Here is a 144179-nt window from a genome sequence, read left to right as displayed (position 1 = left end):
GGAGACAACGTCAGGTGTCATCCGCCTGCGGTCCATTATTTTAATGGCCACGTTTTTGGGGTGCTTTTTTGATGTGGCCAACTTAACCATGCCATAATTCCCCTTACCGATGTTGTCAATCACCTCATAGCCTAATCTATTCAGGACTTTTTTGGTCTGCATTGTGTTCCCTGTAGATGGAAGGTAGAACTGAAAGTTAGAATTACAATTCAGATTCTTCAAAACAGCAGTTCTAATATAAGTTTTAGAGTTTAATTAATCTTGGTTGATCTAATCAGAATAAACATTCCCGAGATGATTCCTGAGTCGGACAATCAGCAGGATCATTTAGTAAGACTGCTGGAGTGAAGGGAAAGAATATAGCTGCACGAGGCGATTACGGGGTTCAAGCACGAGCAACTCGTTGGGGCCTAATGAGGTTTGGGCGCATGAGGCCTAATGAGACCTCTCAGAGAATTTTTAAAAGACAAAAATAATTGATAAGGAGTAAGAGTTGAATGGAAAGTCTCCATATGTTATAAATTTTGTTCAGGGGGCCAAATCTTCTTAACATTTATAGGGTCCCTAAATGGATACAGCATTCAGGTTGAGTGACACAACAGCTGTTGTAAGCCTGGCTAGTTTGCCCCCAATGGTTGCAAATTCAGCTGCGCTACCGCTGTAATTCCAACTCTACTAAAGATAAAAATGACCCTCGATTACCCAGCCGTGGGTGAATGTTGCTGTGCCCACTGGTTGCCTCAGCAACATATGCCTCTAACTGGCTCCTTTCTACCCTGTCCGCACCTTACTTAACTCCGCCTCCACATGCTACTCTCTTAATTGGGCTTGATTTGACCCTCTGATGATGGAGCTCTGTGCTCACAACACAGAAGCCTTTAATGTGGGACATGAAAGCCAGTGCCTAGAACTTTACACCCAACTTTGCATCTTCTTTTGGGCTTGGGCATTTTGTACTGTAATAATACAGTACAAAATGCCCAGGTAATCAATCAATAGTACTTACCTTGTCCTGTGTGGCAGAGAAACCAGGTTTCTTATCTAGAACTTGTGTGTGGTTCTAGATAACATGGCTCTAGATAAGAGCGTCACTCTAACGAAGTCAATATGAGAACGCAGGAATGAAGTGTCTCATGAGCTGCTGAATCCTGACTGAGCCAAAGAGGGAAAACCTGCCCTTTTATAGGCTCTGTGATGTCATCGGTATGACCTCACAATGGAGAGGTGGCCTGTGAATGGTGGATCTGGGTGATCTGGGACTTGGCTAAAACCTTTATGTAATGACTTCTGATTATGTTTTAGAAAAGAAGGGACACAGAATCACTGAATGAGACTATAATATTAATTAATAATTATTTTTAGTATATTTGCATTATTATTAATTGTATTTATTTATTTTTATATTTATTATTTTCTAAATTATTTTTTATTTTAACATTAAATTAAAAAATAAAACAATTACACAAAATTACATTTAACAACAATATTATGAAATATACTATTATTTATTCATATATACTATGTGTAATGAATGATATGAGAAAGTTTCTTATTTTTTAAACGATGAAAAAAAATATATGATGAAAAGACTGATGTTGGGCACCGAGTGGCCTCGGTTTCAGCCATTCCTGTTTTCAGTTTTGACTCTGAATCGACTACAAAAAAGTGTTGACTCTGATTTCGTTCTAGCAGTTTGGACTAAAATACTGGTTAAAGGCGAGAATTAGACCATTGCAGGATAAAGAGAGTGTAGCGGTTTTCTATTAAAAGCATTTCTAAACTTAAAGCTGAAATTTTCAGTGTAGTTTTCACACACACTGTTAAAAGTATTAGATCCTTGAGGAATGTTTGGAGGTTCTCCAGTTTGAAACTGTGGAGGAACCTTCAAGAAAACATTTTTTTTTTGAAGAAAAGGGTCTTCTAAAGGTTCCTCAAAGCACCTTAAGAGGTTCCTCCACAGTTTTAATCTGGAGAACCTTCAAACTTTCCTTAAGGATATTATACTTGTACAGTATACACATTGTATCCATATGCTGCTTAAAGTCCATTAAATCCATTACATTACTGTTTGAGGGATTGTCAACATGCCGATTAAAATCCCCCCGTGACGAGAATCCTGTCATAACTGGTACCTATGACTGACAACAGTTCTGAAAATTCACCAATGAAGCTGGCTAACCTAATATTCTAATAGTGAGTGTAAAATTGGAAATGAACATTTAAGATTTAACATTATTAAAATTTCTGATATAACATAAAAATTACTTTTAATGTGAGATTATGTGAGATTATTATACCAGATATACCAAAAAAAAAAAAAAAAAAACATGCAAAAAATGATCCTCATTAACACTGTCTCTAGCTTTTGCGCTCTCTCTCTCTCTACTCCAGTACACAGATACAGTGGGGAAAAAAAGTATTTAGTCAGTCACCAATTGTGCAAGTTCTCCCACTTAAAAAGATGAGAGAGGTCTGTAATTGACATCATAGGTAGACCTCAACTATGAGAGACAAAAGGAGAAAAAAAAGAAAATCACATTGTCTGATTTTAAAGAATTTATTTGCAAATAATGTTGGAAAATAAGTATTTGGTCAACAACAAAAGCTCATCTCAATACTTTGTTATATATCCTTTGTTGGCAATGACAGAGGTCAAACGTTTTCTGTAAGTTTTCACAAGGTTGGCACACACCGTTGCTGGTATGTTGGCCTAGTCCTCCATGCAGATCTCCTCTAGAGCAGTGATGTTTTGGGGCTGTCGGGGGGCAACACAGACTTTCAACTCCCTCCAAAGGTTTTCTATGGGGTTGAGATCTGGAGACTGGCTAGGACCTTGAAATGCTTCTTACGAAGCCACTCCTTTGTTGCCCTGGCAGTGTGCTTGGGATCATTGTCATGCTGAAAGACCCAGCCACGTTTCATCTTCAATGCCCTTGCTGATGGAAGGAGGTTTGCAGGGTTAGAAGAACAGCTCTGCTGCACGTTCAACATAAAGATTCTCACATCTGTATAACTTTTGCTGATAGGCATTCTGTGAATATGTGTGTGTTCATGCACATATTGAGTGTGTGTGTGTGTGTATCACATAGTGACTCAGTGATGAGCAGATCTACTCTCTAACCCCTCCCCCTCTTAATGTGAAGCTCATTACATTGACTGAGGCCACTTCACTACTGTTCTACTCTTCCTCTGCACTAGTCTACATTCTCTCAGCCTTTACACTCCAGGGGCTTCACAGTCGAGGGAACAGTAGAACTGACTACCCAAGGCCGCTCACTGGAGAACTGTTTAGCTCACCATGGCCCTAAGTAACCCCAATAAATGTGTAAAATGCTGGATTAAATTAAATGAAACAGCCTGAGACTGGTAAAAATACACCATATGTCCTTTCTAATGAATGCATTCAGCTGCTTTCAGTTGCACCTATTGCTTGACACACATGTGCAAATGCACACACACAGCTTGATTAGTCCCTGTAGAAAAGTATCGCCAAATGAATAGGGCTCTCTAGAGCAGATAAACATGGACCCATTGGCACCATGCCTAATGCCAGGTGTGGGCTAATAGGGGTATAAAGCACTGAGCTGTGGAGCAGTGGAACTGTGTTCTCTGGAATGATGGTTGGTGCTTCATCCAATGCTTTTGGGATTAGTTAGGGGGTTGAGAATGAGGTGAGGTGGTGATCATCCTCACAGCAATGCTCCAAAACCTGGTAGAAAGCCTCCACTGGACAGTAGAGAACAAGAGTATAACACACTGGGACACAAATGGGGTAGCCTGCAACTGCGCTAGATTTGAACAAAGCCAAGCCAGTCTCTGTATATGCAGCCAGTCTGCATTTGCACAGGGCCCAGAAATCTGTGTACCACCCCTGTTCCTCTCTGCACACTCTCTCAGTCTCCCTCCCTCCCTGTATGTTAACATTTTTGGGCCTGGGAGTTGAGAGCAGTAGGAGGGAATTCCCACCTCTTGCATCCAATTTGCTAGAATTATAATACAGCACTTGTTAGCTTTCGCCAGACAACATCTGGCAGAACCCAATTAACATAAAAGCCCTGCTCACCGACAGCATTATACTGGGTTATGTTTTACCTGAGCTGTCTCAAAAGTGTCTGCTGCTGAATGATCGTCAAGTTACTTGCATGTTTGACCCACTGCTGTTAGCCACTATGTGGGTAATTAATCTCTCACTGGGTTGTTCTTGCTCTGATGGGATAGAGCAGAACGGAACAATGAATGGATGTTTCAACACAAATGTACATGGTCCAAAAACAGGTTCTTTGGGGGGTCGATTGGTGCAATACAGAACCATGGCAACTCATAAATCCATTCAGATGTTAGTTTCCTAGCCTGGTTCTTTACAAATCTTTATTAGCATTTTGCCGGCAATACATTGACTAAAGGTCTCAGTCTATATTTTCCTTTTCTTTTCTTCATTTCCTCTGGTCCAATTATGACATTATAGAATTTGTATTCATGTACCAACACTGTTCACTTTCCGACCTCTTTTAATCCTTCATGCCGCATCTACATTATGATGGCTCATGGACAACTGCAAACTCAGGTATTCCATGGCAATTAATGAAGTAGTGGTGACCGCAATCCACAGCCAAAGTCAGCAGAACAAAGTTCCCCAACTTTCGCAAACCTGAGGATGATGTTTTGTCCTAAAAGAAACGTAAATCTCTTTATAACAAGGTAGACACTCCAATAAACACAAAACCTCTTACTAAGTTATAAAGTAACCAAGTAACTAAAGTAACACAAGTGTCCCAAACCTCTGACAGTTAGTCCACATCCAATTATAGTTACTCATACATTTCCCTGTAAACGCAAACATCTCCTAAATAGGTGGCCCATGCAGCCTTGGCCTGACTGACAGGTGGGAGCTCAAGCTAATCTACAGGTGAGAGGGGGGAGAGAGAGAGAGAGTGTATGTGAGAAAGGGAGAGAGAGAGAATCCAATGACCTTGACATTCAGTCGCCTTTCACCTTCACCTGGCCTTAGTTTTAAAGAAAAATGCAAGCGTTACGTAATGATATAATAAGTTTGCCTCTGTGGAACAAGAGAAGGAAAGTTGACCCTCTGAAGTGCAAAGCAGCCAATAAGCCTGAAAAAATAAATCTGCAAAGACCTACTACTCATTAAAGCAACATTATGTAGCATTCTTGCCTTAAAATAACAACTTTATAATCATGTGGATACTCCACTGACCGGTAATAGGAAGAGTGGCACTGCTGTCGTTTCTACTCCGGGCTCAGCACTGCAGAAACTGCACTGTAATTCTGGAAGACAGGAAGGAAACACTCATGAGAACTCTGCATACTGGTGCATAAGCCAGGTCATATTTATGTAAAATCCTGTATTATTTCTCCAGGTTTATCAGGCTAAATTTAGTGCAAAGTGCAAAATAAATGTAGAAGTAAAATAATTACACATTTATTTGTTTGTTTATTTATAAATTACACATATGAATGAACATGGATATCCATCCAAATGTTGCTAAAAATAGTGGATTTAATTATTAGTCCAGAAACATTTTCTTAGACAATTACCTTTGATGTCTTGCCACACTGCATACAGTGGGTGTTGCAGGCAAATGTAGTACACCTTGCCACTGTGGTTATATCTGTATTTTGGAGGATTTATGTATCACATTTTATTTAAACACAATCAAACATTTATTTTGCAGGGCAGAGGGAGTACTATTATTCAAGTGGCCTCTCCTATAGCCTCACTATGCAGGATATATCATATAAGAATCATCGCAGCTGTCTAGGTATTTTATTATATCTGTGATGCCACATTAAGAAACGTAGCTAGCAATGCCTGACTGAGTTTGTGGAATTAGGCATAAAGTTGGATCACAAACCTGTACACCTACCACTGCACACTATTGCACTTGGGTTGTGCTGACCTTTGGGAATTCCCCACATGTGGGAATCTCAACTGCATGATTTCTGGTAGTGGTGGGACTGTGTTTAAATATTATATTATAAAATATTATAAAAAGATACATTCAAAATAAAATTAGAAATAACAATAAAGACATTAATTAAAAAATAATAATTTAGGGCAGTGGTTCAATATCTAGGCTTGGCAAGCTGCCACCCTGCTCCCCGGGCGCCCACCGCTCCGGCCACATGTGCTCACTTTCCCTGTGTGTGTTTGTGTCCAACACAAATGATAATATGCTTGTCTTGTCTTTTCTTATTAGTTCTGCCCACAACGCAGGTCGTTTTACACCGTCAGTCTTCTCTGCATTTGCCTCCAAAAGATGGGCAAATAACTTCACCGGAAATTTGACTGAATAAGTCATTTAGCCACTATGCTAACAGTAGAAGACTATTGAATAAAAAACTAAAGTCTGACACTATCTCACATCTAAAGACAATATTTAGAAGATGATTGATGTTTTATATGATTATTTGTCATTTCCGTATTATTTTAACTGTTGATTTCACGAGGCCAGCCCGCAGTCTCCTCCACGTCTCACCCACGTTCCTGTAGCGCCTTTGCTGCTTCCTGTTTGGTGCTGGAGAGAGCTCACCTACTGGTCATTCACAATGTCCACCTCACAGTTTGCACGAGACAAGACTAAAACACCTAATATTAATGATATTAAACACGATTGATTTTATCGGGACATCAAGATGAGACACGTGATTTATTTCTGACAGTGGAAATTTGCCTGCGACAGTCGAGTCGCACAGACGGTAATATAGAAACTTCAGCTGCAGTTCAGCTGTTTGACCACTAGATGGTAGACTGCCTCCTTTAATAGAGTGGGTTGTGTACTCAGTCAGTAACAGGATCAAGACCCATATTAATCAAACTGCTCAGAGTAGGAATGCTGATCTGGGATCAGTTTATGCCTTTTACACTGCAATTAATAAGACTACATGGACTGATGAGACCTGGAGGAAGATCAGTTCTGTTACACTGGAGGCCTTTTTATTGCATTATGTGCTGCAGGGCTGAGCCTGATACTATATACAGACTACAGCTGAAGTCACAAGTGTGTGTGTGAGAGAGAGAGAGAGAGAGAGAGAGAGACACTCATTCTAAAGGGAGGGAAATTAAACAGCCCTAAGTCCACCAGAATATCCCTCATCCTCACTTTATTAAAGAAAAAAACACTCACAGAATGCCAAAGTGTCACTCAGAGGCCCTGCCATGTGCAAACATGAGCATTTGCCAGTGTGAGTGTGTGTGTGATCCGTATTTGTATGTGCCAGGGTGTGTTTGCATAGATTTGTCGACTCACAACTCAAAGAGCTCTTAAGTCCCTCTGAGTCACACACAGCAGCCCTAAGGATTCTGGGTAAAAAAAGGAGATTCAGGTCAGCCTGAAGACAAATGAGTCTCCCCCACACTGTGTCTTACTATCTCTCTCTCTCTCTCTCCCTCTCTCTCTCTCTCTCTCAGCAACATAAAGCTGGTCTTACCTTACAGAGCTGAGACCTGGGAACTGCTGGGTCCACTATGAAAAGTATCCAGGTATTTATTAACACCTGTACTAGAGGAATTCTTTGGATTCACTGGCCAGGCAGAATCAGCAATGAAGAACTGTGGTGGTGAAAATGACAGCAGCCAGCAGAAGAAGAGATCCTCCTAAGACACTGGTGATGGATAGGCCTGATGGCATAGCTGTGGTTTTCATCTACAGATTTGAGAAGGGTGGTGCAATTCTGGAATTATTTTGTGTAAAGTTTTGGCTAAAGAACTTCAGATGCCAATTAAGAATCGTCCTGTCATTCCATGTGGCAACTGGACCCAATGAAGGAGGTGGATGTAGGCCAGATAAATGTTTGCTATGTGGTCAACTAGTTTATCCTGCCTGAGCTGACCAGGCTGCTTTTTCCCCAGCAGGGTTTTGATCTCCTTGCAGCAGCACTGCTCCCAGTACAGAACCTGATGCATCTGTCTGCAGCACCAGGGTTACGCAGAACCGCTTTGGCGCTCACCTCGCCTCGTCCTTTTTCTACTTCTACCACTAAACTATACAAAATATTTATTCTACAGCGTTACAGTTTTGATTTGACTCATGTTACTATTATTATTATTATTATTATTATTATTATTATCATCATCATCATCATTATTTCTATTATTTCTAATAAAAAACATCCAGAACACATCAGTAATGCAGAACAACTCTTTTTCATGCTGAAAAACAAACACATGACCTCATGAGCTTTATTAATACATCTTTATTAGTAATTTGAGTTTTATTAAATCATTCTATTAGTTTAATTAATTGTTTGTTTATTAATAATTCACTTGAAGGAGACTGTCTCATCCAATAGCACGGGGCCAATAAGAGGGAAAAAATGACATACCTTGAAGCTGAACCTTATCATCCTCTTCGTACTTACCCACATATTCCAGTTCAGGGCCACACTGGCAAAAGGGCAAACTTACAAGCTCAGGCATCCTTGTCCCCTGCAAGTTCCACCAGCTCTGACTGGGGGATCCCGAGGCGTTCCCAGGCCAGCCGGGAGATTTAATTCCTCCAGCGGCTCAGGGGCCTTCCTCGAGGTCTACTCCCAGTTGGTTGCACCCAGTAAACCTGGAGGGAGGTAACTGGGGGCATCTGTATCAGATGCCAGGACCATGTAAGCTGGCTTCCCTCAATGCAAAGGAGCAGTGGCCTTCTTTCGAGCCTCAGGCGGATAATGCAGCTCTTCATTCTTTTGTGAAGAGCGAGGGGAATACCACCATGGTCTCAGAATTGAAAGTGCTGATTCTCATATAATCCCTTTTACACTCAGCTGCAAACCAGTCAAATGCACGCTGGAGGTCCCCGCAAGTAGAAGCCAGCATGGTAGCATCATCTGCAAACAGTAGAGATGTAACCCTGTGGCCCCTCTGCCAGAAACCTACCTGCCCATGGCTATGTCTTGCTATCCTGTCAGTGAATATCACAAACAGGAGCGGACACAAGGCACAGCCCTGACAGTCCAACGGCAACACTGAACAAGCTTGATTTAGTGCTGAGAATACGGACACAGCTCTCACACTGAGAGTACAAGTACTGCACGGCTCGCGTCAACGACCCCGGCGCCCCATACTCCCAAAGCACTTCCTACAAAATGTCCCTTGGGGATCACGGTCATAAGCCTATTCTATGTCTACAAAACACATGTAAAATGGAGTGGCGAACTTCCATTTCCCCTGTCAACATTCTGAGAGAAATTGAAGAGCTGGCCCACCAGGACAGAATCTGCATTGCTTCTCTTGAATCTGAGGTTTAACTCTGGGGTGCTTTGGGTCCTCCTGTGCACTACCCTGGCAGGAACTTTCCCAGGGAGGTTACAAAGTATGATGCCTCAACAGCACACACTCTCTGGTCCACTTTCTAGAAAATGAGGACCGCCATCTGGGTTTACCAGTCCGAAGGCACTGCTTCTGAGGTTCATGCAACCTTAACCAGAACAGCCACGAGCCTTCAGCAACTCTGGGTGAATCTTGTCCACTCCTGGTGCCTGGCTGTGCCACTGAGGAGCTAAGTGACTTAGGCTAGAGAGATGGATTCTGACTCCCCGGTAGCCTCCAGCCCTACCTCCTGGAAAGAAGGCATGTTCCTCATGTCTAGGAGTTCCTCAAAGTGTTCTATCCAGCACCCAGCAAGATGCTCAGCTGCCCACAGTAAAGCTCTGAGAAAAGATGGGGCAGCGAGCCCTCTTCCCCCTCTGAGCTGTCAGAGTGCTTTCCAGAACGTCCTTGTGGCCACCCCAAAGTCATTCTCCATGGCCTTTCCAAACTTCTCCCATGCCTGGATTTTGCCTATTCTACCTTTTTGCCTGCCTGAAACCCATCAGTGGAATCGTGGCAGCCTCCCTCGCTGTAGGTGATCAGCAACAGTTTATTTGGTTGCCGCCATAAGTACCAACAAGTCAAGCCAAATTAATTTGGATTTGTTTACAACCTGAAATATTGAAATAACCCCAAGTGAGCAAGCCAAAGGCGACAGTGGCAAGGAAAAACTCCCTCAAAGCTGGAGGAAGAAACCTTGGGAGGAACCAAGACTCACTCAGGGGACCCATCCTCCTCTGGTCAAAACCTATAACTAAACTAATAAATGGTGTAGAGTTGGTACATTATGGTCACCAGGGGCCGTGCTGGATGTCTACAAGGGGCAACCCTTTTTCTTCTTCAGGATCTGTTGGAGAAAATGAGAAAAAAATGAGACCTGCAACTGCAACATTTCACACATCTTACAATGGATTTTATGGTATAAAATGTGGGACTGTCATGATCACTAAACTCACATACCTTAAATCGCAGGAATTTCTGCCTTTTGGGTCTCTGCTTCGCTGTGGGCTGTGGGAGAACAGCTTCTGTCTCCACCACTGACCCACGGAGCAGTACACCTGGAGTCTCCTCAAGTCTCTGCTTGGAAACCAAACAAACAGGAGCTTCTGTAGATGCAGCAGGATGACGAGCATCTTGCTTGGAAGCAGAGGAGGAGTTGCGCACCGCAGAGTTCATTCGGAATAACTTCCTCATCCTCCTCTGAAGACAGCGGGAGGCTCTGAGAATCGGTGCTACAATGTAAGCACTAGCTGCTCTTTCAACTGCAGCACAAAGTGGACTGCAGCTGACACAGCCGTGCTCCTCCCCCACAGTCTCTACAGTTCGGCAAGTCAGACTTGCACCAGCTCTACTGTTGTCGTTGTCCAGCTCAGGCATCAGAGACTCGCTTCTGATACCTTGAGACGTGAGCACGTCTTCCTCTCTGCTCAAAGAGGAAGACTGAGACTTTTCCTCTAGCGACTGCTGAGCACTGAAGAACACCAGCCCATCTTCAGAGTTCGAAGATGACTTAGTGTCCACCTCATTGCTCAAACATGAAGATTGAGGCTCTTCCTCTAGCGACTGCTGAGCGCTAAAGAACACCAGCCCATCTTCGGAGCTAGAAGATGATGTACTCTCTACCTTACCACTCAAAGGGGAAGACTGAGACCCTTCCTTTATCGATTGCTGAGAGTTGGACAACTCCAGCCCATCCTCAGAGGTAGAAGATGACACACTGTCTACCTCACTGCGCAACACTGAAGAAGATTGAGGATCTTTTTCTATTGCCTGGGTGACATCTTGACGAAGACTACCTTCCCCATTCTGATCCTCAACGGCTACCACAGTGAACCTCCCAATAACTCTGGAGACAGTCCAGAGGCAAAGGGGAAATAAACGTATGGTTAGTGAGCTAATACTCTATTTAACCTCTTTACAGAACAGCTCTTTAGTCTGAGTGACCTATACTTAGCAACACAGGCATGATATTACAGAGGATTTTAATCATTACTTTACTGTTAGATGTTTCCTAAAGGACAATCACTCTGCTAGTAAATTCACATACTTCATATTAGACTAAAAAGTGCTACAGAATTTCAGGTTGGATTGTAGTCCTGAATCCTACCTTGCTGCAGAGGAACGAGGTGCGGTAGTTTTTCCACTGCCAGAGGAATGTGTCCCTTTGGATGGAATGACGTCCTTCTTTACCTGATGTGTAAAAGAGAGTGGCATTATAGATTATATACAGACACTTCACATTTACTGATTAATCTTACTTTCTGATAGAAATTACTGAACATGACCTGAAAGAAAACTTCAATGTTCTTAGGAAAAGTAACAGTTTGCCAAACAATCTAACTAGGCATCGCCAGCAGTTGTTGAGCACTAAACAATGCATGCTAGCCCCTCTTCAGAGGTAGAAGATGATGTACTGGTTACAGTTGTGGTGATGGGAACCATGCAGCCATTTGTTTAATATCTAGAACCTACTTAACCACACAACGTCCTGCATGTCTCCCTCCATCGCCACAATTTTCTCAAACTAAAGTACTAAAGTACTAAAGAATTCTTTTCTAATGCTTGAGAAAATGGGTGTATTGGGAGATGTGTTTTAAGACTTACGTTCTTCCTCTTCCATAGTGCCTGGAGGAAAGGGAAAGACACCAAATTCCTCATAGCTGGAAACTGGAGCTGCAAACCCAGTTGCCTGGAGCTGTGTAATCAAACATTGAATGGAAATGAATAAATATCAAAATAAATTACAGAATAAAATGTAAATCTTCTATATATGAGTATACATACACAATTGTTTACTTACTGTTCCTGATCTGACTGCAGCCAAGGGTGCTGCACCACCTCTGTCACCCAAGGCCGAGTGGAAGGATCATACTGCAACATATAGGCGATGATGGACTGACAGGACATCTCCACTCCGATACACGTTGGAAACTTCAAGGCTTTGCACTGGAGTTTGCGGTCACCGTAGGCTCTGAACGGCATGAGCCCAACGACCATAATGTAGAGAATTACACCAAGACTCCACACGTCACTCTTTTTGGGATCATACGGCGTACGGTTAAGAACCTCAGGTGCAGCGTACTCCGGAGAGCCACAGAATGTCTCACTTAGTTTAGGGAAACCTCTCGAAAAGCGGCTAAAACCAAAGTCGCTCAGTTTGACCTGGTCATCTGCAGTTAGAAGAACATTCTCACACTTGAGGTCCCTGTGGACAATGTCCTGCTGGTGCAGATACACCATGGCACTGAGGAGCTGTGAAAACCACGTTTTGGCCTGGCTGCCGCTGAGGCGGTGAAGCTCCAAGATCTTTTGAAAGAGATCTGTTACGGCGACCTCCATCACGATGAAGACTTGTCCATTAGTCATCTCAAAAACATCATGCACCTGAATAATGTGAGGGTGCTTTACTTGTCTGAGGATGGCAAGTTCCCGTGGCAGGAACTTGGAGACAACGTCAGGTGTCATCCGCCTGCGGTCCATTATTTTAATGGCCACGTTTTTGGGGTGCTTTTTTGATGTGGCCAACTTAACCATGCCATAATTCCCCTTACCGATGTTGTCAATCACCTCATAGCCTAATCTATTCAGGACTTTTTTGGTCTGCATTGTGTTTTCTGTAGATGGAAGGTAGAACTGAAAGTTAGAATTACGATTCAGGTTCTTCAAAACAGCAGTTCTAATATACGTTTTAGAGTTTCATTAATCTTGGTTGATCTAATCAGAATAAACATTCCTGAGATGATTGAGAGTCGGCAAATCAGCAGGATCATTTAGTAAGACTGTTGGAGGGAAGGGAAAGAATATAGCTGCACGAGGCGATTACGGGGTTCAAGCACGAGCAACTCGTTGGGGCCTAATGAGGTTTGGACGCCTGAGGCCTAATGAGACCTCTCAGAGAATTTTTAAAAGACAAAAATAATTGATAAGGAGTAAGAGTTGAATGGAAAGTCTCCGTATGTTATAATTGGTTGCAAATTCAGCTGCGCTACCGCTGTAATTCCAACTCTACTAAAGATAAAAATTACCCTCGATTACCCAGCCGTGGGTGAATGTTGCTGTGCCCACTGGTTGCCTCAGCAACATATGCCTCTAACTGGCTCCTTTCTACCCTGTCTGCACCTCACTTAACTCCGCCTCCACATGCTACTCTTTAATTGGGCTTGATTTGACCCTCTGATGATGGAGCTTTGTGCTCACAACACAGAAGCCTTTAATGTGGGACATGAAAGCCAGTGCCTAGAACTTTGCACCCAACTTTGCATCTTCTTTTGGGCTTGGGCATTTTGTACTGTGCTGTTGTGATAGGTAATCAATCAATAGTACTTACCTTGTCCTGTGTGGCAGAGAAACCAGGTTTCTTATCTAGAACTTGTGTGTGGTTCTAGATAACATGGCTCTAGATAAGAGCGTCACTCTAACAAAGTCAATATGAGAACGCAGGAATGAAGTGTCTCATGAGCTGCTGAATCCTGACTGAGCCAAAGAGGGAAAACCTGCCCTTTTATAGGCTCTGTGATGTCATCGGTATGACCTCACAATGGAGAGGTGGCCTGTGAATGGTGGATCTGGGTGATCTGGGACTTGGCTAAAACCTTTATGTAATGACTTCTGATTATGTTTTAGAAAAGAAGGGACACAGAATCACTAAATGAGACTATAATATTAATTATTAATTATTTTTAGTATATTTGTATTATTATTAATTGTATTTATTTATTTTTATATTTATTATTTTCTAAATTATTTTTTATTTTAACATTAAATTAAAAAATAAAACAATTACACAAAATTACATTTAACAACAATATTATGAAATATACTATTATTTATTCATATATACTATGTGTAATGAATGATATGAGAAAGTTTCTTATTTTTTAAACGATGAAAAAAAATATATGATGAAAAGACTGATGTTGGGCACCGAGTGGCCTCGGTTTCAGCCATTCCTGTTTTCAGTTTTGACTCTGAATCGACTACAAAAAAGTGTTGACTGATTTCGTTCTAGCAGTTTCGACTAAAATACTGGTTAAAGGCGAGAATTAGACCATTGCAGGATAAAGAGAGTGTAGCGGTTTTCTATTTAAAGCATTTCTAAACTTAAAGCTGAAATTTTCAGTGTAGTTTTCACACACAGTGGTAAAAGTATTAGATCCTTGAGGAACTTTTGGAGGTTCTCCAGTTTGAAACTGTGGAGGAACCTTCAAGAAAAGATTTTTTTTTGAAGAAAAGGGTCTTTTAAAGGTTCCTCAAAGCACCTTAAGAGGTTCCTCCACAGTTTTAATCTGGAGAACCTTCAAACTTTCCTTGAGGATATTATACTTGTACAGTATACACATTGTATCCATATGCTGCTTAAAGTCCATTAAATCCATTACATTACTGTTTGAGGGAATGTCAACATGCCGATTAAAATCCCCCCGTGACGAGAATCCTGTCATAACTGGTACCTATGACTGACAACAGTTCTGAAAATTCACCAATGAAGCTAGCTAACCTAATATTCTAATAGTGAGTGTAAAACAGGAAATGAACATTTAAGATGTAACATTATTAAAATTTCTGATTACTTTTAATGTGAGATTGATTATTATACCCGATATACCAAAAAAAACCATGCAAAAAATGATCCTCATTAACCCTGTCTCTAGCTTTTGCTCTCTCTCTCTCTCTCTCTCTCTCTCTCTCTCTCTCTCTCACTACTCCAGTACACAGATATGGGTTGTTATTGCTGACTGTGCTCGGAGGCGTTTTTGCTGACATGTGGTTATATTAACACTGTCCAGTGTCCCAATAATAAGCTTTGCATTACACCGAGAAAACACACACACACACACACACACATCACACACACACACACACACACACACACACACACACACAGTCACCCCTCTGTGCCCTTGCTTACACAAGATGTCTGTTAAACACCCCATAATTACAGGCCCCAGGTGGGAAGAAATGCCAGGTAACCATGGTAACGCTAGGTCCCTTAGGGATGAACCCTGATTGCCTGACGACAATCAGGGGTTAGAAGAACAGCTCTGCTGTACGTTCAACATAAAGATTCTCACATCTGTATAACTTTTGCCGATAGACATTCTGTGAATATGTGTGTGTACACATGCACATATTGAGTGTGTGTGTGTGTGTGTGTGTGTGTGTATCACATAGTGACTCAGTGATGAGCAGATCTACTCTCTAACCCCTCCCCCTCTTAATGTGAAGCTCATTACATTGACTGAGGCCACTTCACTACTGTTCTACTCTTCCTCTGCACTAGTCTACATTCTCTCAGCCTTTACACTCCAGGGGCTTCACAGTCGAGGGAACAGTAGATCTGACTACCAAAGGCCGCTCACTGGAGAACTGTTTAGCTCACCATGGCCCTAAGTAACCCCAATGGCAAAAACTGTGTAAAATACTGGATTAAATTAAATGAAACAGCCTGAGACTGGTAAAAATACACTATATGTCCCTTCTAATATATGCATTCAGCTGCTTTCAGTTACACCTATTGCTTGACACACATGTGCAAATGCACACACACAGCTTGATTAGTCCCTGTAGAGAAGTATCGCCAAATGAATAGGGCTCTCTAGAGCAGATAAACATGGACCCATTGGCACCATGCCTAATGCCAGGTGTGGGCTAATAGGGGTATAAAGCACTGAGCTGTGGAGCAGTGGAACTGTGTTCTCTGGAATGATGGTTGGTGCTTCATCCAATGCTTTTGGGATTAGTTAGGGGGTTGAGAATGAGGTGAGGTGGTGATCATCCTCACAGCAATGCTCCAAAACCTGGTAGAAAGCCTCCCCTGAAGAGTAGAGAACAAGAGTATAACACACCCAGTACCGTTGTCTGTTACTGGGACACAAATGGGGTAGCCTGCAACTGCACTAGATTTGAACAAAGCCAAGCCAGTCTCTGTATATGCAGCCAGTCTGCATTTGCAAAGGGCCCAGAAATCTGTGTACCACCCCTGTTCCTCTCTGCACACTCTCTCAGTCTCCCTCCCTCCCTTTATCTTAACGATTTTGGGCCTGGATTTGAGAGCAGTAGGAGGGAATTCCTGCCTCTTGCCTCTAATTTGCTAGAATTATAATACAGCGCTCGTTAGCAATTGACAGACAACATCTGGCAGAACCCAATTAACATAAAAGCCCTGCTCACCGACAGCATTATACTGGGTTATGTTTTACCTGAGCTGTCATAAAAGTGTCTGCTGCTGAATGATCGTCAAGTTACTCGCATGTTTGACCCATTGCTGTTAGCCACTATGTGGGTAATTAATCTCTCACTGGGTTGTTCTTGCTCTGATGGGATAGAGCAGAACGGAACAATGAATGGATGTTTCAACACAAATGTACATGGTCCAAAAACAGGTTCTTTGGGGGGTCGATTGGTGCAATACAGAACCATGGCAACTCAAAGATCCATTCAGATGTTAGGTTCCTAGCCTGGTTCTTCACAAATCTTTATTAGCATTTTGCCGGCAATACATTGACTAAAGGTCTCAGTCTATATTTTCCTTTTCTTTTCTTCATTTCCTCTGGTCCAATTATGACATTATAGAATTTGTATTCATGTACCAACACTGTTCACTTTCCGACCTCTTTTAATCCTTCATGCCGCATCTACATTATGATGGCTCATGGACAACTGCAAACTCAGGTATTCCATGGCAATTAATGGAGTAGTGGTGACCGCAATCCACAGCCAAAGTCAGCAGAAGACTTCACCACAAAAAGTTCCCCAACTTTGGCAAACCTGATGCTGATGTTGTTTTGTCCTAAAAGAAACGTAAATCTCTTTATACCAAGGTAGACACTCCAATGAACACAAAACTTAGCGTTTATAAAATAAATAAATAAATAAATAAATAAATAGCTGTTTTATGCAATTTCCTCTTACTAAGTTATACGTTATCTGACAGTTAGTCCACATCCAATTATAATTACTCATAAATTTCCTTGTAAACGCAAACATATCCTAAATAGATTTGGAATTACTCCTCTGTGGCCCATGCAGCCTTGGTCTGACTGACAGGTGAGAGCTCAGGCTAATCTACAGGAAGTGGGAGGGGAGAGAGAGAGAGAGAAAGAGAGAGAGAGAGAGAGAGAGAGAGAGAGAATCAAATGACCTTCACACACAGTCGCCTTTCACCCTCACCTGGCCTTGGTTAAAAAAAAAAAGATCACACCCCCACTCCACCCACACACTGCTTAATGCAGCGTTACGTAATGATGTAATAAGTTTGCCTCTGTGGAACAAGAGAAGGAAAGTCGACCCTCTGAAGTGCAAAGTAGCCAATAAGCCTAAAAAAGCGCTTCAGGCTTTTCTCGTTTATCTTTTAGATTATCTGATTGTCTGCCAGACTAAGACAGTTTCAGTGGGTTTTCAGCGGTATGTAATGTCAGTGTAAAGAGCCAGAGAAGTTCTTTCGCTGGAGCAGAAGCTCTGGATGTGTGCCATTAATGTCGTTTTTAGCACTGAGTTGAGATTTTCTATATTTTTATAAGTGTTCTGTATTTTATACCACTTCCCTAAACTCTTACGAAGACAACTGCTACAAAAGGTTAGCACCTTTCCTTTTAAGAGTGTATACCACCATCAGAATGTCCGATATGGACAGACATACTTCAATATATAATAAATATATATTGCCATGAATATGACATTGGGGTGGCTGTGCATCCCAATACCGTATGAACACAAGTGTGTTGCCCATCAGTGGCTGCATGTGTGTCTTACCTTGTACTCTCTCATTGGCTGTGGGGTCATAAGAAAGCAGATTAGGCATATGTGTGTGTGTGCGCGTGCATTAAAGGGACGTGTGCCCTCGGGATAAGGTGAAGAGCAAGGAAGGGAGAGGAAGCACCCCACCGTCCCTTTAAGAGGCTATTTTTAGTCAGACAGTTATCGGTACTGATCGGGCAGAAGAACGGGGCACACAGGGGGGAATTAGGCACGTGGAGACTGTTAAGAAGGATGTATGGGGATCAGGAGGACTAATGTGCCACAAGTGAAACATCCACTCCATCCACAACCTGTTCATTCACAGCTCTTCCACGCAGAAGAAGCAGATCCTGTGAAGGTATGCGAGCCCCTGGCTTTTGTTGTGTTGCTTTCTGTCTCTACTCTTTTACCCTTCCACACAAAGACAGCGCTTTCTGAGAACAGCCATCTGTTTGTAGTGAGTGACAGAATTCACTGTCTGTGTTTATCATGCTTAAGTTCAACTTCCTACAGTGTTTCTGAATGGGGAATGGAGAATGTAGAACTAGTCCTAGCTGTATGCTTGGATGCTTAGACTTGTCTTGCTTTAGGTCCACTCACTAAACACATCTAATGTGTAAAGTGTAATAGCCTATAAACTCAGAAATCCTTTTTAAAAATGGCTTTAACTTTACAGGAGAAGCAAAAAAGCATCCTAACTTTTGAGTCAATGTAAAAATATTTTAAGTCAGTTTAGAGCATTTCTATTAGTCCATTTATCATGAAATTATGTAACGTAAAATAAAGTAACAGACAACCACCAGATTAATATTATGTCAAGAAGTCAAAAACGGAAAATGGAGATACAAGGTATTTGTGTGACAGTGATGATATACGTTTCTGTGCTGCCGCCCGAGTGTGTCATTGGGTTTATGTATGTGTGTGTGTGTGCAGTCAGTCTGCACTGTAAGTGTAAGAGGTCTATGCCCTTCAGAAGAAGTGGTGTTGGGTTAACTGTCAGACTGAAACATAAGCAGAAATGCCATATTTCACACCAGTGAAATGAAAGCCTCTACGCCGCAGTCTGCGCCGGCATCCACCACAATTATCTTGACACCTATCATCACGGATTTCTAACATGGCGCTGCTTGTTGAGGTCATGTCAGTCCATTTGTATTTTATTGTGTCCCTCACACAATATTGAGGCCATAGAGGTGCATATTCAAATTTAATGAAGGACGCAGCGAGTGTGGTCAAATTTCAGGCTTCAGTTACACACTATTCGTGCACCAGAGCTGTGCACACTCACCACACTCACCATACACACACACACACACACACACAATATGTCATAGACACAGGGACCATCTGCAGGGCTGCCAACGGTAACCCATGGTGGTTGCCTTTTTAACTGCGAATCCTGCAGCGCCTGCATGTTCAGGCTTCCGCTTCAGAACGTTAAGGCCATTGCTGCACGCTCCACTGGACAGCCCTGTGTGGGAAAAGGCTGTCTGTACTGGTCTCTCAGTCACCACTGTAAAGCCTATTGCACATGATTGCAGTGGTCTTACACGTCTGTAAAATAAAAACCCGGCTGAATTCTGTGGTGGACTCTGCATTGATGATTACGGTCAATGTCCTGCATGTGAGATTATATATATAAAAAAAAAGGACATAGTGTTGTGAGCAAGACTATTAGTGGCAAGACAAGAAGAAGTCAATTACAAGCCTTGGATACAAGTCCAAGTCCAAATTAAGATCAAGACTAGTAGTTGAGTCAAGTCAGGGCCGAGGCCAGATATGGGCGATCAAATTACAATATAGAGGACTGTGAGGTTTTAGACACAAAAGCACCTCATTTAAAGTCAACCCATACTCTAACCCTAACATTAACCATAACCTAAATGTAACCTAACCCTTACTCTAAACCTAATCCTAATCATAACCTAAACTTAATCCTAACCCTAATCATAACCTAAACTTAACCCTTACTCTAATCCTAATAAGCTAAACTTAACCCTTACTCTAACCCTAATCATAACCTAAACTTAACCCTAATCATAACCTAATCTTAACCCTTACTCTAGTCCTAATAAGCTAAACTTAACCCTTACTCTAACCCTAATCATAACCTAAACTTAACCCTAACCCTAATCATAACCTAAACTTAACCCTTACTCTAATCCTAATAAGCTAAACTTAACCCTTACTCTAACCCTAATCATAACCTAAACTTAACCCTCACTCTAGCCATAACCTAAACTTAACCCTTACTCTAACCCTAATAAGCTAAACTTAACCCTTACTCTAACCCTAACCCTGATCATAACCTAAACTTAACCCGTACTCTAACCCTAATCATAACCTAAACTTAACCCTTATTCTAGCCATAACCTAAACTTAACCCTTACTCTGACCTTAACCTAAACTTAACCCTTACACTAAACCTAACCATAAACAAAACTTAACCTTACCCTTATCCTTACCCTAACCATAACCATGGCAAAATGACTAAAAAGGTGTCTGCATTTGGACTTGTGTTACGTTGGGTGTGCGTCATCCCTGTTAATTATATGTATCTACTAAACATTTAACAGTAAGTATATTCTGAATTCTGCTCTTTCAACAAGTTACATGAACTGAATAGAGCTGTGTATTCATAATATGCCTTCAGAACAGTTGTATTCCATTTCATCTCTGCATTGTTTGTAGCAGCATTTCCTGATTTTGGTCCAGAATTTCTGACGCTGCAAGAATATGGAGTGTTGTGGCCCAGACGCACTGTCACGAGTCTTAAGAGCTAAGACCACTAATTTCAACTCCCAAACAAACATGATTACCAACAGTATTATCATGGCATGAATTGCAGAATTGCAAAAGAGAGAATGGAATGAAGGTGTGCAGTGGTATTCTTAATCTGTGACTTTTTCTGTGATCGTGTTACCTGTGCCAACAGCAGATAATGCTAATGGAGAGCTTAGCCTGCTGCTAATACATTTAGATCTCATTAATCGATGTGCTGAGGTCATTCTTGCTCTGTGGTGTGATAAGGGCCGCTCTTCCAGGCGTAGCCTACAAGGATGCTCTCATGCTGGGCATGGAGAGGACGACTCATTCCTGGAGCTCCAAAATGCTGTGAATAAGCGTCAGCCATCACTATACCTCTGATAATAAGCCATCATTCCTCTGATATTAAGCAGAGCAGAGGGGCTTCCTCTGTACCCAAAGTGTCTGATCTACTTTGGTGTAGATGGGTTGTATCCAGTGCTCTCACTGGGTTTGTGTAGAAAGCAAGTGTTCAGGCTTGGCTGGCTCAGTGCAAATGGAGTGGAATGTTTTCCCAGTGTGCACAGCAGCTATGATGCATCTTGGGAAATGAAGTCATTTTAGGGCACGAGTATGTTTTCCCTATGGATATCTAGTCTCTAGTTTCTGTGACTCAACAACAGCTGCTGTTTTCAGCTTTTTTAGGTGGTTATAGAGTGTGGTTTGTTCTTGCTTTTGAGCCATGCGTGTTTCACAGGTGTCAAAAGAAGGGATTTCCGACAGAAGAGCAGCCTAAGGTTTCTTAAAAATGACATGTGTGAAGACTCTGCAAATCCCTTTGCAAATAGATTCACCTCAGCTTCTGCTTATAATACCTGAGGGTGGGGGTGGGAACTCAAATCCAATTACTCAAATCCACCCAAAATCAGAGGCTTTTCATAATCTGGGATTATGATACGGCGTATGATTCCAATATCTATCTTTAATACACTAAAGAAAATGTATTATTTATATGATCTTATCTCTCTTGGTCATAAAACATGCCTTCACTCTAAGCCCTGGAATGCAGATCTCTGGTCAATGAGAGGCTGGATGGACACGAGACTCAGTTTCCATGGACGCTGTCTGGTCTGCAGGGGAGATCAATGATGGTTGCTAATGGAGATGGGATTTTCCACTGTTGTGGCTGAAGGCTCAGAGCCGTAGAAACTGAAACGTGTCTCTGAAAGTTTGGGGACACAATGACCTCTATGCAGAAAAATACAGTGGATATACACACATTAAAAAAGCACAGCTAAGGGTCAGTGATGGGACCAGGAGAGGCTACACATGGGCCCCATCCAGGTTGTACACTGTACATGGGGCCTAGATAGGATCCATGAGAGATTAGGGTGGGCTGTAATGATGGGGGCCATTTGGGAAGCCCAACTGGGTCCAATTATCAATACATGTACAAACCCATTCAGAGCCCATAGCCACCTGGATCCCACCTAGCCCACATTCTACCCATGTGAGTTCCACATAAGCATGTTGGTTGAGAGTGTTCTTTAAGGGCTTTGATTGTATATAGACTCATGACTTGGTTGAATTAAAGAACCGTTTAAATGTCCGAAAATTGGTGGAAAACCTTTTGAAGATGTTCTTAACATAATATGGATTATCACCAAACTATTTTATGTACTCAAAGAGCAAACACTGTGTAGGTTGGAGCTGAAGAGGTTTAGATTTTAAGGATGTCTGAGTAGACACGCTCAAGATTGTTCCCCAGTGCCTCTTGCAGCAAGTCATCCACTCTTGTCTAACCATTTGTAATGCACTAGTGGCAACCATATGGTAGGCAGTGAGTGAAGGAGCTTATTGAGTTGGATTTCTGTGCCTGTGTGTGTAGGTGTAGTCACGAGCACATGATCTCTACAGCTGTTTGATGATTTAACCTTTAGGTAGGTGACTCACTCTGCACACCATTTGACCCGTGAATAAGTGGATGTGCAAGAAAAGTTACAGCTCAGGAAAATGTCCTTAAAGCAGCAGCATCATTTTTGAAGCATTCACCCAGAAGCTCAATTAGATGTCATTTACCGGCCACATTTCAGGTTCGGTCTTGTTGCTGTGATTATGGCAGCCCCTTGCTGCAATAACCAATTAAACAATTAAGCAATTTGCACAGCAAAATGCCATGGTCTAAATTAAAGAGTCATTTCCATCGATGCTTTAAAAGCCATTGTTAAGCATTTGTATATGCAGCGCTGATAATGGTAAAAAGGAAAGATTAAAAAAGTGTTGGGAGTTCAGCTTCAACCCTAATCTAACAGGAAGTTTATCACAGGCACCTAAAGACTAGGAGCAGGTCTGCTGGATCTGAACTTTCCAGGGTGGTGGATAGATCTTCAGGGCCAAGACAGAGCGTCTCTGGAGGCATCAAATGTGCCACAGAATGCATTTGTTTTTGCAACAGGCTCTTTAGCTAGATTACAGGACAGCAACTATCTGGCACTGTCTGGTATTGTAAAATGTGATTATCACAGGGTTAAAAACAGTGCTTTTAAGCCTAGCCTAGCTTAGCCTAGCGTTTAAAACTTTCACAAGAACACTTTCGTACCAGCTACTGTTGCTGTCCTGTTAGCTTGCTGAAGAGATTGTAATTGGCTTCAGTAGGGTTAGAATTTAGCCTTGCACCCGGCTAGCAGCCAGCTAGCACCTCTCAGAGAAGGGGACATCCAGGGGAGAGCCGCACATGGCGGGAAGGCAGATAAAGCGAGCAGTGCTTTAGCTAATTGGCCTAGCTTTAGCTGTTAGCACTTACAGCTTTGCTTCAATATTGTCCCATATTCCGCCACTGTCGCATGTAGTCTCAAAAGGCTTGCGCTAGAGGGCTGGGTGTGTGTGATGTAACAGTCTGGGGTTTTGGAATTGGCCTGTTTTACAGCTCTGTTTTGGGTGGGGGGACGAGGGTCTTTTTAACCACCTCATGAAGGACTTTCTAATCATTCAATGATTGATCAGATCTGATGTTACGGGTGCAGGGAGTAGTTGAAACTGTGCAGGGCAAGGGCAGGACTGATTATTTAACTATGTCAAGCTAAAAGGTCTCCATTCTAGGGCATCTCAGGGCCATTGAGTTCATATCGCCACTGCTGTGAACCATTCGTAGGCTCGAATGTTCTCTAAATCAGTGCTTTTCAGATAAACCCATCTGACTGGCTGTGTTTACATATTAATTACCCAATTATGCAGAGTTAGTAAAACGGGCTAACACTCCTTTAACACCTCCAAGTTCAACTTAACACCTACAAACTGAGCACAAAAGAACATAATGAGTGTTAAACCAAGGAGTGCAAGCACCTCATGGCCATAATAAAAGTAGGCTACACACAGGAGATCACTCCGGATCTTTTTTCCTCACAACGAGAGGAAAAAAGAAAAGCACTGGTTGAGAAGCACGTAGCTAATTAAGCAATGAGTCCGGCCCTGTGTTTTGGAAGATTACAGTATTTGTTTGTGCTTCTGGAGAGGCTGGTCCCCTTTAATTGTGTTTTTCCTTCGGGGGGCTGTCTTCTGATCACCTGTCAGGCTCGGCGCATGCGCGCTGCCGTTTGGAGGGAGAGGCACGGCTCTTAGTGTAATCGACGGACACCATCGAGGGGCGAGACGAGCGAATATGGACAAATAAAAAAAACGATATGCCATCGCCAGCCGCCGATGTGATCACCTCGTCCGGACGTAAAGAGCAGCGCGTGATTCGCTGAAGAGGGCCGCTGCTGCTGGTGGGGGTGTTGGTGGTGGCGGTAGTGGGGGTGTTGGGGTGGGGGGTCGATCATGGGGAACGAAGCGAGCGCGGAAGGGGGCGAAGGGGGGCTCGCTGGACTTCCAGCGGGGCTCGCGCCTGACGGCAAGGGAGGCTTCGTGGAGGCGGACCTCAGCCATCTGAGCGAGGATGAGAGGAAGCAGCTCGTGGCCGCGATGGCCAAGGCGCAGTCTAGGCAAGTACAACGAGCTGCACCGGGGGGCTCCAATGGCGTTTTCCAGATGTGTTTGTGGTGCTGTGGGGATATACGGCTGGCTTTAGTGTATATGTATGTGTGTGTGTCACCTGCTTGGGGTTGTGGATGTTGCTGTTTGGCACGGGGGGCACTGCAGGTTTGGCACACTCACGACGACAGCACGGGGGGCTAAAAAACACACTCCCATCCAGATTCATCCTATGCAGCGAACGGTAGAAGTGTGTAAACGACTTGGGTGGTGTGATAGTGCAGTCTGAGATAGTGAGTAGTGAGTGGACCCTGTTATCCCCCAGTTTGACAAATCAGTCCATGGACCAGAGCTCCCTGCCAAACACGCACCAGCTCCCAGTCGAAGCACTGGAACACGGTGTTACTGGCATCATGGTGGGCCGTGAACTAGCGTTTCGTTCAGAGAGTGGATTGAAGGCTCAGTCGAGCTATTTCTTTCGCGACACAGCCGTGATTAGTTCATAAGAGTGCAATGCTTGAAGAAGACAGCAATCACCAATTCCTTGATGGGTAAAGGCTGTCATACCAAGTGTTTGTGGGCTCTCCTGTGAATGGTGCCTCCTCTTCGCTGATTTCGCATCTCAATCCTCTGTCTTTCTTCGCTCCCTTCGTATTATTGGCAAATGATTCGATCCGTAAATGAACGATCGCCACATCCATCGCTTCCTCCATGAACACACACACACACACACCCCTTCCTATGGGCTGTGTAGGTGATGTCATAAGCGCTGCTTTGGAAAACACTGGCTGGGAATAACACGCCTTCGACGCAGCTCGAAACGGAACGCGTAAAAATGTCGATCAAACGCAGTAAGGCAGCTCAAATGCCCACTGACATCTTCACCAAATCAAAAGGCACAGTGGCTAAATGGGAAGCGCAGTGGCGTGCAGTTCCCCCATTCGTGAAAATTATTTTTATCTGAGCAAAGTGGGGGGGGGGGGCAGGGAAGGGAGGGCAGGGGATATAAATATTAATATGACTATATATAGCACTGCAAGCTCGAATGCCATCGTGCCCATTGATTCTCTCTCCGTTTCTCTTGGTGGTTCGTATAGCGTTACAAGTGAGAACAGAGGGGGTCGAGCGGTATAAGGAAGCGCATCAGCTGCGAGGAGGCTGTCGTTCGCTCTCCGTGGTGCTGAAAATCAGTCATGGGCGTGTAGAGAAAGCGCCACTAGATCAAAGGGAAAACGCATCGATGTCATGCAGTGGACAGCTTCCCTTTCTCTCTCTCTATCTCTCTCTCGCTCTCGCTCTCTCTCTCTGTGTGTGTGTGTGTATGAGAGAGAGAGAGAGAGAGAGAGAGCTTTGTCAAAAGCAGACCAATCAAATGAGCATAAATTAAAACTATCCTTGTCTGTCAGTAGGATAAACAGCATAATGTACCATTGTTTGAGCACTGACTTTAATTCACTGCTATTATTGAATGAAGTATTGCATAGAATGAAGTATTGATTAAGAGTGACTCTCTAGACAAGCTGACTCCCTCAATATCCAGGTCTGTATTAAAGTACTTTTACACAGCCCCTGTGAACAGGTTTTATGGTGCTGTGGGGTGCTGTAGATGCCAAAACCGTTCTCTGTAGAAGAAGCAGATAAGTTGATAGTGTTATGTTTATCAGAGGTTACTGTTAACAGCTATCACACTCTAATTAGGTCATGTTTATGCTTGGATGAAGCATTCAGCTTCGGAGGTTTGCTTAAAGCTGAGTACTTTCTCCAAGACGTGTTTTTGTATTTGATGTCAATCAGTTTTGTCATGCAGTGTCTACATTGTCATTGTGGCTACTGTGGTCTGCTGTTGATTACACATTAGGGCTCAAGCTGTATTTTTGCAGTGTTTTGTGACGCCAATTACGAAGACATCAATCATAATGTTTAATCCGCGAGACTGTGTGTGTTTTCTCACAGCTTAGCGCTGCAGGATATTTCACCCTTTTTTTGTTTCTTCCACAGGTCATCAGAGCCACAGCAACCTGGAGCACGAGGCCCGCCAGGTCTCAGTAAAAGTCGGACTGTAGATGCGTTTGGAGAGGGACCACCACCCAAGCCAAAGCCTGGCCGCAGCCCCTCGTCCCTGAGCCTCCTTGAGTCCCGCTTCCGGCAGGAGCCCAAAGACCCTGAGCAGCCCCGCACCGGCATGTTCTCCTCTTCCTTCCTGAGCGGAGCCAACCCCCTGAGTGCTGTCTCTTCAGCAGTCTCCTCTGCCAACATCCCCAAGTTTGGCTTGTTTGGGGATGATGAGGAGGAAGAGGCAGCCAAGCAGGGAGCAAAACCCCCTGGCCCACAGGCTGGCCCAGGAAAGGGTCCCCCTCAGCAGGGCCCACCTAAGGGGCAAGGACCACCCCAGCAGAGACAGGGAGCACCACCACAGGGGCCTGGAGGAAAGCCTGCTGGTCCTGGACCAGGGCCTCAACAGCAAGGACCCAAGCCTGGTGGCCCTGGGCCTCAACAGCAAGGACCCAAACCTGGTGGCACTGGGCCTCAACATCAAGGACCCAAACCTGGTGGCCCTGGGCCTCAACAGCAAGGACCCAAACCTGGTGGCCCTGGACCTCAACAACAAGGGCCTGGTAAGCCAGGTCCAGGGGGCCCAGGCAAACCCACTGGGCCACAGCAAGGCCCTGGAGGACCTGCAAAGCCTGGACCTCAGCAGCAGGGTGCACCTGCAAGTCTAGGTAAAGCTGGGCCTTCTCCAGGGAAGGCTGGTGGAGTGCTGTGTCCTCTTTGCAAAACCACTGAGCTGAACTTGCAGGCCAAAGACCAGCCACCCAACTATAACACCTGCACACAGTGCAAACAGCAGGTGTGCAGTCTGTGTGGATTCAGCCCGCCTGACTCAGCGGTAAGATCCCTGCTACGCATATAATTCACAATTCTTAAGACTAAAACGTTTTTATTAGTCAAATATACACCTCAAAGCTGATTCCATGGGTGATAATGTAGAGATTAGTATGAAGTTTCTCTGGTAATTGTGATTATCATAGTAGGTGAATCATTTGAGCTACTGAAGATATTGAAATGCTTGTTGTAAAACAGAAATTGATTTATTACAGTGTTTTTTGTAGGCATAATTTAATGGCCAGCTTCTGTAGTAAATATCAGTCTGTCTGCTAAAGTCTTTAAAGACTGTCTGGTTTGATTTGGAAACATGCTCACCCAGCAGTGGTAAAGGGGGAGGTCTATCAGTCTCCCCAGCCTAAGGCGAAAGGGGCCATATGGCCTCCAAGGGGGAAGATTATCAAGGTGACTCACATTATCCACAGAGCAAGTGCAGGAGGCTACCAATCACCATGTTTGGACACTAAAGAGGAGAATAGCAAAGCCTTAGAGAGAGCACAGGATGTTGCTCTGAAGTGAACACAGTGCTTTTTGTTCAGAATAGACAAAATCTATACTGTGGAGTAACACTAGTGGATGTCTATGTTTAGACATATCCATTGTCTCTTCAATTTTCCTATATCAGCTGTAATCAACTTATTTCTATATGCAGAAAAGCATTGAAATGCAGTGAAATGTTTTGCTGCAGTGTTCCATTACTGTAATCCTGGATATCTACAAGAAAGGGTTGTACAGTTTACTGCTTACCCTGCTTCAAACCTAACTCAACCTAACCCAACTTGTGATGACCTTGATAATTAACTAATGAGTTTAATCAGATGTGTTGGACCAGGGGAAGCAATAAACTGTGCAGTGCAGTGAACCTGAAGGTTTGGAGTCAAGAAGCGCTGTTGTAGATTCACTGTTGTAGATAAAACTGTAATTCAGTTTTATACTTAATTGTAAATCATTTTTTTTAGAATCGATTGGTGACTAAGTGAAACACTCTCTAAGCTTTATGAACAGATGACCTTTAAATTTATGAGCTCCAACTCTTCCATGAGCGGAGGGTTGAAGCTGAAGTTGAAACATGTTTTGTATAGGTTTATCGAATCTGCTTTCATATGACCCTATCCTGGACTGTTTTTATACTGACCATAATCTTTTCTCAGGGTAAGGAGTGGCTATGCCTGAACTGCCAGATGCAACGAGCAATGGGGAGCATGGAACCCCCTGGCCCCCCTATGATGAAACCTAAGCAGGGTTCAGCCCCCCCATCCCCACAGAGGAAAGAACCACCGCCTGGATCACCTACCAAGGATGAGCCAGGAAAAAAGCCTCCAATGCTGAGCAAACAGCAGAGCATTGCGGATATAGGGAAAGGAGCCACTCCTCCAACGACTCCCAAGCAGAAGTCTCCTGGTCCAGGGGCACAACAGCAACAGCAGGGGCCTCCTAAAGGGCCCCAAGGAGCTCAGCCTGGAGCAGGGTTAAAACGTGGACAGCAGCCACCTCCGCTCCAGAAACCTGCACAGAGTCCAAAGGGTAGTCCCCAACCGTCTCCTGCAAAAACCACCCCAAAGCAGGACGGGGGTGGATTTTTTGGTGGGTTTGGTCTAGGAGGGTTGACAGATGTGAAAGCCCCGGCAGCAGAGTCAGTCACAGGGAAATTGTTTGGCGGTTTTGGCAGCTCATCTAAAGTTCCAGGTGGCACTGCAGCACAGCCCACTGAGTCAGTTACAGGAAAGCTATTCAGCGGGTTCGGCGGACTGACGGAGACAGCCAAGCCGCCAGCATCCACTCCTCAGGCATCCGAAGGTGTATCAGGAAAGATGTTTGGGTTTGGTTCCTCTATACTTAGCTCAGCCTCTAATCTCATCACCGGGGAGGAGCCAACGTCTCCCCCAGAGTCACCCCCAGGATCGCCACCCGATTCCCCCATTGATTCTGCTGCAGAGTCTCCTTCGGGATCTCCTCCAGACTCAGGCTCGGAGTCACCACCTGATACCCCACCTGCCTATTCCACAGAGTCAGCCTCTCCCAAACCCATTCCATCTGAAGGGAAAGCCCCAGCAGATCAACCCACAACAGAGCCTGCAAAAGCAGACAAAGCTCCTTCTCTAGCCACAGGCTCAGAAGCCCAGTCCTGCTGTCCACTCTGTAAAGTTGCGCTGAACATTGGATCAGGAGATGCGCCAAATTACAGCACCTGTACAGAGTGCCAGAAGACTGTCTGCAATCTGTGTGGCTTCAACCCCATGCCTCATCTATCAGAGGTAAGCACCATCTTCTCTACTACACCTGGGCTGTTTCCAGTGCCTGTTCTATTAGCAAAACCACAGGTGTCAGCGTGTAGGCCTGTCACTTTGCTAAAATATGCTAAAATAAATAAATTCAAATGAATTTAAATAAACTAAGAATGGACGCCCGCCCACTTCACCTCCTGGACACTGATAGAGGACAAGCTGAGTTTGACCTGCCAGTGATAAAGTTAGATAAACAGTGACTTAGGATGTAGGACACTGATTCGCAAACATTAAACATTTAAAGTTGCCGTGCACTTGTCAACTCCTGCCCAACACAAACACTTGCCCAATCCAAGATGTTATCTCCACCGCTCAGCATGGCTGTCCCGCTGCTGGTGCTCTGATGCACATGTCTGAGATCGGTGCATGTGATTCGGGGTTGATGTGGTTGGCCCATGATTGCTTTTTTTTTTGCCACAATTCTTCACACTCTTGCCCATATCATCTTTAAAAACGTGGTGCTGTGAAACATCACTTCTGAGTTTGTGTGTGTTTGTGTGGTCCTCTGAAGATGAGGGAGTCTCATAGACTTTCTAAGCCCACCTGAGATTGCTTGGTCCTGGGCTGCTTTCTAATTTGCAGTGGGGTTTGTGTTTTAATCAGTGCCGTGAGTGACGTCACAAGATTGCAGTTATACTTTATCCGGTGCTCATTGACAGCACATGAATTAGTCATGAAATGCCATGACGCGTAATCACTTGATTGCACTAACGCTTACAGCTGTAGCTTTAGTCACAGCATTTGCAGGATATAAAAACTTGATGATGGACTCAAAGGCCTTTTCTCCAGAATGACTGATCACTTTTTTTGTAATGATAAATTGTCATAGATATTGACAAGGATTTCACCTGTTGTTGTCTTGCTGGTAAAGAATTACACACTGCACTGACATATAAACTCTTTTAAACCGCCATAGGCTAAGCTGTGAAGCACCCATAACATTATGTAGTGTTCACGTGTTAGCCACCTGGTGCTTGTGTATGTGTATTTGCGTGTGTGTGGGGGGGCTTCTCCAGAATTCGGTTGCTCGTGCTTGCATGCTGTAATCCTGCAAGTCTATTTCAGGTGAGCTGAGCAGATTAGTCTAACCATGACCATCCGGCTCCACCTCACATGGTAGATCCCATGACTTCACCCTACGCAGCGACTTAGCAAGATGGCAGCCACCACTGCCTTTCTGTATATTTATGGTCAAAGGTAGAAGAGCTCAGTCTTTGCTTCTTTTCTGGCTGGGGCCGAATTTAGCCTTCAGTTTTGTCAGTAATTAGACCAGACTGGGTTCAAATGTGTTGTTAAAAGATTTGCTAGCCTTCAGTAGAAGGCATAAGCTGCCCCCCAACCATTTACTACCATGCTAAACTACCATACTGTAGTAGTACAGTATATAGTATATAGTATAGAGCTGCTTGACACCTGTGAAAGTTGTATTTTGGCTTGACTATATTTTACTATTACAATTAGCCTTTGGTAAATAACACAAGCTCCATCCAAACTGCATACACCCATGCTAATATTATATAGTACTAATATTATTTATTATATACTATTACACTGTACTACTTTTTACCATTTATTCATTTATTCATTTAAGTGGTTAAGGGGTACCCCTTCCTCCTAGGGTTTGTTACATCAGCACTAAAGGGAGTTTTTCCTCCCTGTATTTCCTGTATTTAAGTCTGTCCATATGCCAAGCCTTCCGTTCCAGATGGCAGCTTCACCCAAAACCACATATTACCATGCTAAGCTACTATACTATACAAGTAAACTAACCCTGTCATGTGGAGGCTGTGAAACATAGGCTGCACCCAAAAACACATACTACTAAACTAAATAGTTTAGTAAAAAATAGGTTTTAGACACAGACATACAGTTGTTATAGGTTTAATAGTTATGCTGGAACTCTGATTATGATTTTTCAGACATTTCAGACTCATCTCAGTTTGCCTGATAGTGTAGTTGCATTTGTCTGTTCCTGAGTGACTTGATGAATTGGAAAATTGGCAGAGGTGTGGATGGTGCTGTAGGCATTTTATACTGCTAAGTCATCCCCCTGAAATACTGTATACTGCATTAGTAAGACTCAATGTGAGTGTGCATTTAATTTGGTGTGCAAGAAGAGATCCTTCTTGATTTATTTGTTCCTTCTTAATGCGACAGTTGTTTGTGTGTGGGTAAGCGCAGTGTGTTTGTGTGACCCTGTGTGTGTATTTTTGTGTGTAATCTGTCCTTGCTAACAGGATTTAAAAGGCAACAGGATGTCTCCCATCAGCGGAGAGGTTTTGTCAGCCTGGAACATTTTTTTTAATCTCTACATATTTGTTTTATACTGAGATGACAAGATTTGCTCTATTTCTCCTGCTCTCTTTCTCTCCCTATCTTTTTTTCTCCACCCTCCATTTCTCTAGAGGCAACACTCATCCTCTCCTTTGAGGTTTTCACTTCTTAATGTGACTACAATGCTTCGCAGTGCCTTTACTCTGTTTTCCTCTCTTTGTTTATGTATCTGATTACAAATTAGCCTAAGATAGATAATGCTTGGCACATTCTAGGAATTGCACTTCTTTCCAGACAAATTCCTTTTTAATATGAGTACTCAATCCTCACTATTTTAAACCGAGACGTTCCCTGCCAGCTTTGCGGCGGAGTGTTTGGAGACGCTCCCTGGACTGAGCGTGCACGTGCAGAAGGCTGAGCAGCCTAATGGCCTTTTCAGCTGCTTTTCAGAGCCGCGCCCCTTTGTGGAGGGAGCATGTGCGAAATGCATGCCTTCACTACCGCCGCCACGCCGTAATGGAACTGGAACATTGCTCCTCCATGGCGACAGAGCATAGCAACACTGCCATGTCCCCCTCAGCAGGCAATTATGAAGTGCTATTCAGACAGTCATTGCATAACTGAAGAGTGCATCAGAGCTGAGAGCTGTGTTGTGTCAGTCTCTCTCAGGTTAACAGTGCTAGCCCTCCTAACCATGCATGCCTCATATTTCCACCAATGGCCAAACATTTAAAAGTCAAACCAGACCTTATGCCTACCTTAGAATTGTTTGAATCTGGGAGACATTCCCTTTGTCCTCATCATATGCACGTATACAGACCTGCATAAACCGAACTGCCAATTGATCTGGTACTCCTAATTTTTTTCCTCTATGAATTTATCTTAGTCATTCTATAGCCCTTAATCAGTGGTCAGTTTCTGAATATAGGTTCATTCATATATCTTGTAATAGGGATGTGTAAGTGTGAAGAACCTTCCCTTCCGTCTAAAAAACCTTCACTTGTGTGGTTCTTCAATGGCATCACTTAAAGAACCCTTTGAAGCACCTTTTTATTTTTGAGAGTGAACAGTCATTAAGTAAATCTACAGAAAACCATTGAACGTACACCTAAATTGTAAGCGTTTACGATAAAAAGACCAAACCTAACAAACTGGCAAGTCAATATAGAAAAACACTGTGTGGTTGAACCAACCAGAGAGACTATAATTTTCCTTTGTCCATTAAAGCCACATACGTAAGTGAACTGTCACTGGTGGGTAAATCAGGTGCCGTTATTTCCAACGCATTAGACTGCTGACGATGCCATGGAAGCCCCACCGAGAGCTGGACTAGGATTTAGATGGCTCTCCTTGGGTGCGTGGGTTTTTTTTTCAGCTGGCCATCTGCTCCTGACTTTGACTCATGGGTGAGCCAACTGATGTGTTACCCGTCCCCCCTTTGCCCTTACACCTCCCACCAAACAACACCACCAAATCTACATCATTCATGATTGGCTTCATCAACAACCAGGGCTGTTCATATTAGGCCCTGTCAGTATTCTTGCAGTATACACTATATGCTTCACCATATCCTACTTCTTACACAACAGTTTAGTCTCAAACTGGCCTTTGCAGGCTCCATTGCTTGCACTGTGTGCAGTATTTCAGCCTGCAACCACTGAATGCAATCAGTGGGTTGTTCCATACTTCATGTCTTAGTGGTTGTAGAACAGTATCTGAATATGAACAGATCGTTCTTTGCAATGCCAGAGAAGACCCAGTTTTTGGTCCCTAAAGGACCCTTCAATGGGTTTTTGTAAATGACTTGTGTGAGTATGAAGAGCCTTTTTTAAGTTTAGGGAACGTTCAGAACTGTATGCCCAAGCCAAGACCTATTTAGGAACCCTGACTGTGGAGTATTTTGGAGCATATCACATTATGTTCCCCAGTATAAACATGGTGCTTTGTCTAAAAATGGCTAAGACACAATAATAAACAAAAAAAAGAGCTCATGTCTCCATCCTCCAGTGCTGACACCCACATTCTCACCCACTTTGGCCCATCCACCTTCTGCATTCTGGGCAGATTTTGCTGCTCGTCTCACTGTCTTTCCTTTCTCGGGTCATTTACAGTTCTGCCTGGCTTCTTTTAAAGTGAAACTCAGCCGTGCTCCAGAGCTTTTTATATAATCTTTCTCTTCCTTCAATCCCGACTCTTTCTTCAGTCCCTCAACCAGCACTTATTTGTTCCATTGCAGTCAGGAGAATCTCTATACGGCTGTAGGGCTGCCACTGTAGTATTTATTTGGTTCACCAAACCCACTATGTTTCGATAAGAACATGAGAAAAATGTTTCATTCTGGAGGGAAAACTAGGAAAATGTGCCAAAATGGACTGGATTCAGTCAATTCTCCATAGTTCTGTTGCTTATTATATTGAATAATGTAGGTGTTTCACTGTTGGTCTGTCCCTCTGACACTGTACCTGACAGACAGCATTAACTGTTCTCTTTCTCTCTTTCTGTATCTGCTCGATCGTCAGTCACTCCGCTCTGTCTATCTGAGTCTCAGCTCTGTTCCCATAGCTACAGTCCAGTTTCTCCATCTGGCTGTTTGGCTACTTTATGTAATGTGTACACACGTGTGTATATGTGTGTATGTGTGTGTGTGTGTGAGCCTTTGTGTGACTGTGCTATCTCTATTACCTTAGATTTCTGTCCATCTGTCTGTTTGATATATTCTGTCAGTCTGTCTGAGCTGTGTGTACCTTTATGTCTATATATGTTCCTTATAGTTGTGCAGATCCACTCCATCTGCCTTTCTGTAAGCATGGCCTGTATGTGTCTGTGGATTGATGGATGCATGGATTGGTACATGAATGGCTTGATACAGTAACTCTTCTGAACTTATATGGGAGGATATGGACATCTCCTGTTGTTTCTCTCTGGGGAGGTTGGGTTGTAACACTGCATTAGGATTAACTCCACTGTGTGGAGGCTGTACTTTAGCCTGGGTAGATCCCAGAGCCTTACAGAGCCTCCTAAATACAGTCAGAGTCAGACTGAAACAAGAGGAAGGCCTGATTCTGGGCTTGTTTGGGGGAGGAGCTTATTATCGCTGGTGTGCTTTCACAGAGAAGAATTCCATTTAAACCGTGAATCGATTTAGCAAATTTCGATCGTCACTTTGATTCGATTGCGTACATTTGTGCAGAATGTGAGAACAGTGCTTCTTGTCACTACCCGGTTTGCATGCATGTGCATGCGTAGTGCAAATTGGCCAAGGAATTGTTTTGTGATCATCTGTGGACAGCACAGAGTGCTACTGGCTATCCTATCCACATCCCCTGCTCAGTTTGCACTAGACATGTGTGTGCACATGCTCAACACAAATCGGGCAAGGGCGTGAATCGGCTAACGGCAATGACGATAAGTCAAAGCCGTCATGTGATAAAACGAACCAATTACGCAAAACCACATGTGGAGCCGGGAGCCAGGTTTAATTTAGATTTGATTCATCACTCCTGTCTACTAATTAGTCCTCCCACAACATACAGCGCATCCCTAAATTGCAGAAATGTTATGTTCCAACGTTAATTCTACAGAAGTTACAGGGATAAAAACTCACTCTGGTTAGACCATTACAAATAGACTAAACTTACTGGTGAAAGGGTTAAGCAAGTTCCCCCTGTTTCTCAAATAAATTCAGCTCCTGGGTTTTCACACTTTGATCAAAATGATGTCTCACAGGTCGCTAAACTCATTTTGGTCAGACTGATCTCACCTCAGTCTCAGCTGAATCATACTCACGTCAGAAAAGTGCAAGATCCCATCCTCTCTTTTATAGCTGTCTTCAACAGCTTCGAAATCTTTCAGCAGTCCATCAGTGCAGAAGGAGATCTTATGTTCTCATTTGTATCCAGAACCTACAGGTAAATGCTAATACTGATCTCCCCATATATCCTAAGGTTGGGGGGGGATTCAGAAACCAGTGATCTTTCATTTAAACATTACCAAGATTTCTCTTCAGGCATAGAAAGGAAGACATTGCTCTCCTGAACAAACAACATAACTTGAGGTAGTACTTAATGAGATTGTAAAATATGCACATGAACACTATGCATATGCATGGATTGTACACAAATGCATCATACATGTGCTTTTACATTATACATGTGTATTGAAGGCCTCTAGGCGTATTTCTGTCTGCTGTATCATCTGTTCCTTAGAGTATCTGTACTCTGCCTGCCAGTCACAGAGAGGCGAAAATAGCCAGAGTGACAAAAGAGCAAGGGAGGCAGGGCCATGCATGACTGCAGGGCACTGTGGGGGATTGGACCTCTTTTGTGTCACTGGTCTTTTGTTTATATGCGTGTATACGTGGGAGCATGTAAGTTAGCTTCTGTATGTGTGTGCCTCTCTCTGCGAACTGGACAAACCCCTCTCCGCTGTGTATCATTCTCTCTCTCTCTCTCTCTCTCTCTCTCTCTCTCTCTCTCTCTGATGTTTTGAAAGCAGCCACCTTTTTTAGATGTGTGCATTTCGGGAGTATGTGTGTGAGAGAGACAGAAAAATAGACAGAGCTCGACAGAGAGAGAGAGAGAGAGAGAGAAACAGAGATGCCGGCAGGCACCCTGTCCATTAAAGCTTGTTCTCTGTTCACCAGCTGTGTGCAAAGCCAGATCATTAGCCTGTATCGGTTACACTTGTGCCCCAGTATTGTACACTTTACGGTAACATTTAGTGGTGACGAATGGTCGTCGTTAGGGTCTTTTAGTCTCGTTTGTTTAGATGTACGAGTGTGTGATGTGTGTAATGGTGAACTGCGGTCAGTCTAATTGCCCATCGGTTCCATTCGGGGCCCTTAAATGTTTTGCGAGGCAGAGCTTTGCCACTTTTTGGCAAGATCCACTGAGATTCTGAGTATAGAGAGTTGTTAGTCTTTTAGCCAGTCGAGCAGCAAGTGCTCACACACACAGGAACACACACAGACGCGCACACACACACACACAAGCACAAACACACACACACACCAGGAAGTCACTGCAGTGCCAAACATATTCCAACAGGAAGATGCTTCATAGAGACCTACTGCAGCTTGCTAATCAGGCAAGGATGGTAGGAGGGGGAAACGGATGTGAGAAGCCAGGAGAAAAGTGTGTGTATAGGGCGGGGGTGGGGGGTAGAAAGGTATGCTGTGTACATAAGCAGTCTGTCTAGCCGGAAAATAAACACTGCTTACCAATAAAGATCTAATACTAATAGTAACACTTTTTTTTTACATAATAACTTACTTAATAACATAATATTCTATAATATGATCAACTCCTGGAATGCTGCCGTGTGAAGTACGGGAATTGTCTAATTAAATTAAAGGAATTGTCTAAATTTACTTTAAGATTCTTAAAGGTGCCACAGAGTGCACTCATTCAGGAGTTACAGTTGTTCCTTGATGTATACCCCAATGGGCCATAACATTAGCACCGGTGAAGTCAGTGATCGATTATCATTGATTCATCTGCAGTGGCATCTGTGAAGGGTTAGGATATTTTGGGCATTACAACAGTCAGTTCATGAAGGTGGTGTGTTAAAGCAGGGGAAATGGGCTAGCATAAGAATCTGCACCATTTTGACAAGAAACATATTGTGATGGCTAGATGACTGGAGCGGACCAGAACATATCCGCAACATCAGGCAGGTCTTTGTGAGTGTTCCTGATATGCAGTGGTCAGAACATACAAAAAGTGGTCAAGGAAAGGACAACCAATGACCCATGCAACCCATGGATGCCCCACCTCACAATTACAAATCAGGATCTGCTGCTAATGACATGGTGCCAGGTACCACAGGATGCCTTTTGTGTGTCCATGCCTCGAATAGTCAGATCTGTTGTGGTGGCACAAGGGGATGTACTCTTTATTAGGCAGGTAATACTACTGTTATGGCTGATCAGTGTAAATAGTAAGGATGTGACATTGAGTGCATAATGCTCCAATGTTGCTTTTTTTTTTACTGGAGAGCATGTTAACAAAATCACTTTAATTGTTAGCAAGCTAAAGAGATTATAGCTGGGTTAGCTTTTAGCCCCACCGCCAGTTTGGTAGTCAGCTGAGGTGGTCCTGTTTGTGTTTGAGGAAGCAGATGTTGGTAAAAGCATTGGCTAGTGTTAGCCTTTAGCCTTTAGTGTGGATTCCCATTTGCTCACCCCGACTTTCACTCCATTGTGTGCCGAGTTGTGTTCTCATAGAGAGTCTGGAGATGATGTGCAGCAAATATAATGAGTCTCTCGCAAAACAATTTTTTTGGTTTTTTCAGCTCTATTTTGGTTAGGCCAATAGTTCTTTTAAAGGAGCAGTCAATAGTATTAGGTATGTCACGCACATTTACCAAACTTTCATTATTTATAACTCTACCAACACTATAAAATTGTTTGACATTAGACATTTGACTAGAGCCTAGACTAGGGCCTCTTTAAATGAATCCCATAGAAAATCTTGAAGCAATATGCAATTTTTTTTATTCTGTATTTATACAGGGACGCTGTTGTCTTTCATGTCTGTTAGCCACTGTTAGCCACTGCTCCAGCAACAACAAATAAAAGCCTAAAACGCAGGATACAAAATGAGAACAAAGCCTTATTCAGGAGAACAACAACCCAGCCACGCTGGCCTCTTACACCTGTTCACCATTTCACCTGTTCAACCTGCCCTCAGCCACCTGGGGGAGGAAACCTGACTCATACCTTTTAATCTGTGTGCGTTGTTGCCTATCTGTGTTTGTTCTGGTAGTGACAGGTGAGCTGGCTAAAGAGACACTTTCTTGCTATATAGACAGTGTAATATATATATATATATATATATATATATATATATATATATATATGTATATTATATTATATTATAATATATATATATATATATATAAACACACACACACACACATATATATATATATATATATATATATATATATATATATATATATATATATATGTGTGTGTGTGTGTGTGTGTGTGTGTGTATTCATTTTAGTTTTAGTTTAGAGCTTGTGATCATTCTTCAGTGTTCGTCACAGTGAACTGAGCTACAGGGTGTTGTGTGTTGATGAACAGAAGCCTCACTGCCAAAGCTGCGGGTAAATTTAGCTCCATTTCCCACATTTATTGCCAGACTTCACACACATGCACACGCACACACACACACACACACACACACACATTTTTTTTCTTTCAACAGGAAGCTCTCTCTGGGACTGAAAAAACCCGCCCTCTTCAATCCTGTCAAACAGCTCTGACTACCATCCAAGAAATGGCATTCAAACATTTCTTAGATTGACAGTGTGTTCGAGATTGTCCTTTGTTTCATGTCAGGAAGAGATGTTCTCTGGGATTGAATCAAAGCTATAGCCAAATTCCATTCACAGTATAAAATGCAGCTCTCTGTCTTTAGTCGTTCTAATAGTTGTAAAATAGTCATATTCGAAACATTTCATTCTGAATCGGCTATTGAATCCGGCCAGGAGAGCAAAACATACATCCTCCATCCTGCGCTATGATACGTGCTCTGTTTATGGCTGATGTGCTGGAAGATTACCTTTGAAAAAAAAACACTTCTATTTCCCCTCGAGGTCTTCTTGGGGTTTTCATTGCTCATGTCAAGCAGATGGTGAATGTGGGAAATAAAACCCCTGCAGCATTTCTCCTGTAATCAAAAAGACCATTTGACCTTAGCTTAAACTGTCCTCTCAGAAAGAGAGAACTGCAACTGAAAGGTCAGGAAATTCTTATCCTAATCTTATACTAATTTTACAGTGTTGAAATGAGACAGTAGAGTATAGTACAGTATATTACTAGAGTTTTGGGGGGGGGGCATGTGTCATATATACACGGCCTCAGACTCCATCAAGTAAAATCCTCAAGCAGGAATATGTTTTTCCTTTTCTTTTTTAATAAAACAGTTAAAACATGTTTATACACATTTAAAATCTCATTATTGCAACAAATCATAATTGTAACAAATATTTACAGCTGTGAAAAGGCCCATCATACAAGAGTAGCCTCCACATGCTGTTACTACATGGCAGGAGGTACTAAATTCTTTAAAATATGATTTTTAATGCAGTTTAGAAAGTGGAAAATAGCTTTAGAAAGTGGAAATTTGTGATTTTACTTCAAGTTCAAGTGGAAAAACATGGGAAAATGCAAAGGCAAAAAACACATACTTCACATAAATACTAGAAATGCAAGCTGAACGAACAGTTTCTGTGCTTCACCATTTCATTCCAGTATAACACGTAAAGCAGTACACACGCCTCTGCTCTGCCTTAAAGAAACATTACATATCTTATGTCGCATATTTACCTGAACAGCTTATAAATGTTTTGAAATCATGTTAATGCTGCACTGACCGGTAATATTGAGAATAGCATCTCTGTCATTGCTACTCTGAGCTTGGCAACCTTATTGCTGCGTACTCTGTCAGTCCACATGCTTCTTTCACTTCCAGTAATGATAATGTATCTTTTGGAAATGCTGTGTAATGCTTGTCCTTTAGTGGCAGCGCCCAGGAGCAAGACATGCCAGTTTTAATGTTCTAGTGGAGATTTGCATTCGTAGTTAAAGTTCCTCGAAGCTGGCCAGCAGTTTACTTACTTACAGTTATGTGGTCCAGTGTGTGCCAGCCTCTAATCGGAAATCCTAATCATTGCATCATTCGTTCTTAGACCTCCCTCTGACTGCAATCAATCTACATGCCACATGGTCACCTGAGTCGATGCACAGAACAGGTGTCTAGTGGTGCTAAGTGAGAATTTAGTGTTTTTCATCATTCAGTATTTCATCCCTGATTTTCCACTTACTGACAGTTTTTGAAGACTCAGCAAGCACCACAGAATCAGTGATGGAGAAAAAGGAGCATGGTTTTCAGTCCATGTGGCTGTCTGTGGTCTCAGTATTTCACATTAGTTATGATCCCTCTGGCTCTTGGCCTGCTGGATTTAATGGATCAGACGAGGGAGCTATAAAAACCTGTATTCTGGGGCTCCTAAGGACCTTGACTGCCTCATGCTATGGTGTTTAAGATGGCTGTTATTAGCCAGAGATTGAACGAAATGACCATTGATGTTTCATAATTACAGCCAGTGACCTTAGAGTCAAACAGATGCACTTTCATTCAATTCCAGCGATGACTCTCCCTCAATCGGATCTGATAACAAAATGTCATCCTTAGCTCAGACTCAGAGTGCTTCATTACTGGTGAATTATGCAAGCAAAGAAGCGCCGACTGGGTTCATTTTTCCTCCCTAAACTACAGTAGAGCTCGCTGCTCACCAGTCTTTGTATTAGATAATCTGCCGTGTGAATCTATGAATACTGTAATTAATGTGTAAGCATGAAAGGGTGTTGAATTGTGGGCATTTATTTATTTATTAAGCCTATAAAACGACAAGACAACGAAGAGTAAAATGAAGTCATGTAGAGCATTTTTGGTTTTCTTTAGAAAGATGCCACAGAAGAACCACTTTTGGTTACATAAAAGAGTGTTTTTGTAAAGGAGTGTGGAGTATGAAGAACCTTTAAATTGGTTGACTTCTTTTAATCTTTAAAATGTTCTTCAAAGAAAAACCTCTTCCAAAAACTGTTCTTCGTAATAGTGTTTTTTCATTTTAAAAGTATATATTTTTTTGCTCATTTTTGCTCGGAGGACAAAGGGGATCAGACATAATATTAGGACCTAAAATTATGCCTGATATTGAGTAGATCGCCTTGTGCCACCACAACAGATCATGTAGCGTCCTGTAGCTTCTGGCACTACAGCATTACTAGCGGATCCTTTAGGTCCTGTAAATTGTGAGGTGGGGCCTCTATGGATTACAATGAATTTGTATTGTAATACATTTTGTTATCATGGTGCACAATATGCGTTTATGAGTGTATCGTGAATATCGTCAGTGCTTAAAGAGCACCGATTAACTGCACGCTTCATTACAAATAATGTGATCAGTCTAATTTAATTCAGTAGAGTGAAGCATATTTTAAGTAAAAATCATTGTACTCAGTATGGGAGAGTATTTGGATAGCAGTTTTTTAATTTTACGCTGTTGGTGCATTTTGTCTACATGACAAAATATTGCGATAAATATCGTATATCATAAAAAAACAGCTCCACTTGACCATATTTCCTGCTTTTAACACCTTTATCACGTTCAAGAACTGACTGTTTGCTGCCTAATACAATATATCCACCCCTTGACAGATGCCACTGTAGATGAAGATTATCAATGTTTTTACTTCACCTGTCAGTGGTACTAATGTTATGGCTGATCAGTGTATCTAACAAAAAAAAAAACAATCCTGAAATGGTTTTGCAGTCATGTCTTTATTAGTACATTGTTTGGACTGTAGGGTATTCCACAGTCTCTCTCCTCCTTGCCAGTCCCTGGGAGTGTCCCTGTTCTTTTTGGTCTCTTGAGCTGCCATGGCACAGGAATCCCAGGTCTCCTCAATACAGATTAATCTGTACTGCGAAATCAGTGGAGAATCATGGAGACACTGCACACAGCACGGCTCTTCTCAGCACGCAGATGTGAGAGAGCAAATGTTCGGGATTTACGTCAGCCACTGCCTCGTGGGAGGATTTCGCTGTTTGGGCTGTTCTTGTTGCACCCTGGAAATATAGTGTTTTATCTCTGATGCTGCCGGTTCTATCTAGCACAGTGTCTCACGTGGGTTCCTTGCTCGCACTGTCATAATACACATGGCACCTAAGATGTAGCTGTTTTTATGACGTTTCAAGTGTGTCTTTGAAAACAAGGTCATGGAATAAGTAAACACAGAGTAAGAAAGGTGAGGTGACTGCTCTTCTGTTTCAGGTTTGTTTTAATTAAGCTGAAATGCTAAAATGACGTTCACGGAAGATGCACATACCCATATCAGGATTTAGACTAAAGACTAAAACCTGCACTGGATCGACAGCTAAAGGCAGCAGCTCTTTCATTGTCCACTCCACCATGTTTGCTGACAGTTTTAATTGGCCCTAAATACAGGCATTTAGCTCATTCAGCCCAGAACCATCAGCTGCTTGTTACCATCCGCTCTGTTAGTTTGGAAACACAGCATATCTGAATGGTAGTGGAAGAATTTTTAGAAGAGGTACAAGAGGACTACATATTGTGGCTTATTTTAGAATAACGGTCTGTTGTAGCACATCACTGTAGCCTATCCAAGCTTTTCTGTCACATGATAATAAAACATCCCATTATTATGAATTATTAATTCCCTACGTTCCACAAAGGCAAAAATATCTTCAGAAATAGAATGGATTATCCCGGTCTCTCCTTCTGCAAAGCTGCACAACGTCATATTATAAAATAAAGGGTTATTTCCAGTAGGGTTGAGCGATATCCACTTTTTTGCCTCAAAAGATTACCACGGTATACGGTATTACTGAGGGTCAGGAGTAACATAAATTGCAGCTGAGATGATTCTATGTTCGTGTGGCTTCCGTACCATCTCACTCTGCTTAACTTTAAAACTAAATAATGTTCAAATACAAAGGTCCGTTTGCTCACACCGTCACCGACTAACAGAACAAGGATCAGATACATTAGCTAGCTAGCAGGGTAAACACCACAGCACAGGGCGTGTTCCTGCTAACTGAGGCTCAAATCACACACGTTTAGAGGATAAAGCCTCATATCTGAGAGCACGAGTGAAGTTAAGTGAATGGTCTTAGGGGTGTTTTTGAGTGTTTTCAGGCACATTTAGTAGGCTGGTTAATCCAGGTTTGCTTGCTTCCCCTTTCATTCAAACTCAGTTCATAGCTTCTGTGGCTCTCTTAACTGTACATGGGCGAATGAGCTTATTTGGCTTATTTGTACTAGATGGACACAAAACAGACACTATCTGACACATTTTTAAATACTGCAGTATACAGCATTTCTGTTATCGTGCTCAAGCCTAATTACCAACAAAAGCTGTAAAATAATAAATACATAATAAAAATAATTCTGCTACTAGTTTCTGAACTGCTGGACTTCACATGTTACTCTCAAGGCCTAATTTCTCTAAAATAATAAATACATAATAAATACATAATAAAAATAATTCTGCTACTAGTTTCTGAACTGCTGGACTTCACATGTTACTCTCAAGGCCTAATTTCTCTCCTCTTTGTCTTACAGAAAGAATGGTTATGCCTGAACTGCCAGACCCAAAGAGCTCTCTCCGGACAACTTGGGGATATGCCACCTCCACCTTCTCCTTCCAAGCTTCCAGCTAAATCCCAACCTACCCCTCCCTCCTCCCCTGCCCGAGCAGCCTCCTCCACCCCTTCGTCCCCTGCTCCCACTGCCAATGCTGCCCTTGCCAAAGGGCTCACAAGGACCCCTAGTTTGACTCAGGCTCCAGCTGACAAGTCCGAGCTTGACTCAGCTAAACCTCTAGTATCGTCAGCTGCAACGAAACGAGATGAGGCACAGACAAAACTGGAGAGCACACAGGTATTACCTGAGGCAAGTGAAGAGCGAACACTTCACATTGCACCTGAAAGCGCAGAGGGCATATCTACTCCACCTGAGCAAACAGTCACATCCACATCTCCATCCCCTAATAGTGTCCCAGAGGATATAACAGATGTTAAAGAGGGAGATGCAGAGCAGGCGGGAATATTAGAGCAAACTGGGCCTCTTGCTGAGGACCAGGAGGGAGAAAAAAGTGAGCAAGGGCAATTGCTAGCATTAGAAACTGATGTAGCCTCTGATTCTGCTAACATTACTGAGAGAGAATCCCAAAACTCAGAAAACACAGAGGTGGCAGCTGCTGTTGAAGGTGCTGATAAGAACCTCATTGAAGCCCCATCACCTGACAGCAAGACTGAGATTACTTCAGAGAGGGCTCAAGTATCTAAGGAACAAGAAACAGACATTAAGCCAGCCATAGATGCAGAAGTAGACCAGCTGATGTCTCATCAAGGGTCTGAGGAGGTTTCACCACCTGAACACCCACCAGAGGAATGTTCTGCTGAGCCAGCACCAGTTGATCATATTCAGACTGGTGCAGGGAATATATCAGAGGATAAAAATATCTCTGTAGCAGATGATGTTGCTACTCTGAATACTCAGAATGAGGTGGCAGACAAAGGAACAAATGCTGACGATGGTGCCATTATTAACAACACCCTGGGAATGCCTGTTGAACCAAAAACAACTACACATCCAGGTGATGCAATTAGCAACAAAGATGAGGTTAAAGATGACATCAAGCCTCATAGGGCATGTGAGGCAAAGGCAGAGACAGAAACCTCATCAGTTCAAGACCCAGAATATCTAGACAGTGAGAAAACAGCACCCGTCGAGGATCTACCTAATGTTGAAAAAGAGATAACACAGCAAAATCACGAAAGTCAAAGTGAGCACACAAGTGCTCTAAACACACCAGAATCTCAAGATACTTCTGCTAAAAATACAGAAGGTCTCACACCTGCATCCCCTACCCCTGCTATACCGACAGAATCTGAACTAACGAATAAATCTGACATGTCTGAACATGCCTCATCTGAAATAGTGCACAGTGCTTGCCTAAAAACTGGGGAGGTTGAGACAAACACATCAGACTCTGTGGTAGAGACTTCTGATAACAAGTCTCCTAAAGACACAGAGGATGTTAGTCCTATGGTTGAGGTAAAAGAGGGAGAATCAATGCCTCAAGATCAATCAGTTGAGCTCTCTACTTCTGAAACAGAAGCTCTTGATAAGAGTAGTGAATATAGCACTAATACAGAAAGTGAGGATAAGTCATTGCCAAATGAACAAGAACATGCAAACAGTGAAACCTCAGAAATTCACAGTGAAGCTAATGCAAGGAGTCAAGAAGAAAACGAGCAGATAACTAAAACAGAGACAGATAAATCTCCAACAGGCAATGAAATGAAAGTTGATGCAGAAAACAAAGCTGAGGAAACTGCTGAAAAACCTCAAATCAACTCTGAAGACAAAACTGGCGAGTCTGCTCCTGAACCTTCAGTGTCGGAGCCAGAGATTACTCTTGGTAAAGATATAAGAGAGGAAACCATATCCAAAGCTGAGTTAGATCATCTAGCTCTTGAAGAGACGGCTCCCAAAATAGAGCAAGCACTGCCAGAGAACGCTCAGCCGGCACAGGAGCTCTCAAAAGAAACTGCCCCCAAAACAGAATGTTTAGTGGACAAGCCGATCCCAGAGAAAGTAGAAAAAACAGAGAGAACAGACAGGGATACTGAAGTAGAACAGAATGACCACATGAGCTCAAATGTGCAGGAAATATCTACTCCACAGCTTGCAGACAAAAACGAAGGTAACCGTGAAACTGAGATTGAGCTTACAGGTTCTTTTCTAGAGGTGAAATCAGAGCAGATGTCGTTAGCCTCTTCGGTTAATGAAGCTGAATGTATGAGAAACGTCTCAGAGGACAGAACAGTGGAATCAGACACTGATACTGTGAAGACTGAAAATGAGTGTGTAGTTGAGCAGGATGACTCACCATCTGCAGTAAGTGCTCCAAAAGTTCCTGAGAAGGACACAAACAGCAAAGTAATACAAACTACAGACACAGTCTCAGATAAAGCTCCAGAACAGTCTACTGCCCCAACTGTTCCACCAAACATGAACGAGTCTTCACTCCCTGTGTTTGATGGAAATGAGAGCGTAAAATCAGAAAGAGCAGAGGTGGAGTCAGAAGAGCGGCCTGTAGTTCTAACTGAAATAATCAGTTCCTCTGCGACTTTGCCGCATAAGGAAAAGGAAAAGGAGGTAGATCTCGATTCAGAAAGCATTAAAAACAACGCTGATACCCAATCTAATGTTGAAAGTCAATTCTATCCCTTAGATCCTGTAGTAGAACCAGCCCCTCCACTCCCTGTAGCTAGCAAAGTAGACATAAACAAACCTGCCTTGGACGTGCAATCTCCAGACACTCAAGAGAAACAAGAAGATGGGCCAAAGCCTCTGATAAAGTCTAAAGAACTTGATGAGTTGGAGGAGGTAACTGTATGTGTATAGACTAGTTGTAGAGGAAGTGCTAGAAAAAGAGAAATATCTGTCCAGTGAAATACTTTAAAATTTTTTTGCACTATTGTACTTTCATTGCACAATCTGGTTTGATCGAAAATACTGATTTGCGTCTCTCTTGCAGAAGAAAGAAGATAATGCTGTGCCTGAAAAAGCCGAAGAACTATTAAAGGAGCCCGGCGACAAAGATGGAGTCAGTCAAGAATGCAGTCCCACTAGCCCTTCAGATTTGGCCAGGTTGGAGAGCACTGTACTTCCAATACTAGAGGCTCAGACAACACCTTCTAAAGACGAACCACAAGGCGAGACCATCAAGACCAGGCGCCGACTTGAGGTGCTGCCAATGTCTCCAGATCTCAGTCCAGAGGAAGACACACATGGAGAGGCTCAGGATGAAAAGGATAATGCTGCAGTCGCCAAAAAAGAAAGAAAAAAGCTACTTGTCCCAACAGACATCCAAGGACAGTTTTTGGAGGATAGTAGTGAAGGTGAATTTTCGCCTCTCGCAGAGAGAACAAAGAAAGCTGGTGGAGAAAAAGATTTTGAAGGAGAAAGTGCAGGCTCTGCAGATGAAGAAGAGTTTATTCGCAAGCAGATTATGGAGATGAGTGCTGATGAGGATGCGTCACCATCTGATGAGGAGAACCTTATGAGGCAAAAAATCAGGGCTCATGAAAAGAAACAACTGGACAAAGACGCCAAGAAGGACATCAAGGAGAAAAGTGAGTCAGGTAAGGCGAGACGTCTTCTCAAAAAGAGCAGTATCAGTCCTGAGGATGAGCCGGACCGCAAAAGTATAATTTCTGTTGCTAAAATTGAGGAACTAAATAAAGGCGAGCAGCCTTTTGCAGACAACGGGGCTGGCATCCGCCATTTTAAAACAATCGAGCTCAACAGTGTAGCTACAGTTCGACAGGCTTCAGACGATGGCGAACCAGAGAGCCTCACAGATTCTCCTGATGATAGGTCCAGAGGAGAAGGTTCTTCAAGCTTGCATGCCTCCAGCTTTACTCCTGGTACATCTCCAACTTCCCTGTCTTCACTTGATGAAGACAGTGATAGCAGCAGCCCAGGCCATATTCGGTCCAGTGGTGAGGGCAAACAGCACAGGAAAGCCAAACACCGGCAGCCTGGCCAAATGCTGCCCACCATTGAAGATTCATCTGAAGAAGAAGAGTTGCGTGAGGAAGAAGAGCTCCTAAAAGAACAAGAGAAACAGAAGAGCTCTGGGAAAAAATCCAAGAAAGACAAAGAGGAAATACGTGCACAGCGGAGGAGGGAGCGCCCGAAAACTCCGCCAAGCAACCTCTCACCCATCGAAGACGCTTCTCCAACTGAGGAACTGCGGCAAGAAGCAGAGATGGAGGAAATCCGAAGATCCTCTTGCTCGGATTTCTCTCCAAGCATGGAATCGGAACCAGAAGGTTTTGAGATTCTCCCAGAGAAAATTGCTGCTGTCCAAAAAGTGTATCAGTTACCGACTTCGGTCTCCTTGTATTCTCCAACAGATGAGCAGCATGCTGATAATCTGTCCAAAGAAAACAAGGACAAACGATCTTTGAAAACGGCAGATGAAGCCTATGAGGAAATAATGCTTAGAGCAAAATCTCCGACTACAGAGAGAGAGGAATTTCCACCTGGGAAGGAGTCTCTTTATGGTGGCATGCTCATTGAAGACTATGCTTATGAGTCACTGGTTGAGGAGGTCTATGTGGAGAAGGAACGAGATACAATTTCTATTCCAGAAAAGGCAAAAAAGCTGAGATCTCCTGATGAAGTATATGAAGACATGATGCAGAAAAAGAAAGAGATGCTTCAAAAAGAGCAGGACCCCAAAGAAGATCACACCATGAAGGAAGCTCCCAAGCCAGAGACCAGAGATCCTCCCCCATGTGACTCCAAAAGAGACATCGTCTCTACAAGCATCTCTGGTCAGTCAAGCAAGGATGGGAAGCCTTTATTAGATGCAGAGGAAGCCTATGAGGAGCTTATGAAAAAACATAAAACGATTCTGACACCAGGCACCAGCCCAACCCAGTCAGCTCCCGATATGAGTGATACATCACAGCAAATGGCAGTAGGCTCTTCTGAAAAAACAGAGGATGTTCCTCCCAGAAGAATACTTCCTATACCTGATCTGAGGGTCACCCAGTGTTCCTCTGGTGAAGAGGAATCTGGAGAGGAGAGCACTGTAGATCCAAAACAAGATGCTGAAAAGGTTCCAGTTTCTGCTCCAACTGCAACCCGTGCTGCAGTGGATGAGCCAACATCATTTGAAATTGAGGTGCCTCAGAAACCACCAGCTGCTACTGTCGCTTACTCGGAGCCTGTAACAGATTCTGCTTCATCAAGAGAAGAAGCACTATCACAATCACTGTCACAACAGGCTGCCATGGTTGAAGCAGATGAGCTCTTCCAGTCTGGTGTGGTTGACTTGTCAAAATCTTCAGCCTCCACTCAAATAGAGCCAGTTTCTAGTGTACTTTCTAGACCTTCTATCTCAGTTACATCACCTTTACCTACTGTACCACAGTACACTCCAACAGTACCTAGTGTTATATCAACTGCTCCACCTGTCCCTCCCAAACCAGTAGTTCTACGCAGAGCTGTATCTCAGGAAAAAACAGACATTCCTGTTCCCCCTCCTTTACCACCTCCTACTCTACCCAAGCCTGCTGTTTATCCCAAAAAGATTCCTCCTCAGGTTCCCCAAAGAACAGTTCCTGTTGGTATACCAGCTGCAGCGCCCAGGCAACCTGTGGCTCCAACATATAAGCCCCATGTTCCACCTCCCGTGCCTCCAAAGCCATCTTCTATCCCTGCAGGCCTGACATTCAGTCACAGACCAGGAGAGACTGTGAAGCCTCCCATTGCTCCAAAGCCCATGTCAGGTTCCCAGCCACAGTCTTCTGCTTATGCTCCATTAAGACCAAACATACTCCCCACAAGCACTGTAGAAGGTGCTCTAAATCTGAGTCCTTCAGCTGAAATTAAGACTGGGGCTACTTCACCAGTCAAGTCCCCTACATCCCCAAGGTTTAGCAAAAATCTGCATGATACGTATGTGGTTATTACTCTGCCATCTCAACCTGGTTCACCCATAGAAGGTGTGACAACCCAAGCTCCAACAAGTTATGATCCCACATCACCTAGCAAACAAGCTCCCTCACAGCCCCAACCTCAGGCACAGATGCAACCACCACCCCAGCCCCAAACAACTAGGGTTCCATTGGCATTTACACGAATTACAGAATCCATAGAAAGCCAGGAAATATGCGGTCCAGAGAAAGTAGTTTCTAGCATGAGCCATGTTTATGAAGCTATTTCAGCATCCCAGCCGTCATCAGTCATTCCGAATGTTGGCGTCCAGTTAGTTACTACTGAAGTTCAAAGAACAACCGTGTCTGTTGTGCATGAAAGAACACCACCACCACCTCCTACTCCTAGAGCCACTGGGATACAGGTGATTGCTGAAAATCTGAAACCTCAACAGGCGCAGAACGGACATGCTTATCATCCTGGAGAGGTTGTTGATCTGCGCACCCCAAAAATTGATGCAGAAACTGCAATGAAAGGTATGGATCTGTCATCATCAGAGTCACGGCGGCAGTCCGTTCTCATAGATGGCAACGGACGGCAGCAGAGTGCTGTTCAGTCATCAGTAATAAACTTGAGCACTGATACTTCTTCAGTGTCTGTTGTAACAGACAGCATCACCATCCTCACGTGTACAGCCACTGTGGCATACAGCAATGGAGATCTTTCTCAGGCCACCTCAATGCCTCTCCAACTCACGACAGCTAAATCCTTTGAACCTGTTTCCCAAATTATTTATCGCCCTGTTGACTCGCAGCCAGAAAAACCAATCAATCTCTCCACAACTGTGGGTAAAACCCATCCCGTTCCTGTGACAGTAGCTCCAACAATCGCAAATAATGGCATTAGTGCAGGTGTCCCATCTCGACTGGAAACCTGTGTGTCTGGTGCTGTTGACCTCACGACTATAAAGCCTGTTCAAACAATGGTGTCTGTAGATGGCTCCACTTCAGAAGTGGTCACAGCGGTGATCACAGAGGATGATGGCAAACCTGTAGACCTAACAGCAGGAAGGCGGGCAGTCTGCTGTGATGTCGTCTACAAGCTTCCATTTGCAGGTAGCTGTGCAAATCAGCAGCCCCCAGCTCCTCTGCCAGAAGATCGCTTCGGCTACAGGGATGACCACTACCAATACGATCGGTCCCCGTATGGTATGAGAGGACTTGGTGGAATCAAACCCTCAATGTCTGACACTAATTTGGCCGAAGCTGGTCTGTTCCTATACAAGAGTAAGAATAGTTATAATTACAATGGGACAGTGGAAGGTGCTGTAGACCTAACCTCTGGAAAGATGTCGGTGGCAGGTCAGTGTGACATTACAGATCTTTCCCACCGGTGTCATTTTGAGTTACCAGTGCTTATTTCAAGCTGAAACGTCATGTGTTGTGCTTTTTTGTGTTTTCCATGGACTTTGCATGTTTATGTATTTTCCATTTTTTGTATATCTGCATGCAGTACTGTCTTATTTGGGTTTTGCATGTCCCTGGCACAAGACACTTTTTGTTTTGGACAAAGCATGGCTTGCTTGGTGTCTTTTCAATGTTTTTGGGACTGAGTTCATTATTTATGGTATGAACTTTTAACAGGTGAAGCTGTGGACTACTCCAGCAAATCCACAGGAGCATATACTGGAGTTACAATCCCACAGTACTCCCAGGCAAGAATAACAACTACTGTTGGAACTCACTTTGGAGTTTCTAGTGTCCTGAGGTCTTCAAATGGTGTTGTGTACTCCTCTGTAGCAGCACCAGTTCCTTCGACATATGCTATAACTACTCAACCTGGGTCGATATTCAGTACAACGTACAACACTCTGGCAGGAATGCATACTAGTGACACAATGCCGTCACTGTCTAATCTGCAGAGCCAGCCACTCACCAGATCACATAGCTTCCTCTCCACAATTGCCGTGACTACAGCTGAGGAGCAAGGCGACATGCCCTTGAATCTGGAGACAGGTGTCTCCAAGGACATTTTTTCCACAGGCCTCTCAGAAGTAGCTCCTACCATAACCACAGTAGCACCACTGGACTACACAGATGCCTCATTGGAGGCAATTGCAGCTTCACTAGAGGCTTTGTCCTCCCCCATGGTTCCAGGTGATGAACAGTATCAGATGGAGCGTGAACTTCTAGAGCTTGAGAAGATTAAACAACAGCGTCTCGCTGAGGAACTAGAGTGGGAAAGGCAAGAGATTCAGCGTTTCCGGGAGCAGGAGCAACTCTTGGTGCAAAAGGAACTAGAGGAGCTGCAGGTCATGAAGCAACAGATTCTCTGCCAGCAGGAGGAAGAGAGACAAGCTCACCTCATGATGCAAAAAGAGACATACGCTCAACAACAGGAGCAGTTGGAGCAGATTCAGAGGCTCCAAGAGCAGCTTAGGCAGCAGCTGGAGGAGCAGAAATACAGACAAATGTATCCAGGTGAGATCCATGAGCAGGCACATGGTCTCGTAGTGGGGACTGATAAAAAGATGGACAGCGGCTGTCAGACTGATGAAGAGGACAATACAGACAAGGCTTATTCTGCAGGAAGGAAAAAGAAGAGTGCCAAGAAGAGTGTAGACAGCAGTGTACAGACGGATGATGAGGATCAGGATGAGTGGGAGGTTCCTGCTCGAGGGAGACGCAGTAGAGCGCGAGGTGGTAAATACAGCACAGGTGAGAGAGGTGGAGTTTCAGTGCAGGCTCTTACAGAAATCTCAGTACAGACCGATTCCGCCGGAACGCTTAGAGGACACACCGTGCAGATGGACACCAGGGTTGATTATCCTGATTCAGAGACTTCCTCCCCAAAGAGACGCCCTACACCGTTAGAGATTAGCCAGTCTCCACACCTTAAAGCAGACACCTCCACTCTTCAGGTTGCTTCAGCTCCCCCCAAATCTCCAAAAGTCCTCTATTCTCCAATATCTCCTTGTATGTCTCCTAGCAAATCCCTTGAGTTTGTGTCATATGAGAAATCTCTAGGGGACACCAGCCCACAGAAAATACTTGCTGCAGACCCATCAAAAGTTTCTCCTGCTAGTCCCAGGGCACCCAAAGTTATGCAGAGGTCAATGTCTGATCCCAAACCAATGAGTCCAACTGCAGAGGAAAGAGCAGCAGCCAATTTCCAGTATTCTGACGGTTATGCTGTAAGTGCATTTTTTTATATTACAGTTTTTAACTTTTACCTAAAAAATCACAGTAGCCTCATTGTAGTTGATCAATTGCTTTCCATCTGTTGAATGCTCTCCTAAAAATAGCTACTAGCTTGACTAATTGTTTGGTTAACAAAAAAAAATTGGTTGTAACAAAAAAAATTATTATTAAATTGAGAGATGTGAGCAGTTTTTATTTATAACATATAAATAAGAAATGTATAACCTTAATTACAGTTACATTCATTGCTTTTTTTCCTCATCAGGGTAAAGGATCTCCAAGTGGCACTCCCTCTGGCACACAGAAAAAAGTGAAGAGAACCCTTCCTAACCCGCCTTCAGAAGAGGAAGCTGCCAATGCTGGCCAAACTGCGTATAGCACCGCTTCAGCCCGTCGTCGTCTCTGCCGAAGTTCCAACATGGCAAGGGCAAAAATCTTGCAGGATATTGATCGTGAACTGGACTTGGTGGAACGAGAGTCCTCCAAACTCCGCAAGAAGCAGGCGGAACTGGATGAAGAAGAGAAAGAGATAGATGCCAAACTGCGATACCTAGAGATGGGCATCAACAGAAGGAAAGATGCCTTACTCAAAGAAAGAGAGAAGAGAGAAAGGGCATACCTGCAAAGTGTGGCGGAAGATCGCGACTACATGTCTGACAGTGAAGTGAGCAACATCCGTGAGACAAGAAGGGGTGGAGGTGGAGAGGAGGTAGGTGGACATGGACTCGAGAGACCTCGCACCGCTCCACAGTCAGAACTGGACGACTTTGTGCCTCCGCAGACCAAGCATGAATATGGCAAGTACTCCCAGTATCAATACCCACAGTATCAGCAATCCCTGTACCAGTCTCAACAGCCCTATCAGTCCCAGTCCATCTACTCCTCTGTGCCCTCTCTAACTGCTTCTCAGCAGCAGAGCTACCACCAGATGCTGCTACTACAGCAGAAAGCCAGGCAGCAGGCTGCGCTTCTGTCTGAGCTAGATGCCACCAAAGTGTCCACCAACTATGACACCTCATCCTATCTCAGCGGGAAATATGGCAATCATCTCGACCTGCGTGGCCTGGAGGAACGTAGCGGCAGCATAGCAGGAAGTCCAATGTCCAATGTGTCAGCAGACTCTTTCTATGCAGACTTGGATCAGCATCACCAAACACCCAGAAGTTATTTGCTCTTAGAGGATGCAGCTGAACTTTCTAAGAGCACAGCTGGCCTGTCAACCACAAGCTATGGAATTGCTGAGAGGGAGCTGGCCAAAGCAGAGCGTCTTCTTAGACGCACAGCAGCAGACGTGGGCACAGATTACCTTGGCAGCTCCTCAAGGCTTCATTCCTACGGAAAACCCCAAGACGATGAAGACTCGATGGAAGAACCATATGAGCTGAAGCTTCTCAAGCAGCAGCTAAAGCAGGAGTTTAGGAGAAGTACAGGAGGCACTGAGAGTTTAGAACAGCTGGCTGGCCTTTCACATCATTATACTCCTAGCACTGGTGTAACTGGAGCAGGCTATAGACCCTTCTCCAAATCAGACAAATACAGCATAAGTAGATTAACCCTGGAGAAGCAGGCGGCCAAGCAGCTTCCAACATCTGTGCTCTACCAGAAACACAAAAATACCAGCAACATTGGAAAATACTCCTCCATGCAGGACAGTAGGAGCTTAGAAACAGACTATAGCAGCTACTTGGGATCCAGTGGTCCTTCGCCAAGGTCAAGCAGGTTACTACAGGATGAGATCACATTTGGGCTTCGAAAGAACATTGCAGAGCAGCAAAAGTACCTGGGCTCAACACTAGGGGCCAATCTGGCTGGTTCACTCAATTTAGGTCAGAGTCTAAACCTAACCCCAAGTGTGAGGTCATCCCTGGGAGAGGACTCTTCATATCCTAGCGGGAGCCGATCCCGGCCTTCCTCTAGACCTTCTTCTGTGTATGGCCTAGACCTGTCCTTAAAAAGGGATACCTCCAGTTCTTCCCTGAGGCTCAAAGCAGAGGTTGACCCTTCTTCAGAGACCTCAGCCTACCAGACACCATCAGGTAGAACAAAGCCGACCAGCCTGCCTATTGGCCAGAGTGGACGCGGGCGAATCCCGATTGTGGCACAAAACTCAGAGGAAGAGAGCCCGCTGAGTCCGGTGGGTCAGCCGATGGGTATGGCACGGGCATCTGCAGGTCCGCTCCCGCCTATATCCGCCGACTCCCGGGACCAGTTTGGGTCTTGCCTCTCCCTCCAGGACCCCCAGCAACAGCACCTCAGGGAGGACTCTGCTAGAGGGCGTGGCTACGTGCTCATGGATGACCTGCAAGGCACAATGTCTGATAGTGAAGGTAACTTTTATCGCCTCAGGCTGTCCCTCTGGGATACCAATTTTCACCCATTTCCTTCAGCTTTTCTTTGGCTGTCGTCTCGTCTTTCTCTTGCTGTGTATTATTCATATGTCTGTGTAAAGATTTTCATTCATTTGATGTATATCCCAAAATTTCAGGCATGTTCTACTGTTTCTATAAAAAATCAAACATTGATTCAGTATATAATAATATAATCTACTAACTGGGTTATACTGATTTGCTTATAAATGTGAATGCTTTGTGGTTTATCTTCCTGCTAGCTGTGTATTTCATTTCCTGTTTCTTCTCATGTAGCTTGCTTACATAGTTTTTTTATAAAAATGCATGAAAGGAAGGCATCACGTGTCTAACTCTGAGAGCTCTTCTGCTTTTCTGAAGAGTTTTAGGTAAACTAGCCTTATAATGTGATTTTGTGGCAAATCTAGTATTAGACAGATGAGTAAGTGCCTCCAGACAGGCAAGTTGTATATGTCTCATTTAAGACATTTGACTGAAACAGAAATTAACAGATTTTTTTTTGTTGTTGTTGAATTTTTCCTTTTTTTTTCTCTTCAAATTTGGTACTGCCAATTAACCCACATAGCTCAGTGATATTTAAAATGACAGACAGGACTTTGAGTGAAGCGGTTCTCTCTCAGTGGTCTCTGATGCACTCCTTGTCTATGTTTCAATTTTTTTCAGTTGTTGACTGCATGCATGTTTTGTGTGACTATATTTCTAATAATAATAATATTAAACTTATGAGATGCATGTACATTCTTTTGGTTTGTGAATAAAGCCTTCTTGAGTTCTTGCTTGCTAATATACAATTTTTTTATTTACTTTTTTGCACGTTTTGCAAAACCTGTTTGCCTCTGCTCACAAAGTCTTTGCTCTTCTAAGCTTTATGCTTTGGATATTTGCCTGTTTCCACATGCTTCAGTCTTTGTCAATGTACAAACCTAATAGTTACGATTAAGATTACTACTGCACTGCTTACCTTTTAAGATACTTGGTACACACGACAGAATTCACTAATAATCACATTCCTCGTAAGGTTAATACACATCTACTGTTCAAACCAAAATCTACTATGCCATTGAATTACACACATTTTTATCATTTTACCTTTAAGTGAACTGTTATGGTCCCCACACATGCAATACCATATGATGAACACATCATATGTGCCATCTGGAAGTAAATGCATTTGCCTTGGTTACAGCACTAAGCGAATCCCTGGGGGGTTTGAACAGAGACGAGCCAGGAAACACACATGAGAATGTCACAGACGGTAGAGTATAACCACTTTAGCTTCCAGCTCCCCTACCTCTCCCTCTAACACCCACCTAACCACCTCTGCTCCCACACCCGCCACCACCCCCCTCCCTCTAACACCCAGCACCAGTCACCCACTCACCCTCTGCACCATGACCACCCGCTTGTCAATCACCCATAAGCACATGGTCAACCGTATCTGCTGCAGATCCATTTCCATAAGGACACGTTGTGGGGCATATGGCGGACGCAATACTATAGCGCTGCAGCAGCGGATGTAGTTCCTCATGCGTGCATTTTTCATTTTAATTTTATGCTTCCCCCTTTCTAAAAATAACCACAGTTTTGTTGACCTAAGACGCTGCATTGCCATTACTTAAAGCATAGCAATATCCCACCAAATCAGCCATGCATTTAGATCTCACATCTGATTAAAGCTTTTACTATACTGCTTACCAGTGACGAATTTCCTGCTACACATTTAAACACTATTAAAACCTAATCAGATTAGTGGGTTCAATTTAGATTTTACTAATATACACTACATGTCCAAATGTTTGTGGACACCCCTTCTATGTGGGATGCATCCAGGTTGCTGCACACAGCTTTTCTAGTCCCTGTAAAGAAGTACTGCCAATAGAATAGGACTGAGCAGATAAACATGAACCTATTGGCACCATGTCTAATGCCAGGCATTGGCTAGAGGTCTAAGACCATCTGCATTGAGCTGTAAAGCACTGGAACTGTGTTCTCTAGAATGATGGTGACCCATCCAATTATTTTGAGGTGATTTGGGGATTGCCTTCTTTCCTGGACAGTAGATGAGCAGGTGTCCCAATACTTTTGTCCATATAGTGTATCTATATTTAGTAGATAGCCCTCATTTGTCATATCATGCTGCTTTTAAAAATCAGTTTTCTAATTTATGTCAGGTTGCTGTTCATATTCACATATTTCTTTATTTGTATACTTATTTACTCATGGTGACGCATTATACTGTACAATCAGGTCCATAAGTAATTGGACTGTGACATGGCATTCACAATTTTGCCTCTGTTACACCACCCCAATGGCTTTGAAATGAAGCAAGGGTTTCATGGGGTTTCACCAAAAAATGTAGTTTTGCAGGAATTACAGCCAGTTTTTATATCATTCCTCCATTTTCACAGGCTAAAATTTAATTGGACAGCTGACTGATAAGCAGTTGCATGGCCAAGTGTGGCCTGTGGCCATTCAAGTTTCATGACAGATTAAGGAGATAAAAGGTCTGGATTTGACTCAAAGTGTCAAATCCATCAACTCCTGAATATGGGGTACGGACATATCATTGGCAAAGTCTTCAATCAAGAGATCCCTTCATGAATGAACATACACAGAGTTGTCCTCAAGATGCAAATCACTAATAACACTCAAGAAAGAAAACAGAAAGGGCAGACATTGCTAGAAATCTTAAAAAGCCTGCCCAGTTCTGGCACAGTATTCTTTGGACAGATAAAGCCTAAATTACGTTGCACCAGAATGATGGAAAGTAAACAGTATGTAAAGGTAAGGGCTGATATAAAGCACATCATCCTCCAAACATGGTGGAGGCAGTGTTATAGCGTGAGCATATATGACTGCCAATGGAATTGGATCACTGGTGTTTATTGATGCTGACAGAAGTAGCAGGAATTTCGAAGTGCATAGAGATATACCTTCTGCTCAGGTTAAGTAAAATGCTGCAACACTGATAGGACAGTGCTTCAAAGAACAGATGGATAATGACCCAAGACATACAGTGAAAGCAACCAAAAAGTCTTAAATGCTGAGTCAGTCATCTGACTTCTACCCAACACCACATAATTTCCACTTACTGACGACAAACCTGAAAGCAGATAGACCCACAAACTAGCAGTGCCTGAAGGCTGCTCCAGTAAATGCATTGTAAAGCCTTTAGTGATGTCCATGGTTTCCAGACTTTAGGCAGTCATTGACATCCAACTATTAAATCAAAATCAGAGCTATTGTCATGTCACATGAACACAGGTGTAAAAGTAAAGGAAAAACATAGGTGCTTGTCTCTCACAGTTAACACAGAAAAAATATATAAAATTCATCATTTTTTATAGTAAACTATTAAAAGTAACAAATGAACATTAACTATATATACTGTTGCACTGATCAGATATACAAGCTATAAGTTATGAATATACAGATTTTATGAATATACACATTGCTAATTACATACAGGCACTTATAGTGAAACGGTAAGAGTCTTTGGTGTGCATTATGACTGAGCTGTTAGTCCCAGCTGTGAAGTGCAGGGCGCAGAGTGAGTTTATGTGGGTGAAGGTGTGTGTACTTCAACTCACATAAAAGAATAGAATAGAATTCCATAGCAAGTCCATAGAGTTTCGTATTAATTATTAGTAGTATGGTAGTATGTTTATAATTGTTAATGTTCATTCGTCCCATTACTTTTGAGCATGTGAAAATATAGGGACTATGTATAAATTGGGAAGTCTATATATATTTCACAGCTTTTGCTGATTGCTTCATTAGATCCATTGGGATGATGTACAGCGGCAAAATGACAAAACTGTGTCACCGTCCAAATACCTATGGACCCAGCTATACTGTATGTCCATTATACAGATAAATCTATTGCTTTTTGTTTTATATCATTTAACACATATCTTCTAAATAAACGATTGTCTGGCTTTTACAAAAATTGGTTTCATAAGGCATTATTAAGGATACAGGAAAAATAACAATGCATGTATTGCACCCTGCATTAATACGCAATTCTCCTCATGTGTCTCCAGCCTTCTGCTCACCTTCAATGTGTGAGACCCTTCCCTGCATTCTAGCAAGAAACTAGACTCCACTAGTCTTCTCCTGATCCTGCGTTTTCCATACAGAGTTCCATATGAGTAGTTTTAAACAATTTGAATACAATTCCAAGATAAAACATTTTGGGTCTCAGGGCAGTATTACAGCATTACAAAGTCTGTCCTTCTGGCTAGGTTTTACTACCACAATGGATACAAGAGGACAGAAAATCAGTAAAATTGGTCTGTCTTGTGCTTAGCATATTCACCAATCAGCCAGAACATTAATTCTGCCTGCCTAATATTGAATAGGTCCCCCTTGTGCCAGCACATATCTGACCATTCAAGGCTTGTACTCCACAAGACCTCTAAGGTGTCCTGTGATCTGGCACCACATTGTTAGCAGCAGATCCTTTAAGTACTGTAAGTTGTGAGATGGGATCTACATGGATCGCATCAATTTACTTTTGGTACTCATGACCCTGTTGCTGGTTTACCGGTTGTCCTTTCTTGGAGCCCCAAAAAAACCCACCTGCCTAAATTTGTGGACATGCTCTGCCCCACTCGTCAATCCATCACGATTTATATTATCTGCGTCAGGAAGAGACTGGCTGGTTTGACCAGCCATGTGAGGATTGACAGGGACTAGATAGGAGACAGGTGAAGAATCCATATCCCACCCCTTGACAGGAGTCCCGGTAGATGAAGAAAACCGGAGAATGTTTTTCACTTCTCCTGTCCTGCTAATGTTATGGCTAATCGGTGTATTTTATCACAGTAATGCGCCAAATAATCAAGCAATTATCAAAATGCTTGTATCTGCAGCTCACAAACACTGTAGTTCATCCATTTCTAACACATTATCTGAGCTGGGAACATGCAGAAGTTCCAAAACAATTGCAGACGTTCAGTAAATATGTGATCAAAACCTGGTCAAATTCATAAAATGTTATTATTGGTAAGATTTACCTCTCAAATGATGACATGACTGCTTAGGATCTCCTGGGAAGAACATTTGGCATGTATGTTAAGTTACACAAGAAATTCCGCAAAAGTAGCTAAAGGGTGATTATAAGTTAAGTACCTAATTTCCTTACTAGAGACATATTAAGGACATCATGTGGCTTGTAAGTTTACATTCTACAGTTGCTTCTTCTTTCTGAATGTCCCTTCCAATGTCACACAGAAAAAGAAATGTCCCATAGCATATGAAATCTCTTGTTTGCATGTCTGGAACAAGCAGCCAGTGGTTTGAAGTGTGGACTCTGTTTACTGTCTCTAGTGTGTAAGGCTGATCCATAGGCCTGGAGAGAATTGGTAGGGTCTGTATTAGTATGCCTTGAGCAGGTTTTAAAAGAGTCCATTTTGATCTGTTTTGTCTGAAGCCTACCACCTGCGTCGGGAGGAGACTGACTGGTTTGACAAGCCACGAGAGGATGGACAGGGACTAGATAGGAGACAGGTGAAGAATCCATCTGAATACAAACACGCACCCATGCTGCATACTTCAACCTCCTCTATTCCCAACTATCCAAGGTGATAGATGCACAACACATAGACTGTATAACCACAGAAACACCACAGCTCAAGTAGAACACTCCCTAATGTAATGGTTCACAAGATTTTTTTTTTTCATGTTGGTGTGAATTTGGATGTGAATTTGGTGTGTGTTTGTTTTTGTGACATGATGCAGATGAAGTCTCAGCACTACCCATTTCCTCACGCAAGAGTGAAACTACAAAGGGATCCCAAGGACCGCAGTGTATCAGGTAAATCGCAAAAATCAGCACGCATTGGTCAAACACAACTGCCATGTGATAGCGGACACAGCTGACAGTGGTGTAGACAGGCCGAAATAATGAACCCAAGTCTCAGAGAAGTAGAAAAGATGATCTCCTTGGCTGCCAAGCCCTCAGGGTGGTAATGAAGAGGCCTCAGCAAAGTCAGAAACACTTTATGCAGTTTCTTAAAAAAAAGGCTGGATACTTAAACATCCTTTTATGTCATCTCTCGTTTGTCCTGAACATTTATATCACCAGACACATGCGTATGTACTGCAAAAGACAATTAAGGCCTTCTGTGCCTTTCATAAATGGCAGTGTTGCTGTGGCGTACTACTGCTATCCAGCTCCTGTAACATAGCTCCTCTAGGCACTAGAACAGAGCAGACATTTCATGACATGGCAGTGGATTGGCACCTTTCCACTTTCATCAGCCATCAAAGCCCAAAATGGCATGTAATGCACATCAGATTACCTTCATAATTAGGAGCTGGTGAACAAAGAAGAAACAGAATCCGTGGCGTATAACCCATGCTGTGACTGGCTAATTTGTTGTACCCGTGCCCCATAATTTAGATTACCCATGTACTAATTAGTCTGATGGCTGGGTCTAGTGACTGTTATCCTAAAATATTGCATGACTATGTGAACGAACTGCCTCGAGTCCCTTTTCGCACTTAGCTCCTTGCAGCCATGGTTTTGCTTATTGCCTACCCTGAAGGTCTTGTGGCTCTAATTTGCACCTTCTTGCCAAGGTTGTGTTATGCAGAGGTGGCCTCAAGTTCCCTCAATGTTTTTAAAAGCTAATCATTTTTTAATAAAACTTAAAGAAGCATTAATCATTTTTTTCTTCATTTTCTTACTAAATATGAAATATGATTTAGCAATGGTATCAGCTCATGTGTTTTAGAATCGTAAGGAAACCTGTCTGAAAACCTGCACCCCAAACCTGTCGTTTGTCTGTGTTTCCACTGACCTTACCTGTATGAGCACAACACTACTCCATCCCCTTCTTCGCCTGTTCGGCTAAACACACAGGGAGAAAGCTGGTCAGTGCTGGTCTTCACAACAAGAAACATGCCAAAATAATTGCATTTCCAAAATGAACCAACTCCTGACCAGCTCTTGGCCATGCTGGTTATGGTGGTCCACCAGCTTAGTCTTGCTAGTCATGCTGGTTGACCAAGTTGAACTTGTCATACTGGTGGTCAAGCGTGGTCAGGTTGGTCATGCTTATAGACCAGCTAAACCATCAAACTCAAGCAAAAACAGACCCTATGCTCATCTAGAGCTAAGCTGGTCAACCAGCTTAAGCAGCTTGACCAGCTTGGGCTGGCCAATTTCAGCAGGGGTATCTAAAGGTGGAAGATCGGTCCAGTGTTGTTCACCTACTTCGTGTTTCTTGAATCTTGACGAATTCTCCTTTAAGATATGAGTTATGAGGTAGTTTTTCTCACTGCTATACGTGATAAGCATAGCTAGTTTGAATTAGCACTTTCACCATTTTTCACCTCATCCAACTAATCAGTTTATTACCAATCCCTTTCAGATGTAAAGTGGGTGTGAGAGCAGGAATGGGCTACACTAGTCTGCTTCACAGGAAGACTAGAACTACACCACTGGTGTGGATTAAAGCATATTCAGGTGGATTTGAAAGCAAAAGAAGGAAAGAAGCAGGGCACACAGGAAATGCAATGCAAAAAAGGTGCATGTCTTTTTAATGGGTTTGCAGGGAACGGACTGGGCATTCGCGTGGTGGGAGGTAAGGAGGTTCCGGGCAGCAATGGAGAGATTGGAGCATACGTGGCTAAAGTGTTACCTGGGGGAGCAGCGGAACAGACCGGAAAAATTGTGGAAGGTGAGGCTTTAATGACGACTTTCCTGATATATGCAGTTATGTGAATATGACGTTTTGCAGGATGCATTTGGAACCACACCTTTCTTGGGAAAAGGGCAGGCTTGTGACATTTGACTTTGTATGACGCAATGTTTTAGCGAGGAGGGCAGGAAAAAGAAATAAATAGATGCTGATCTGAATGGTAGTGCTTCACCTCCAGGGAGCAGGCATGACTCATTTGTGATGTGAAGAGGCGTAAGGATAGATCAAGTCAAGGAAACAGAGCCTCAGTCTGTGCTTGAGTTTGCTGTGGCCTGGAACTATGCTTTCTGCTGAGCTGATGTGCTGATGGCTCACTCGGTGTCTTCTATAGATGTCAGACCAAAAAGATCTGCAGTCAAACTGTGTGTTTCATTGTGTGACGATTTGTATTTGTACAGCTCGACATCAGAAGGCCTCGGAACCAGTAGCTGTTCACATGTGGATGCTGGAAAAACAGAGGCACCCACAGAGTTGTGCTGTAGATCAAGCACAGAAGCCTGTATTGGCTAGTCTATTAGATGCCTTTTAGAAAATTAATAGTGAATGTGCACTCACTGAACTTGGCCAAATATCCCCCTTGAATTTGCTCTATGAGACGTTCAATAGGTGCAATAGGTGTATTCAAAAGTGTAGTCATTCTTTGTTCGGGCCTTTCCTGGCATTGACCCTGGAATTAGCTTCTGTGAGCCAATTTAATCTGGCTGAATTTTGCAACCTGTATCGATCACAGATGTAGCTGACAGGAAACACTAATGCCATGCCATTCCTCGGGCGTGAGGGTACACAAAATGTGCTATAAATTAGGATCTCCTGCATGGCCTGCCCTGCATCCTGTAGGTCTCCTGCAATTTATGAGAGGCTGAGGGAGGTGGAGCTCACAGCACTGGCTCTATCTGTGCTCAAGCTTATTTATGAGGCTTGGACAAACAGCTGAGCTTTGTGGGACTGTCTGCGGGCCTGTCTCTTTGATTTTAGCTATTTCTTTCATTACATCTGGCCCTCTTCCCTAGATAGGCCTGCTTCTCCATCTCTACCTTTAGCTATTCTGAAGACCTCAAAGTCAAAGATCAGATCTACTCTCTTGTCACAATGCTTACCCCTTCTTGCCATGGGTTGCCTCTTTCCCCCATAACACATTCCAGCCATGTTGCAGCTGCGTGAAAACAAGCTCTCGAGGGCGAAATGTCAAACGTTTCAGAACTGACTATGCACGCTGAAGGTGCGCACGGTCGGCATGGATACCACAGCACTGAGCTTCAATATTACACACTTGGGCAAGGCATGACGGTGTTAAGCATCCAAGCAGCCTGTTTAGTTCCTCCTATTAAATCCCAAAAGCTTTAAGCACATGTTAAGTCTGTATAAGCTGTAACCAAGTCATGCGCTGCACCTGCAGGGGACCCAAGCATCTATCGCAAGGTGGGAGCGCTGAGGCGTAAAAAGAGGGCCTACCTGGCCTACCTCAAGACTCGCTTTCACCTGTGTAAGTGCTCCAGAAGAGAGCCTTGGTTTGGCTCTGAGTTTGCTGTGGCCTGGTGTGTCCTTTTCCTCTGCTTTTCTAAAGGGGATTTCCTTCATGGGGAGAGATGTGGTGTTGTGGTTTTACACTTTTTCAAACTATTTGAAAGGTATAAGGTGTTTTTTTCTGATTTTGGCATGTGTATGTGTTTTTGTAGGAATGCAGGTCCTGGAATGGAATGGCATTCCCCTCTCTAGTAAGACATACGAAGAGGTTCAGGGACTGGTCAGTCAGCAGTGTGGAGAGGCGGAGCTATGCATCAGACTGTAAGTATGTAATTAGGCAGGCTTTTCAATTCAGCTCAAGGTGTCCTCATCTCTTGCTCTCTTGCTGTATTTTGTGTCAGGGATTTAAACATGCTGTCAGACTCGGAGGGCTCCCACTTGGACCTTCATGACCAGACCAAAGCAGGTATTGCCTCATTAACAACTTCTATATGGATACCATATCTAGAATATCATCTATACTCACTATTTGTTTTAGTACTTTTATGCTTTTCATAGGTACATTGCTATTGTAGCAGCACACATTTCTAAAATGCTTGCCTTATTAAACCTTATTGAACCTTATCTTATTAAGCTTTTTCACACTCTCTCTCAATGGCTTGGTGTAGAACGACCCCCACGCTCGCCAGGTGTGGACCCCAAGCAACTGGCTGCGGAGCTGCAGAAGGTGTCTCAGCAGCAGGTGCCCACTTCCTCTGCCTCCTCTCTCACAGCTTTGGACAAAGCCTCAGCTTCGGGCGCCTCCAGTGCAGTGCCCAGTCCTGGGCAGCCTGGCTCACCTTCTATAAGCAAGAAACGCCACAGCAAGGTGCCCACACACATACCTATGCAACCTGCATGCAACAGACCTTCCATTTGTGGATGCATAAAGTATTAACTAAGTTCATAACCAGTTCTCAGGAGTTTTATAGCGCATCAAAGACAGGATTGCGGGTCTTATTATGTAGCATTTTCACGTTAAAATAACAGCTTTAAAATCATGTTGATTTTCCACTGACCTGTAATAGGGAGAATAGTGCCTCTATCGCTGCTAATCTGGGCTCATCATTCTGCTAACTGCACTATGTAAGTCTGGTGAAGCTGACATATTTATGTACAATCCTGTAATATTACTCATGCCTCATGCTTCTTTTACTTTCAGGGATGGTTCTGTATTTCTCAGCTTGTCAAAAAATGCCTGTAAGCTTGTCCTTTAATGGCAGCTCAAAACGCACATTCCAGACTGTAGAGGGAGCGCAAGAGCAAAAAATACATATTTTCACATAATGCTGCTTTAAATATTCATGTTCTTAAAGTGTCATTTGATGATTTTTTAAAACCTAACATCTATTATCTTTTGACTAGACTTCAGAAGCTGCGAAAACCCAGTCCCACCCAATCACTGGAGAAATCCAGGTAACACTGAGCCATTTCTGTTGCTTCACATACATTTGGACTCCTTGTAGGTTAAACTGTTAAATGTTTAGTATGCTGCTGCCACGGTGCTGTGTCTCACTTGTAGTTCATCTTACCTGCATTTTGCAGCTCCAAATCAATTACGACAAACAGCTGGGGAACCTCATCGTTCATGTTCTCCAAGCGCGGAACCTGGCCCCCCGAGACAATAATGGCTACTCCGACCCCTTTGTTAAAGTCTACTTGCTGCCTGGAAGAAGGTAAACTACAGTGTCCTGTTGAGACAGTTTGTTAAGCATAGCATTGCAGAACCGGCTGGGCTCATCACAGAGCTCGTTCTGTGGCGATGAAGGAAACAAATAGGCTCTCGTATCAAATTGTAATTAACACTTAATCTACAAAAGGATCCTTTAGAAGGCTGGATATCATTACATTATCATTATCTACCAGTCCTGGTTGTATATTTGATTCTGTGCGTGTGCACAAGTGTGTGTGTGTGTGTGTGTGTGTGTGTGTGTGTGTGTAAGTGCAGTGGCCGGGCTAGCATAATGGGAAAATCAATATGTCTGCTTGGTTTATACGTAACTTGAGAGTTGCCCTATCATGAGTCGCTGTGCATTTACGTGTTTGTTGGTGTGTGTATTGTTTTAGGACCATCACCAGTTATCATTTGACCATGCAGTACTTGTGTAGAGTCTGCAGAATGACAGGAACGCTAATGCTGTGTTCCATATGGGCATGTACGCATGGGCTCCTGCTTTAAGCATCAGTACACACACACACAAACACAAACACTTGCAGTCAGAAACTTTTAAGCACAGCCTTCCGCATGAGCTAAGTCATCTTCTTTCGCTCATTTTTTCACTTTATTTCTCACACACATACACACACATACACACTTACACCCAGATCCTCAGAACACTTCCTCACACCTTACGGATTGTTGTTGTTGTTTCTGCTGCATGTTGGATCCCAACAGTCAGGTCATGGTTGTGCAGAATGCCAGGTATGTGCTTTTCTCCTACAGTACCATCAGATCCATATGGAATACGAATGGCTCAACAAAGCAGTTTGCTTTTTGGACATGTTTGCTGCCTTTTATGTCTTTTTGTTCTGCCTCACTGTACATTTGCGCATTTTCATAGCTCATAAATGTTACCTGACATGAAGTATAGGCCTAATAGGACCTATACTGTGGATTGTGTTTTGTGTTCATTTACATTAAGAACATCTGTGAGGTACTGGTCCATATCAGAAGGTGATTTCCTCCATAGTAGAATAAAAAAGATCTGATTTGGTGGTTGCGTTCAGTCCTACAGAAGAACATGTGTGAGGTCCCGTACTCTTTTAATTGTAGTGTGACTGCAGAACACTGTTGTTTGTGATGTTGTGATCCTTTTGCTTGTTCCCTGGAGTGACTCCTTGTGGTGTATGCCCTGATTGCAGTGCTGAGAACAAGAGAAGGTCCAAACATGCCCAAAAGAGTTTGAACCCAGAGTGGAATCAGACTGTCATCTACAAGAATATCCACCTGGAACAGGTAAACTGCATGCCATGCTTTTAAACACTATTGCTGAAGTAGCTTAAAGGGAACCAGATTTCATCAACAGGGAACATGTATAGATTTGGTCCGTGTACCAGAAAACATCCTCCTGACATTTTGTTTTAAAGGACTGTGAAATTAGCAATATCAGACTAAGGCTGTATTTAGACATAGAAAGCTTAAAACACATGGGAACCTGCACTGAAATGGATAATATATGAATTTGGTTCTTGCCAGAGTCAAAGGCTACATTTAGATCGCAAGTAAAGTGACTGTTTAGACTATATTTACCGTGACCGATAAACAGTTTATGCTCTTAAACTGACCCAAATGCGCAAAAGAGCAATGCTTCACATACGTTTTTGCTAGCATCACAGGAGCTATCAATGAGTTCCAATGGCTGGCAGTTGGGTTTGTCACCGAAAATGCCTTCAAGCATGCTGTAAAAAAAGCACGTTATTCAGCCACCGTCGCTTCTTTGGTTTGCGTCCTTGATTTGCGTCCTTGGTTTCTTTAAACTTTGTTTTAAGGCTTTTTATTTTCCCTTGACGCTGCAGCCATGTCCTCCTGTGGCCACGTTCGGCTATTTCTTAAGAAATTTCTTTAAACACTGAGCAGCTGTGATATCTGCCTTCTAATTTAGTTTGAACAGAGACATCTCCCCAAATAACCTCCCTCACTGATAACCTCCCTCACTACTGTCATCCATTTTCCCTTCTCCTCGGAGCATTTATGATGAAAGGCATGGTGGATTGACATGACGCATGAATTCTGATTGTGCTGCGTATCGGATTGCAACACCACATATAAAAGTGGCCCAAATGGGAACTAAAAAATGTGAGACTCACTGAGACACACTGAGACACAGAAAACACCTGTCGTGTAAATGTAGCCAAAATGATCTGCAATTGATCTTAGATATTGTGCAGGTAATCCCACAACTACATGTCCAAAACCCTTCATGCACCAGGCATGTAAAACCTCTTCCTAAATGGAGGCCTTCACTCATTATGAAATGGCACTTTCAACAATCAGCAGCCCATAACAGTACTGAGGTCTCAATTAGATAAAAGCTCTTTAGAGGCAATCCTGGCTTTTGGTGTGAACAGGGACCAGGCTCCAGCCTCCCAGAAGTGCTTTAACTTAATTAAGACCGAAGAGCTCTTTCAGTCTCCTCAGCTTTCGGAGGCAGCTAATGACAGCACTGATTGATGCACCATCACTCAACTGTTGAGGCGAGGCGAACAGGTCTTAATTGAGAGAGAACAGAAGGTAGAGAAGTGAGTACAGTCAACTTTTGTTATATAACCATCTGGATTTCCTCACTGCAGCGCAAGGCAGTGTTGTTGAGATTGATGCTTACTGTTTTTTGGCTTTTGATTGTTATACATCATGCACACCGTTGTTTTGGAGACTACAGATCAGTTTTACACTCTTCTACACCAGCTTTTACTGCTTTATGCAGACCATTTTTAATTTAAAATGTATGTGTGTGTTTAGCTGAGGAAGAAAACTTTGGAGGTCAGTGTGTGGGACTATGACAAGTGCTCCTCCAACGACTTCCTGGGAGAGGTGAGAAACTTCACTACCATTCAGCAATTCAGTAATTGGTAACATGTATGCATGTTTGTATGCCTTAACTATTTATAGGCCATTTTACATAGTCCCTTTTCACAGGTTTAGACTGATAGCAGTTTTATGGCCAGACGTGGCCTGTTCCATTGTTACATTTACATTTATGGCATTTAGCTGGCGCTCTTATCCAAAGCGACTTACAAGGTTACTCGTATTACAAAGGTGGGCCAATGTAGTGTTGGAAGTCTTGCCCAAGCACACTTATTGGTGTAGCGCAGTATAGTCACCCAGACTGGGAGTCTCCCACGTGGTGAGGTAGCTCACTAGCAGGTAGTGGTATTATCTGTTGCGCCACACCAACCACTAATTGTTCTTTCACAGTGTTTAAGGAGATAAATGGCGTTAAGTTGAATTCAAATGTAGAATTTGCATTTGGTAGCTGTTCATGGGAACTGCAGTCATGAATATGTAACTGTTCATGAATATGCAGTCCTAAAAGAGACCACCATTAGCCTAAAAAACTATCCTATTAGAGAAAGAGAGAGATCAAAAACCTTAGGAATGGCCAAATCAACAATTGGTCCATTCTTTAAAAAAACAAGAATGGCCAGGTGAGCTCAGCAACACAGAAAAAATGGATGACTGCAGAATTCTTTCCTTGGTGAGGAAAACCCCTCTTTACAACATCTAGTCAAGTCATCAACACAAGAGATGCTTTCTTCAATGTAAATACATGTAACATTACCTCAAGATGCAAATCGATTCAAACCACGGTTAACGTACATGAAAAGGATGGGAAAAGAAGAGTATGGAGAAGGAAGGAAAGGCCCATAACCTGAAGCCTACCACATCATCCTCCAAACATGGTGGAGGCAGTGTTTTTGGCATGGACATGTATAGCTGACAGTTGAACTGTGTCGCTTGTGTTTGTGAATAATGTGGCTAATGATAAAATCAGCAGGATAAATTCTGAGTTGGATGGAGCTACACAGCTAAACGTCCTACTCAGATTCAGTCAAATTCTGCAAAACTGATAGGGAAGCACTTCATCATACAGATGCAATGACAACAAATAGTTTTCAGGCATGTCTGTCTTAAGCCTGGACCTGGCTTTCTGATAGTAATACTCTTAAAGCTTTACTCTGAGATGAGAGAGAGTTCTGTTTATCATTCAGAGCACATCTAAAATTGAGGAATTATTTGAAACCTATAAATTGCACAGGACTAGCATGTTAATCACTATATATACTTGTCTGCAAACAGGTGTTATACTGTGTAATACTTGTGAACAGTAGTGTACACAAACACTGTCGTAAACGCGCACACAGCTGGCAAATTATGTAACAAGGTTGTGTGGCATGGTGTAGGTGCTGATTGACCTGTCAAACACGGCTCAGCTGGATAATATGCCGCGTTGGCTGCCGCTGAAAGAGCAGAGTGAGGGGGAGCACCACCGCCGCTCGCACTCAGGCCAGGGCCGCCAGCACTCGCCCAAACCACCCGCGGGACACTCACCCAAAACCTCGGGCCATGGCAGCCAGGACTCGCCCAAATCCTCCGTCATCAAGAGCCGCAGCCACGGCATCTTCCCTGACCCTGCTAAGGGTAGGACATGCGTTTATTAATTAGGCCTTTACAGTGGATTCACACTCTCTTCTGTTTGGCTGCCCTCCCTGCATCCCTCCCCATCCCCCACTTAATCTGTCTCTCTCTATTTAGTTTCTTTCTATACTTGCTTTTCTGTCTCCCTCTCTATTTCTCTCTCTCTTCTCTTTCTGGCCAGTCTGCATCACTCACCCATTGTAGCTTTGGCTCCATGCTCTCTCATACATGTGTGTTCAGCTCACAACAGTTCTGCGCTTTTCAGCGCTCCATCCTAGCCTTCCCATGCAGGGTGAAGCAAGACTGCCCAGTCATCGCATTAGCTGTGTCGAATGAAACCTAACCAACCTAACCAAGACTAAATAAACTAAATAAAGTGCTAAACTAACAAGCACATAAAGAAAACCAGGCCGGTAATATAAGGGACTTTCAGTTCCGCTCCACTGGCCTACCAGTGTCCACTCTCCTGGCTCTTTCAGTTTGAAGCATGCGGAAATGTAAACACCTCTCGCACTTTGTTTGGACAGCTTATCATGCTAAAGCTCTTTCTTAAAATAGTCACTTATTAAACTGTAGCCAATAACAAGATCTCTTATTAACAATAAGATAACACAAGCTAGTGTTATGTCAGCTAAAGGTAACTTAATGTTGGATAACTACTTTTCTACTGAATAGAGTTTGTAATTATCTTATTTTTTTGTATTTATTTATTTGTTTGTTTATTTATTTATTTTTAAAATTCCTCCGCATGGCTATTCTGTGTTCTCTTGATCGGTTTTGTAATGAATGTCGCCACTTTGAATAGTTAGCTAGCTGCATGACCGGTATTAATGTTAGATATTAATGTAAGATAGGTAAATATTAATCTCAAACCACACATTTTAACCATTAAAGCCCCCGGGAAGCTAAATCTGAGTTTTCTTTCTAATGTCGTTAATCTGGCTCCTCAGGGCCCCCAGTAGGAATGTACATTATGTACAGATGTCTGCTGTTTTTTACCAGTATTGATCTCCTCCTGATTTAGAATGGGTGGCCTTAAGAGTGGTCAGGCCTACCTCTGCATACCCCTGATCAATCACAAGGCCAACATGGCTCCACCCTCTCTTGGAGCCTGAGCATCCTGAAGAACTAAAGCTGAAGCTAAAGCTAAACCTGGCAGGCTAAAGCTCGAGCCACAACTAGGGGAGTGGCTGCTCTATGTGCCCCGTTGGCACAAAGGTGCACGTGGGTCAGCTGCTGCCCCAGTCGCGTCTCAAGCTTTTATCTATATATGGGCTGGTGACTCAGTTACGGATATTAAAACCTCATTAAACCCTAAAGATCTGTGATAGACTGACAGAAACAGAAGGCTGTCAGTCATGCACTTTCATTAGAACATTAAACTGTTCTCAGGAAGGGCTGATGAGTGTATTTTAGTGATTTGGAGTTTTTCTGCTTTGTGTAAACTTTGCTGAACGCTCACCCTCAGTATATTAAACTGTGCTCCCAGGGGATTTAAGGTTAATACAGTTCATTGCAATTTCTACTAACAGACACACTCTGTCAAGACCGTTGTCTTTCAAAGTCAAATCTTTCAGTATCTGTGGTCTCTTTTGGCCATAAGTCAAAGGGGCGTATGAGAGTGGCGGGCTGCACCGTGGGAGAGGTGGGACTAGAGAACCATCTTCGAAAGAGGTAGAAAAGCAGGACATCAGGGGCTTGCTGTGGTAATTTGGTTCTGGTTGTTTTAGACACGCAGGTTCCCACTATTGAGAAATCTCACAGTAGCCCCAGCACATCGAAGCCGTCTCCCTCCGAGGGTCAAGCTCGTTCACACGGGACCCCCCGCGCTCACAGCAAAAGTGGCGCGGCCCGGGCGCACCCTGACGACGCCACGGCAACGGCTGAAGCTGCTGGCCAGCACCGCCTCCAACCAAGTAAACGACGCAAATAAAGCCTCCACAGCATGGCTGCCTTCACACTCATCTGTTCCTCCTTCTGTTCTTCTGGGTTTTTTTTTTTTTTGCCACCCCTTTTTCCTTGAATTTTTTTAGTATTCTCTATCCCTTGTTCTGGTCCCCCTGTGGTCACAGTCTATTCACCTCACTGCTTCCTCTCCTGTGTGTTCTCACCTGTGTACTGGAGACACTTTACCACTCTGCACGCACATGCACGCACACACTTGCACGCACGTAGAGCCCTTTTACTATTCCTGCAAACACTCAGAGGCAATTCACATAAAGGAGTAAACAGGTTTAAGGCTCCAAATGTAAATAAATGTTATGCTAATGTGAATAAAATGTACATTCTTAAACCATAACAAATCATTCCTAATATAGCTTAATATAAGAATAAATCCTTTATAAACAATAAAATATTACAGCTGTGAATTAAACTATCATTAACTATTATTAAAATTAAAAACCTCACTAACACCAATATAAATAAGCCATTTATGTTACCGAGAGAAATCAGGCTTTAAGCATAGCAGCTGCTATGCCCTGTTCAATAAGGCCAATAATGCTGTACCCCTTAATTTAATACAGTGCATAAAATGCAGACCAAATCAAAAGAACTCTGGCCTGTTTAATCTCATCAGTGCACACAGCCCAACAGGCTTAACTAGGATGCTTACTAAGCCACTGAGGGTCGACCTGTCAATCACTGTCAGAAAGTCTGACCCGATCTGTCAGGCGCCGAGTCATACAGACCTTTCTCTGTATGCCGGGAGGCGATTCAGAAGAGGGGCGTCTACATGAGCACATCTGACTGCTGCCGAAGCTAGGTCTGGAAAAAATAGCTGGGGTCGCCCCTGTTATTTTCAAATTAGGGCTAGCTCAGCTGCCATGGGACATCCCTTGCCAGCTCGCAGCGCCCTGAGCACAAAGGGCAGCGCTTGCGCCAACATTCCTTGCTGGCCACTTATCCTGGACCCCCTTCTGCTCCCGTTTGCTGACTCCTCCATTTTCCGGAAATCCTTTCTATTCTGTTGTCCAACTGGGTCGTGTGTTCGGTTCTCGAACGGCCCCCGGCTTTTTCTGCAGCTCCCCCCCTCCACTGAGCCGGCTGTGCATGCGGCCTTTGCTGCCCGCGACCACCCTGCCTATTCTTCTTCTTCTTCTTCCCCCTCTCTCCCTGTGGCTACTGCTGGCCCACAATGCACCTCAGTGGACGCGCAACGCCCCCTCTAACCCAACCTCCCCCCTCAACCCAACCCCCCTTTGTGGGCAGGGGGGCGCGCACTGTGGCTGCATGTGACTATGAAGTACAGTAAAAAGCTGGTGGTGTCCTTGTTGTAAGGAGTTCATACTCTGAGTCTCCATCTCGTCCCCCCCTAACCCTTCCCTAACTTCTCCCAAAACCCCCTCCTCCCCAAATCCCCCCCTCCCCTACCCAACCCCTCGGCTTGTACGTGGCCTCACCACTACCTCCCCCAGCCCAAAATGGCCGCCTCTCCCTGAGGCACCACAGACACAGCGTAGTGGGCGTGCTCACCATACAGAAAGCGGCGGCCAATGAGATCACTGATGGCCGTCACCTGACCCTCCGCAAAGCCATGTCGGAAGAGAGGCCACAGCTGGACGGAGGTGAGAGTCCCAAGTGTTGCACAAGTGCAAAAGTCCAAGAGCGAGAGCGAGAGAGAGCGAGTGAGAGAAAGAAAGAGAGAGAGGATGCTGAGTTACTAACGCACACCTACAGGGAAGATGAAGGGGCTTAGACACTCTGCCACTCCACAGATAATTCATGCAGCGTGACACAGCCTTGTCCCACAGACCCATGCTTCACTAAAACCAGAATATCAATACCAGCTGATGGTCATTTGGTACAGTGGTGGTTCTAGCTTGTATGGCACACTGGGTAAACCCTGGCTTCAGCACCATCCTACCACGAAGTTAACAGCATAGCATGCAACATAGCAACATATGCTCACACCAAAACCAGTCATGGGCTAGAGGTGTATAAAGCCCCCCAGGATTGAGCTGAGGAGCAATGGAACTGTGTTCTCTGGAATGATGATGCTCCATCCAGTACCTTTGAGATGAGTTGTGAAGTTAAATGCAATCAGATCCTCACAGCAATGCTCCAAAATCTAGTAAAAAGCTTTCCCTGGACAGTAGAGACAGTTCCAACTAAAAGCAAAGTTTTTTACCAAAACTCTTTTTTTAAATCATTGATTTCAGAAGAAACAATGAATCAGCAGGTGTCCCAATACTTTTGTCTAATACTCGAACTAGTATACCAGCATTAATACAACAGTACCAGTTCACCTTGGAGGTGTACTGTGTCCACACTGGTTTGATTAGTGACATTATGATGTCCCATGATGCTTTAGGGTGCCTTTTGGATTCCCCGTCCTAATGTCAACTAAGCAGAGATGGAGCCTCATGTAGCCTATGTCTCCCACTGAACTCTACAATATCATTAATGTGAAAAATGAATTCTGCTGTTTAAGCTGCCACAGGCTGCCCTGGGTCACCACCCTTGTTGCCCGTACCTAGATCTGCCACTGACCTCTCATAGACAGCTATAGAGCTGACCCTTGCAACCTTTGTGTGACGCTATGTGGATGCCTGGTGTTAGTGAAGCTGTACGAGCCAGTGTTGGGGAACCTGTGCTGAGAAGGCTGCGTGCATGAATTATGTGTCGTGCCAAAATCATGCATCCCACTTCACACCATCACCCATCACTCAGCCATACACAGCCACAGTTTTATTCCAGGCTTAATAAGGACATTAAAATGTACAGTTTCTCAAATACGCTTAATGACAATTAACCGCAGTTTAAATAGAGTCTCACACACGTAGCAGAATTAGGCTAATGCGATTATTCAGGCTAAACACACAAGTTGCTAATACACTGGAATTACTAATGAACAGTTTAATGCTTTCTTCTGTCTGTCAACGCTTCTGCTGCTGCTGTTCTTCGCTGTTTGCTATGCATATCTGTTGTTATGCGTTATGGTGCCATGTCATATGCTCTCTACCTGTGGTTAATACTGTCTCATTTCTATTTGTGTTTATATATGTATGAGTAATTGTGTGAGCGTGCGACTGGGTGCGAGTATGTGTGTGTGCGCGCATGTCCGCATTTAGGCTTCTCATTTGGTATAGAGAGAGTAGTGGTCAGGAATAAGTGGATAGGGCAGGGGCTGGGAGGTGTTTGAAGGCTGTGCTTGGTTCCCTACCTTAAACACTTGTTGCTGCTGGATAATGGCGTCATAGGCCAGTGGTAGTTGTCCATTCAGGTGGACGAGAGACGTGTGTATAACTCATGTAGTGCGCTCTCAAAACAGCATCCCGCAGCCATAGATCTGCTGATGCCCCTGTTACTACAGCCTCACTGGACAGCGGTTTGAGTGGCAGTGCCTTCAGCCTATTGGAAGAAGAGGGTGAGACCAATGCAGTGGACAGCGCCATCTTCCAGGTTCCAAGATTGTGAGTTTGTGCTGGTTATACACACATACATATTATTCATAATCAACTGGTATGAAATAAAGCCATGTTATTATGCACTTAGCTATGTCTCATCACTACCGTAATGTGTACAATATTATTAATGTCATGTGTTTATGTAAAGTTCTTGTTTGTAACACCTTAACACCTCCAAGGCTTATTACACATTACCAAGGGGACTGGTGGAGCTATTCTCTGGTAATAGAAGTTTGTAATAATACTTTTGGCCCACCTACGGTTCATAGGCTTTTTAAAAGATTCAACTGAATTACTACTGCTTGACTTGGTATAATGGATCATAATATATTTGATTGATATATACATATATATATATATACATATATATATATATATATATATATATATATATATATATATATATATATACGCAGTTTATACCTGATATCTAAGAATATTGTAACTTTAATAATAATATACCTTTATTGTCATTTATACGTATGGATTCTCTTTCCATATCCCAGCTTAGAAAGTCAGTGTCAGAGCTTAGGGTGTAAGAAAATATTGATATATCAAAGTAAGTAAAGATTGGTGGCAGACAGCGGTTCATTTAGTGTTGTGTTAAAACCCCGACCACTAGAGAGCAGTGTTGTGCTCTGTCTTCAGATCCCACTGTTCTGACTGGATGAAAAGTAAACTTTTCCTTTACTCTTTTATATCTATGATGGTGTGTATCACAATATTTAAAGACCATTTCATGAAACCATTATCATATTTTAACATCAGACAAAATATATCAGTGTCAGATTCTTAAAAACTGCTGTTCAAATACTCAAAAATCTACTCACAAAATCTGCTGCACTGATTACAGCACTAATTACACTCGCTGTAATGAAATGTGCAGTTGATCGGCAATATCCACAATACGATACAGAATTTCTCACCACATTAAAATATCATCATATTGTCCTCCCTTAATATAGCGCCTTGCTAACAGTATCGCTATATATCATGATATATATAATCATAACCACTGTAGGAACCCCTATCGCCAGGTTCTTGTCAATATGCAGCCCAAAAGTCAGAGTACAGGCCCAGTCACATCACCCCTGAAGCAAGGAGGTAAAGGCCCTTACTCAAGGGCACAAACGTGGCAGTTTATTTTACATGGGTATTGAACTCACAACCCTGAGAAAATTAACCCTTATTAAATTAAGACCTTTAATGTATTAAATGCCTTTATTATCATTCTACTGCAATAAATTTCTGCTCTTTGCATATCCCAGATTAGAATGCTTGGGTCAGTGTTGCAAGCGGTAAGGATCTTGCTCAATAGTCTCACAGTTGCATCTTAGCTAGACTCGGATGTCGAACCCACAACCCTGCAATCAATAACCTAGCTTAACACAATATACTTATTATTGTAATACAGTACACTAACTACGGTAGTGTAACGGTATTGGTCCATTTCTCATGACATTTTTACACATGAAAGGGCAGCTGGTGATTATAAACAGTCTGGAAAAATGGACTTATAGGGTTTTGATAAGACAGCAGCAGCTATGAATATTCATGTGATCCAGTGTTGTTTTTCTTACAGCGGAAAGATTCCAAATGGCACAGACGTTGTAAAGTCATTACATGGAGACACAGAGGGTAAGTGAAAATGTGTGTGTGTGTGTGTGTGTGTGTGTGTGTGTGTGTTTGATTGATTTTTGTGTTATTCAGTCTCTAAAGGTTCTTATTAGTAATGGCAGTACTCACCTGAACACAGCTACTTTTGAAAAACATTCAAATACCATTTTCCTAAAAGTTTAACCCAGTGTTTCTGAACCCTGGTCCTGGAGGCACCCCGTCCTGCACATTTCAATGGTATCCCTGCTTTAACACACCCCATCCAAAGGACTTTAAGGAAGTTAATTTACTGAGTAGTTGAATCAGCTGTGTTGGGAGAAGGGAAAGCAATATGTGCAGGGCAGGGTGCCTCCAGGACCAAGGCTGAGAAACACTGGTTTAACGAATCAGTGTTTTATCAGTTAACCATTCTATTAACTGATAGAATATTGACCTATTATTGATTTTGGATATAAGCTCACATAAAAAGTGATATTTTCCTGGTTAAACATTAATTCATTTTAATAGAGTTTTCTCCATAGACTTCTCACTGTTTACAGTGTTTATAAAACACTGTTGATAAGTAACTGTTTGGGTGTTTGTTTTGTAAGGTTGACAGATTTTTGTCCGTAGGGTTTTTTGGGGTTATTTCACACATTATTGTGCGGAACAGAAAACGTTATGTTAAAGTGGGGGAGTTTTATTTAGAGCCTGCTTTGAACCCTACGAAATGCAGTTCAGTAAGTTAAACTTCACGATGGTTTAAGGTAACACATTAATTTATAAACAGTGCACAATTAACTTAATGATAAGGATGATTCTCGTTGTCATTCATATACTTTATATCTTCATTTTTGCTTCATTTCTCATGTTGAGACACTTTTCGACATCTGTGTTTTACAGTGCGTCAAAATGTCATGATGAACAGGCCAATAGAAATGCTTCTAAATGGCCTAGAAGGAAATATTTTTACACTGACCACCATTTAAAGGTTAAGAAGGTTAAGAAGGCCTCTCTTGTAAAATGTTTTGGAAATACAGTGTGGAAATACAACTGAGGCAAATACAACATACGAATACATCCTGAATGATACCTGAGAATACCACCCAGAGCACACAAGTAAGAGTGAGAGTGTGAGAGAGAAAGGGAGGCCGTGAGACAAAGCAACAGAAAGAGATCTCTCCTCTCAAGTGTCCCATATATCCCATTTCCCTTTTTTATTTGACTAAAGTTTTATGATTTTAAGGCTGCATTAAATGATAATTGCCATTTATCTGGTATTTCCTGCTCCTGGGCTCCCCCTACAGTCAGGAAGTGGAATTAGAATTTTGAGCCACCACTGAAGGAAACTCTTCACATGCATTTTACAAGCTGAGAGATCTTGAACTGTCACTGAAGGTGAAAGAAGCATGTGGGCTGAAGCGGTAGAGTAGCATTACAGGATTTTACATGCATGTGACCCTGTGGGCGTTGTCCTGCCCATTTTGTCCAGTTACATACTGCAGTTTTTGGCGTCCTGAGCTCGGAGTAGCCATGATAGTGGCGCTGCTCCCCTATTACAGGTCAGTGGCTCATCAGCATGAGTATAAAGCTGTTATTTTAAGGTAAAAATGCTACATAATGCTGCCTTGAAACAAGAGCAGTCCAAAGGTGACCATGCTAGAGTGTCTACCAACATCTCATCATGCTGTAAATCATGCAATAAATCCAGTGTTCATTTAAGTTCAAAAGCTTCAAAACGTCCAAAATGAACCATTAAAGAACATCTTTAGTGACAATGAAGGAATGAAGAATTTCTACAACACGTTTCCAAATGCTCTCCAAAAGCAGACTGTGCCACTCTCACTGGTGGGCACACACTCACACACACAGACACACATGTCACAATGTCTGCACTGTCCCTGTCTCCCTAATAATCCCAGAGAGATTGAAGTCACAGAAGACATGTAGTTGCCATGGTTACGAATAGCACGGAAGAACAGTTCCGCCTTCTTTTGAGAGACTTCTTGACTGAATCTGAGTGCATCACTCACTCGCTCGCTCGCTTAGCCTGTACACGCCATCTCCCCTCCTTACCACTATTTCTTCTGGCTACTATTAAAAATACATAAACTATAAGGACAAAAGTATTGGGACACCTGCTCATTTGTTCTTTCTTCCGAACTCGGGTAACAGGCTTTCTACTAGATGTTGGAGCATTGTTGTGAGGATTTGGTTGCATTCATCGACAAGAGCGTCAGGATGTTGGATGATCACCACCCCACCTCATCCCCAACTCATCCCGAATGTATTGGATGGAGCACCATCCACCATTACAGAGAAAACAGTTCCACTGCTCCACAGCTCAATCCTGGGGGCTTTTTACCCTTCTAGCCCACACCTGGCATTAGGCATAGTGCCTATAGGTTCATGTTTATCTGCTTCAGAGTGTTATTCTGTTAGCTGTCCTTCTCTGTAGCATTTATTAGAACAGGTGTCCACAAACATTTGGACATTTAGTGCACATTAAATATTTTCATCTCAGCTCTGATTAAGGTGCGACCATGTTGGTTCTTTCCTGTGGGAGAATTTTCTGGAAGGGTTAGGGATGGTGAATCACATGTCCTGAATGATGGTAATACTCTAGGCTGTTTCCAGTTGGTAGAATCCCCTCAGGTGTTCATGGCCGTCAACATTAAGGCATGCAGTGAAAAGGCATAATAAAACATGGAACAACTTTTGATTATTTCCATAGCAACAGACATCTTCTTTCACTTGGTTGCAAATGGGTTTTCCCCTGGCTGTCATTCTAAAACGGCTGTGAAGGCTGCTGCAGTTCTTCCTTATAGACGCTAGACACTTTATGAATGTGAGCAACGTGACTCACTGAGCTCTTATTTCTGAACACTGTACTTATAATTGGAGGAACCTCTCTTTACTCCTAAAATAGCCTTCATTTTTGCGGCATGGATTCTACAAAACTGAACTGAACTTTTGTAACATGGTGCATTATCATGCTGGAGGTAGTCTTTAGAGGTGGGTAAACTGTGGTCATGAAGGGATGCCTATGATCAGCAACAGTGCGCAAACAGACTGTGGCATTCTGGTATGAACAGACCCAAGAAACATTCCCCACACTTTTACTGTTACCACCTCCACCAGCCTGGACTATTAACACAAGGCATGGTGGGTCTGTGGATTCATGCTGTTGTCTTCACTTTCTGATCCTACCATCCCAACAGAAATGGAGATTGATCAGGGCACATTTTACAAGTCTTAAACTGTCCAGTTTGGGTGAGCCTGTGCCCCCTGCAGCCTCAGCTTTCTAGTCTTTTTAGTCTTTAGTCTTTCTAGTCTTGGTTGACAGATGTTTTTCTGCTCACCACAGTTAAACAGAGGGGTTATCTGAGCTACTGCACCCTCTCTGTCAGTTTGAACCAGTCTTCTTATTCTCCATCAACCTCTCATCAACAAGGTGTCTCCGTCTGCAGATCTGCTGCTCCGAAGATTTTTATTATCCATTTTCTTTATTTATTTTTTGCACCATTCTGAGTAAACTCTAGAGACTGCTGTGCTGAAAATCCCAGGAATTCTAGAAATACTCACCAGCCCGTCTGGCACCAGCAATCACTGAGTAGTTTCTTCATTCTGATGGTTGATTTGAACATTACTTTAAACTGTTGGCTTGAATTTGTATGATTTTATGACTTGCACAGACTGCTACCACATGATTGGCTAACAAAATAACTGCATAAATGAGAGGCTCTGAGGGGCTCAGCAGTCTAATGTGCTACCATTATGTCCTGTCACAAGGGTCACAAGTTCGAATCCCGAGCTACGCCACTTTGCCATCAGCGGCTGGAGTCTGAGAGAGCATAATTGGTTGTGCTCTCTCTGGGTGGATAGATGGCCCTCTGATCTCCCCTCATTACTCTTAAAGTGATGTTTGAAATGAAGTGGTGGCTGGCTTTGCATGGATCGGAGGAGACGTGCTAAGTTCTTGCCCTACTAGTGTTGGGAGCATAGTGCTAGGGGGAGCTATTGACGTCTGGGGTTAATTGGCAGTACCGAATTGGGGGAAAAGGGAGGAATATTTTGACAAATATTATAAGAATAAATAAATAATTGCATGAATGAGTAGGTGTACAGGTGTTTCTAGTGATGTGCTTGGTAAATGTATGTCAAACAAGTGAAACATTAAGGTTGTCAAACCTTAAGTGTCTGATCTTTGAAGTGTATAAACAAACAATGATGCCAGTAATGCCACTAAAACCAAGAAAAAAAGCTTGTGTGTGAACAAAAGGTATTACTAGAATGGGAGACAGGTGGGTGTTACCTGCCATATTTCAGAATGAATGACTATCTGTGTGTATGTGTGTGTGTGTGTTAAGGTAAAACCCAGGTGATGGGGGAGATAAAAATTGCTCTGAAAAAGGAGATTAAGACTGAGGGAGAGCAGCTAGTGCTGGAGATACTTCAGTGCAGAAACATCACCTACAAATTCAAGTCTCCGGACCACCTGCCAGGTGACAAACAAGACACATGTGCGCACACATATATACACACATGGCCTTTAAAGGCCAGCTCCATCGCTTTTCCACTGTTTCAGTTTGTCCACAAATTTCTTTGCAGCCTTAAATATCCAATGAACCATGTATGCATGTTCTTGTTTTAAACAGACCTGTACGTGAAGCTCTATGTGGTGAACGTGGCCACTCAGAAGCGGATCATCAAGAAGAAAACTAGGGTCTGTCGCCACGACCGCGAACCGTCCTTCAACGAAACTTTCCGCTTCTGCATGAACCCCACTGGACATTCCATTCAGGTGAAATACACATTCACTGTAGAACATCCCCCAGCCCACAAAGAGCCAGTGTGGCTGCGTGTTTTCACTCCAACCAAATAGGAACACAAATGGCTAGTTGTTGAAAACGAAGACCACCGAATTAATCAAGTAGAGTCAGGCAAGCTTCGGTATGTTGGGAATGAAAACCTGCAGCCCTATACAGATAAGACTGGTTACTGCTGTTCTAACGGGAGACACACTTAGATTACAGTATACTGTAATGCCACAGAAGAACCACTTTTGATTCCTTAAGGAGCCATGTTTGTTATTTGGGGGGCTGCCAGGAAGAGACTTAGACTTGGACCCACAGCTCCAACAGTTCTACTAAAATACTCAACCCTTGAAACGGCAACCCTTGAAACCTTCACATTGGAAAAACCTTTACATCAAATACAGGTTTTTTAAGACCTTTAAAAGGTTATTCACGCTCACACATTTCTATTTCTAACAGGGTTCTTTATGGAACCAAGAGTGTTTCCTCTGTGGCATTGCTCAAAGAACCATTTGAAGCTACAATATGCTAAACGAGCACTAGAAGTCAGTAGTCATCCAAATCTTTTCTGTAAATACATGCCCACACCCAGTCATGCTGCTTGCCACTGGCAGCCGAAGTCCTGGAGAGCATGATTGGCCTTGCTCTCTCAAGGGTGGGTTAATGACGGTTCCTCCCCACATCACTTCTAGTTCGATGGTGGTTAGTACAGGCGTCTGTTAGCTGTTGTATTGGAGGTGGGGATCTTTTGCACTTTTCTCCAGGTGCGTTGGCTGCCTAGCAATGCTGCATCAGCAGCGGTTCAAGAAGAGGCTGTGGTTGGCTTTACACATATCGAAGGAGATGTGCTGGTATTTACCGTCCTAGTGTTGGGGGTACTGCTAGTGGTGGGGAGTTCACATGAATGGGGATTGGGTAATTGGCCTTCTGAATTGGGTAGACAATAGGGTGAACTTTGACATAAATTTTGTATTAATTAATTTTTAATCTATACACCCGGTGCAAGAGTCTTTGACGTCAGAGTCACTCAGTAAAGAAATTTTACTACCTTGCTCCACCACATCCTTAAGAATGTGCTGTATCATCTTTTCCTTACAGCTCTTCTTGGTTTCAAACGGAGGCAAGTTTGTGAAGAAGACTCTGATCGGCGAGGCCTATGTGTGGCTGGACAAGGTAGACCTGCGTAAGCGGGTTGTCGGCTGGCACAAACTGCTGGCCACCACAGCCCAGATCCACTCCTAGAGGAAGCCGCCGAGCACTGTAGTTCCACAATCCCTGACACACTCTGTGGTTCTTGTCGGACTAGGCCAAACCGGAGTAAAGAAGGTGATGCGAAGAGAATCTAAGTCATGTGTTTGTCTCGCTGAGAATTTGTAGTAATGTACGCTGGGGGGGGGTAGGGGTAATAGAGCCAAGAGGGCCACTGCTTATGTTGAGCGTTTCCTCCATTTACATGGTAGTAGTGGGGGTGAAAAGGTAGTCGTAAAAAGAAGTAGCGCAAACAAGGATAAAGGGTCATGTGACTTGGGCATTTGCCAGATATCTGTACGCACGTGTCCGTACGCACATGTACACTAACACACCATTACACTCACCCACGAGGCACACTCAGCCATGTGTGTACACATATTTGCACCTACATATGTTATCACTGGGCCACCAGGGACTAGAGATCAGGATGGAGATCTGTATATTCTGTTGCCGTTTATCGTTACATTGCATAGGTTTAACTTCTGACTGCCAAGTCCAGGTCCTGGAACTCCTCATATGAAACGCCTGTGTCAGTACACTGTATCACGCTTAGAAGAAGGTTATATTTATGATTGTTTGCAGAAAGTAAATGAAGACATATCTCATATATTATTTTTGTATGATAGATTTAGATGCATTATTAGAGACATTTATCACTTTACATTTGCCCTTGCTTTCTCTCTCTCAGATGTTCTAATGTGTTGGAAAAAGAGATCATATCTGTGGATGATTTAAAGTATATTTTGAGATATTTTATAGTTATAGATTAAATGAACTGAAGTATGATTTATTGGATGTTGTGGGTGGAAATGCTTTCGGCTGGTATGTACTCGTATTTCCTTGCACAGAAATAGCGCTGACCTCCTTCAATGTGACATTCAGTCTGAATTTGGTTGAGATCGATCCCATTTTAGAAACCAATTATTCTTTGGAGATGGCACTGGCTTATTGACCGAATCTGAATTACTCATCAGAGAAATTTCCTAATTCCTTCCTAATTATAAGGAATCAAATTGGTTCTGATTGGTTAATTACTTTATTTTTTTATAGACTAATGTGGCCGGGGGTGTTGCTAATGTTTACGTTAAACTGCTAAGTCCAGCAATGTTCACATAGATGGTTTGCACTTTGTTTCTAGCATGTCCTGAATGTATTTGTATTTGGTAGTGTTTATTCTTTTTTCTTAATTTTTTTTATCCATTTTTTGTCCCATACCATGTCCTTCTGTCAGCATATTTCCCTATATAACCCCTTAACTAAGATTGCCTGGTAAAATATGTCTGTTTGAGCCCAAGTGCTTGATGGTTGGCTGGTTGGTTAAAGCCCTAAGAACACACTCTCAAAACAGTCTCAGCTGGACTTTTACAGATGTTAGATTTTACAGGGTCTTATTTAGCGATAGCTAACGTTGTACACATGAGTACACTTAAGGATAATGAGGATAAGGAAAGGATCTACTCTTTTACATGCCTATTGTCTTGCGAATCATTATGGCTGGCTGCAATAATCATGTTTACCAGATATTAAGTCTGCTTAAGACTAATCTAATTCCCTTATCTCAAGTGCATATTGTTTTTATTTATTATTATTTAAATGATGTGCCATTATTTTTACGTATTTTTTGTTTGTTTGTTTTTTTAAATATTTGTTTCGTTCCATTGAAACGTTCAGTTAACGGATGCCATATCCAAGAAAGAACAGGACGCAGCCATTAACCCGACTCATCATGCCAGATTCATCACGCCAGACGCACCCATTTCATTTGGTTACAGGGTTACACACAGGAAGGCCTGGTTATTGAGGAACTTTTAACCTGTGCCAAAACTTGACCAAATCCACAGGTTTTACATAAGCAATTCTATGCAACCTAAACACATCTGGTGTATCTACTACTTAGTTGTCTGATGAAGTATTATGAATGAGAGCTCTTTTTTACATTTTTGTATGCTTTTTCATGTATTTTTTTGTTTGTTTGTTTAGTTTTTTGGTTAATGCTTGATCACTGAAGATTTTGATGCTATTTTGGGATTCTAGTTATGTTATGATATGCAACATTACAAAAATGACGATAACACATAAAACCTTTACATTCCATCGAAGAGCTAGTTTGCCAGACAGATCTGATGTACATAAGAGAAGATGAATATTGACCTTATTTTGTTGCGTGGTGCACAATGTACATTGTGTGTTTACAAAATTTAATCATCAGGGTCTCCAGTGTGTATTTGTGAGCCCCTTCACTCTCCAAATTCTCACATAAAACAGAATCAGCTCCAACACTTTGTTTACACCCTATGACGTGTATAAACATTTTTTTTTATTTATCTAAAATGTGAAAAGTCACCAAAAAAACAAAAAGACATTGCCATGTACCAACTGCTACTTTGAACAAAAGTCCATGCATACGTTTCCCCCATACCAATATTAATATTCATATTTAAACACACTCCTCCTTTGAATATCCAGTGCATGATGACATGAATACATTATCCCCAGCTCACCAGTGACCTACGAAAACGAGAGTATTTCTTATCTTGTAAATAAAGCAAGCTTTCTTTTCTACAGATAGGATCTTCTATTAATTTTCCAGTTCAACACAGCGCATGTGTAAGGGCACAGGGCAAGGGGGGAACTGTGACTCTTTTGGTCCGTGTGTATTCTGCTCAGCACATGCACTACTGGAAGAATAATCGCCGTGCTTGCCTACGACAAACTGGACTCAACCTGCACAACAGACACATGATTTACCAGTGTATAGAAATGAGCTAAAGCTGACCCTGTCGACTCAAGTAGTATCAGGAGACCTGTGATGTACTCACTTTGGATGTTGCATGTTTTGTTGGTGGTTTGTTCATAATATTTTTGTGTCCAGATTCTATTCTACAATAAGATCGACAAGAAGACTATGGGGAAGAAAATTCAGATTATTATGTAAACGATGTATGCTGACTGTACAAAGATGCTTGTATAATCTGTCTGGTTTTCCACTCAGTGTAAACCGAAAAACATACAAAAAAATTCTAACGTCATGGTTTTTGTGGTTGTACACAAACGGTATTGATAAATTATGCAAATTGTGCTGTAAAAAAGGCTGTTGCCCTAAGTCTAAATATTAAATAATATATGTAAAATTCTCACAGACATGGACTCTTCTTTAAATCAGCCCTGAATTTGTACACCAGAAATACAGTGTAATTGCAACCCTACTTAGAAAATATTTTCTTTAGGCTTTATTGGTCATGTCTGTTTGCGCAGTCGCTCCCACGGTACAGTAAGGCAATCTTGCATATGTCCATACATAAGGCATTTAAAAACATTATAATATATAGTTCCATAATAAACTATTTTTGTGATTAAAAAACCCTTTAAAGGCTTAAACAAGTGGGGGTAAGAGTTGTTTAGATACAGAGACTCACCTCATTGGATGTTTCCCCTTTTTTCCTCAGGCTCCTTTAACATTAATTACTGAATATCTTGACAGAAAATTCTGAGTGTTTATGTTTTGTTCTCTTTTTTTAACAATTTTGAATCAATTTGAACTGTAAACAAGCTATTTTAACAACCTACTGTCCATACACCTGCTGCCAGACCCAAGCTCATAAGCCCGGTCTCCCTTCCCCTACCCTACGAATGAAGCAGCCCTACTCCCAACTAGGGATGAAGGAGGTGATCAGCACTATGTTGAATGGCATCGGTTGGCATAATTACAGGGGCTCATTGCGATGAATATTATATTTATATATTTCTAGCAACAGTTACTGAATTGCTCTGTACTCAGAATGCTGCATGCATTATTGAGGAAATATGGTAAAAATACTACTTCATGATATTTAAAGACATGTAATCACAGACTAAATACATCAGTAGTGACAGAGTCCTACAAACTACTAATCAGATCTTCTCCTGTGTCGAATACAATGATTTTTCTTCAATATCTGCTGCACTTCATCTATTTAAACCAGTCTAATCACAATGTTTGTAATGAAACCTAGTTGATCAGTGTTATTAAGCACTAACAATATCCTCCATATGCTTAGCAAAGCATATTGTGAATCACAATAACAAAACTTAATGTAGCCCAGGTCTAATTCACAGGGTTATTTTGTGCGGTGGGATCATCGTGGTCATCATGGTCATCATGGGGCTCAGTGTGATATTTTTATGGTGCCTAAAATCACTGCCCTTTTTAGGCTGGACCGATCATAATCTTACTCCAAGAAAATTGTAAAAGTTACTAGTCCTAGCTTGTAGCGGGCTTAGTGGCTTACAAAGATACGTAGGGATATGTGACAGCTGTGGAAAGGCTGGGGAGAGAAGCGGAAATGCTCGTGCTTACCAAACTTAGAACCGCAACCCCGAAACGTCGTCTTACGCAACCAGTCTGCACACCTCACTTTTACACTGATTATTATTCATATACTTTGCGAACAAACCTGGAGTCGATTTACGGTCACTGCACTTGAACAGCGAGTCTTTTATTTTGAAGAAGAGCTTGTTTCCGTCGCCATTTGCACGGTGAGGTAGCCACTGATGCTGCTGCCTGCTTCGTCGTGTGCACGGACCATGTCAACAAACACTGAGTGACGTGAGAAAGTCGTGCACGTACCCGATCACAAGCAACGACTGCACGTGCGTGTTAGTATTGCAGGACTTGGCTAATTGAAAGCAATGGACGAGGAAAACACATTCAAGCCCCTAATCAGGTTAACGCAGGACGGAGATCTGAGTATGCTCAGACAGCAGATAGAGGAAAAGCTCCTAATTAAGCAGTCGATACAGGCACATTTTGGGAAATCGGGAGATACTCTATTGCACTATGCAGCCAGGCACGGGCACGCCGACATCCTGAGGTATTTGGTGGAGGATGTGGGGATGGACATCGAGCTGTACAACAGTGATTACAAGAGAGCGCTACACGAGGCTGCCTCCATGAGCCATGAGCGGTGTGTTCGGTACCTCATTGACAGAGGAGCTAAAATCGACTGCTTAAAGAAGGCGGACTGGTAAGTTAGTAAGTTAGTTTGACACAGTAACATGACCTGAAACACGATGAAAAGCGTACAAGTAGAGACAGTCGTCATGTCTCCTTCGATAGCTCAGTTGGTAGAGCGGAGGACTGTAGAGGTTGTACACAGGCATCCTTAGGTCGCTGGTTCGAATCCGGCTCGAAGGAAACAATTTTTTTATTGGCCAAAAATGTTAATATGGCCTCAGAAGACGAGTTAAACGCACTGGGTTTTGTTAAATAGAAAAAAGCCTTGTCCTTTAATAGACCACATGTTCCACAATCAAGTAATACCTGCACTGCAGCATGTTTAGCTAGAGAGCACAAATTTAGAAGAACAGCATACCAACAAAACCCAATTCTGCTCCCGTTATATTGAGCTTCTCTGTGTCAGTTTATTAATAGAAGCAAAAATGCGTCTTATTTTTCCACATGCAGCGAGTCTAAAGGGACACACCGGCTCATAAAAACATTCTTGCCAAGCCTTCGATAGCTCAGTTGGTAGAGCGGAGGACTGTAGAGGTTCAATATGGACATCCTTAGGTCGCTGGTTCAAATCCGGCTCGAAGGAACTGTTTTGAGCTGGAGGACAAAACACTACAGAGTATTGAGGCCACACTGAGTATGTGACACACCACTGAAATAGTCCTATTACTGTGAACCAGGTGTGGATTTTATGTTTGTAAAGACTCTGTTACCTTTAGTATTGTTTGTGTAGCGGTACCATCTACTACCACAGGCCAGTCAGAAGACTGTAGCTTCAGGAGGAGTAACTCAGCCTGTATATTAAGGGTAACGCCCAGGAACAAGGGTCTGATTAATAGTTATAGATTGTAGGAATATATTCGGTTTTCTATCAACGTCTTATTTAGGCCGAACTTTGCGCTTTAAGACTAGCTTAACCTACCGAAACCAACTTTCTTCAAATTCCAAATAACCTCATTTTAAATGATTTAAAACTTTTATCTATTACAGGTTTTACTGCAACCGATCACAATGGTCTATGATCAAAAACTGTACAATTAGAGCTGGTTGCTGTGTCTCCTTCGATAGCTCAGTTGGTAGAGCGGAGGACTGTAGAGGTTCAATATGGACATCCTTAGGTCGCTGGTTCAAATCCGGCTCGAAGGAACTGTTTTGAGCCGGAGGACAAAACACTACAGAGTATTGAGGCCACACTGAGTATGTGACACACCACTGAAATAGTCCTATTACTGTGAACCAGGTGTGGATTTTATGTTTGTAAAGACTCTGTTACCTTTAGTATTGTTTGTGTAGCAGTACCATCTACTACCACAGGCCAGTCAGAAGACTGTAGCTTCAGGAGGAGTAACTCAGCCTGTATATTAAGGGTAACGCCCAGGAACAAGGGTCTGATTAATAGTTATAGATTGTAGGAATATATTCGGTTTTCTATCAACGTCTTATTTGGTAAAATTATTGAACATTTTCATTCAAATAAATTTTCATTTTTAGCGCTGTTCCAACCAAAAAAAAAAAAGAAAAGAAATCATTACTTTGTTTCCATGGACTTTCTGCTAAATTTACAATAAAATTGCATGGAATACACAGTTTTGTGTATAATATATAATATAACAGACGCTTCTGTGAAAGAGTGCTGTTTCAAAAGTTTTGGCTTATCAGTTCAAACATTTCCGAACCTCTGTGTGGAAACAGTTCATCACCACAGCTGAGATAGGCTGCAGTACTCTGTAAAGACTCTGTTACCCTTAGTATTGTTTGTGTAGCAGTACCATCTACTACCACCGGCCAGTCAGAAGACTGTAGCTTCTGGAGGACTAATTCAGCCTGAAAAACGAGGGCTTTTCTTGTGATATTTAGGAATGTAATTTTTAAATTTCTGTCTTCAGAATTTGAGCTTTTCCATTTAAAAGTAGCTTAACTTACCGAACCAGGTTTCTTCAAATTCCAGATGGCCTAATGTTTAAATTATTTTAAATGATTTAAAACGTTTATCTATTACAGGTTTTACTGCTACCGATCACAATGGTCTATGATCAAAAACTGTACAAATAAAGCTGGTTGCCGTGTCTCCTTCGATAGCTCAGTTGGTAGAGCGGAGGACTGTAGAGGTTGTACACAGGTATCCTTAGGTCGCTGGTTCAAATCCGGCTCGAAGGAAGCTCTTTTTTAACATTTATTGGTCAATAAAATAAATGGCCTCAGAAGACGAGTTAAACGCACTGGGTTTTGTTAAATAGAAAAAAAAGTCCTTTAATAGACCACATGTTCCACAGCCAAGTAATACCTGCACTGCAGCATGTTTAGCTAGAGAGCACAAATTTAGAAGAACAGCATACCAACAAAACCCAATTCTGCTCCCGTTATATTGAGCTTCTCTGTGTCAGTTTACTAATAGAAGCAAAAATGCGTCTTATTTTTCCACATGCAGCGAGTCTAAAGGGACACACCGGCTCATAAAAACATTCTTGCCAAGCCTTCGATAGCTCAGTTGGTAGAGCGGAGGACTGTAGAGGTTCAATATGGACATCCTTAGGTCGCTGGTTCAAATCCGGCTCGAAGGAACTGTTTTGAGCCGGAGGACAAAACACTACAGAGTATTGAGGCCACACTGAGTATGTGACACACCACTGAAATAGTCCTATTACTGTGAACCAGGTGTGGATTTTATGTTTGTAAAGACTCTGTTACCTTTAGTATTGTTTGTGTAGCAGTACCATCTACTACCACAGGCCAGTCAGAAGACTGTAGCTTCAGGAGGAGTAACTCAGCCTGTATATTAAGGGTAACGCCCAGGAACAAGGGTCTGATTAATAGTTATAGATTGTAGGAATATATTCGGTTTTCTATCAACGTCTTATTTAGGCCGAACTTTGCGCTTTAAGACTAGCTTAACCTACCGAAACCAACTTTCTTCAAATTCCAAATAACCTCATTTTAAATGATTTAAAACTTTTATCTATTACAGGTTTTACTGCAACCGATCACAATGGTCTATGATCAAAAATTTTACAAGTAGAGCTAGCTGCCATGTCTCCTTCGATAGCTCAGTTGGTAGAGCGGAGGACTGTAGAGGTTCAATATGGACATCCTTAGGTCGCTGGTTCAAATCCGGCTCGAAGGAACTGTTTTGAGCCGGAGGACAAATCACTACAGAGTATTGAGGCCACACTGAGTATGTGACACACCACTGAAATAGTCCTATTACTGTGAACCAGGTGTGGATTTTATGTTTGTAAAGACTCTGTTACCTTTAGTATTGTTTGTGTAGCAGTACCATCTACTACCACAGGCCAGTCAGAAGACTGTAGCTTCCGGAGGAGTAATTCAGACTGTAAAACGAAGGCTTTTCTTGTGATATTTAGGAATGTAATTTTTTAATTTCTGTCTTTTCTGATTTCAGAATTTGAGCTTTTCCATTTAAGAGTAGCTTAACTTACTGAACCAAGTTTCTTCAAATTCCAGATGGCCTAATGTTTAAATTATTTAAAACCTTCATGTAATGCAAATTCTATTGCAACTGAATACAAACAAAAGTGGTGGTTATTTACTAGCCTGTTTACATCGGATCACGTTCAGATGTCACTTGCCTCAAAGAAAAGCGAGGTGTAAACACCTCCTCCCAAATTTGGTCACACTGTTCAAAGCAGATGCAGATACTATCCGGATACAAAGTGCATGTTAATGCCAGGTGTAAACAGGCTGAGCGCTCGTGGGGTGAAATGGGGCTTCCTCCATCGTCTTTCTCCAAGAATGTAAATAACATAAAGGGAGTCTATTTCCATATAAATAGTAGATCCTAGTGTAGTTAGCAGTATTTAGGAGTGTTCTTGATTACTGTTATCTGCTGCTGTCGCCTTTTTCCATCAAATCTAAAGGGACGCTCTTCACTCAGCTGAATCATGACACAAATGCAGCACAAACAAGGTCACTCTGACTCTTAGGACTCCGCTGATGATGGCTTGTACCCGACGGAACCTCGAGGTTATTAAAGTGCTTCTGGATCACAGCGCTGACCCCACCATCCACAACAAGGACGGCTGGAACTCTTTTCACATTGCATGCCGAGAAGGCGATGCAGCTGTGATCGAGCATCTCCTGCTGGTCAGGCCTGAGGTGTGGAGGACAGAGAGCAAGACCCGCCGGACACCACTGCATACTGCCGGTACTGTCTGTGTGAGCTCAGGGCAGAACAACAGATAATTTACTTTGACTTTTGAGATTTGGCCCAGAAGAAAAATCAGAAGCAGAATAGAGACAGTATCTATACACACTATTTTATCTTGTTAAAAGTATTATTTATATATTTACATGTATTTGTTTTTGGTTTGATCATAAGTCTACATTTGTGTTCTAGCTATGCATGGATGTCTGGAAGTCTGTGAGACCCTTCTTGAGAGGTGAGTGGTTGAGAGTCTGTTTGTGCACATTCCACTTGAGGTGCGTTTGTGTTACACACTACTGTCCTGTACTCATTCATGCAGTTATCTAAACAGCCAGTCCTGTGGCAGCAGGGTAATGCATATACAGGCAGATATGGGCCTGCAGCTTTAGGTAACGTTCATATCAACTATCAGAAAGACAAAACAATGTGATTTTTATGAATTTGAATGTCAGTCAAGCTACTTTTTACTCAAAATGGAAGCATTTAGTGAGCGACAGTTCTGCACTTCTGAAAATGCCTCGGTGATGAGAGTGGTCAGTGGAGAATGGCCTGACTGGTGTGCGCTGACAGAAAGGCTGTGGTCATATGGTTAAGCCTCTCAGTATGCTCAACACGTTGAACCTTGAGGAGAATGGGCTACAACAGCAAATCACGTCTGGATCTATTTCTGCCAGTCAAGAACAGAAAGCTGAGGCTGCAGTGGGCACAGGCTCACTAAAACTGGACAGAAAAGTTTGTTTGATCTAACCTGATTCCTGCTGAGACATACAGATGGTAGGGTCAGAATTGGGTGCCAACAGCTTCATTCCATTGATCCAGCCTTCTCCGGTGGAGATGGTGGAATGGTGTGGGGAATTTTTGCTTGGCACACTTTGGGCCTAATAATACCAGTTAGTCAGTACATGAATGCTGTGGCCTAAGTGAGTATTGCTGCTGACCATGTGCACAATTTACCCATCTTCTAACAGCAACTTCCAGTAGGATAATGCATCGTGTCACAAAGCAAAATCATCACAAACTGGTTTTAATGAACATGGCAATGAGTTCATTGTTCTCACTGACGTTCCCAGTCACCAGATCTGAATCCGATTGAACGCCTTTGGAATGTGGAGGAACAGGAAAATTGCTGCATGTGTGATGCAAAAACATGCCATCATGGACCAGAATCGTAGGGTTGTGGCTGTTCTTAAGGCAAAGGGAGTCCCTACCCAGTATAAGTGTAGTGTTCCTAACCCATACTTAGTGAGTGTATGTATTATAAAGTTTTATTATTATTATTATTATTATTATTACCTAGATGTGCTTATAAACCTGACGAGAAGGACAGCTGTGGAGTCACTCCATTCATGGATGCTGTCAGAAATGGACACCTTGCGGTAGCCAAGCTGCTCCTGGAGAAACACCAAGTAAGCTGAAGACAATTTTAGTAGCAACTATGATGATGACTCAGCAAAATACGCAACATTTTGAATGTGTGTGTGTGTGTGTGTGTTTGAAAATAGGCCTCCCCGACTGCTGTAGATATTCTGGGAACACAGCCCGTACACCAAGCGTCAGTGACTGCTCAAGAAGAAGCTCTACGTTTCCTCGTCCAGGGTCTCAATGTTGACGTGAATGCAAGAGCCACAAAGTTGGAGCTTACAGCTTTGCATTATGCTGCTAAGGTGTGGTCACTGTGGTCATGGTTGCTTTCTAAATTAACAGACATAACCTTACTAATGCTATAGGCGGTAATGACTACAGAATGAGAACATCTACACATTAGCAAAGATGCAGTAACTAGTGTACGGTCTGATGATGATCTTTGCTGTTCAGTGCTTGTGGTAAACTCAGTACACATCTAGCGTTTATTTTCAGGAGGGTCACACAAGCTTCATAAAAACCCTGCTACAGTTGGGTGCTGATCTCCATGCAAGAGATAAGAAAGGAAGATCAGGTAGGAAGCGACAACAACCACACTCTGAGTACAGTCATTTTTATCTGCTGTTTCACGTGTTAAACTTTGGGTACCTATGACTGTACTTTTACTACTGATATCTTTTGATGATGTCCTGAAATATCTATAGGGCATAATATAGACAGTCTTTTAGACTTTTTAATTATGCTGAATACCAGCTTCAGGTGTTTCTTGTTCAGTACCATCTAAGAAAAAACACTCACTCTTTGTTCTTGTACAACATTCTGTTCTGTATTTTTCAGCTTTACACATGGCGTGTATCGGCCAGCACGCCGGCACAGCCCAGACCCTGCTGCAGCTGGGACTCGTGGATACAGAGGACAGCACTGGCACTAGGGCCAGACAGCATGCCAAGAAACAAGATGTAACCAGAGTGTTCGAGACCCCTGACGAGTTGGAGCCTTAGCAACTGCCTATTCAAGAAATTCAGCTAAATATTGAGTGCCCTTGGCAAATGTCAATAAATCAATAAACAAAGCACTTCTGTGCAGAAACATGCTCTCATTTTCTTCTGTTCAGCTTGTGTGGGCTGTAGAGACCCATGTCAGGATGACGTCTCATTTAAATAAGTGGCCTGAAGTGGTTGTTTATTTGTTGTGTTTTCAATTTCTGTTGATCAACCCATTCAGTTGCAGCCTTAGTGAGAAACACAGGACATGATCAAGAATGTAGGTATGGAGACCAGACAGTGACAATGTAGGGTGGACCTAGGGCCCACAAGGACCCCAACAAGTAGTCATTTTTGGTCATGGTAATAGCAGAAAACAGTGACACAGTGTCAGTGAGTTGAAGCACAAAAGGCCATTCCGGTACTGACCGTTCCCCCTTGTGGAGAATCTTTAGCATGCTAAACATGGGTAAGTCAATTCCAAGCCAGGTTCATGATGTGCTTTGCATCTAATAATCCTGAAAATAATAAAAAAGGAAACCTCAGTTAATTTGCTTTGGAAAAGGTTTTTTTTTGTCTAAATGTGTGCTTAGTTAAGCCATGAAGTAAACAAAGCCCTTCAGAAGGGTCTGAGAATTGTTACAGAAAGCTTGTTCACAAAGGTGGTGACAGGACACAGACGCCTGATGTCTCTAAACTCTACCTCTTAGACTACTAGTTCTAGCTATAGACCAATAGTTATTTTTTCTATTTATCTTTTGACTCTGAAATGTATATTTTCCAATGCATTCATGGAGAAGGTGTAAATGCACAGCGTAGTGTGCGATAATACTTATACGTTAATAAGGTACCATATTAAATTTACCACTATTTTAGACATTATACATTATAACAAGACTTGTGTAAGTTCACTGTTGATTTTAATAGTAGATGAAATGGCTACATTTAAATGTGTAAAATCTACTAAGGAAATTTACATGTAATTTATTTATTGTATTTATTTATTTTGTATTTATACTGTCAATTACTAATTACTAACGACTGATTACACAGGCAGTCTACACTCCTTATGTATTATTTTTATCTGCTGATCAAAAGTAAAGATCCCCAAAGGCAAACAAACCTGAGAGCGTGTTGAACTTGTAGGCTCTGTGAAAACGGCCCAACGTGCCCTGTAGTCGCTTGTTAGTTAACGGAGGATAAGCCTGTTTATTTAACGTCCTGTGAATCCTGCTCACCAGGAAACACCAGACCTGCCCGTGTAGCTAAATAATCTATTAGTGTATCTTAAATAAAGATACGACCGTATGGTTTTGTGCAGCGTTTCTATATAAACTCCAGTCTGCGTTAGCTCCCCATGCAAAGCCCATGACGCCTGGCTGCAGCTATTCAAACGAGAAAAGCCCCTTGGACGTCGCTAGCTAAGTGTCCGACTCCTCCCCCGCCGTTCGCCCGACCTGCCTGACGATACACCGCCTTCTTTCATTTCCAGCTCTGCTGATCTCCATTTTCTTCAGGCCGACGTACAGGAAAGGGGATTAAACTCGTGAAAAAAATGAATGAAGAATACGACGTTATCGTGCTGGGGACCGGACTTACGGTATAACTGACTTATTCAGCTAAACTCTGGGCATTTTTGTATCCGTGCTCTCGCCCTGGTTTCATTTGTAGCTATCTGCAAAGCCTTGGGCAAAGGGCTGACAAGGCTAACGTTAGCCAGCTAGCAGTATCCCAGCTCAAGCAGGCTAATTGTAGCTAGCTAGCACGGCGGCTAACTAATTGTTTCGCTGACTGCGCCCTAAGCCCTAAGCAGCGCCAAACGTCAGAGGCTAATGGCTAACTAGGGAGGTAGCGAGCGCTGGTTAACAGGGAGGTCGCTTTAACTTAGCTATATATAACTTTTTAAATCGTAATAAGTCTCCGAAGTCGCTTTAGGGTCGTTCTTGGCTGTATTTGACACCGATAGACAATCGTATTCACAAACTTGCGCTACAAATGTGGCTAATAATGCAGGCGTTAATATGTCCGCTAGCCTAGCTCGCAGGCTAGCTAGTTATTAACTAACGCATGCTAGCTATAGCTAGCGACGTGGCTAGGGAGCTCTCCGTAGATGCCAGCTGGACACCCGGTGTGTGGCTAGCTATATCCAGTAACCTGAGCTTGAAGTGCAAATATCCCGAGTCCATAATTTAGTAATGCTATTTTGTAGCTTGTTAGCTATAGTGAGTTGGCTAGCTGTCAGGTCTGACAGGCTAGCTAAACGCGAAGCGCGGAGCTGAATCCAGCTTTGGCTCGCAGATAAGAAAGTACTAGCTAACTAAGCTAACCGCTAACTTACGTTAGCTAGCTAACGAAATAGACAGTGCTGCTTTATCCCTCCGGCTAAATCGAGCACATTAGCTCTCCACCGCTTCTGTGTGTTATTCGTCAGTAGCTGAAGTTGGTTAGGGTGGGGATTTTTCGTGCAAGTGTGTCAGTGCGGTACTGAAAGTTAACTCATTGTTTAAGAAGGGCCAGTAAACAACCGCGCCCTCATTCACAGCCATAATCCTCAGCAAATAACTCCCCGGTTCGCTTAATAACGCGTAAAGAGAATACAAAAAGAGAGAACCGATCGTATATCTGATCTTATTAACCGTGGTGGCTGTGTAAGGGCTGGGATCTGACACCCCCTCCGCCCCCCCTCCCTTAATTCTGCGACCACACAGCATGTAGCTAATAACAAGGTGTGTAATATATGGTGTTTGTTTATGCAAGTCATAACGACATCACCTAACTATTCCCAGGCTTAAAACAAGGCCGAGGGTGGAAAAACCTCGTGATAAGCCTTAATCTACTTGCTGTACTTTGCATCGAGGTTGTAACGTTAGTGGGTTTGGTTGAGCCTATAGCCATAGTTGAAAAAAAGCCCTCCTCAGCATTAGAAAATAAGTGATCAGCAAGAAGGACTTAGATACCAGTAGTGATTTTACCTCTCTGCTTAATGTGTTTATTTTTTTTTGTTTTTTTTTTGGTGCCACCGTGGACGAGGATATGCAAAGTATGCAAGCATGACTGATGTTCAGGAAACATTGAAATGACCCCAGTCAGGCCTCGCAGAGAGTAGCACATCTAGGCAGGAAAGAGGAAGTAGGGAATGTGGAGGAACACCTTTTTTCTATTTTCTGGAGGAGTTTCATATGGGCTATACCTTGTAAATAGGAACGGGCATGCAGCTTGAGGGAAGTGAAAGTTTTAGATGATGAAGTTCTGCAAAAAGTAGAATCTGCACTACTAAAAAGGGCAGGCTTAGAGAGGCTGATTCACCAGGGAGTGCTCGCTTTTTCAACTGTTTCAGATTCTGTAGAAGATGAGCAGACGAGGTATGTTTTTATTGCAGATTCGCTGTGCTGTTTGCTTTGGATTAGTTTTAGTGGTTTACAGCAGATCTGGACACAGACCTCTTTTGTGTGCTGATGTTTATGGTTTTCTGTCTTAAACGAAGATGAGGCTGTTCAGTGGTGTCTTCAGGACGCCATTGTTTATGTTGCTTAATCATTGTTTCGCTCTCTCTCGACTCCCTCCCTCTCTCTCTCATTCCCTGCTCAATGGAATCTACTGTGATTGGCACTTGTCTGTGTATTGACAGCTAAATTAGCACGTGGAGACCCTTCTTACCAGCAGCCACATCATTTTAATTCCACTATGCAAAATGTCAGTTGTCTGTAAATTCAGGGAGTGTAATAAAGCGAGTCGTCATTCAAAAGTCAGGCCCAAATCTGAGCGTTCGGCTCAAGACGAGTGACGGGCAAGAAGAAACCAATGGGTGAACAAAAAAGGGGCTGAGGAGATAAGTGGTAGGTTTGAGAATAGCAAGCCTTGGTAGATTTTGACACCATGATAGTAGGCTGACATTTGGGACTGTCAGACAGATAGACATGCTGACGTAGTCAAATCTCTGGGCCTCAGCAGGCAGCCAAAGTCATGAAAAAGAAGTTGAAATGTCAGTACCTGAGACAGTCGCGCTCTTTCATGTGACTGACTGAAGGTTGTCTATACTGAATAACGAAGGCCAGGCCTCATGCTCTCAGCAGATTTTTTTTAGATTTATTTATTTTAAATTGTAGCTCTGTTAACATTTAACTCTTATTGCTTCCACTCATTCGAAGCTTATGTGCTGTGTTTGAAGGGTCAGCAGTTTTGCATGCTGTTCGATAGGTCTTTTATCTGCTATAATTAAGGGAAGGCATGTCCAGATCTAGGAAGGTGGCGTTGCCAGATCTTGATTTGTTGTGGAAAGTGTAGTTTAGTTTGTCTCATGGAATGGAGGGAGTGTATGAAGGCTAGTTCCCAATCACCTTCTGGGTTTTTTTCTGAGCTTTTGGCTTGAAAGCAGTTAGGTTGATCTTATTTGCAGCTTTCACTCTTGACTGTATTAGTAATTTAAAATTGGGCAAATTGATACAAAAGAATATGCAGATCAAACTATGCATTTCCTTTTATAGTCTCCAAGATAATTTAGTGTTCCAAATGTTATATAAAATGTTATACATATATAAAATATATAAAACAAAATATGTATATGTTTTATATAAACATATATAAAAATGTGTACATAACTGTCAGGTTCTGTTTCTTACTGTAAGTTATGTGCATTATAGTCAAGTCACATTTTATTCAAAGATTTGTTTTAAATATTAAGACTCAGCTCTAAGGGTGCAGTAAGAAAGATTTCTCAAGACTTTGCAATGTGTTAGTGCTGTTACACACCGCTCCACTGTCTCTTTATATACAGTTCTCATTGACCCTTTCTATTGATGTATACAGTCCAACTCTGCAAATGTATTTTTTTTACCATATTCTACCATTGTAATGTCCAAATGTTTGTGTACACCCCTCTTAGTGAAGGCATTCAGCTACTTTGTTGCACCCATTTCTGACATAGATGTGCACCACACCCACAGCTTGTCTAGTCCCTGTAAAGAAGTATTGCCAATAGAATAGAACACTCTGGAGCAGATAAACATGAACCTGTTGGCACCATGTGTATAGAAATACATGGCTGGAGGGGTGTAAAGCCCCCCAGCATTGAGCAGTGGAGCAGTCTGGAATGATGGTGCTCCATCTAGTATGTTTGGGAAGAGGTGGGGTGATCATCCAACGTCCTGACCTCAGTAACGCTGTTGCTGAATGCAGTTAAATCCTATATATAAACGCCTTTAATATGGGGGGGGGGGAGACTATGAATGAGCAGGTGTCCCAATACTTATGCCCATATGGTGTATGTTTTGTATATTTAGCACTATACTGGAGCTTGGGCACAAGAATTTCTTGCCAAATAAATGGCAAATAAGCCTTGACTTCTCAAGTAATCATGAGAGAGTTGATCTAATTATCATTACAGTTAAATGTAAAATCTGTAGTCCATGAATTATGATTCTGTCTTCTGGCTCACCGGTCAGTAGTGAGGAGACAGATGTGCTTGTAGTGAGCTTGAGTTGTGTTTCTCAAGATGCTGCACTAGTGCTTGACTCAGTTGCACTTTAGGGCTCCGTGATGAGTGTTTCAGCTCAAAGGCAAGACATTGATTTTTATGTGAAGGGTGTGACAGCGACCAGCCTTTTGGCTGTAGCGCCGCAATCTGAAACCATAAAAGCTAGAAAAGGTTTAAATGAAGCCGTGTGGCACAGGAAGCGGACAGTTTTTCCCTCATTTTGAGGGCGTGTCTGAGTTTGGATGCCAATCAAGCATGAGATGCCCTGGCCAGGTCTGACTCAGGCTGAATAGAGAGAGGAGAGTGGTCAATGAGAACAAAACACCCTGTAATCTGCAGTTCCTGTGCCACAATGAAGCGCAGCCTTCTGTCCTCTGATGGGCCACAACAGTGGCCTGTATCACGGCCTTGATAAAAGATTGGGTTTAACACATTACAAATAAAAGCCCCCCCCTTTCCCAGCAGCAGTTGCAATCACTGTCAGTCCTTCAGTGGTACAGCTGGGGTCCGTTCAGACCCATTGTTTTCTTTTTGTTATGTTCAATGTTTTATTAGGACTCCATTTCTATTTTTTTTTTTAAATACTCCTGTTGCTGGTATTTGCATGCCTGTGGTGATCTTCTGCAGCGATTTGATTTGGGCTGCCGTAATGCATGAAGAAATGTTATCCGAGTCTTAACAAGCAGTTATGTGGCACAAATTCGTGTCTGTGTTGTTGTGGATGGCATGTTGTTCATGCCCTGTGTAAAGTCCACTCCATCACATGGCCCTGAGGTTTGCCGCCTCTACAACTAGAGCTAATCGCATTACAGCCTCTGAGAAGGCAAGGGAATTTTCAGTGTTGGCTCATGTGCTTATTTGTTATTTCCCAAACTGGCTTGAACATGGCTATATTCATGTGATGGTACCCCTTATTACAGTGTTTACTTCAAGACGCGTATTATGAAACAGCGTTGTCCACATCACAGCACTGCAGCCCATATAAATTCCAGCCTGGAAATGGGGCATGATATGAACGCTTTGGAATCATTGGCCTCCACCTCCTTAAACACGCTGTGTTTTGTGTACCGGTGCCTGATTTGTGTCTTTCTCTAGTTTTTTCATTAAAATCCTGTATTTTACTCTGTAGGACACTACAAAGGGTTGCAATTGCAAAGAACAGTTTCTGTAAGAGAGATGTGTGTGAATTTTATTGGAGTTTCAGAAGCCAGTGTAAAAGTTCTTTAGTCACAGCGTCTTTACCCTGGTAGCACCTTTGGTTTTAGGAGTGTAACAACTGTTGCTTAGTTGTGTGCAGTGTGGTAGCTCTTATAAAAAAAGCCTGATCTCTCTTTCCATGGAACAGAAATGTTTAAATCACCCAGAGAATGTTAAGCAACAGAGTTTCCTCCTCTATTTCATCCCCATAGGAAAGCAAACCAGATGGGACGCCCACTTGTAGGTTAAGTTGGTAATGAAGGAGAGGAATGGATAGGAACTGTTTTTTAGTCAGTCAAAATAACAGAGACTGCATAAATTAAAGCTGGCCGCAGAATACCACATATGACGGAAGTATCAGTAGCTCAGATCTGTGCCATTTTTGTCCTGAAGCTTGAGATTGAGAAGCTTGAGATGAATTGGAGGAAGTACAGTGCAGGGTGACTGGGTGACTCTGAAACAAAAGAGGTGTGTGTGTGTGCTGCATATGCAGCAAAATGTATACGTTGAGTGAGTCGCCATGTTGGTCATAGGATGTCACACTAAGAAATGTTGAGTGTCTACCATAACAGAGTATTGGTAACCCTTCAGAAGAAATACCTTTTTTATGTATGTGTGACAGAACTGTAGCTGAGCAAGGTCTGCTTGATGTTTGTTTCCTACAGGAATGCATCCTGTCAGGGATCATGTCCGTGAAGGGGAAGAAGGTCCTGCATATGGACAGGAACTCCTATTATGGAGGAGACAGTGCCTCCATCACCCCCCTGGAGGACGTAAGGCCTGAAAATGCTATTGTAGCTAGCAATAAATTGTCCCACACATTTTAATATAGTTATAGACAGAGATGGATCACGGTGTCTTCTCTTTCCCATCCCTCAGCTGTACAAGCGTTTCAGCCTACCTGGCAACCCACCTGAGTCAATGGGGAAAGGCCGTGACTGGAACGTGGACCTCATCCCTAAATTCCTTATGGCCAACGGTGAGAACCAACCACCTTTTCCTGCACACACTGAGCAGTCATGAGCAAATAAACCCAATCCAGTTCTGGAGAACTCAAGTGCTCGAGCCAAGTGCTGCCAGATCCCACAGCTTAGCTGATCCTGTTGCCTAGCAATCAGTTATGATTTAACACTTTATTCAGCCAGCTGGTCATTCAAGCCTTAAAAAGAGGATCATAGTAATGGTCAAGTGTTAAATGGAGGAAATAATATGCAGTGCTTTATGACATTAAAGTGAAAATGCCATAAATCTTTTGTGTGTGTGCATGTCTAGGTCAGCTGGTGCGTATGCTGCTGATCACACAGGTGACACGTTATCTGGACTTCAAAGTGATCGAGGGCAGCTTTGTCTACAAGAAGGGCGGTATCTACAAGGTGCCCTCCACTGAGACTGAGGCTCTGGCTTCTAGTAAGTGGGTTTTGAAGTTTTGTAAAATCAGTGATGTCAGTCCTGAATCCTCTCATTGATTTTAAACAAGCAACAGCTCCTGTTGATGGTAAAAATACCACACAGACTCTCTGGTACTTTGGTTTGTGTGTGTAAGTGGGGAGGCAGTTTTGCCCTTTAAAAATGTCAATGCTAGTGCAGCTTCTTAAAATGGGTTCTTTCTGGTATTAGTTCCTTTTTTGTGTTCAGCACACAGTAGTGTTTTTTTATGATGAGATTATTGTTTAAGCTGGTAACTGTACTGTAGTTCCTCTCTCAATCTTGTTCCTTAAAGGTGTTGATCTCTGTAATATTCAATTTTACACAGACACTAGGCTGTTTTTTCTGTTACAGAGCGAACAGATATTAGGGCACATCATGTGTACATCTAAAGGTTTTTTTTTATTTTTTATTTCCAGGCCTCATGGGTTTGTTTGAGAAGAGACGGTTCCGGAAGTTTCTGGTTTTTGTTGCCAACTTTGATGAGAACGACCCAAAGACCATGGAGGGTGTCGACCCTAACAAGACCACCATGCGTGAGGTTTACAAGAAATTCGACTTGGGCCAAGATGTCGTTGACTTCACGGGCCACGCCATTGCCCTCTACCGCACAGACGAGTGAGTTGTTTTATCACTGTGAAATGTCCCTTCTCCAGATAAATTTTGAGGGTGGCCCAAACACTTGTTAGATTTTAACTGATGTTTATTACGTATATGTATGTTCTTTCTCTTTTTCCTCCTTTCTTGCTCTCTTTCCACCCCTACCCCCACTCTAGCTATCTGGATCAGCCCTGTATAGACACGATAAACAGGATTAAGTTGTACAGTGAGTCCTTGGCCAGATATGGGAAGAGCCCATACCTGTACCCCCTATATGGTCTTGGAGAACTCCCCCAGGGTTTTGCCAGGTCAGTGTTTTCTACCAGTTCTCGATCTCTGCAGTAACTCCATTGTATCTCTGTCATGGAATCATCTGATTTGTCACTTTGCAGTACCATTCAGCCACACTAGAGGGCATAAATTTGCTGTGTTCTGTGTTCTTGCAGATTAAGTGCCATCTATGGAGGAACTTACATGCTGAACAAGCCAATTGAAGATATCATCATTGAGAATGGCAAAGTAGTGGGCGTGAAATCCGAGGGAGAGGTGAGCTTTCTGTTCATAGTTCTGATTTCAGTTTTACTAAAGGCACCAAATCAGTCTTAAACATCTAAAAAGCCAGTCAGAGGCAAGTCCTGGTGCCCCTAAGCACTTTTTCCTCATTTAGTGCACATGATTTCATTAGCAAGATATTTGAGATTCATTTATATGGGGACCTAATCTTCTGGCCTAGAAGGGACTTAAAAAGGGACCTAGGACTTTCTAGACACTTCTGTGCCAACAAATCTGTCCATGTAATTGTACACCTGGATCAGATTTTTACTAAAGTGATGTACCTCCTTGAGCTAAATTTATGGTGTGGTTTGTTCTTTGTCCAGATTGCCCGCTGTAAGCAACTGATTTGTGACCCCAGCTATGTCATGGATCGTGCCAAGGTGGTAGGCAAGGTGATCAGAGTCATCTGCATCTTGAGCCACCCCATCAAGAGCACCTCGGATGCCAACTCCTGCCAGATCATCATCCCCCAGAACCAGGTCAACAGGAAGCACGGTGAGGCGCACTGCAAAGCACTGCAAAAGCCACTTTTAACTTAGATACAGTGTTTGTATATTGCACCCCGCAGACAGCAATGAGCACAGATGGTGGTGGTTTAATCAGACTGTTAAATGCACTTTTTTTTTCTCATTAGATATCTATGTGTGTATGATCTCATATGCACACAACGTGGCAGCCCAGGGTAAATACATTGCCATCGTCAGCACCACTGTGGAAACTAACGACCCTGAGAAGGAGATCAAGCCTGCTCTGGACCTGCTGGAACCTATCGAGCAAAAGTAAGTGTTTAGCAAGAGTTCAGAATATTTCACATTATTCAACAGGAAAGTGACAGGAACGTGTATATAAATTTCTGATCCCTGTTGATATTTTTGTCTCTCTCTTACAGGTTTGTGAGCATCAGTGATCTGTATGCTCCAACTGATCTCGGAGCGGAGAGCCAGGTTAGTTCATTACAGAGAGTTCTATGCATATAGTAAAATAAGATGCTGCAAAAACTACATCTCATGTCCTTCCTATTGCAACAGCTCTGCATCCAGTTTCAGGTTTGGAAAGATTAAGCAAGCATAAAAACAGAGCAGTGCTGCTGTCTGAATATTGAATAATTTATGATTTCACAAACTAATTCTTTACCAGTTAACTTGATGGCTAGTATTCTGGCCTCACTGGTGCCAGTGTTCCTATAGGGAGAGGTTGCAAAATTAGTAGTGGTGCATTCTCGTATCCTAAAGCCTGTCCCCTGTCTATTGACTTTGATGGCCTTTTAGGAGACTTTTATTTATTGTAGAAGCAAAAGTAGGGTTGGTTTGGGTTGATTGGTGGCTCTATCTAGTTAAGGAACTGTATCCACAAATGTAATGTAAATATTAAGCACTCAAAATTGTATGAAAGCTCACTAAAGCCTCTGATTATATACACATTCTCAGTAACATGAAGTATCTTAACCGTCAGCAGTAAATTACAGTAAGTTATGAACTTTGCATTTTGTTTGGGTTCAGGTCTTCATCTCCCGCTCCTATGACGCCACAACCCACTTCGAGACAACTTGTGACGACATCAAAGACATCTACAAGCGCATGACCGGCACAGACTTTGACTTTGCCGAGATGGAACGCAAGAAGAACGACATCTTCGGCGATGGGGCCGACCAGTAACTGGGCTCAGAGCACTGTTGAATATCAGATATTCAGAGGATGGTAATCTTTAAGAAACAAAAGAAAATATGAAAAAAGAAGAAAAAAAGGTAACCAAAATGGGCTAGCTGATGATTTCAAGTATATGTTTTTTTGCCCGTAAAGGAAATTCATGTATACCGTTACAAATTAGCATTTAAAGAGGGGGGAGAAGGGTCTGGCGGTCTGCTTTGTATAATCAGGTTATGAGACATTGCACTGGTTGTTGGTCGACGTCCTGTATCTGGTTGCCATCATGTCATCGTGTTGTCACCCTGCTCAGACAGGGAGGACATTTAGTCCAAAGATGCCAAATGATCAGATTTTTCTCAATCGATATATAAAGGCACAGGTAACAGGCAGTACTTTAAAAAAGAAGCAGAAGTATTTTTTTATAATTATGTGCAAAAACTCAAATAAAGAATAAAGGCCTCTCAAGCAGATGTGTCTAGGAGAGCGAAACTGTAAAATTATTGAGCTGACAAAGCTGTAAGAATTTTGCAGGAGAAATCCTCAAATGATTTTAAGCCACACTCACACCAACTTTGATGAAAAGGAATTGCTGCATCGTGTTTTCCTACAGATTGGTGCTTTAACTAGTTACTGAACTGTAGCTAGCAATGTATGTCCTAACCCTGCTTTGCAAATGTAAGGGAAGTATCAAGCACACAAAATGTATATAATCTTCCTTCTTCCTTCAAGTAATGCTCATCCAGCCTCCGATTATATACACCTTTTTGCTAAATACGAATGAGGAAACTGCATTAATTTGACATAACTGACCTTTTAGCTGTAAATTGTTGCGGCTGTAAATTGATAGGACAGGGAGCTTGGGGCTTTTCCAGCTATTGCCTTTACATCTCTGTTGTGAGGGGCAGTGCCTGATTCCCAGGCCATTTGGTCAGAGGTCGGCACACGTCAACGGGAAAGCTACTTAACCGTATAAGTCTGTGAGAGCTGCTTTGAACACTGTGCTTTAGAGGAACTGTCTCTGGCTGGGTTTGGTTGCAGAGAGAGGAGCTCTTAAAAGCAGATGAGAAAAGTGGCCTAGTTCTGCTTTGTATCTCTGTTGCGTTAGAAAGGACCAAATGTCTACTGCAGTATTGACATGACGGGGGCCCTGTGCAAAATGTCATCAGTGTTTTAAACAACGAAGAACTGTGCTGAGCAAAATGGGGCTCAAATGATTTCTGTACTGCGAAGTAAAACGTTAACTTGTGAAAATTGTTGTTTGAGCTTTCTTTCTGAATGGTGGTTCCACAAAAGGCTGCATTTGATGGCACTGATGGAAATGAGAACCAGTCTTATTACAGTCTTAAAGAGAAGTTTAATAGAACAAAACGGATTACCACTACACACACCCGTCCACCTACACCCTTGACTATAAAGCTCAGGCTCCTCCCGCTTTACTTCTTCTGGATGCCTGGTGTCCATCACAGCTTGATGATTTTACTGCTCAGGCACACTTCCAGACCAGAAGATCTACATTCTATAAGCTGTGCTTTCTGTATATGAACTGGATGGGCTCCTTCCTTTTGTTCTGCTCATTTTATCAGACATGCTTCCGTTTTTAGTCCTTTTTTTGCCTAAATGGTTAATTATGTTAATTATGATTATGAATCATAATTAACTAAAAGACTAAAAATGTAAACTATATATGTATGTAAAACTATAAACTATATAATGTAGTTATATAGTTATATTTTATAACTACTATATAATTATGTAGTTATTTTCCTAACCTAAAGCTTTCTGTTCCATAGCTAGAAACACATGCAGCAGTTACCAGTGAGGAAGCTGTATTATGTGTCTTTACATAGAAGCTCATACTATAATATTTAATGTTAATGGACTTCAGTACTCCTAAAATTATGTGATGTTTGAAAAAAACAGCAAATAAGGAATACAAAAAATATAAAAAATGTCTGACTACCCCTTTAACCTTTGCAAAGACATGAGGGGTTGATCACATCACTCACATTTTTATTAGATAAATGCTCTGAATGCAGAGACAACACTGAACAATCTTGTTCCTACATTGAGGGAGCTCAGGGAAGTGAGGTGCCCACTTCCTAAAACCCAGTTTAACCGGTCACTGGATCTCGCCTTACGAATTTTAGAACGAACACTGCTGGCCACCACTAGTGTGCTTGGGCTTATATTAATTTTACATTGACCTGAGAACGCTTTAAAAATGGTTGACATTGAATCATTTTATTTTATGTTTATTTATCTTTTTGTATCTACTGACAGTGGACAAAGCTCTATTGTGATACATCTGTTTGTGCATTAGTAATGTGGTTGGGGCTCTAAACATGGCTTGGGGTAAGAGGACACTCCCATCCAATGCAACTTACAATGCTGCTTACTCAAAAAACATATTTTTAGACAGTTTGTATAGGCTAGAACCCAAAAGATTTATCCAGTGTGATGCTGCCAAATACAGAAGTCATGGATACTCAGATACACACAGTGCTCCCATACTTTACCTGAATGCCTCTCTTCAAGACACAGAGCTTCAGTCTGTGAACCAGATGAAGATCTTCCCACCACACCAGAGAAGAAAACTGGACACTTGTCCGGTCCATTCCTGTTTTGAAACTATCATATCTACACAAATAATTTAAAGATGGCTAGTAATGGTTAACTTTGGCTGTAGAACCTTTTGATTATTGGATTGTTTTGTTTAGCAAATTATATAACAGGCTTGGTTGGTGGAAAATAGAAAAAAAAAGCAATTATCAATACACACCTATCTAAAAATAATGACCATTAAAAAAAGAAAACTAGGTTATGTATTATGTATAATGTATTAAGTGCTCTTACGGGATGCTACTGTAAATAAACTACATTTCCCAGAATTCCTGCGGGCAAACGCTTGTTTCAGGGATCATGTGAATCTTCATCTAAAAATAAAGTGAGTTGCAGCAAGCGCACATAAACAGACAAACGTCCATCGTCCATGTGGTAATGCTGCACTGACCCAAGCATGGATTTAACTGCGGCCAGGCAGACATTTTATGGAGATATCGGTGAGTCGAGCTAAAGATATGCTAAAGTTAATTTAGACTCCATTTAGCCTTTTATGTAAGTTAGTCAGTGAGCGGGGACACATTGGGGGAAAGGTTGTGGACGGTCAGTGTTCCCGAGGTGTTTCTGTCCCTCTGTAAATGTGAACTCAGTCAGGGTAGTGTTGTGTTTATCTCTGAGGCTGAGGCTCACGCGGCGTGACTGTGCCGCAGGCTTCTGGGCGGACCGGACTCCTGTGCACGAAGCCGCTTCTTTAGGACGGGTTCTGCAGCTCAGACAGCTCCTGGATGGAGGGGCCTTAGTGAACACAGTGACGGTGGACAACATCACCCCTCTACACGACGCCTGCATCCAGGCCCACCCGCAGTGTGTGCGCTTGCTGCTGAACGCCGGAGCGCAGGTGAAGTCAGGGCGGACGGATACTGAAGTGTCGAAACTTCCAGACCTGACATTCTCTCTCAGAATCATCTCAGACCATCACGTTAAAGTATTATTTAAGTAGTTAATCATTAATATCAAGTCAGTCGGTATTTTATGTGAACTTGATGCTCAAGAAAAATCAGTAAATGTCGAATGTAGCGAGTAAATGTTGAAAATGGGAACTACTTTTCCTTCCGCCTTCTCCCTCTGCTTCTCACGCAGGCCGCAGAGAGCCACATCACGCACATCGCTCTAAGATGTCATGGTTATTTCACTCATACTATACAGCTGCACTTAATGACCGTGTAAAAATATAACTTTATAATATTCAAATGCAGTGATGATCACCAGAGGCTCTTTAACTAGCTTGTGGACCCCCAGGCTTGTTAAAATCCATTAAACCCAGGATAACTCAACATAACAACTGAGTTCCCTCCCTACTGATGTGACCTAAGTGACCTCACACCTGCCCACCCACCATCCAACAGCTCAAACACTGTCGCAGTCACCATCACCTGGCTGCTGGTCTCTAAGCACTACTCAGAGACTGGTACCAGACCTGAACCACAATCCGTCAAATCGGTCTTGTGAGATTTGTAATATACTACTGAGAAGATATTTAAAATGGCATTAATGCTGTAAGTGGTTATTAGAGAGGTATTAGCTAAGATGTGTATGAGCCTTTAGTGGTGTATTATTAGCAGTGGGTAACCCAGTCCAATGTCTTGTCAAGTATGTTGTAAATGCACTAGTAAATTTATGTACTAATTTAAAATATGCTAAAAATACATTCATTTTATGCTTTTATTAAATGCAAATAAACTTTAATATCACTTTTAAAAATTAAATGTTTATAAATATATTACTGTGAATTAATGGATTAAAAATAATTTTAATTAAATTTAGAATACTTACTAAATACTAATACACATAAAATGATGTACGTATACTGTGACCCCAAAAGTTGTTTTTACACAAATTAATGAGGTCTGTTGTTCCTATAAAACTGGACATATCCCACATATTACTCAACAGAGTTTTGTGTCTTTAGACTGAGTAAACCTATAATACTTGTTTTTATTTGGTTGCCATTGGTAAATATAGTGATTGCCCAATGTGAGCTTAAAAACAGCACCCCCAAAAACTGCACTGCTGTTGAATTGACTTATTTATCTCATGTTCCTCAATGAGTCCAGAAACTGAGGCAGCTGTGCCTAACCCATTTTTCCCATTGGCTCCTGGCACCACCTATTTGCATAGTGGGTGTGACTTTTCCCCTTCACTCACCATCAGTGTGTAGTCATTCTACCCAGACAGACGTCCCATATGTGTTCAGTTGTAGTGTGTGTAGTTTGGTGGCTGCTTAGCCTCAGGCTTAAAGGCAGGTTACTAATATTTTTTTGCTACTCAATATGGTCTTCTATTAACTAAGTGTTGCCCTGATCAGTAAATGATAAATATAAACAGTTTCCGGCTTTTTGAGTACAGTGATTTAGTTTATTATTGATAGATGAGCAGTGATTGGCCCATGTAAGCTTTAAAATATCACACACAAAATAAACTGCGCTGGTGTTGGGTTTAATCATTTCTCTCATATTAATGCTGGGTCAGTAATATACAGTGGGTCGGTGTGTGGAATACAACCTATTTAAGTACAACTCACAACTCTCCCATTGGCTCCTTGCACCACCTATTTGCATATTGGGTGTGTCTTCCCCCCTTTCATTCACCACCAGAGTGTAGTGAATCCATCTGACTGTTTTCCCCCTCTGTGTTAATTTGTTCTCTATGATTAGTGCTGTCTGGTCCTAATGCTGAAGGTTGTAAGAGTAAATTATTACTCTCTGTGCTGCTAAGTGTGGCTTCATATTGGCTGAATATACTAAGTAATGACAGCTGATGTTTATTTTTTCTGTCAGTATGTAAAATATGGATTTAAATACATATGCAGTAGTATGTATAAAGTCTACCTAACGATATTTAAAGTAGTTCAGTTTTAGCAGTTAGGTACGCTTAACTCAAAGCTACACCTTTGTGCTATTTTTGTAAAATGAAAGTATAATAAGCTAAAAGTTGTAATAATTTCATCTTGATTCTACTTGAGCCTGTGTGCAGTAATCAGGAACTCAATGCTAGGAAATACAATAAAAAACAAGCATGTTTTAACAGTTTCTTGTAGTAAGATATCACCATAATGCCAAATTTGCTGACACATTGACACGATCAACATTATTTTGACACCATTGTATAATGAAGCACGAAACTGTAAACAAAGTTTTACATATAAACTGGGAACTCCAGCGTGATAGTCAGCAATGCAGTGGGGTATTTAGTGCATTCATGGCATTCTTTACACAAAGATATGTGCTTAAAATAATGACTGAATTAAAATACCCTAGTAGAAAAAAAGTATTGCAACTGCATTACTGTTTCCAGTGTTGGATTTCAGAAACGACTCTATTTAATTAATTTGCCATGAAACATCACCCCTATAAAGAATTTATAAAGCCTAGCCTTAATGCCCTCCATAAGACTACCTGACACCACCTGAACAACGGAAAAGATGATAACTTGCTCTTGTAGCCTTCAGCATTAAGGTCACACAACTACACCACAGAGTACAAAGCCACACATAGGGGATGGTAGTTTGGGGAGAATGGCTACACACTGATGGTGAGTGAAGGGGGAAAGACACGCCCAGTATGAAAATTGGTGAGGCCAGGAACCAATGGGAAAGATGTGAGTTGTACTCCACAAACAAATTCACTGTATATTACTGAAACAGTACTGCTGACTCAGTTACTGGACTTGTTGAGAAACATTAATATGGGAGAAATGATTAAATGGAACTAATTTCTTGTCGTTGGCATATTATTTTGCAAATCATGGCATTTGTGAGCTGGACCTATCCTGCATTTTGGGAGCATTTTTATTTCACGAAAACTCATTAATTGCAAGTACTCAATAACTCAAAAATTAAATATATTTACAGAATTCCCTGCTTGATTTGCTTCAGTCTCCCAAAAGAACTTATGCCACCACAGAAAACCAAAAAACTAGCAACTCTGAAAAACTACAATACAAACAACAAGCAATCAACTACCACAAAAATCACACAGGCAGTATAATATAAGAGGAGATAAGAGGAGGTAGCCCTGAGGAAACAACAACACATTGACGGTGAGTGTCAGTGGCTGGCGGACACTCCCTGTATGTACATAGACGGTCCCAGGAGCCAATGGAAAAGATGTATTTGTTTGGTGCATAACTTTTAGTGATGTCACTTTTCTGAAGGCGTTTGAGCATAACAATTCAGAAAAAAATCAGTACAATAGCAGAGCTTCTCTGCAGAAACTTCAATGAAAATTTATGTAAACATATCATTACTCCATTAATTTCTATTTGAATATTTGCCTTGAATTTTACATTTTATTTGGCTGCCATTGCTGTTTTTTGAGCGTTTTCACAGTGTACACATAAATACAAAATAAATTCAATCTTCCCTAAAATCAACGTATATCTGCATGTGTAATTTCAGTTAATTGTAACTTTACATAAATTAAATTGTATTGAAATAAAGAAGACAAATACTGTAATATACTATAAAAAATATATAGATAGATAAAATAGATAAAAACTGTAATATTGTTTAAAATAGCAGTACAATTACATAAAAAGATTATATTCCATATATATTCCCCATTTTTTTTTCTGTAGTACATACCTTAATGTATTGGAAATACAACTAAGCGCATTTGCTTCACTAGGTCCCACACAGAAAAGTGCCAAACTGTTCTTACAACTTTCAACACAGATGCAAGCCAGCCAACCATACCATTAGAGAAACATCAGAAACATTAGCAGGCATCAACAAGAACTTCAAACAATCAATCTCTGCATACACAATACCTGTAGGCCCAAGATAATGTAGCCCCGGGAACATGACAACACACTGACGGTGAATGTTCATGACTGGATGGCCCACCCTGTATGCAAATCCTATGGTTCCAGGAGCCAATGGGAGAGTTGTAAGTGTTACCCAGAAGTTGCATTGCACAAACAAGCCCTACAGGTCAGTGTATATTATGCTGCCTCAGTTACATGGAACCTGCTCAGAAATGAGTAAATCCAACATTAGTGCAGTTTTTACATGGGCCAATCATTATGCAGTTGCCAATGGCAACATACTACAATCAATTATTGCTAGTTTATTCAACTTACTCAAAGCAATTGAATGTGTAAAATGACCACAAATATATTATGTATGAGAACAACAGAGACTTCATTTACTTGACTTTACAACTGGGTTTACAGTGTAGGAATGATCTGACCTAGGCATGATTTTAGACCACACGCTTCACCTCTCATGCTTTTAAGGTGGACGTGAGGAACGTCCATGGCAGCACCCCTCTGTGCTATGCGTGTGCGGCGGGCAGTGTGGAGTGTGTGAGACTGCTTCTGGATCATGGTGCTTCGGTCAACCCCACCCTAACTGCCCTCACTGCCTCCCCACTCCACGAGGCCTGCATCCGAGGTGAGCGTGCATGCTTTTAACTCCAATGTGCAACCCATGAGGAAATCCATGAGCAAACACAAGCTAATCTGTATGCTGGATGGCTATTCGTCTGTTATAGACCAATAATAGCATGTTCATTTTGGGGTGCAGAAATATGACCACAGCCTCACAGTACTGTTTAAACCTGGGGGTTGTGTCCCCATTACATCACCTGAACTTTCCCACTCCCATTCAGTCCACCACTTGACTAGCAGTCTGGAAATAAGTCATGGAGGGAAGATGTGTTAGGATATGAATTAATGTTGACTTTATTTTGGATCTTCAGTTCTTTGGAATCACTCCGCATTTTGGTGCAGGTAATCCAGAGTGTGTGAAGTTAATAATATCAAAGGGAGCACTGCTGGAGGCGTTTGACATTTACTTCGGGACGCCGCTGCATGCGGCCTGTGCTAAGGCACATGTGGACTGTGCTCTACTGCTGCTCAATGCAGGTGAGCAAGAAACGAAAGATTCAGTACTGATTCCGTGCAATTTTCACTGAAGATCATTCAACAATATGTTATAAATTCATCTAAAAAAAGTCTCACCTGCTTTGAAATTATCTACAAATTGTTTCTGAAAATAAGAAAAAGGAATTATTTTAAAGGTGCCAGGGTGAATGCCATAAAATTCCATGAGACTGCTCTCCATCATGCTGCAAAAGTGGGCCAGCCGGACCTCATCGAGCTTCTGGTGGAGTTTGGGGGAAACATTAATGTCACTGATAACCTGGGACGCAGACCTATCGACTACACCACTCCTGGCTCTCCAGCTCACCTCTGTCTACAGCACTATGAGAGTGAGAGCACTGCCTGGTTATTATACTCTGCCTTTTTGTTGGGATTGTGTTTATATACTGAGGCATGCAAATAATTAGGCACCACTGGCCAACATTTCTGTTACTGTGAAACGTTGAGTGAGAAAAAGATGACCTGGTTTCCAAAAGGCATGAAGATTTTCATTTTCCATTTTGGGGGATTTTTTTTGCCAATTCATCCTTAAGGCTGTCTTGTATGCACTAATCTTCTGAGGTCTAGCCACAGATTTCTGATGCTGCTGTTTAGTTCTGTGAGGACTGTGAGAGCCAAAAACCTTCGGCTTGCACCTCTTGTGGATTTTGAGGCGTGTTTAAGACCATTATCCAGCTGTAAAATCCATCCTATTTTATGTTCAGCTTTTTATGCCTTTTTGAGATCAGGCCATCTTTTACTGCCCAAGATCTTTGTATGCCACCCTAACTTTTATGTGCTTGTGTGTTTCCACAGGTACTCCTCTCTCTCTGCAGCAGCTGAGCCGCATTGCACTGAGGACAGTGCTGGGAACCAGAGCCCTGCAGGCCTTGACCAAACTGGACGTATCACAACGCATCATCAGTTACCTCTGTTATAAATGATCCAGCAGAACTGGCTTCAGTCAGAAATAAAGTCAGTGGACTGGACATGACTACAGAAGTGTAAATTTGTGGTGAAATGAATGTTAATTTGTGTTTTAATAATTAAAACTAAACACTTGTGTCTTTCGGATGGGCGTCATAGGAAGACAAATAAAGTGGCACTACAACTCCCATAATGCCCTGTTGGCCCTGAAGCAGGAGCGACCACGTGATACACTTGCCGCATTTGTAAACACGGCATGTTTATACGGTTTTCGCGGTAGCATTAGTGTAGTCGGGTTTAGTATAGTCTGTATCTTTTGTCTTAAGCAGGAAAATGGAGGTGGAGACATCAATGCCGTATTTCTTCGGTGATATCGGTGAGTCCGTCAGTGAGCGCAGAGCTCCTTTACGACATTTCTGGCAGCAGCGCCATGAGTGTGGAGAGAAGCCGGCATGTGCTCTTCTCCTTACACTGCACGAGATTCATCAGTGTACTACCATTTTAACCAATAAACAGTCTTAACTTCACCTTTCTTTTGTTTCTGACTGTTTTGACAGCCGTGGTTTCGTATTTCACCAAAAAAAAAAAACAAACACACTACTATGTAGTGTAATATTAATAAACCTCTCACCTTGAACTCGTTTCACAGCTGATCATCTCTATAGAAAAGCGTTGTCAATAGAATGGGATGCTATGGCGCAGGCGCACATGAGCCTAAGGTCATGTCTAATAGGCATCAACTCGAGGGGTAACAAAGCCCCTCAGCACTGTGGATCTATGCTCTCTGGGGGATGGAGCACCACCCAGTATCTTTGGGATGAGTTGGAGTGAAATGTCGTGATAATACAGGGTCAGGCACCATTTGAGAAGAAAGCATTAGGGGTCTTGCTCAAGGGCCCAACAGAGAAGGCCAAGCAGTATTATGTATTATTGTATTATGGTTTATATGCATTTTAAAACTTAATATTAATTCCTTTGATTTGGGGTGGAATATTGGATGGCCAGCTGTCCACAAACTTTTGTCCATAAAGTGTATACTCACATGATTCTATATACTTTTTGTGATCAGATCTGTGAGGAACTGAATATACTTCATAGCAGTAAACTCTTCTTTATATTTGTGTGTGTGTGTGTGTGTGTGTGTGTGTGTGTTTGCATGTTAGGCTTCTGGTCTGAGAGGACAGAGGTACACAAGGCTGCTTATCATGGACAGGTGTCCCAGCTGCAGAGTCTAATCCAGAGTGGAGCGTCAGTGAACATAGTGGCTGTAGACTCTATCACTCCACTCCATGAGGCCGCCATCCGGGGTCAGACGCAGTGTGTGAGGCTGCTGCTGGATGCCGGAGCACAGGTTAGACTCTAATGCACCTCAAATAGGGGAAGGTGGCCGTTTCAAACTTGTCTTTCTAGACTTGGTAAATCCAGACTTTCCACCTCCACCTCTCCCGTCCTCATTATTTTAGAACTTGTGTTGCAAGATTGCTTTGATTAGACAGTTTTGTTGTTACTCACCTCTGATCTGACCAACTTTAACAAGGACCAAATAGTGATGGCTAGATGACTGGGTCACAACAACTCCAAAACATCAGGTCTCGTCGGGTTCCTGATATACAGTGGTTACTACCTACCAAAAGTGCTCCAAGGAAGGACAACCGGTGAATGGCCCATAACTTATAGGACTTACAGGCCTTAAAGGAGCTGCTGTTATGTCTTGGTATTAGGTGCCACAGGACACCTTTAGCGGTCTTGTGAAGTCCATGGCTTGATGCCTCAGAACTCTTTTGGTGGCACACGGGGGGCCCAGTTGGTTTTAATGTTACACCAGTACCAGTATACCTGTACTGACAAACCCACCACTGTGTGTAAGTCTAAAAAAGGTGGAAGTCATTGTCTTTGAATTGGTGGAAATGAGGACGCCATTTATTCTAAATTAATTTGGGATTCTTCCTTTCTGTTTCCAGGTGGACGCGAGGAACGTGGACGGCAGCACTCCCCTGTGTGAGGCGTGCTCTGTTGGTAGCTTCGAGTGTGTGAAGCTGCTTCTGGACTACGGGGCAACGGTTAACCCTGCCCTCACCTCACGCACCACCTCTCCACTACACGAGGCCTGCATGGGTGGTGAGAGAGAGGAGCGACACACTACATACACAAATCCCTTATTCCAGATGAGGAACACAATAGCAGTGCAATGACAATCTGTGTTAGCCGCTTAAGATCCTTCTTCCTAGTAGAATTTCTCATTTCAGATTTAATATCAGATCTGTGCATCTAAGAAGCCATTCGGACTAGTCATATTGCCTGGACCACATATCATATCATATGTCATTTTGACCGGTCATGTGTTACTGTTGATTTACATGGAATCTCATTCTCTATAATTACATTTTTACTGATAAAAAGTCCCTATTCTGGCTCAGCAGCCAGATGATGCACTACTGCTATAGCCTGAGCCATTAGTGACTGGAGTTGGCCGTGCTCACTCCAGGTGGGTAGATGGCTCTCTCTCCCCACATCACATCAGCGATGTTGGCCAACACAGGCGTCTATTAGCTTTCTTCCATGCATGTCAGCTGCCCAGCAATGCTGCATTAGCTGCAAGTTGAAAAGAGTTCTTACTCTCCTAGTGTCAGGAGCATTGCTAGTGTTAGGGGGGAGATATGGACCGGTGGGCAGTACCGGAATTAGGAGAAAAAGGGGAATTATTTAAAGGAAAAAAAGTCCCAATTTTGTTTTTCGTAAATAATTGTGATTCTACACTATAATCCTGACTAGTGTAGGATATCAATATTATTATTAACTCTAAAATTGGCACTAGCGTTAGCACTAGTTAGAAGTCAGATATCTTTAATTGGACATTTTACTGGAAAAAAAATCATAGATAAGAGAGAGTGAAAGTCCATGTAAATCAATGGCAACATAATATTTACAAATTCTAATCAGGATTTACATTCAATTAAATTAATATATGTGATCCTGGCTAAAGGTGTTAAAGAGGTCAGGATGTTGGGTGATTACCACACAACCTCATCCCCAACTCCCCAATGTATCCCAAAAGTATTGGATGGAGCACTGCTCCACAGTTCAATACTGTGCCAATAGGTTCATGAGTCCTATTCTATTGTCTGTACTTCTGTGCCGGGATTAGACAAGCTGTGTCTGTGCATTTGCACATCTGTGGCAGCAATGGGTGCAATTGAAACTGAAAGTAAGAAAAATCACTGCTGGCTTTTTAGCTGGCTCTTCTATTTTGCAAACCACAGGAAAACAAAATATCATGATCATGATGTGTACTGTGAACACATCTTGCTTCTGCAGTGTTGTCCATCCTTAGTTCACATTTAGTATGAAAGTGACTGTGCACAGTGATTATCGTGTGTGTGTATGTGTATATATGTACTACACAGGCAGTGCTGAGTGTGTAAAGCTTGTGATAGCAAAAGGAGCCAGTCTAGAAGCCTATGACCTGTACAGTGGGACTCCACTTCATGTAGCCTGTGCTAACCAACATCTGGAGTGCGTCAAGGTGTTACTCAATGCAGGTAAAGACGGAAATAAAATCTCATAAGTTCCACAAATGTGATACTGCAAGCAAGAAGGACATTAATGTGGCCATAATGGAATATTTAAAAATGTCTTCTTTTCAGTCAGGTATGTATATTTATATATGTTTGTGTGTGTGTGTCTATGTCTGTGTAAGGAGCTAAAGTGAACGCAGCCCGGCTACACGAGACAGCACTGCACCACGCAGCGAAGGCCAACAACATGGAGATGATTGAGCTGCTGGTGGAATTTGGCGCCAATGTGTATGTCAAAGACAAGCACGAGAAAAAGCCGGGTGACTACACCAGACCCGACACTCCCTCCGCTCTCTGTCTGCAGCTTTACGAGAGTGAGTATACCATAACACCTAAACCATCCGACGTTCTAGATTAGCCATAGTGTTTTACAATGAAAGAGATACACATAATACAGTTGAAGTTATAATTATAGTACAGTTTAAAGCCAATAGCGATCTTTGAAATCACTGTCAAGCTATAAATGAAAAGTTATTATACATTATGTACACTATATGGACAAAAGTATTGAGACACCTGCTCATTCCTTGTTTCTCTTGTAATTGAGTGTATTACAAAATGGATTATTTATTATTATTTTAAAATGTAAGGTCACTGATGTCCCCTATTCAGTTTTATGATTGTTAGCTTTTGATATTATTCTATAATTACAAAAGTTCAAGATGAGTCATTACAATAACAGTTGACAGTTTATAAAACGACCACCAGGTGGCACACTTGACTTATTTTCCAAATTGCTGTCTTCATTTCCTGCTCTGTGACCCTGTTTACCTTTTAGTTTAATCAAGTCACCCTCATATTTTTTCTTCAACTCATCAAAAGTGCTGTAAAATAAAATAATACATTAAGGAAAAACTGAATGAATAATAAAATTGTGGCTAAAAAAACCCAATAAAAAACAAAACCACAAAAAACAAAACCACAGATGACAAGAAAACTACAAATCACACAGCTCTCAACACCTGTGAGAATTGATCATTTTTATACTGTGATGGTCTTAAAAAAGGGTGAACCATCACACAATTTATCCATAGAAAAAGCCTGATCATTGATTGATTCTGAGACCATGAAATATCTAAGAGCTGTTGGTTAGAAGTGTATTATGGCCGTTGTTCTTATAGTGAGTGTTATGGTCATTCTTTTGATGTATTCTTGGTGGATGTTGCCATAAATTGAGTTGATTATCTCACCTGTCTTGACCTCTCTGTCATGTGAAAAAAGTCCTCCGGACAGTAGTGGCACTGACCAATGCAGTAATTACAGCAGCTACAAAACAAGCCTTCACCTCCACCAATGATGATTTGCGTATAGTACACTGGCTTTACCAGCATATAGTAAACTTGCTTTATAGCGTATAGTGCACTGGGTCTATTTGCATATATGGTACACTGGGTTAACTAGCGTATAGTACACTGGGTTCAATAATGTATAGTACACTGAGTTTACTATTGTATAGTACAGTAGTAGTAGCACATGATTGGTTACAAGAGATAAAATGGCAATACATGCACTATATGTCCAAAAGTTTATAGACACTTGCTCCTCCTTTTTGCTTTTGAAATCAAGGGCAATAGACAGTTTGGCTTCCCTTTGCTGCAGTAACAGCTTCTACTGCAAAGGTCTTACACTATTTTGGAATTTTTGTATTATTGCTGTGATAATTTGAAGACATTCAGCCATAATAGCATTAGTGAGGTCAGGTATTGATAATGGATTATTAGTTATAGATTGAAAAAGCCACTCAAACATGTCCTATAGGGTGTCGGCTGGAGCTCCAGCACTCTCGAGAAGTGTTGCAGGGCTTTATACCCTTCTGCCTACAGGATAGCATTGGGCATGATGACAGAGCGTTCTCCTATATTGGCAGTGCTTTTCTATGGCGATTAAACAAGCTGGACATGCTTGTGTCTGTAAGGGGTGCACTTTACAGTAACTAAATGAAGTGTCTGGATACTTTTGTATGTATTGATGTGCTTTTAAGCAGATTTCATCTGGTAACACGGAGGATGCATTTTTGTAAAAAGTATACATGGAGTCCAGCTTGAGACACTCAGGCTACATTTAATGCTCAACTTACTTGTACGTATTGATGACCCAATTTTAAAACGGTTTCTGTCAAACTGTTCCCTTTTTGTTAAAGTACAGCTTATCTGCGTTTTTGATGATTAATCTGGAAAATGTGTCTTAGGGACACGGTTGCTCTCAACCCATTAGATTGTGATTTGATTATCTGCCTAGGAAAGAACATTGTGCTAAGAGTCCTTGGGCAAAACTAGTGCCTAGTGTCAAATGTTCTAATTGTAAATGTGGAATTTCTTGGCCAGTATCTGATAATTAACCTTGTTGACAGTTGGTTGGACTTGGATTTGATTCCCCACCTGAGCAAGAACTATGCTGTGGGAATAGAAGTACTTTCTTTGGATGAAACTATTAATGCTACAGTCTCTGTAACATGATACAACTGTGAACCCCTTCCTAATAAGAGTGTCTGCCCAGTACCATAAATGTAGATGATACTGCACTCATGAGTGTCAGCAACCCATGAAAAAGCCTCTCTGGTCATTCTGACTCCACTTCTATAAAAGTATCAAGTTGTTTTTGGGCTGCAGCTGAGAGGTAGTGAGTGAGTGCGCTCTCATTGTGCCAATTTCTAATGGATAAAGGCCTGCAGCCTTGGTGCTGTTTAAGACTTTGGATGGGGGCAGTAGTAAACAGGATGAGGATGGAGATCAGATCTAAAAGCAGATTCCAGTGTGGAAGAACTACTCCTGGAATGTTTTGCAGGTCTGTCCCAGGAGGCACTGTGGCAACCATATCTCAGCGCCACATGCCAGTGCTCCATTAAAGAATGTAAACTTCCCTGATGGGATGGTGTGTTTCCGATAATGCTGTTATTAGCCTGTCTAAACACGTGACAGTTTTATTTAGAGACTGCTAATTGAATAGTAGAACATAAACAGACAATGGTCTGTAATGGATGAGTCTCGAGCTTGTGACCTAAACCATCCAAGTTTTAGATCGGCCTTTATCTTGTGCTTGCCTCTTCCGCTGGGCCAAAACAGCTTCTTCAAGGTCCTTTTTATCTAATGTTTCTTTTGTTTCTGTGTTCGGTTGCCATGCCTCAAGATACTGATACTGAAGATGTTTTGAGGACACTTAAGCACTGCTTAGCTGTACAGATGTGCCCTGCAGCTACGTTTCATGCCTATTTGGCCTGTTGATTCAAAGATCTGTTGTTTCAACAGATGATGTTTCCATTGTTAAGGAAAGAGGGCAGGTTATCTAAAAGATGCCTGAAATGGTTCTTTGAAAAGAGCAGTGGCACTTTAGAACCACATTTGGTTCCACAAAGAATCTTTTAGTTGTTTTTTTACATCCATTTTTGTAAATGAGATCCAAAACAGTTTAAAAAGCTCTAAATAATGTAAAAGTTAACTCAGGCGAAGAACTGAAATGTAATACATGACAGTGCAAAAATATGTTGATTCTGCACTGAAAGCAAATCAGGCATAACCAAAACAGAGCTGTAAAATGAGCCAATTAAAACCTCCAAGTCTGTTACGTAATGTTCGAAATGTACATACACCCAACACCCAGAATATAGAAGTGAGGTTAAAAAAGGCTAAACACTAACGGTAGGACAATTGGAGAAATGCCACTGCAGGTATCTTATCTGGAGAAGCGCCATAGCACAGGACAGCTGGGAAAAGTGAGGGCGTGCTAGGCTAAAAGCTAATCCAAGCCAAACAGCTACAATCTCCTATGATAGTTAAATGCACATCGTGTTAAGAGGACACAGAGTGAACAACAAAACTATCCTGTGAAACTCTGGAATTATTACATTATACTTACATTGTTCTTGTTGCAGTGCTACGCTAGGCTAGCCTACACATTGCTGTGCTGTTTTACATGGCTACTGTGAGCAATCGCAGTGCCATGAACCAACCAATGTTTTTTTTCCCCATTAACTCACCACAAAATAAAAAATCAGCACCTTTTATTCTGAGGCAAAGTAACAGGGTTGTAAACAGGCTTGTAATACTGTTAATAATAGTTGGCATACATATTTGTGTAAAAGTACATAATAAGAAAATGTCTGGATAAAATTCAACTACATAATTGTACTGTTTTGAAAACAACATATTCCATGATGCTTAGCTGTTGTGTGTATGTGTATATGTGTGTTCCTGCAGGTGTTCCTTTGTCTCTGCAGCAGCTGAGCCGCATTGCACTGAGGACAAAGCTGGGCACCAGAGCACTGCAGACTGTGACCAAACTGAACCTTCCAAACCGTATCATTCATTACCTGTGCTACCAGTGAGATCTCCACACACACACACACACACACACACACACACACACACACTTCAGTGATCCAGCCACACAACAGCTACATCGTATTTTCTAACAGAATATCATTCAGATTATCACCTCATATCATATCCACAGATCAGTTACGGAGAGCAGATTTTGTTATAGAATACCCTGTGCTTGAATGCAGCATTTATAGCACTTCTGAAAACTCATAGCACTTTGGTGTTTGAATGTGCAATACAATGAATCCAGATTGTATAATAGGTGCAAAACAGAACACTACTGTAAAGATCAGAGCAGAAGGCAGAATATACTTTAGTCCTTAGAAGTCTTGAAGTGAATTATGTCTCTATTGGTGGTAATTGGAACTGGTAGAGAAACTGTGTTGAAAGTGCGGATTCTGAATTTCCCATCTATTAGATTCATCTAATTTTCCAGATTTGTGCTCAGAAGAATTACTGAAGAAATTACATTTTTGTAAATTTTGGACAAATACAGAATTTTTGGCAATATGTAAACATAATGAATTGCGTAGAAATCATCCATCAGCCACTTAGCAACAGGCTAGCAACCACTAAGCAACTCCACAGCAACCACCTGGGATACCATAGCAACCACCTATCAAAAACAATTTGCCCTAGTGACCATGTAGCTAGAGAATAGCAATTCCCTGGAAGTGGGAGTTATATTTTTCCTGGATAAATATGCTAATACATAATTGCATAAGAATAGTAGAGAAAAACAACAGCAGTAACTGATGTGATAGTGAGGGAGAGAAAGTGTTATGAGAATCTGGCAGCTTTCTGTACTCAGGAGTAAAAAAATGGCAGCATATTGTTTCGCAACGGCTTTAGCTGTGCTGTGTTCACAACACTCAGCAGTTCTGAACCGGAACAATCCGGCAGCTTTCTCAGAAAGGCTTTCCGAGCGCACACGTACAGACCTGACAACGGGATCTGTTTTAGGCCTGCACGCTGGCGAAAGTAAACACAGAGGGACAGATGTTCTGATGTTCTGCTCATCCATCTGAATGCAACATTGGCTGAAAGAGTGCAGGCGCCACAGAGACGTGGATTCATATTTTAAGGACACTCATCCAAATTCTTCCCGTGTCACAGTTGTGAGCGCAGTGCTTTCCAGGTGTATTGTGACCACTGCTGTGTAATGTACTCCAGTAAATGACCTTGAGTGCTACACTTACAACAGTTCTCTGTAGAAGAGTCTTAACGGAATTTAATGTGAATGAACAGTGCGCTGCTATGTCATAAGGGCAAAAGTTTGTGGACACATTCTCTTGTAGCAATTCTTTCCAAATCAAAATTTGCAGTAACTGACTCTACACCTCTGGAAAGACTTTACACTAGAACACTAGTTGGAACACTTCTGGGAGGATCACAGGCTCCGCTCCAACTCATCTCAAAAGTATATAATGAAGCTCCATCACTCCAGAGAAGCCAGTGTTTGGCATTGTTGATACTTTGACTCAGCGTAGGTCTCTGCTGTATATCCTGATCAGAAGTGTTTTCCTTTCTATTTTTGAATTTCTTTGCTGTGAGGATGTTCTTAAATGTATCATGCCTTTTTAAGGCCTTGTCTTTAATGCAGAGGTTAAGCCAGTGGTTCATAAGTGAAAAGGATATATGCTAGATGATGCATCAGAGCTGGGTACCTGTCTCTTTCCTCTAATCGTGTTGGGTGTCCGCTGACGTTACATCAGCAGCAGTAACAGGAAAGGGCCAGTTCAGATGTGTTTAAGCATGGAGAACATCCGGACATGGGTAGTGCCTGTGGGCTAGGATTGAGTGCTTGATTAGCCAATAACATTAAGAGCATTTCCATTTCAGTCAGATTCCCTATATCGTGTCTTATATAAACACGTATTGATTATCTATTATATTATTTATTTGCCTTATCTGCAAATGTGTTTGCTAAAATCTATGAACTTCCTTGCCCACAAGTTCCTTCTACCCTTCTAATGCCTGCACAACCGCGTGCCGCTTCTGCCCTGTATTTATACAACCGGACAACGTTCTAAAAATAATCTGCCGCCCAGGAATAGCTGAACTGCTGGGCTGCCTGCTTTGAGTGAGAGAAATGAGTTTTCCCCTCCTGCACTGACCTGAAGGCCTCACAGGGCCACAGTGTGCTTCTCAACCGGACTGAAAACAGGCAGAGGAATGCTGTTGTTCCAGCGCCGCTAACCCTCTTCTGAAACTTCACACACGGACCGGACGGCAGCTATGGGTGGAATGCTCTGTTTTCTTTTTTTTCTCCCTCACTTTGCTCCTTGGGCAGAACCTTTAAAGGACTAAAGGACTTTAAAGCACCAGTCTTAATTGTAAGAGCCAGACAGCAAAAATAGCACAGTGTTCTTAGAGAGGTGCCAGCTGTGCTTTTGGTGCTGAACTGCTGGCCGGAACTTAGATAGTCATACCTGCTTTGGTAATTAATTTATTAAGTAGTTTTTACACATGTACACAGTGAGTAATGCTAAGTGTTCATTATCAACTGCATTACAGGGTGATTTAGTTATATGTTGTCAATTAAGCTATAAAATGTGCACCATGTATTAAATACTCTTTATGGTGAATTTGTCATTTACTAAGTTTAAGGCTAAGTTTAAGAAAATTAAAAACTGAAATGTGAAATATTGGACTTTTTGGATTATTGGATTTATTCTTTCACCTTTCAAAATCTCACTTTTACCAGACATTTTAAGTGTCTGCAGAATTCATTGGTTTAGATGAGTTGTTTGAGTGGTTTGCTGTGAAATGGGTAATTGTAGAGAAACTACTAACCAATTTCTTTACCGTTTTAGTGATAGGTACCAGGGTTTGTGATGTCTAAAATATAAATATAGCATATTTACTATACAAAATTATATTCAGAGAACGCACAACACGGTTTTAGATTTTTAAGGGTTGCATTTATAAGTTATTATATTTTTAAAGCTTAATTTATACAGCACTTTTCTTACACTAAAGCTCACTTTACATGTATTAGCAAATAAAAACACAATCAACAAAAAACAAAAACAGCCACAATCTGACATCAAGGTCAAGAGCTTTAAGAGTGGGAGACAAGTCCCACCCATACTAGTCAGGAGGTAGGCATGGGAGGGCTTCAAGACGCGATGTAGAGACATCGTGAGTCCAGGAAAATGCCCCAACCGTTATGTCTAGCAACTCTGGTTGGCCTGTGAAGCCTCCCAGCCGTGCTGTAGTCACTCCGGTGGCGGTCCTGGGAAAACATCCGAGCTGCAATGTAGAGTCACTCCGGTGGTTGGCCTGGGATAACATCCAAGCCACGATGTAGAGTCACTCCAGTGGCGGTCCTGGGAAAACATCCGAGCTGCGTTGTAGAGTGACTCCAGTGCTGGAACTGTGAAAACATGCAACCTGCGGATTCACTCCGAAGGCAGGCCATGGAAACATCTGAGCCCAACAAAGAAACAAACGATACAAAACAGTATAAAAATAAATTAAACAAAATGGAATCAATGTAAAGCCACACCCACTTTTGCAACAGTGTATGTCACTGGATAACACCAGTTCTTTAAATGTAAGCAATGTTAATGGAACATTTCGGTGTTTTTACCATGGTGAACAAAAATGTAGTTGCACAGTACCTTTTTAAGTACTGTAGTACCAAAACAGTACCGGTCCTCTTCTGTCTGACAATGCTTAAAGAAATCATGGTCATTATGAATAGACATTAAACCTAGTATTTTTGTGATCATTTCCTGCAGTTCAGGAACAGAGGCTTTGTTGACTCTCTGGTTAGAGCTCTGGGTTATGGTTCACAGGGTTGTAGGTTCAATACCCAGGTGTGCTGAACAGGAGTGCTACTAAGGATTTGGGCCCTCATTAAAAGATATTATTCTTGGCTCCACCACTCTAACAATTCTGCCAAAATACCCAATACATTTGAGGGCCCCTGTCACTCACAAGCCCTTAAAACCATTCTGCCATTCAACCATTCAAATCATTCCACTGCTGGGCCCTTGAGAAAGGCACTATAACACTTAAGCTCTATTTTCACACAGGTCCTGTTGCTCACCCCTTTATTACCAACCACCAGGAGGCAACAGAGCTACAACATTTGACAGATGATTGTTTTTTCTTCCTCTCTTCCAAGGATATTTTTATAACCCGCTGATAGTGCGTCTGAAACATTACCAGTTATCCTTGGACTCGATTTTAAAAACAAAAAGCATGCCTTTCTCCGTGTCTCTCCTTTTTTCTCAAAGCAGCTCGTAAAGAGAGAAAAGGGCAGCTTACTCAGGCTAAGCTTACACTGTCCAGACACTTCAGTTTCCATTAAATGAAAGAATTTGAGGAGAAAATTCTTCCTCTGAGAGGAACAGAATGTTGGAGCCGTGTCTTGTTGTGATAGGCTGGATGAGTGTGCCACACTTCAGCAGAGTCATCTCTCTGTCCAACAAGTGACACACTGACCCCCTACCTGTCAACTGGCCCTCGAACGGAGTGGCTCTCTTAATAGGCTCCCTGCGGCTGACATGCTAAAATAGCAGACCATCAGTTTTGGACTTCAGCATTCCAGGGACCGTATAGTTATTGCTACTAATCACCAGATTGGCAAGTTCTGGAAAAAAAAAGATCCTCCATACAAGTCTTAAGCTCGAAAGTGCTGTTCAGGCATTGTCCCTCAGACCCACTCTCCATCCTCCACATCTCCAGACTTAATTCTTTGACTCAAGAATTCAGGAGGTGCTTTACGATACTGAACCAAGGTACAATAACAACTCATAATTTAAACGCCTGTGAGGAAACATCTCTGCGGCCTCCAGACTATCTTATTTGAAACTTCCTATCTCTCTGATGGATGGAGGAAGGAAGGAAGGACGCTCTCCTTGGAGGTGAATCAAGAGGCAGCTTGGAGGAGAGTAGAAGGTCATCAATTCTAGTCCTGGAGAGCCGCACTTTTAAGTTTGGTGCACAGTTTGGTGATTTCCTCTCCTCAGGCACACCTCAGCAGGTGCGAGTCAGCTCAGCAGTTAGCTGACCTCCAGGCCTAGCCTTGATGACTCCAGAAGTAGAGGGTCCTCAGGTCAGCAGACAGATTGAGGATGCTCTGGAGAAGACAGGACAGGGCCTCCTAAAGGAGGAGATAAAGTGGATTCAGTTTCCGTGATGGTCCGCTGCTCTGCTTTTAGTGCCGATCGACTCCCCATACCCCCCCCCCCCCCCCCCTGCACAGAATCGCTTTCAATCCATCCAGGAATTCTGGGCCCAACAAGAAACAGATGTGCCGAAGTGCTGGAGCTAGACTCACAGCACAGCTCAGCACACAGACACCAACACACACACAGTCTAGTACAGGCTAAAGGCTACTTTTCATACACAGTACAATCAGCTTGATATGATTTTGTATCCTATTGGTGGCACATTGTCAATCTGCTATCTCAGAAATTGTAAATTTTAGGAGAAGAAAAGAATTTAAATAATTTGAACATTATATGTTTTTATTGCATTAGTCACATTTTTAAAGGCCCAATCACAGTGGAAAGTTCACACAACAAGCTATTTTGAAATGCCTTATTCACCAAAAGCAGCCCAGAACACTTACACCCCTCTCATGCAGCCTTTGTTTGGCTTTGACTTCATTAGACTAGCTAGACAAGTTTCGTCTGTTTTCATGCAGTCTGCAAAACGGCCGGCAGCTCAGACAATGGAGAAAAAGCCACTGTGGACGTCTAGTCAGAAAAATGCTCCTTTGTCTAGCTGACATTACTGTAGGCTTCACATACACACACACTTACACACACACACACTCTTGCGGTCATCCATTTTTCTCTCTCCCTCTCTCTCTTGTACACACAAACGATGATACCACATGTGTTGCTCTCGCCATTTCAACCCTAACTAACCCTCAAAGGGAGTCCCCCACCGTTTCATCTGGTTTCTCCTGAGCTTTCTTCAGCACGACCACAGCACATGCTTTTGGTTCTTAGCACAAAGTTCATGAGTTCACCTACCTGAGGAGCTTTTCTTTACAGGTCTGCGCAGGCTTGTGGGTTTGTTTGTACGGACAGCCTCAGTCTGCTTTACAAAGCCTAGATTATTTTGATGTATGTTTTTGCATTTTACACAGAATTGGATTTGATTTTCCCATTTGTTGTATTTGTCTAGTTCAGAGATAGGATTGGGTCATTTCACATGTGCATGCACGGCATATGATGTTTAGGTCACTGAGCCAAAGCTTCAGTGTGTGTCCCGTCAGGTGGTAAAGGATGATGAATGTTGAGGTATGTTTTGGGTTATCCTGTTTTCAACTATATATATATATATATTTATATATATATATATATATATATAGTGACAGAAGGTGGTCATTATGGGGGTTAACTGCTCCACACTGGCTCATTGATTGCTCTGTACCACTTGCTATAGTCGTCATACCTTTCTGGAATCAATGGCCCATGGGGCACCACTGTTATGCCATTGGGAGGTCCATCCTCCTCGGTACACCTCAAAGTTAGCTGTTCCATGATGCTACCACCCTTTACCCACTGTCACAGTCATATCAGAATATTATGACAACCCCAGTTTGAATGAAGATGCCATAGGTCAGAGTTTGCTGCACATGTAAATAAGCAAGCACACCAGTCAGCTGTAGCAAAGAGCAAATCGGACACGATTTGACTGGTATCCAAAAAAACATGCTTATCGGGTCCTACGTCATTGTGAGGGTGTACTGAGAATGCACTTTGAGTGGCTCATACATTGAGTGCCTCAAAACGACATAACTGTGGGGTCTCACGGGCCATTGACCCCAGCGAGTGGTACAGAGCTATCAATGCACACCTGTGGACCAGTTAAATGTAATGAACACCTTTCATCACCTCATACAGTCCATGCCATAATGTCTCATCTAGTGTCATCTGAGCCAAGGGCGATATTTCCCAGTATTAGGTAGGTGTAGTAGGTGGTCATAGTATTTTGATTAGACTATGTACTGTATATCAGTACTGATATGACTGTGTATGTACTGTATATCAGTACTTATTTTAAATCATCTGTAAATGAGTCTGTTGAAAATTTCATAGACCTACGCTGACAAACCACAGACATGTACTTTCCCTCTGTTAGAAAGCATACCTCACCCGTTACATCTTTTACATTTTGTTCTTGGTTGACAGGTATGCAAGTGGGAGCTTACACATGAACTCACTCATTTGCACTCGGAGTCACACACATCAGCTCCTGGCTGCATACTTTAAACCAGTCGCACCTTTTCATGTGGCTTGTTCTTAGCTTGGAGGCCTACTTTCGAGCATTGAAGTGAGGATGCTATGAGAGCATATGTAACACAGTGGCAGTCCAAACTGCGTGCTGCTGAAGAGATTTGTTTGTATAATCAGGTCCAACCATCTCTTGCCGTAGGCTGAATGAGCAGCAACGTAGGTGACAGATTCCATCCCTCTGAAAGAAAACAAGAACAGAATGTGCTTCAGGTAGATTCTCTCTTTCTAGGCGGTAATTAGTGATTTATCCAGTGTGGTAATGACACAGCATGATGTTTTGTACTATATTATGTGTTTACAGCACCTTCCTTCCTGCAGTAAGCCACTCTTGTCTCTAGTTTGTCTCAGTTGTCTCCGGATGGTCAAAGTGTGATGGTAAGATGAGGACTTAACTCAATGGCCCCAGCCTGTAAAGAATTGTACAACAAATTGGTCTTATGTAAGAGTTACTTTGTTGCCTGTTACACAACAAAGGTAATAAAACGGCTTTTACTGACGCGTCTTTGGGTGGAGGTCATAAACAATGGCCTTGGGAGGATACACTTGCTCCCAGCTGACATTCATAAGCACCCAAGCAAGAATTTGCTTTGGCATTGTAAAAAGTTTATAAATGCAAATCTGAAATGTCTTGAATATGTGAAGGATGAGTGCTATATGTGGAAAAAGGGGACAGTGCTGCAAATGTGCCAAAATTAAAATGTTCTTGATTAAATACATGAAAATTAATATTATTAGTAACTATTTTACATAATTCAGCAATGTTTACAAAAAGAATGCACATCTACAGTTTAAAGAAGAGAGACACTTGGACAGTGCTATCCTAATGTGTGATACACGTGTGATGTGGAGCGACTATTTAAATACTACCCTATTTATCGTGCGCCCTTAGCAATTCACAACAGCACACCAGCCTACAAAGAATCTGATGGTAAACATAGCCTAATGATGCCTATTTGGATTGACTTTGTAGGGAAGAATTTCACCTAGTTTTACCATGATTTCCAATGGAAGATAAAAAAAAAAACAGATCATGGTTTACAGATTGAGCTCAGCACGTTTTTTCCTCAAATTTATTTATACAGAACAAAGTTTTCACAAAGCAGCCTTAGAAAGATGAGGCTCCAAGCCTCCTATGAGTAAGCAAAGAGCGACAGTGACAAGGAAAACCCCCCTTAGATCGAGAGGAAGAAACCCCGAGAGGAACCAAGACTCTAAAGGAGAACCCATCCTCCTCTTGTCAACACCGAAGCGTTCAATAAATGACGAATAAGACCGAATAAGAATAAAACAATAAACAAAAAAATTTACTTATAATATATAATTAAATAAATATTTGTGGCAAATATGACAACAAGCCATAAATGATGAAAATGTCAGTAAAATATGTAAGCCCATGCAGGTAAACTGTCATATCCGTAGCTATGCAGTGAGGCAAGAATGAATCGATGTGAGGATCCAGAGCAGAACAGCGTGGTTATCAGCATGTCACTTTTTAACAACTGATGGAATTTGATACCTGTTGTAGTTGTTTTCTTTTATATTTCATGGCATGATGAGATTACTGCCGATTTTCATCTGGGCCATTATGTCTAGTAAGAGTTATCTGGTTAGTTTGTTTATATAGCACCCAGCAACTCTAACTTCTAACTTCAATTCCAAGGAGCAGTTTTAACAGAGAGAAAAGACATTCCAGGTCAAGGGTTTGGATAAGAGATCTATATTCACCTCTCATCTCATACAGACCGGTGTAGCAGCTGAAAAGATTTAAAGTACATCTGACTGACGTAAATCTGCAGACGGCTGCTGTTACGTGCCTAACCAGGGCTGTTAAAAAGCAGGTTCAGTGCGAGATAAGAGAGACCGCACTGAAATTACAACAAGGGCGCCAGTGTGAAATCCTAGGGGCTAGCGAAGCATGTAGGCCTGTTCACAAATCTCCTGGGCATGCTCAGGGGAGCTGACCACTCGACGAAGGCTGGCCAAAATTGCCTTCTGGACACTGCACTGTGTTTTGTAGATATAAAATGTCCTCTGCTAATTAGAGACTGCAATCCTAAAATGATTTATATTCAGGGATTTTTCTAGCCTGCTAAGTAAAGCACAGTCTGTACTGGGGAACGTTGCATTAGTGCCACCGCAAAGTGGATTTGAAGGTCCTATTCAGATTCACAGAAAGACAAAAGAGCAGGGTTAGCAGGGTAAACGTTAGACCTGCTCAACTGACCGCCCTGTTTGTAATTTAGTGTATCTTTAGTGTTCAGTGTAATTATAACAGTTAATTTCCCTTATTGTGAGAAGGGGCAGTTACACTTGGGAGTGAAGTGATTGACCTGTTCCGGACTGAGTCCAAATACTGTTTAAGCAACATATTTTTTTTCTTCATATAATCATCACCGGTGTGAGCTAATGCCCTCTTGCAGAAGCTCGGGAATGAAATTGTTCGGTGGTCATGACATCAGTTTATCTCAGCAGCAAACAGAGCAACCAGCTCCGGTTCTGGGATTTTATAGAAACTGCATTTTTACTGTTAAAACATTCCACTTACTGGACAAACTGGGTATCCAGAGGAAAAATCTGCTTGTAGTCATTTAGGCTGAGCTGAAAGGTCAATAAGGCCCCTCTGATGCTGCATTCAAATGGTGTCCGTTTTTTCAGTAAAACAAGTTTCCCACCAGGAAGCAGCACATGAACACCATCTGAAGTCGAGCACTGAAGTTGGACACATCGACAGCACAAACATGCCGAGTTGAGATGACAACGCCATTTTCAGCATGGCCGAACAGTTCATCAACGGTAAAATATCAAATATTAGTGGACAAGTTATTGTGCATTTATTCTAATGGTAACATCGTTTTAAACATCTACAATCACCACACATGCTATTTTACGTAATGTAAATTAAAACTTCATTAAAACGTCTCCATGTTTCCTCCAAACTTCCCACACTAACCACATAAACGCAACCAAGTCAGGTGAACGAGTTTACCCTCGTACTGCCCAACATGAACTTGAAACCACAGTGAGAAGCTTGGTCTGGAAGAAGAGAGCAGGTCTACCATATGAGTGGGTGAGTCTGGCTCTGCCGCAGGTCTCTACTGTGCAGACTCTGGTTGCAAATTCGACAACATGGCATACAGTTTTGTTAGTTTACCAGCCATTACAAACAGGTCGCCCCCACATACTGGATACGTAGGTTTTCTTGGTAAGATGCCAAACAGTGAGCAGATTATTTTCCTCATCTCAGCGTATGTTTAGGAGTTGGCTAATATCAGCAATATTTCTCTCCCACACCACAAACATCACTCAGTTCAGTTATAGATTAGGTTTATAGACTAGAGTGTGAGGTGTCCACTGTGGTTGAGGAGCGCTACAGCTCTGGGGGAAAAGCTGTTAGCGTGCCGTGCTGTGCTGGCTTTGATGGTCCCAGAGGGGAGTGTCTAGAAGAGGTGATGTCCAGGATGAGAGGGGTCAGCTGTAATTTTACCAGTGCGTTTCCTCGCTCTGCTGGTGTAGATCTCCTGAAGATTACAGAATGGCAGATTACATCCAACGATCCTCTCTGCTGTCCTGATGATGCGCTGGAGCTTGGCTTGTTCTTGGGAGGTGAAGGAACCAAACCGATGGTTATGGATGATGTGAGGATGGACTTCATGATCACTGTGTAGAACTGGATCATCAATGTTTCCATACAAAAAAAAAATACTATTACAAATCATCATCAGTAGCATACCAGAGGATGGCCTCACATTAGCCAGCTGGTATTTATAGCTAACTTTATCCTCCTCTCCACAGAGTACACACAGCATCCTTCCATTACTGTTTAAGAGAGGGCTTTTGTTGCTTGGGAATGCTCGGCTGTCTGAGTGCAACACAGTACAGTGACAGATTGCTTCTGCTGTAGTCATTTGGAGCAGAAGTGATTTAACGCTGCTCAAGCTTAACCGGAAAGAAGCGCCACGCTTAGAGACAAAGGATTATTACAAGGTTATAGGATGAAATGCTGGCTAACCTTCCTGTACATTGAAACAGCATCACAGGAATGTATATCTACTTCTAACATCATACTCAACATTATTATATACCAACACCAGCTACTCAAATGAACTATTTGGTAAGCCTTGTAGGCTACTACTGCCAAATCAGCATCAACATGCTGCAACGTTCACATTCCTACTTCCTAAAGACCTCAGAATTCACATAATCCTGTGCCTGAGATCGGCGGTTTGACCTCGCAGCTGGGTTTCTCTTTAGGTAGTGGTAGCTTTGTGGTTAAGGCGCTGGGTTATTGCGCACAAGGGTTGTGGGTTCAACACCACGGTCCGCTCAGCTGCCACTGTTAGGCCCTTGAGCAAGGCACTTAACCCTATCTGCTCCAGGGGCAGATAGCACATAGCATGGCTGACCCTGCGCTCTGACCCTGGCTTTCTAAGCTGGGAAGAGAAGAATTTTTATTGTCCTGTTCAAGTGAGTAAGTATAATGGCAATAAAGGTGCTTAGCTTTTGGCTTTTTGAGAGAAGCTTGGTGTTAAGGTACACACAGGATGTTATACTGCAAGATAATTCATAGAGAATTATACATTACATTAATAATATTATTAATACAGTGCATTAAACTGTATATATATATATATATATATATATATATATATTGTGTAGAATGTGTAGATTCACTGGTTGTTGTGGATAGTAAATAAAATGGCTACTGCTATATTTGCAGATTTTGCGGTCCCTGGTTTCCTATCACCATCACTGTAAAGGAAAGGGAGTCGGCTCTATGATGAACTATTTCACATCAAACTACTCTGAATTAGTTTTTTTCTTACATCATTCAATTCTGGCATTCATTCAGGTAATGAATGAACAGACAAATACCTGAACACTTATAAAGGCCTCACGTCAGTAAATAGCACTGTATTAATATAAGGGTCCTTAAAACAACATTATGTAAAATTTTCACCTTAAACTAAAAAAAGTCAAAATCATTTTAATGCTTTACTGACCTGTAATAGGGAGAAAAGAACTGCTAACGTTGCTACTCTGGGTTTGGCATGCTGCCAACTGCACTATAATATTACTCTACCGTCTCAGTCCACAGGCTTCCTTCTCTTTCAGTGACAGTTTTGTATCTTGCTGCTTGTCCACAAATGCATGTGTAAAGTGTGTCCTTTAGCTTTCAGTGGCTCAAAGAGCGAACTACACTTCCTGACTGCAGGGGGAGACCAGGAACACAAAATACCAAATCTTGCATATTCCTGCTTTAAACTATAGCAGTGGTTATTTGGCCTGAAAAAAAATGCCAAATACACCTTTCTGGGTAAACTTACATTAAGTGAATTAATAAATAAAAATAAAATAAATAATTCTCAGGTATGTATGCCACGCTGATAGCATATTCAACCCTCTGATGAGCTCCTTATCTGGTCAGTGTTCTGCTTGTGTGTTTGAGTATGTATTTATTTGAACAGATTTTATTGAGGTATGCCAAAGCATTCTCGAATGGAAATTCCAGATTTTATTGAACGCATTCCTCTCCTCCCAGCTCACAGGTTTTCTGGCTCCGTCGCTCACTTAGGTCTCATTTCGTACTATCAAACATGATTTAATTAGGTGCAAGAGATAACTGGGTCTACTTTCTTGTGTGTGTGGGAAGGGGTGCACACCTAAAAATGAAGGCAGATGCTAGTCTATTATTTCATTAAGATTCACTGATAAACACCTAATGCTTTTATTCCTAGTGTTCACTCTGTGTTCTGGTGACTGTACAGTTGTTTATACAGTCTAGTCTGCCTGGTTTGTATGTGTATGTGGTGCTTGTATAGAATAAGTGCCTTTCAGTAGTTTAGCATATTTAACGTTAAGCTGTTTACCTGTTCAAATGTACCCTTTTACCTCTTTAAGCAAGGTGTTCTGCATGTGTTGTGAAGGCCCAACGCCCTAACCTGTGGGGTGTGGGGTGCAGTGTGTATCTGTGTGTGGTAACTGTACTGAGAGTCCCAGCTGCTCGGCACATCAGCAGCAGTGGCCTAGAGCGATCCAGATGCATTTTATTGTCTCCATCACTCACTCACACACACACACACACACACACATACATGCACAAAACCACATTATTTGTTCATTTGTTCATATATATATATGTTATTTTTTAACCACTGTATTAGACATTAGTACTAATAAGTAATAGTATTACCCATATAGTATTAATATGATTAATAATCATATTATTAATATTAGCAAGATTCAGTTAGAATAATAATTATTCTTTTATTATTAATATTTATTTTTTTATAATCTTTTGGGTTTTTTTTTTAGATGTATTAGCATGATATCACATTCTATGTTGTCGTTTTCCAAAGTCAAAGTCAATTTTACTGTCAGTCTTCTCACCAGAACAGGGTATGGCAGGGGGTGCATGGAGTTCAGCAGAGGACTCAGTACACAGCCCTAAGGAGGATCCAGTGTTAAGGGCGATGGAGCTGGATGTCCTGTTTCGAAGTAACAAGCTTGGTCCATGTAAATGTTCCCTGACAGGCTTCTGGCAAACTAGATTCCTGAAACTGAAAAAAAGCATTTTGACAAACACGACACAGACAAAAGTATTGGGACACCTGCTCATTCTTAGTTTCTTCCAGATTCTTAGTTTTTATTAAACAAAAAGTTTGTCCTGCTTTTGTTGGAGTAGCTGTCTTAACTGTCTACTATTTTGATGCACTGCTGTGAGGATTTGATTGCATTTGGTTGCAACTCTTACCAAAAGCATTGGGTGGAGCACCATAATTCTGGAAAACACAAGTCCACTGCTCCTGAGTCCTATTCTATTCCTAGTCTCTTAACAGAGACTGCACAAGCTGTGTGTGTGTGTGTGTGTGTGTGTGTGCATTTGCACATCTGTGTCAGCAATGGGTGCAACTTAGAGTAGCTGAATGCATTTGAATGAGTGCATTCAATAGAATGGCTGTCCTACTGTTGGGGTGGAATGTGTAGGTGGAATAAAGTATTTATTATGACCCACCACTCAATGTACTATATGGCAAATGAGGGAAGCACACCAGGGCTTTCAATCTTGCTGGTTTTAATGACACTCAATAAATGACAAAGGACTACAACATGCTGTGGAGCTACTTTAAAGCAGCTTCATGCTAAAATTTGCATTTGTGGTTCCTCCCCCTACAGTTGGGGAGTGTAATTCACCTTTACTCCACTGCAGTAAAGCAGCAAATTGAGACCTTGCGTCCTCATATGGGGACATTACATTTCTGCTTCTCTGCACCATGATACTTTTTAAATGATTTTTTTTTTAAACTTTGACCCTTTGGCTTCGTATGAAGACAAAAATGACTTCCTGTACAAAGACTATGTTAAGTTTGTATACCTGTTAGGTCCTACTAATCCCAAATAAAAAATGCACACCAAGCAAAAGTCCGGGTGTCAGGAGGTTAAAGTAAAAGTTGCTTTAAATCAGTGTGCTGAAAAGTACAGCCACTTCACACAAAGCTCTGATTAAGTTAAAGTACAAACAACTGCGACGTCATAATGTCAATAAGCCTCCACCTCAGACCACGGTACTGCTCAGCCTGAAAATAACAAGGCATTAGTCACTTTCAGGTATTGACAAATTCCTAACTGCAGCAGTCACCTATTCCAAATCAATAAAGTTCAGACTGCCATTAATAGCTTGTGGCTAAACCCCCACACTCCGGCTTGGGATGTGAGCGGTGCGTAGTTCTGGTTATTTATGGAACGACTTGGATGCTTTGCAGGGGCTTGTGTAATGTCTGGGCTACTTGCATTGTGGTTAGGAAAAGTGTGTGTATACATACACTACCGGTCAAAAGTTTTAGAACACTTCCAGTTTTCCCAGTATTTACCGTCATTTAAGCAGTTCAAGTTCACTGACCTCGAATGATCAAAAACAAAAGGTACAGTGACCTACCAGAGCTTTTGAGGGGAAAAACAAAAAATTTAAAAATAATGTCAATTGTAAAAATTATCCAGCTTACAACTTATATAGCATATGAGGTTAAGCGTTGACAATTTACAATTTACAAACCCTGTGTTGCTGCACTCTATATGGCAGCATTTAGACAACAGTGCATGCCTGGATTACTATCATAAGACCTCAGTCTGTGGACCTCTGCGGACGTTCTCAGAAGGTAAATAAAGAGTAGAGAGTCTACAGTGTGAAGCTATTTTACAGTGGAACATGACAGCAGAGCATAATAACAGATGAATCTTCATAAAACTATCACTGAAACGCTCTGTTTTACCAGCGGGAGAACCGCTCGCCTTTCTCTGTTTTTAAACCAGCACTGAAAAGCCCATTCAGAACCGATTGGAGGCTAATGCTAATGCTAATACACACACACACACACACACACACACACACACACACTATAGAAACTCAAACCACAGCACATTCATTCACTATACACCAGTTATTACACACCAGTAGACCAACAACAACAGATATTAGTCCAGTGTGTGTACCACTATACACACACACAGGAAGTGATTCGACTGCAGTAGTTTAAAGGAACTGGGAGCTGATTGGTCGGGGAGGAGAGTCAGATTGGATTATAAGCTATTAGACACACTTTAAAACAGTCATTTTAAGAAAAGTCTCGACTAAAGTAAATCAGCCAGTCCAGAATGTCTGATTATAGAAACATATACAAAACATTGAGGGACTTTACTGAATGGATTAATCAGCAGCTCATCTAATCTAAACTGTGTGACTGTGTCATTTATTCAAACACAAATATCAGATCAGTATCGGCATTAGGAGACTCTGGTTGGATTTGGGGTGCAAAATTACCTGATTGGGACATCCCTACAGTCTCCTATACCGTCAAAAGGCTCTTGAAAACTGCAGAAAACTGAAGAGGTCTGACAGACTTCCAACATCAAACATCAGAAAATCCAACATCAGAAAAGTCATTAGCTTGTGAGATAGGAAGCTCACATGACAACATCTTATAGCTCAGCTTAACACTGCAGCTAGTCTCAGTTTCAACTGTGAAGAGAATGCTTGGGGCTGCAGGATTGACAGGTATAGCGTCAGTAAGAAAGCCATTGCTCAGATGGCAAAATAAAATAAATCAGGTCAGCCTGGGCCGTGCAGCACTGCCAGTGGTTCCAAAACTTTTGACCAGTAGTGTATATATTATATATCCTTGTCGTATTACTGAGAACATCCAGAATCTCGTTGGGTGTATGGAATGAATTAATGATACATGTGATCTTTCATTTTCCACTCAGGCTCCGAGCCTGGTGTCTAGAGTAGGTGTCCACAAACCATGAAAACCAGACAAATGTAAGAGGATACTTAAATTAAATTTGTCTTGAGTGTGTGTGTGTGTGTGTGTAGGTTAGAAATGACTGTCCAACAATTTGAGCCATTTCAGTCTGTTAGTACAGCCAGCTGGCGGCCTTAAATATCAGCGTGAACTTTTATGAGCAATTTTCAGGAGGGAAGCTCACTGTGCAGCTGACTGTGCCATTACTGCTGATCATGAACTGTGTGGAGATGTACAGTATGTGCAGATACACAGGGGCACTCCTTACTGTTTCTTCGTGCAAACACACACTAAATGACACTGGTGACCTCATGTTTCAGACAGGGTCAATGAGTGTCAGGGGCAGTGCCACTGAAACAGAGGGGCAGGTGGGCCTTCAGGCTTTTAAAAATGGTGACTGGTAGGTTAAAGGTTATGTTTTGAATGTGGAGGTCAGGGTCTTAACCTGTAATAGGAATAAAATGGCTCCTTCTACATTCAAGTCTAACTAGGGGAAACTGCTTACACATAATGCTACATTCACAGGCAGTTCTATGATTAAAAATGTGGAGTTATGAAAGTGAAAAATCTCATTTACATAATTTTCCCCTTACAACAAGTGGTCAGACAGCCAAAACATGAGGATGTACACTCTTAGCCAAAAGAGTTCTGCATACGACTGAAAAGGGGTCCTTAGTCATAACAAAGGTGGTGCTGTACAAGCAATATCTACAAAATCTACAAGATGTTTTTCACTTGTATGTGACACACCATTTTACCAGGCAGAGGACCCTTTATGAGTACCCTAACTGGTTCTTTAAGTTGCAATGGTTCTATAGCAGCATGCAAAAGTTGTGGCACCCCTGGCCAAAATGTTGTTTACTGTGAGTAGAAGATAAGATGAACCTTTCCACATCTTAAACAAGATTAGTCTATTGGTTTTGTTTTGTATAATGAAAAGAGTAAAAGGTAAGGAGCCAGATGCAAATGTTTGGACACCCAAAGAGATTAAATATTACTTGTAGTAACGTTTTGGCATTGACAATGCATCTTGGGGGTGTTTACACCTGACGTGAAAGCTTTGTGAGAAAAACACATAACACAAGTCTACAGTTCAAACACACAAGCCTTCATAGTTAGTAGTTAGGCAAGAAAGTAAGCTAAAGGCATTGCTGCCGAACGGCAACACTGTGCAGTAAAGAGTGTGTGGATTTTGCTGGGTGAGCTGAAACGAATAAACCTGAGGTTTTATGTATTTTAACCCATTTATCCAACGCTGAATTTTCCTCTCCATTAGTGTTACGATGGGTTTTTAAAGTGCTGCTATCAGATTGCCCTGCTGATGAGAATGACACACGGTTTCCCCCTTCAATCCATCAGTTCTTTACAGCCCACCGATTATATAACTCCACTTTCCACAAGACCGAGACAAAAAACGACCACTGTCGTGATCTAATCTGTTCAGATTATGTTAGTGTTTCTTTGGTCATTACCCTTAGGGGTGCACTTCATCCAGTTCATACTTCTCTCTCTCTCTCTCTCTCTCTCTCTCTCTCTCTCTCTCTCTCTCTCTCTCTCTCTATTCACTATTGAGTTCAGCTGTAAACCATGTGTGAGCTAAATTGCCACTGATGGTTTCTTCAGTGCGGTTATTTTACCTGCTACTTCAAAGACAGTAAAAGACCAAGAAAAATGTGCAGGTGATTTTGGGTACAAAGACACTAGCTCCAATTGTCCATTCCCTCTTAGGCAACCCTGACTGATTATAATTTCCTCCAGACAGGCCTGTGAAAAATGGCTTTCGCTGCACAGTATATATATATATATATGGATGCCAATGTAAATGATTTTAAGTAATTTTGGTTTTTCTATTGGTCCGTTAATCCAGAATGATTTACACAATGTACAGCGCAGCTACAGGGTTCAAATGATGGATAAAACTAAAAATAGACAAAAACTGAGATACTTTTTCATTGGACTTCTGGGGCAGAATGAGTGACAACATGCATCTTTAAATGTAAAAAACAACAATAACAACAACAACAACAACGAGAATTTAAACAGTACCAGAAAACAGTACCATGTAATCAACTGTCTAAGCATTGGCCCTATCATTGAGGGATTAGTAATTCGATCCCCTTGGTGGGTAGGATGGCCCTCACCTATCCCACAATCACTCAGCATGATGCTAGCCAACACATACATCTGTTAGCTGATGTGCCATGAATGGTAGTTAGCTAAAGCTAAACACTGTGTTAGCAACAATTTGAAAAGAATTGTCACATGAAGCCTGAACAAGTATTTGCTAGCCTTCCGGTACTGGTAGCATTGTGTAATGGGGAAGACCTAGCTAGTGGGTTGGAATCTTTAGGACACTAATGATAGGAAAAATGCTAACGCTAAAAAAACTGTACTAGTTTTGGTCACTAGATGGACAGTATGCACTATATGGACAAAAGTTTGGGGACACCTATATTGTTCCTTCTGAGGATAAAAGATTTTATCCAACTTTTGTTGGAGTATCTGTCTCTAATATCCAGGGAAATCATCTACTGGATTTCGGAGCACCCCCAATACCTCAGCTCCTCCCAAAAGTAATGGATGGGGCATCATTATTTCAGAGAACACATTTCCACTGCTCCACAGCTCAATGCTAAGGGTCTTTATATCCTTCTAGCCCACACCTGGCATTAGGCATGGTGCCAGTAGGTTCATGTTTATATGCTTCAGAGAGTCCTATTCTATTGGCAGACATCTCTACAGACAAGCTTTGTGTGTGTGTGTGTGCATTGGACATATAGTGCCTCGTACCAATTGCATTACGTTTTCTTTTACATCTGATTAAGTTCAGCTAAAAACCAGTAAAGAATTTTGAGACATTGACACTACAATATGGACATTTAACGTAGTCTGTGCTTTATAGTCCTGTGAGACACATTAGCCAATAATATGCTTCTTTCAAACTGATGTGAAAAAAAATTCATTAATCAGTCATGGTTTATTGAAGAAGACTCAGATAGAAAATCGGTGCTGACCTGTAAAGCAATGGCATATTTGCCTTGCATATACAGACACTGTGCTTCGCTAATTTGTTTAGTATGTGGTAGCAAAATGCGCATAGGGTTCCTATTATAAGTGGGCATGTTACATAACATTACTGTAGGAGTAAACAATATGCTTATGTTCAAAAGTATTTGGCAGAAGGTGGAGTGCAAAGAGGACTACATTGATTTAAAGGGCTAAACAGCTTAAAGAGGACAGACTGCAGTAGACTCTGTAGGACTTGTGAAATGAAAAAGCACATTAAAGAACCATAGGTGAACTGCGGTTCCCGTAGTCAAAGGGCAGCTTCGATCAGACTGTTCTGGTAAACCCTCATTTGTTTGATTTATGTTTAGTCTGGCCCGTTTTTCCTTTACTCACATCTGCTTTGGCTAGACGTACAGCTTCGCCTGTTACGTCATATGACTCATATACACACAGTCGCATAACTATTAGAACCGTATGTCGGAGTTCTCAAGTCTGCAGCTTTCAGACAAAGAAGCCTTTCAGTGTGACATCAGCTCCCAGCTCTGCCACCTTTCCAGCCCAGACGATCATTTGCACCATAAAGTGAAATCGACGAGGCCTTCAGGGTTGTTCCACTCATGCTTTTTTGGGGGAGATTCTTGCCAGGGCCTTGCTGAAGGCCCT

The 144179-nt window shown here is 42.3% G+C and overlaps 6 protein-coding genes and 6 non-coding genes across 19 annotated transcripts; 11 read left to right on the top strand and 1 right to left on the bottom strand.

Moving 5' to 3' along the window:
* Nucleotides 1–10509: 10509 nt before the first annotated feature.
* Nucleotides 10510–12925, bottom strand: LOC140549704 (testis-specific serine/threonine-protein kinase 6-like). Its single transcript, XM_072673454.1, has 3 exons — nt 12120–12925; nt 10672–11165; nt 10510–10538 (listed from the first exon to the last, which is right to left on the bottom strand). The coding sequence occupies exons 1-3, from the start codon at nt 12923–12925 to the stop codon at nt 10510–10512; spliced, it is 1329 nt and encodes a 442-aa protein (XP_072529555.1).
* Nucleotides 12926–24616: 11691 nt separating this feature from the next.
* On the top strand, nt 24617–87385 carry pcloa (piccolo presynaptic cytomatrix protein a). 8 transcript variants are annotated; one of them, XM_072673042.1, is made up of 26 exons: nt 24617–24780; nt 26768–27656; nt 28804–29907; nt 44368–44685; nt 47354–51629; nt 51912–53461; nt 53734–55795; nt 57021–57089; nt 61269–61345; nt 61577–61652; nt 63397–63522; nt 65220–65328; nt 65409–65473; nt 65676–65875; nt 66412–66462; nt 66592–66722; nt 67442–67468; nt 67909–68002; nt 69506–69577; nt 70948–71185; nt 72913–73098; nt 76455–76596; nt 78173–78228; nt 82557–82691; nt 82845–82990; nt 84102–87385. In XM_072673042.1, exons 1-26 carry the CDS (start codon nt 24617–24619, stop codon nt 84243–84245), a joined length of 12507 nt encoding a protein of 4168 aa, XP_072529143.1. In that variant the 3' UTR covers nt 84246–87385. The 8 variants fall into 8 exon arrangements, with proteins under 8 accessions (XP_072529143.1, XP_072529145.1, XP_072529142.1 ...); XM_072673044.1 differs by having other exon boundaries at nt 44368–44697; nt 76497–76596; XM_072673041.1 differs by having other exon boundaries at nt 44368–44697.
* Nucleotides 87386–88769: 1384 nt separating this feature from the next.
* ankrd16 (ankyrin repeat domain 16) lies at nt 88770–95857 on the top strand. The gene is made up of 7 exons (XM_072673040.1): nt 88770–89257; nt 93186–93406; nt 93599–93641; nt 94704–94812; nt 94909–95070; nt 95264–95342; nt 95606–95857. The coding sequence occupies exons 1-7, from the start codon at nt 88923–88925 to the stop codon at nt 95767–95769; spliced, it is 1113 nt and encodes a 370-aa protein (XP_072529141.1). The 5' UTR covers nt 88770–88922; the 3' UTR covers nt 95770–95857.
* On the top strand, nt 89340–89427 carry trnay-gua (transfer RNA tyrosine (anticodon GUA)). The gene is given in 2 exon segments: nt 89340–89376; nt 89392–89427. It is a non-coding gene; the product is annotated as a tRNA-Tyr (tRNA).
* On the top strand, nt 89743–89830 carry trnay-gua (transfer RNA tyrosine (anticodon GUA)). Its single transcript is given in 2 exon segments — nt 89743–89779; nt 89795–89830. It is a non-coding gene; the product is annotated as a tRNA-Tyr (tRNA).
* Nucleotides 90303–90390, top strand: trnay-gua (transfer RNA tyrosine (anticodon GUA)). Its single transcript is given in 2 exon segments — nt 90303–90339; nt 90355–90390. It is a non-coding gene; the product is annotated as a tRNA-Tyr (tRNA).
* Nucleotides 91314–91401, top strand: trnay-gua (transfer RNA tyrosine (anticodon GUA)). The gene is given in 2 exon segments: nt 91314–91350; nt 91366–91401. It is a non-coding gene; the product is annotated as a tRNA-Tyr (tRNA).
* Nucleotides 91718–91805, top strand: trnay-gua (transfer RNA tyrosine (anticodon GUA)). Its single transcript is given in 2 exon segments — nt 91718–91754; nt 91770–91805. It is a non-coding gene; the product is annotated as a tRNA-Tyr (tRNA).
* Nucleotides 92278–92365, top strand: trnay-gua (transfer RNA tyrosine (anticodon GUA)). Its single transcript is given in 2 exon segments — nt 92278–92314; nt 92330–92365. It is a non-coding gene; the product is annotated as a tRNA-Tyr (tRNA).
* Nucleotides 95858–97205: 1348 nt separating the features above from the next.
* gdi2 (GDP dissociation inhibitor 2) lies at nt 97206–107898 on the top strand. Its single transcript, XM_072673039.1, has 11 exons — nt 97206–97351; nt 103087–103194; nt 103301–103400; nt 103694–103828; nt 104266–104464; nt 104623–104754; nt 104893–104992; nt 105325–105496; nt 105636–105780; nt 105891–105945; nt 106501–107898. Exons 1-11 carry the CDS (start codon nt 97307–97309, stop codon nt 106654–106656), a joined length of 1347 nt encoding a protein of 448 aa, XP_072529140.1. The 5' UTR covers nt 97206–97306; the 3' UTR covers nt 106657–107898.
* Nucleotides 107899–109610: 1712 nt separating this feature from the next.
* Nucleotides 109611–116072, top strand: asb13a.1 (ankyrin repeat and SOCS box containing 13a, tandem duplicate 1). Its single transcript, XM_072673050.1, has 6 exons — nt 109611–109706; nt 109917–110104; nt 114502–114658; nt 114997–115131; nt 115287–115478; nt 115945–116072. The coding sequence occupies exons 1-6, from the start codon at nt 109664–109666 to the stop codon at nt 116070–116072; spliced, it is 843 nt and encodes a 280-aa protein (XP_072529151.1). The 5' UTR covers nt 109611–109663.
* Nucleotides 116073–116340: 268 nt separating this feature from the next.
* On the top strand, nt 116341–126582 carry asb13a.2 (ankyrin repeat and SOCS box containing 13a, tandem duplicate 2). The gene is made up of 6 exons (XM_072673051.1): nt 116341–116431; nt 117219–117406; nt 118017–118173; nt 119460–119594; nt 119753–119944; nt 123824–126582. The coding sequence occupies exons 1-6, from the start codon at nt 116389–116391 to the stop codon at nt 123949–123951; spliced, it is 843 nt and encodes a 280-aa protein (XP_072529152.1). The 5' UTR covers nt 116341–116388; the 3' UTR covers nt 123952–126582.
* Nucleotides 126583–144179: the final 17597 nt, after the last annotated feature.

This window comes from Salminus brasiliensis, chromosome 2 (assembly GCF_030463535.1).
Source record: "Salminus brasiliensis chromosome 2, fSalBra1.hap2, whole genome shotgun sequence".
Lineage (NCBI taxonomy): Eukaryota > Metazoa > Chordata > Actinopteri > Characiformes > Bryconidae > Salminus > Salminus brasiliensis.
The sequence above is the reverse complement of the archived record's forward strand: the minus strand, read 5'-3'. Positions and strand labels throughout refer to the sequence as shown.

Bases quoted from the DNA above. Each gene is read 5' to 3' on its own strand.
- LOC140549704 (XM_072673454.1), bottom strand. From the start codon at position 12,925: ATGCAGACCAAAAAAGTCCTGAATAGATTAGGCTATGAGGTGATTGAC. The intron at 11,166-12,119 runs GTAAGTAAACAA...GACTGTCTCCAG, and splicing joins CTGCAGTCAGATCAGGAACA to AGTTATTGGGAGGTTCACTG. The intron at 10,539-10,671 runs GTAGAGCTGGTG...ACCGATTCTCAG, and splicing joins TGAGCTGGACAACGACAACA to AGCCTCCCGCTGTCTTCAGA.
- asb13a.2 (XM_072673051.1), top strand. From the start codon at position 116,389: ATGGAGGTGGAGACATCAATGCCGTATTTCTTCGGTGATATCG. The intron at 117,407-118,016 runs GTTAGACTCTAA...TTCTGTTTCCAG, and splicing joins TGCTGGATGCCGGAGCACAG to GTGGACGCGAGGAACGTGGA. The intron at 119,945-123,823 runs GTGAGTATACCA...GTGTTCCTGCAG, and splicing joins CTGTCTGCAGCTTTACGAGA to GTGTTCCTTTGTCTCTGCAG.
- asb13a.1 (XM_072673050.1), top strand. From the start codon at position 109,664: ATGGATTTAACTGCGGCCAGGCAGACATTTTATGGAGATATCG. The intron at 110,105-114,501 runs GTGAAGTCAGGG...CATGCTTTTAAG, and splicing joins TGCTGAACGCCGGAGCGCAG to GTGGACGTGAGGAACGTCCA. The intron at 114,659-114,996 runs GTGAGCGTGCAT...ATTTTGGTGCAG, and splicing joins CCACGAGGCCTGCATCCGAG to GTAATCCAGAGTGTGTGAAG.
- ankrd16 (XM_072673040.1), top strand. From the start codon at position 88,923: ATGGACGAGGAAAACACATTCAAGCCCCTAATCAGGTTAACGCAGGAC. The intron at 93,407-93,598 runs GTACTGTCTGTG...TTTGTGTTCTAG, and splicing joins GACACCACTGCATACTGCCG to CTATGCATGGATGTCTGGAA. The intron at 95,343-95,605 runs GTAGGAAGCGAC...TGTATTTTTCAG, and splicing joins AGATAAGAAAGGAAGATCAG to CTTTACACATGGCGTGTATC.
- pcloa (XM_072673041.1), top strand. From the start codon at position 24,617: ATGGGGAACGAAGCGAGCGCGGAAGGGGGCGAAGGGGGGCTCGCTGGA. The intron at 29,908-44,367 runs GTAAGCACCATC...TTTGTCTTACAG, and splicing joins CCATGCCTCATCTATCAGAG to AAAGAATGGTTATGCCTGAA. The intron at 65,876-66,411 runs GTGCCCACACAC...TCTTTTGACTAG, and splicing joins GCAAGAAACGCCACAGCAAG to ACTTCAGAAGCTGCGAAAAC.
- gdi2 (XM_072673039.1), top strand. From the start codon at position 97,307: ATGAATGAAGAATACGACGTTATCGTGCTGGGGACCGGACTTACG. The intron at 103,195-103,300 runs GTAAGGCCTGAA...CCCATCCCTCAG, and splicing joins CCATCACCCCCCTGGAGGAC to CTGTACAAGCGTTTCAGCCT. The intron at 105,781-105,890 runs GTAAGTGTTTAG...TCTCTCTTACAG, and splicing joins CTGGAACCTATCGAGCAAAA to GTTTGTGAGCATCAGTGATC.